The 138,487-nt window shown below is 49.7% G+C and overlaps 7 protein-coding genes across 10 annotated transcripts; 4 read left to right on the top strand and 3 right to left on the bottom strand.

Moving 5' to 3' along the window:
- Positions 1–27,367: 27,367 nt before the first annotated feature.
- Positions 27,368–88,450, top strand: Dot1l (DOT1 like histone lysine methyltransferase). Of its 4 annotated transcripts, XM_048341697.1 has the most exons (29): positions 27,368–27,693; positions 44,794–44,837; positions 48,021–48,095; positions 50,060–50,123; positions 52,182–52,410; positions 53,705–53,799; positions 54,350–54,412; positions 60,734–60,789; positions 61,499–61,578; positions 65,311–65,379; positions 66,873–66,979; positions 68,422–68,463; positions 69,318–69,428; positions 69,614–69,848; positions 70,256–70,369; positions 70,939–71,030; positions 71,228–71,329; positions 71,710–71,847; positions 72,506–72,631; positions 73,854–74,338; positions 74,541–74,676; positions 75,269–75,415; positions 76,446–76,575; positions 78,118–78,698; positions 79,137–79,342; positions 82,109–82,173; positions 82,475–83,431; positions 84,103–84,739; positions 86,067–88,450. In XM_048341697.1, exons 1-28 carry the CDS (start codon positions 27,613–27,615, stop codon positions 84,702–84,704), a joined length of 5,232 nt encoding a protein of 1,743 aa, XP_048197654.1. In that variant the 5' UTR covers positions 27,368–27,612; the 3' UTR covers positions 84,705–84,739; positions 86,067–88,450. The 4 variants fall into 4 exon arrangements, with proteins under 4 accessions (XP_048197654.1, XP_048197655.1, XP_048197656.1 ...); XM_048341698.1 differs by lacking the exon at positions 84,103–84,739 and having other exon boundaries at positions 27,369–27,693; XM_048341699.1 differs by lacking the exons at positions 27,368–27,693; positions 44,794–44,837; positions 48,021–48,095; ... (1 more) ...; positions 52,182–52,410; positions 86,067–88,450 and having other exon boundaries at positions 54,350–54,384; positions 84,103–85,113.
- A 350-nt stretch (positions 88,451–88,800) lies between these two features.
- Positions 88,801–90,975, bottom strand: Plekhj1 (pleckstrin homology domain containing J1). The gene is made up of 6 exons (XM_048341704.1): positions 90,740–90,975; positions 90,586–90,653; positions 90,442–90,508; positions 89,557–89,647; positions 89,391–89,454; positions 88,801–89,317 (listed from the first exon to the last, which is right to left on the bottom strand). The coding sequence occupies exons 1-6, from the start codon at positions 90,831–90,833 to the stop codon at positions 89,210–89,212; spliced, it is 492 nt and encodes a 163-aa protein (XP_048197661.1). The 5' UTR covers positions 90,834–90,975; the 3' UTR covers positions 88,801–89,209.
- Positions 90,976–91,143: 168 nt separating this feature from the next.
- Sf3a2 (splicing factor 3a subunit 2) lies at positions 91,144–100,508 on the top strand. Its single transcript, XM_048341702.1, has 9 exons — positions 91,144–91,237; positions 95,609–95,772; positions 95,990–96,061; positions 96,229–96,275; positions 96,647–96,756; positions 97,532–97,581; positions 97,680–97,820; positions 99,436–99,504; positions 99,583–100,508. The coding sequence occupies exons 2-9, from the start codon at positions 95,647–95,649 to the stop codon at positions 100,393–100,395; spliced, it is 1,428 nt and encodes a 475-aa protein (XP_048197659.1). The 5' UTR covers positions 91,144–91,237; positions 95,609–95,646; the 3' UTR covers positions 100,396–100,508.
- A 62-nt stretch (positions 100,509–100,570) lies between these two features.
- On the top strand, positions 100,571–103,819 carry Amh (anti-Mullerian hormone). The gene is made up of 5 exons (XM_048341701.1): positions 100,571–101,428; positions 102,173–102,315; positions 102,507–102,615; positions 102,707–102,860; positions 102,958–103,819. The coding sequence occupies exons 1-5, from the start codon at positions 101,020–101,022 to the stop codon at positions 103,817–103,819; spliced, it is 1,677 nt and encodes a 558-aa protein (XP_048197658.1). The 5' UTR covers positions 100,571–101,019.
- A 982-nt stretch (positions 103,820–104,801) lies between these two features.
- On the bottom strand, positions 104,802–110,891 carry Jsrp1 (junctional sarcoplasmic reticulum protein 1). Its single transcript, XM_048341703.1, has 7 exons — positions 110,844–110,891; positions 109,362–109,512; positions 107,667–107,704; positions 107,417–107,534; positions 106,933–107,106; positions 105,508–105,599; positions 104,802–105,409 (listed from the first exon to the last, which is right to left on the bottom strand). The coding sequence occupies exons 2-7, from the start codon at positions 109,477–109,479 to the stop codon at positions 104,915–104,917; spliced, it is 1,035 nt and encodes a 344-aa protein (XP_048197660.1). The 5' UTR covers positions 109,480–109,512; positions 110,844–110,891; the 3' UTR covers positions 104,802–104,914.
- Positions 110,892–125,467: 14,576 nt separating this feature from the next.
- Positions 125,468–128,971, top strand: Oaz1 (ornithine decarboxylase antizyme 1). The gene is given in 6 exon segments (XM_048341696.1): positions 125,468–125,703; positions 127,313–127,370; positions 127,372–127,458; positions 127,635–127,807; positions 128,173–128,258; positions 128,475–128,971. Coding segments are annotated over 6 exon segments (684 nt in total). The 5' UTR covers positions 125,468–125,557; the 3' UTR covers positions 128,609–128,971.
- A 2,176-nt stretch (positions 128,972–131,147) lies between these two features.
- Positions 131,148–134,335, bottom strand: Peak3 (PEAK family member 3). Its single transcript, XM_048340616.1, is given in 4 exon segments — positions 131,148–131,309; positions 131,311–131,916; positions 133,365–133,888; positions 134,254–134,335. Coding segments are annotated over 4 exon segments (1,374 nt in total).
- Between the last annotated feature and the right edge of the window lie 4,152 nt (positions 134,336–138,487).

Genomic DNA, 138,487 nt, shown 5'->3' with positions numbered 1-138,487 from the left:
TCTGTCAATTTTATTTATTTTCTCGAAGAACCAGCGTTTAGTCTTATTTATTTGTTGAATGGTCTTTCTATTTTCAATCAGATTTATCTCTTCTTTAATCTCTCTCTCCTCCTAGTCAATTTAGATTCGATCATTTCTTGTTTCTTCAGTTGTTTTAGTTTCATCGTGAGGTTTTTACCTGCTCTGCTTCCATTCTTTTAATGTGAGTGCCGAGGGCAATGATCTTGCCCCTCAGTACTGCTTTAGCTGTATCCCATAGGTTCCTTTGTGATGTATTTTCATTGTCAATGTGGCTTATGAATTCATTAATTTCATCTTTAATTTGGTCTGTGGCACAAGTGTTAGGTAAGTGAGGTGTTTAGCCTCCAAGAATGTGTATATCTTCTGTGGTAACCGTTGTTATTGAGGGTTACCTTTATTCCACTGTGGTCAGATATAATACATGGGATGACGTCGATACTTTTGTATTTGCTGAGATTCTTTGTGTGGTCTATGACATGGTCTATTTTGGAGTATGATCCATGGGCTGCTAAGAAGAAGGTGTATTGGGTCTCTGTAGGGTGGAAGATTCTGTATAGATCTGTCAGATCCATTTGGGATATGGTGTTACTTAGGTCCTCAGCTCCCTTGCTAATCCTCTGGGTGTTGGATCTGTCTCTTGGAAAGAGTGGGGTATTAAAGTCACCCACTATGATTGTGTTTGGGTCTATCTTGTTCTGTAGTTCTGTGAGAATTTGCTTGAGATATGTAGGGCCTCTTTTGTTTGGTGAGTATACATTTATCACCGTGATGTCTATGAAGCGTATACTTGTATACATGAAGCTCTGGGTTCGATTCCTCAGTACCACAAATACAGAAAAAGCCAGAAGTGGCACTGTGGCTCAAGTGGTAGAGTGCTAGCCTGGAGCAAAAAGAAGCCAGAGGCAGTGCTCAGGTCATGAGTCCAAGGCCCAGGACTGGCACAAAAAAAAAAAGCTTAGAGGGCTGGGGATATGGCCTAGTGGCAAGAGTGCCTGCCTCATATACATGAGGCCCTGGGTTCGATTCCCCAGCACCACATATACAGAAAATGGCCAGAAGTGGCGCTGTGGCTCAAGTGGCAGAGTGCTATCCTGGAGCAAAAAAGAAGCCAGGGACAGTGCTCAGGACCAAAAGAAGCCAGGGACAGTGCTCAGGACCTGAGTCCAAGCCCCAGGACTGGCCAAAAAAAAAAAGCTTAGAGTGGCTCAAGTGGTACAGCACCAGCCTTGAGCAAAAAAGCTAAGGGAGAGTATGAGGCCCTGAGTTCAAGCCCCAGTACCAGCACACACAAAAAAGTGAAGAGGTATTTTAGGGCATTCCAAACCTTTGTACCCAACAAAGTCCCTAGAGTCCGAGGTTGTAGCATTTACTTTATCTTTTAATATTCTGGCATCCCCCAGGCAAAGGATCCAGACTCTGGTCTTACACTAGGCACTTTGGAACTCTCCATGGTGCTAAAATATTCCCTAAGATGCCTGTCTTTCCTGGGACTTTTGGGATTCTATTTGTGTTCCGTTTTACTAATTATACCACAAGCCTCCTTGGCCTTGGATTTAGGATGAGCCTTGAATTCTATGACAACATTAGAGCTTGAACCTTTCCTGGAATCTGTGTGTGTATGTGTGTGTGTTGGTCCAGAAGCTTGAACTCAGGGCCTAGATGCTGTCCCTGAGCTTTTTGCTCAAGGCTAGTGCTCTACCACTGTAAGCCACAGCACCACTTCTGGTTTTCTGGTGGTTAACTGGAAATAAGACTCTCACAGACTTTCCTGCCCAGGCTGGCTTTTAACAACAATCCTCAGATCTCAGCCTCCTGAGTAGCTAAGATTACAGGCCTGAGCCACCGGCACTTGGTTTGCCCCAGCCTCTTCAGTGGTAAGATAACAAGTGTGAACCACTATTCTGACTAACATTTGGTGAGTTTGACAGCTAAGAATGACAGTGGATCATCTCTAGACTGAGTGTGACAAAGATTTTTTTTAATTTTGAGCCCAAGTTCTACTGAAGTATGAGGTGCTTGGAGTGTTAAGTCCTTCCCCAGGACAGGTCCTTCATCCAATGCCTGAGTATGTAAACTGAAAAATCTATTGTTCTAGGCCTCGCATAAGGTCATAATGAGGCCTTACTTTAATCCTAAAATGGGGGGGGGGGACTTAAAAACAAACAATGCTCCAATGGCTGGCTCACATCTGTAATCCTAGTTACTCAGGGGGCTGAGACCTGACAATAACCATTCAAAGCCAGCCAGGGTGGCAAAGTATATGAGGCTATCTTCAAATAATCACCAAAAACCTAGAAGCAGAGCTATAGCTCAAATAGTAGAGCAATAGCTTTGAGAAGAAAAAAAAAAGCTCAGGGAGCCCAAATCCAGTGGCTCATGCTATAATCTGAGGTGCTCAGGAGGCTTGGGATCTGAGAATTGAGGTTTGAAGCCAGCCTGGGCAGGAAAGTCCAAGAGATTCTTTTCTCTCCCACTAACCAGTAAAAAGCCAGAAGTGGAGCTATGGCTAGCCTGAGTGCAGAAGTTCAAGACAGTTCCCAGACCGAGTTACACACACACACACACACACACACGCGTGCGCGCGCGCGCGCGTGCGAGCACCGTGACAGCAGGATGCTTGTGGCTCAAGCCTGTAGTCTCAACTATTCAACAGGCTGAAATCTGAGGATGGCAGTTAAAAACTAGCCATGCAGGAATGTCCACAAGATTCTTATCTCCAATTAATCACCGATACTCTGCAAATAGAGCTGTGGCTCTAGTGGTAGAGTGCTAGCCTTGGGCAAAAGCTCAGGACAGCAACTGAGCCCTAGGTTCAAGCCCCATGGGGATTAAAAAAAAGCTTCCAGCACCAGCACAAAAACAAATGAAAAAGCAAAAGCAAAACCTCCTTTTGTTACTTTCTATTCCCTGACCTTAGTGGACTACAAAAGCTAGCCACCTTGAAGTTGGAAAGTTAATTACCTTTAAGTTAGAAGTTAAGGGGCTAGAGGGCTGGGAATATGGCCTAGTGGCAAGAGTGCTTGCCTGGTATACATGAAGCCTCTGGGTTTGATTCCCCAGCACCACATATATAGAAAATGGCCAGAAGTGGCGCTGTGGCTCAAGTGATAGAGTGCTAGCCTTGAGCAAAAAGAAGCCAGAGACAGTGCTCAGGCCCTGAGTTCAAGGCCCAGGACCGGCAAAAAATAAAATAAATAACAAGTTAAAAGACATTGTTGTGATTTCTTCCTACATTTTCCTTTTTCTTTGCACTTTCCCATTGCTCAGTTCAGAACTGTTACTTATTCCCACCTCAAAAACTTGTGTGTGTGTGTGTGTGTGTGTGTGTGTGTGTGTTCACTGGGGCATAGAACTCATGGTCTTGCCTGGCTTTTGTTTTGTTTTTGTTGCCAGTCCTGGGCCTTGGACTCAGGGCCTGAGCACTGTCCCTGGCTTCTTCCCGCTCAATGCTAGCACTCTGCCGCTTGAGCCACAGCACCGGTTTTCTGTATATGTGGTGCTGGGGAATCGAACCTAGGGCCTCGTGTATCGGAGGCAGGCACTCTTGCCACTAGGCCATATCCCCAGCCCTATCCCTGGCTTCTTTTTGCTCAAGGCTAGCACTCTGCCACTTGAGCCACAGCATCACTTCTGGCCTTTTCTATGTATGTGGTGCTGAGGAATCGAGCCCAGGGCTTCATGTATCTGAGGCAAGCGCTTTGCCACTAGGCCATATTCCAGCCCCTTGCCTGGCTTTTTCTAATCAAGGCTGGCCCTCTACCACTTGCACCACACCTCCACTTTGGCTTTTTGCTGGTTAAGTGGAGATAAGAATCTCACGGACTTGGGGCTGGGAATATGGCCTAGTGGCAAGAGTGCTTGCCTCCTACACATGAAGCTCTCGGTTTGATTCCCCAGCACCACATATATGGAAAATGGCCAGAAGGGGTGCTGTGGCTCAGGTGGCAGAGTGCTAGCCTTGAGTGGGAAGAAGCCAGGGACAGTGCTCAGGCCCTGAGTCCAAGGCCCAGGACAGGCCAAAAAAAAAATAATAATAATAATAATCTCACAGACTTTCCTGCCTGGGATAGTTTCTAATTGTGATTCTCAGATCAGATCTTAGCTTCCTGAGTAGCTAGGGCTATGGGCACAAGCCATGTTGCTTGACTTATTTTCTTTCCTTTTATTTATTTATTTATTTATTTTTCTGGTCCTGGGGCTCAAACTCTTGGCTTGGGCTGGGTCTCTGAGCTTCTTTTGCGCAAGGCTAGCACTCTATCACTTAAGCCACCGAGCTACTACCAGCTTTTCTCCAGTAGTTTATTGGAGATAAGAGTTTCAGGAGCCTCTAGAGTTGTTAGGATTATAGGCAAGGGCCACTGCCCCCTACCAGCTCATTTTGTTTTCTTTTTTTTTCTGTTTGACTTGAGGTTTAGCATACATAGAAAGCAGATTCCAAGGCACCAATTTGCAGTAAACAGCTTAATGAATGTTTATCTGTGGTTTCCAGTTGCTAAACAGGAGACAAATGCATCCCTTAACCTCAGGGTGGAGGAACCCCTGCGGAGGGTGGTGCCTGGAGGCCCAGAGGCTGTGAGCTGAGGCCCAGAGAACTAGAAGGCTGTATACACACACACACACACACACACACACACACACACACACACACACACACACACACATATATGTATGTGGAGGAGATCCAGGGGTACTGGGCCCAAGGTCATACTAGGGTAGAACATAGCTTGACATTCTCTCCTGGGGTGAAAGTGGTGGGAATGTATTGGGGAGGGGTCTGTGAGCCAGTCTCTGGATGTTGACCACTTTCAGGGTCTCAGTGGAAGTGGGGAAGGGTCTCTCTCTCCTCTCAGTAAAGGAAGAAGGAAGGAGACAAGTAAGAAGAGGGAGAGAGGGGCTGGGGATATGGCCTAGTAGCAAGAGTGCTTTCCTTGTACACATGAGGCCCTGGGTTCGATTCCTCAGCACCACATATACAGAAAACGGCCAGAAGTGGCGCTGTGGCTCAAGTGGCAGAGTGCTAGCCTTGAGCAAAAAAAAGAAGCCAGGGACAGTGCTCAGGCCCTGAGTTCAAGGCCCAGGACTGGCCAAAAAAAAAAAAAAAAAAGAGGGAGAGACAGAAAGATGGAGGGGGGGTGTGGGACTGGGAGAGGTAAAGACACACACACACACACACACACACACACACACACACACACACACACAGAGAGAGAGAGAGAGAGAAAGAGAGAGAGAGAGTCTATTTCCTAGGATACCAGCTCTGGCTTGAATCCTAAGAGACAAAAGCTTAAAATAGCTGCCAGCATTTCCTTCCTGCAGTAGGCTAGGCAGGCAGCCTTGGATCCTAGTTTCCAAGGCCAGGCTCTAGCATGTCTACATGCTGGAGGGACTAAAGCAGGCTACTCCCATCACTGTACTTTGGTGTAGTCCTGTCTCCCATCTGAGCCTTCCTGTTCATCACCAGGATAACCCTCTTACTCCTTGTTCCTCTCCTTTCTTCTTCTAACCCCTTCTCAGCCTTTCAATATGAGCCTGTAAAGGTTTTTTTGCAAAGGGATTTGTTATTTCTCTTCTTTTTTTTTCTCGGTGGGAAACTGGGACTCCAAGTCCTTACCAGCTTCTTTCACTCATTGGCTAGCGTTCTACCAACTGAGCCACACCTCCAACACCAAAATACATTTTTAAAATGTTTTATTGCTGGAGGCCGGGTGGCTCATGCCCAGCTACTCAGGAAGCTGAAATCTGAGGATCACAGTTCCAAGCCTTCCCAGAAGGAAAAGTCCATGAGACTCTTGGTTCCAATTAATCAACAAAAAGCAGGGAGTAGAAGCTCAGCTTAAGTAGTAAAGTACCAGCCTTGATCGAAAAAGCCAAGCAGCAGGACAGAAGCCTGAGTTCAAACCCCTAGAAGCAGCACAAAATAAAAACAAACAACCAAGAAAGGTTTTATTAACAGTAAGTTCATGACAGGGGGCTGGGAATGTGGCTTAGTGGTAGAGTGCTTGCCTAGCATGTGTGAAGCCTTAGGTTTGATTCTTTATTCCATATAAGCAGAAGAAGCTGGAAGTGGCACTGTAGCTCAAGTGGTAGAGTGCTAGCCTTGAGCAAAAAGAAGCTCAGGGACAGCGCCCAGGCCCAGAGTTCAATCCCCAGGAGTGACCCTCCAAAAAAGAAAGCATAGGACAGGATTGGAGCCTGATGCTGGTGGCTCACACCTGTAATCCTAGCTACTCAGGAGGCTGAGATCTAAGGATTGCGGTTCAAAGCCAGCCTGGGTAGGAAAGGCCATGAGACTCTTATCTCCAAATAATCACTTAAAAGTTGGAAGTGGAGCTGTAGTTCAAAGTGATAGAGTGCTATCCTTGAGCAAAAAGGCTCAGGGACAGAGTCTAGGCCCTGAGTTCAAGGCCCAGGGCAGAAGAAAAAAGGGGGGGGGCATGATTGGGTGACTAGCACCAGCCAGAAGACAAAACTTGGACTGCAGTGTAGATCCTCTTCAAGTCTGCAGGCCCCATTTTCAGCTCTGAGATTCTGTCTCCAGGACGCTCTCTGCCTTACTCTGAGATGTGCAGGGAGAAACTGAATCTGTAGGCCCCAACTCCAGGAATTCTATATGTAAAGTCATTTGTCTCTACACAAGTAAAGAACTATAGTGAAGGGCAGAGAAAGGAAATTTATTATCTAGTAGTCATGGGAAGATAGCACTCAGTAACTCTTTATACACCTTTAAGGGTACAGACACGAGTTTAGCTTTTGTTCTTGTTCTTCTTTGTGTGTGTGTCAGTACTGGGGCTTGAAACTCAGGGCCTGGGCACTGTCCCTTAGCTTCTGGAACCACAGCTCCACTTCTGACTGGAGATAAGAGTCTCAAGGACTTTACTGCCTAGGCTGGCTTTGAACCCCAATCCTCAGATCTCAGCCTCTTGAGTAACTAGGATTATAGAGTGAACCATAGCCCCTGGCATGAGTTTAACTGCTTTAAATAGACAAAGAAGAGAGGGATGGGGGAGGGAGGAGAGAGGTATACATAATTATTATTAAATAGTCCTGGTCAAAGTATGAATTGAGGGGTTGGGAATATGGCCTACTGGCAAGAGTGCTTGCCTTGTATACATGAAGCCCTGGGTTCGATTCCCCAGCACCATATATATAGAAAACAGCCAGAAGTGGTGCTGTGGCTCAAGTGGTAGACTGCTAGCCTTGAGCAAAAAGCCAGGGACAGTGCTCAGTCCCTGAGTCCAAGCCCCAGGAGTGGCAAAAAAAAGAAAAAAGAAAACAAAAGTATGAAGTGACTGATCATTATTTTAATCCTTATTTTGGGAGGGGTTCTAGAGAAGTTGATATCCTTGTCATTACTGGGTAGCAGAATAAATAAGTTACCCTAGCTTGATGGGTAATCTGTCCTGAGGAGATTCTACCTTTTTTTTTTTTTTGCCAGTCCTGGGGCTTGAACTCAGGGCCTGAGCACTGTCCCTGGCTTCTTTTTGCTCAAGGCTAGCACTCTACCACTTGAGCCACAGCACCACTTCTGGCCATTTTCTATATATGTGGTGCTGAGGAATTGAACCCAGGGCTTCATGTATATGAGGCACTTTACCACTAGGCCATATTCCCAGCCCTGAGATTCTCTCTTTAAGGGTAGTTCTGACCCTCGTTATGAAGATACTATCAATCCTGTCTTTCCTGGAACCAACCCTGTCTTTCCCAACCTGATTGCAAAGTGACTGCAAAGAGAATGGCTTAAAGGCACATATAAAATGAATGTCAAACTTTTCTCCTGTTTTTAGTTAACTAATGGGCCCATGTAAGGAGTCAGTGCTCTTCTGCAAAGCGGCATTTAGTCTGGGAACTGGTGACTCATACCTGTAATCCTAGCTACTCAAGAGGCTGAGACTTGTAGATCATGGTTCAAAGCCATCTTGGGCAGAAAAGCCCATGAGACTCCTATCTTTAATTAACCAGCAAAAAGCCAGAAATGGAGGGTTGGCTCAAGTGGTAGAGCTCCAGCCTTAAGTGAAAAAGCTAAAGAAAAGGTTCTAGGTTCATGCACCAGTATTAAAAAAAAATGGAAACAGTATCTATATATACATACATATCTATGCATATATTATATATTATATATTATATATAATGCACATAGAGTATGTACATACACTTTTTTTTTCATAGAAACCTGCCCACTGTTCACATATGCAATTGTAGAGGAGAGACTTCCTTAAAGAAATGTGGGTTTGCATTCTGGATAGTGTATAGAATGAATAATTCTGGCTTTTTTTTGGCCAGTCATGGGGCTTGAACTCAGGTCCTGAGCACTGTCCCTGATGTTCTTTTGCTCAAGGGTGGCACCCCTAACACAGCTCCACTTCCAGCTCTTTTGGTAATTTATTGGAGATAAGAATCTCAGAGAGGGCTGGGGATATAGCCTAGTGGCAAGAGTGCCTGCCTCGGATACACGAGGCCCTAGGTTCGATTCCCCAGCACCACATATACAGAAAACGGCCAGAAGCGGCGCTGTGGCTCAAGTGGCAGAGTGCTAGCCTTGAGCGGGAAGAAGCCAGGGACTGTGCTCAGGCCCTGAGTCCAAGGCCCAGGACTGGCAAAAAAAAAAAAAGAATCTCAGAGACTTTCCTTCCCAGGCTGGCTTCAAACTGTGATACTCAGATCTCAGCCTCCTGAGAAATTTTAGGATGACAGGAATGAGCCTCCTCTCCCTGCTGCTTCTCCCAATAAACTGGATGTCTCATCTTCTCAGTGGACTGTGTGTTCTCTGACCCTTCCTCCAAAGAAACGCAGACTCAATACCTGTTTCTCTTCAGGCTCTAGGCCTTGACTGCCGATAAGCGTTCAGCTATTAGGCTTTCTGGGCCAGGTTCTGAGCTGTTACTGGACAGGTTGGGGCTGCGTGAACGAACAGATGAGTAGACGAGGGATGAGCAGAATGAACAGATGAGGGCTGGGTTCACTTTGTGGTTCATGAAAGCCTCTGGCAAGAGGACCCAGTTGGGGCCTGTGGCTGAGGACAGTTTACTGTCACAATCCCTTTTGGAAGCCAAGCACCGGTGGCTCACACTTATAATCCTGGCTACTCAGGAGGTTGGAATCTACAAGACTGAGCAGAGAAGTCCGTGATAAGTGGGCCCAGTGGCTTATGCTTTAATCCTAGCTACTTAGAAATGTGAGATCTGAGGATTGTGATTTTTTTTTGCCAGTCCTTGAACTCAGGGCCTGAGCACTGTCCCTGGCTTCTTTTTTGCTCAAGGCTAGCACTCTACCACTAGAGCCACAACCCTACTTGTGGCTTTTTTCTGTTTATGTGGTGCTGAGGAATTGAACCCAGGGCTTCACATATACGAGGCAAGCACTCTTGCCACTAGGCCATATTCCCAGCTCCAGGATTGTGATTTTTTGAAAGTCTGTAAGACTCTCATCTCCAATTAGTAAAGAAAAAGAAAAGACAAAAAAAGAACAACAACAACAAAAGGCTGAAAGTAGAGATGTGGCTCAAATGGTAGAGGACTAGCATTGAACAAAAAAAAGCTAAAGCAGGGGCTGGGAATATGGCCTAGTGGTAGAGTGTTTGCCTCATATACATGAAGCCCTAGGTTCAATTCCTCAGCACCACATATATGGAAAAAGCCAGAAGTAGTGCTGTGGCTCAAGTGGTAGAGTGCTAGCCTTGAGCAAAAAGAAGCCAGGGACAGTGCTCAGGCCTTAAGTTCAAGCTCCACAACTGGCAACAAAACAAAATAAAAAAAGCTAAGGCAAAGAACCCAGTCCCTGATTTCAAGCCCATGTACTGGCACAAATAATTTTTTTAAAGCCCATCAGACTCCAAAATAACCAGCAAAAAGCCAGACTAGAGGCTTGGCTCAAGTGACAGCAAACAAGCCAAGTAAGAGCATAAGGATATGAGTTGAACTCTGGAATCAACAACAAGCATAAAATATCTCAGCTTCCTCACCTCTCACCTGTGTTTCCTTTGACCAATCCTGATCCTTAGACACCATAGCTGGGAGCTAAGTAACCTTGAACTCTGGGATTAAGTGAGTGTACTGCCACGCCCAAGGAAGTAAGATAATTGGAAGTAGAGCCTTGGCTCCCCCGCTATTATTCAGAGCTCCAGAAATAGAACTGAGTGTTCACATAATAAATAGGGAAATTTATTTTAAGGAACTGACTCATGCGATTGTGTAAGCTGCAAGTCCAAATTCAGCAGTGTACGCCAGCAGCCCGAAGACCCAGAATTGAAGTTACAGCTCATTTCCAAAGACAGTGCGAGGGCAGAATTTCTTCTTCCTGGGGAATCTCTTTTTGTTTTCTCAAGGTCTTCAACTGATTGGATGAAGCCTGTGAGCACAAAGTGAAAGTCCAGCTGAGGATTTTACCTGTAAACTCAGCTCTTCTTGGGGGGAGGCAGGTCAAGAGTTAAGGCTCTAGCCTTGGTGCTAGTGATTCACATCTGTTAGGCGAAGCTACTCAGGAGGCTGAGATCTGAGGATGTTGCTTCAAAGTTTGCTCTAGAAGGAAAGTGCATGAGAGTTTTATGTCCAGCTAACTGTTAAAAATATAGAAGTAGACAGAGACTAAAGCTGGCACAGCACTAGCCTGAATGAGCAAAAGCTAAAGTATAGCGTCCAGGTCCAGAGTTCAAGCTCCAGTATTGTTATCAAAAAACAAACAACAACAACAACAACAAAAAAAGAAGTTAAGCTGGATGCTTGTAGTTAATGCCTATAATCCTAGCTACTCTGGAGGCTGAGATCTGAGAACTGTGTTCAAAGCCAGCTCCAGCAGTAAAAGTCCTTCAAACTCTTATCTCCAATTAACACTGAAAAGCCAGAAGTAGAGGTGTGGTTCAAATGGTAAACCCTTAGCCTTGAAAAATGTTCCTGGACAACACCCAGGTCCTAAATTTCAGCCCCAAGACTGGCCTAAAACCAACCAACCAGAGTTAAGGATCGAACTAGGTACCAGGGCTCAGGCCTATAATTCTAGCTACTCAGGAGGCCACAATTCAGCAAATCTTAAGGATTTTTTTTTTCCTGCCAGTCCTAGTGTTGTGCCAAGTCACAAGACCACCACCAAGAAGACCACCGAGACTCAGACATTCCGAAATGCAAAAGCAAGGCAAGGCTTTATTTAAGCGAGCTGCAACTCGGGCCTCGTCCTACCCACCAACACAGCGGAGGTTAGGAGGGAGCCCCGAGCTGTGATTACACAGGGCTTATAAAGGCAAAGAACAAGGTTACAAGAATCAGGTGTTCAAGCAAGCAAGATTAGGACACAGGTACAAATCTGATTGGCTCAGGGTTCGATTCTAAAATAGGGTTCACGTGGTAAAATGGGGTTCACGTGGTAAAATGGGGCCTGACTTCAAAGTCTGGCACTTCACTAGGGCTTGAGCTCAGGGCTTGGGCACTGTCCCTGAGCTTCTTATTTTGCTCAAGGCTAGCACTCTACCACTTGAGCCACAGCGCCACTTCTGGCCTTTTCTGTTTATGTGGTACTGAGAAATTGAACCCAGGGCTTCATGCATGCCAGGCACGCACTCTACTAAGCCACATTCCCAGTCCCCAGAGAATCTTAGTTTGATGTCAGCCCAGAAAAGAATAGTTTGATAGATTACATTGTTGTGCCAAGTCGCGAAACCACCACCAAGAAGACCACCGAGACTCAGACATTCCGAAATGCAAAAGCAAGGCAAGGCTTTATTTAAGCGAGCTGCGACTCATGCCTCGTCCTACCCAACGACACAGCGGAGGTTAGGAGGAAGCCCCGAGCTGTGATTACACAGGGCTTATAAAGGCAAAGAAGAAGGTTACAACAATCAGGTGTTCAAGCAAGCAAGATTAGGACACAGGTACAAATATGATTGGCTCAGGGTTCGATTCTAAAATGGGTTCACGTGGTAAAACGGGGTTCACGTGGTAAAATGGGGCCTGACTTCAAAGTCTGGCACTTCATTTCCCCCTTTTTCTTTTTGGTACCTTGGGAGCCAATCATGGCTTCATTCTGTCCATTTCAATGGCTTGCATGTCTAGGGGATGATATAGAGGTAAGGCATGGGCCAGTAGGGCCCAATGTAGTAACCAAAGGGCTTGTCACCATTTCTTACAAGTATAGTCTTTGTACCTCTGTTTTGCATGCCTCTAATTTATCCTGCCTCATCTTCCCAAAAACAACTCTGGTCCCTCGGTTTTAAAGGGGGGCTGATGGGTGAAGATCATCCATCTTCTGTAACTTCTTCAGGCTGACTCAGGGTCGTTGACCTTACCTAGCCAGGAACCTATAACCTTAGTCTACTTTACCAAGGGACTGCAGGATTACTGCAAACTGAAAATTTTCAGCTATACAGACTTACCATCAGCTGTATAGTGTTTAGTATCCAAATGTAAGCAACAAAATAATACATAAACTTCTCAGCTGTGCTCTAAGGGTCGGGTGGCTATACCCATATTCCTGAGCAAGCCCAAAACTACCTAAAATAAGGGGGTCACCTCACTTTGGAGTGAGCTGCCAAAATAACATCAACACTAGCCAGGGTAGTAAGGAAAGAAGGCAAAAAGAAAATTATAACAATATTCAGTCTAACTTTCTTTTCTTGAGGCGAAGGCGAAGCGGCTGAGTTGGGTGCTTGGAGACCGCCCATCCACTACAGTAGTCGTCGTCCAGGGCAAAAGGTTCAGCTGGCCTGGCGTGGGAGCAATGGATCCAAGTGGTGATGCCATCTACCTTAAGGGCGGTGGGAGTAGTCAGTAGCGCCACATAGGGTCCCTTCCATCGTGGTTCTAAGGATTTGGGGTTATGCCTCCAGACGAACACCCAATCTCCTGGCCTGAATAAATGGGGGGTAGGGACAGAAGCGGAATCATATAATGCCCTAAGTTGGGGCCACATTTTCTTGTGCACGAGCTGCAAATAATCAAGTTTACACAAAAATTCAGTATCATCCAAATCAGCAAGCAATTCAGTCTGAAGGCTAGGGATAATGGGCGGGGGGTACCTGTACATTATTTCAAAAGGAGTAAAGCCAAGTTGATAGGGAGAATTTCTTACCCTAAGCAGAGCAAAAGGAAGGAGTGACACCCAGTCTGCGCCAGTCTCTAAGGCCAATTTAGTTAAGGTCTCTTTTAGAGTCTGATTCATTCTCTCTACCTGTCCTAAACTCTGGGGTCTATAAGCACAATGCAATTTCCAACCCATCCCCAGTGCAGCGGCTATTCCCTGACTTACTTTTGAGACGAAAGCTGGTCTGTTGTCCGACCCAATGGTGGATGGGAAGCCATACCTGGGTAGGATTTCTTCCAGGATCTTCTTAGCCACTATATTCGCAGTCTCATGCTTTGTTGGATAGGCTTCCACCCATCCTGAAAAGGTGTCTACAAAAACTAGCAAATATTTGTATCCAAATTTTCCAGGTTTGATTTCTATGAAATCGACTTCCCAATACACGCCTGGCCTATCTCCACGGAGCCGAGCTCCTTTAGTAACTTGTTGATTGGGGGCATTGGTAAGCTGACAGGCCTTGCAATTTTTAACAATATCTTCAATAAGTTGATCTCCTTGTCTAATTTTCACTTTGGAGTGTCGGAGCAAGTCCTGCATTCTTCGGGTTCCCATGTGAGAAGCTTGGTGAATTCTCTTAAGGATCCCCTTACCCAGCCTTTGTGGCAAGGTAAGTTTCCCTTCACCAGTTTTCCACCAGTCATCGTTTCCTTCTCTGTCTGGGGTTTTGTGGGTCATGGGAATTTTTTTTATCCACTCCAAGTCTTCTTGGGAATACTGGGGTACAGGAGGCAAAGCTCGTGGTCCTGGGTCTACTAGAGTCAATACTTCTGCTCTGGGCTGGAGGGCTGCTTCCTTAGCTGCCTGGTCAGCCAGATTATTCCCTCTAGTCACTGAATCAACTCCCTTTTGATGACTCGGGCAATGCACAATGGCAATCTTTGCTGGTTCCCACAGGGCCCGGATGAGGTTTAAAATCTCCTGCCTGTTTCTAATGGCTTTTCCTTCGGCTGTCAGTAGCCCCCTTTCTTGGTAAATGGCTCCATGGATGTGTACGGTGGCAAAAGCATACCGGCTGTCAGTATAGATGTTTAGTCTCATTCCTTTTCCCATCTGTAAAGCTTTTGTTAGTGCCACTAGTTCTGCTCTTTGTGCAGAAGTCCCCAGAGGGAGTGCCTCTGCCCACAATATCTCAGTGTCCATAGTAACCGCCGCACCCGCATACCTTTTTCCATCTCGAATGAAGCTGCTGCCATCGGTGAACCAGGTGTGCTCGGCACGTGATAGCGGTAAATCCAGCAAGTCTGGTCGGAGGCTATGTGTTTGGGCCAGGATCTGCTCACAATCATGCAGGGGTGCTTCCAGATCCGGATCCGGCAGCAGAGTTGCTGGGTTTAATGCTGTTGGTAAATAGAAGCTGATACGTGCCGGGTTAAGTAACAAGGTTTGGTAATGGACCATGCGGGCATTGCTCATCCATCGGTCAGGTGGTTGTTTTAGCACCCCCTCTAGAGCATGTGGAGTGGCCACAGTCAGATTCTGTCCCAGAGTCAACTTATCTGCATCTTTTACCAAGAGGGCTTCTGCAGCTATTATTCTTAAGCATGGAGGCCACCCAGCGGCGACAGGATCCAATTTCTTTGACAAGTAGGCGACCAGTCGTCTCCAGGGCCCAATTGGCTGGGTGAGCACCCCTTTTGCTATTCCTTTCTTTTCGGCCACAAACAATGTGAATGGTTTATTCACGTCAGCTAGGCCTAAGGCTGGGGCTTCTAGAAGGCTTTTCTTGATTGCCTCAAAGGCTTTTTGCATCTGCTCAGTCCAATGAAATTCTGGGAGGTTTTTGGTGGCTTCATATAGAGGCTTGGCCATCTCAGCGAACCCAGGTATCCACAGCCGGCAAAAGCCCGCTGTTCCCAGGAACTCTCTGACTTGTCTCGCTGACTTAGGCACAGGAATTTTTAGCACAGTCTCTTTACGTGCATCTGACAGCCAATGCTTGCCCTCTTTTAATATGAAGCCCAGATAGGTGACTTCAGGTTTACAAATTTGTGCCTTTTTAGTGGAGGCCCTATAGCCCAAATTGCCAAGAGTCTTTAAGAGCCTAGCTGTTCCCTTTAGACAGCTATCCTTGTCTGGAGCAGCTATTAACAAATCATCTACATATTGCAATAGACTTATTTCAGTATGTTGGGAGCAGTACTCACTCAGGTCTTCATGTAACGCCTCATCAAAGATGGTAGGCGAATTCTTGAATCCTTGAGGCAGCCTGGTCCAGGTCAATTGACCGCTTATCCCGATTTCAGGATTGTGCCAAGTAAATGCAAAGTAGCTTTGGCTCTGTAAGGCTAAGGGCAGGCTAAAGAAAGCATCCTTTAGATCCAACACAGTATACCACACATGGCTTGGTGACAGGGAGCTCAGCAGGGCATATGGGTTTGGGACTGTTGGATGAATGTCCATTACTCTCTTGTTAACTTCTCTCAAGTCTTGCACTGGTCTATAATCATTGGAATTAGACTTTTTTATAGGCAACAATGGAGTATTCCAGGCTGACTGGATGGGCTTCAGAACTCCTAAATCTAACAATTTTCTGATGTGAGGAGTGATCCCCTTCTTTGCTTCTAGTGACATAGGGTACTGGAAAACTCTTACTGGGTCAGCCCCGGCTTTAAGTTCCACAAAGATTGGAGGACGATGTTTTGCCAGTCCCATTCCCCCAGTTTCTGCCCATGCTTGGGGAAATGCCCGTAGCCACTCATTTTCCGGAGACTCGGGCTTGAGATGCTGGTATAGCCTATACTCTTCTTCTAACTTGCTAGTTATTAGTATACTAACAGGCTTTTCTCTTGAGTTCGTCACAGAAGCCCCACTGCCTGTGAACTGTATCTGAGCTTTCATTTTTGTTAACAGGTCACGTCCAAGCAATGGATAGGGGCAGTCAGGGATGACTAAAAACAAGTGGGTTACCTGGCCCGCTCCCAAGTGCACTGTTCTTCGAGTAGTCCATTTATAGGGTTTAGTGCCCGTTGCACCTTGGACCCATGTTGTTTTAGTGGACATCGGCCCTCTCAGGGCTAGTAATACTGAATTTTCTGCTCCTGTATCTACCATGAACATGACTGGATTCCCCTCCACTTTCAATGTTATCCTGGGCTCAGGGAGGGGATCTGAACCCCGACTCCCTCAGTCACTGTCCTCAGCCATCTCTAAGGTTGACAACACTCTTGATCCTACTTTATGTTTTTCCTCCTTTTTCTGGGCTAGCTCTGGGCAGTTTTTGATCCAATGCCCCTCCATCTTGCAATAAGCACATTGATTCTTCCCCACCCTTGATTGGGGTTTGGGCTCTTGCTCCTTACTTGGAGAGGAGGACTGTCTAAAGTTTCCTGCCTGCATAGAGGTCAGGATTTCCCTGAGTTCCTTCTGTTGTTGTTCCAAAAGCCTAGCCAGACTCCTTTCCTGTCTTCGTTCTCCTGTTTCTCTCTTATTATAAACTTTTTCCGCCACTGCTACTAGATCCCTAATAGATTTTTCCCCAAGCCTGTCTAGAGCCTGCAATTTCCGCTTTATGTCCGGTGCGGCTTGATTTATGTAGGCAAACATAATCATCTGAGCAGATTGCTGGGTCTCAAGATCATACGGGGTGTATTGACTAAAGGCTTCCATAAGCCGCTCAAGGTATGCTGCCGGACTTTCACTTTCTCCCTGTCTGATATCATAAACTTTGGCCATATTGGTAGGTCAGCGAGCTGCCGCCTTGAGACCTGCCAGCAGAGCCTGGTGATAGACAAGGAGTCGCTCCCTACCTTCAGCCATATTGTAGTCCCATGCTGGTCGGGTCTCGGGAAAATAGGTAGCAATCAAGGCAGGATCCGTGATGGGTGCTCCGTTGGGGCCAGGGATAAGTCTCCGGGCCGCTTCTTGGATACGACCTCTCTCCTCAGTGGTGAAAAGGACCTGTAAAAGCTGGCTACAATCATCCCAAGTGGGCTGGTGAGTGAAAAGTATAGTTTCAAACAAGCGAATTAAGTCCCGAGGTTTCTCAGAAAAGGGGGCATTTTGGGCACGCCAATTGTAAAGATCACTAGTAGCAAATGGCCAGTATTGGAATTGTTGTCGACCGTCTGCATCCACAGGACTTATAGGACGTAGGGGAAGGGCAACAGATTTATGAAGAGATGTAATTCTTCGGCGCCGGCGAGTTGATTGAGCGGGGCCCTCCGGGGCGGAGGGCACAGCTGAAACATCTTCCTCAGAGTCCTCCTCTTGGAGAGTTAACTGGGGTGGGGCGTATGGAGGGGGAAGCATTTCCTCCTCTGTGCTTCCTCCCTGGAGGACAGGTGGATATAATTTCTTCTCTCCCCTCTTAAGTTCTCTCTTGTCACCCCGTGTTTTTTGAGTGAATATTGGGGTAGGGGAAGGAGTGGAGAAGGGAGTTGGTAAGAAAAGCAGAACCCAAGCTGGAGTGTCCCTGTCAACTAGTTCCCTCCAGGTGTCTATATAAGGAATCTGGTCTATATAGCCTGAACGAGGGGCTTCGATTAGGCTTTGTAAGTTACTGATCTTAATGATGTCAAAGCTTCCTTCAGGTGGCCAATTAGCTCTCTCAAGGGTGGGCCATTCTGACTTGCACAGGGTAATCCACTTTTCCTCCTTAAGGGCTACACCTTGGTTCTGAGCTATCTCCTTGATCTCCTTCCAGTGAGCTAGAGTCAAATCTAGGGGGCTAGATGGAGGTCCCCAAGATAGAACGTTACCCATAGCTCTGATCAGATGTTTAGTCCAAAAGGCTACAAAAGAAAAGAAACCAAGGGCTGGGAATATGGCCTAGTGGTAAAGTGCTCACCTCATATACATGAAGCCCTGTGTTCGATTCCTCAGCGCCACATATATAGAAAAAAGCCAAAAGTGGCGCAGTGGCTCAAGTGGCAGAGTGCTATCCTTGAGCAAAAAGAAGCCAGGGACAGTGCTCAGGCCTTGAGTCCACACCCCAAGACTGGCAACAAAACCAAAACAAATAAACAAAAATAAACAAAAATAAACAAAGAAAAGAAACCAAAACAATTAATACAGAAGGAAAAAACATAGGCAAGATCAAGAACAAGAAAAACTGGAGATTTCCTAAGTTGGCCCACACATCTTCCTGCAAGGATGCAGAAAGAGTGAATTCAAGTTGAAAGTGGGGCTCCAGAGATCCCCCTTTAAGGGTGAGGAGTCTGGGACATCGCCCAATCTCCCCAGGATTGTCAAGTAAGTGCATCTGCTTCGATAACCCCTTCAAGAAATAAGCAAAAGCAAGACAAACAAACAGGCACATTACAGGACAAGACAAATGAACAGGGCTGTTGTCTTACCTTCCGAGTCTGGGGTCTTGGGGTCTCTGGGGCTATCCCAGACGAGCCCCCAAATGTTGTGTCAAGTTGCGAAACCACCACCAAGAAGACCACCGAGACTCAGACATTCCGAAATGCATAAGCAAGGCAAGGCTTTATTTAAGCGAGCTGCGACTCGGGCCTCGTCCTACCCACCGACACAGTGGAGGTTAGGAGGAAGCCCCAAGCTGTGATTACACAGGGCTTATAAAGGCAAAGAACAAGGTTACAACAATCAGGTGTTCAAGCAAGCAAGATTAGGACACAGGTACAAATCTGATTGGCTCAGGGTTCGATTCTAAAATGGGTTCACGTGGTAAAATGGGGTTCACGTGGTAAAATGGGGCCTGACTAAAAGTCTGGCACTTCAACATCTACAAAATAACCAGTAAAAGCTGGAAGTGGAACTGTGGTTCAAGTGATACAGGTCCAGTTTTGAGCAGAAAAAGCTGAGACAGTAGCCTGGCTCTGAGTCCAAGCCCCAGAACCAAAAGGTTAAAAAAAAAAAAAAAAAAGAAGATGAAAGCTAAATGCTGGTGGCTCAACACCTGTAACCCTTACTCAAGAGGCAGAGATCTGAGGATCCTGGTTCAAAGCCAGCCTAGACAAGACAGTCCCTTTGACTCTTATGATGCTTGTGCCTTCTGAACCCAGGGTTTCATGTATACGAGGCAAGCACTCTTCCACTTGGCCGTATTCCCAGTCCAAGTGATTCCATTTTGATTTTTAGCCTTGTCTGTACAGGATCCTACTGCAAAACAAAGGCCCTCCTGTGTTTTCATTTTTTGTGTGCCAGTACTGGAACTTGAATTCTGGGCTTAGGAGCCATCCTTTAACTCTTTTGCTCAGGGTTGTTGCTCTGTCACTTGAGCCACACCTCTAGTTCTTGCTTTTTGCTGATTAATTGGAGATAAGAGTCACGTTCCTGTCAGGGCTAGTGATATCCTCAGATCTGAGCTTCCTGAGTACCTAAGATTATAGGTGTAAGCTACTAGCACTTGGCTCCCCATTGTGTGTGTGTGTGTGTATGTGTGAGTATTCCAGTACTGAGGCTTGGCTTGGGCTCTGTCCCAGAGCTTCTTTTGCTCAAGGCTAGTGCTTCTTGCATGCTAGGCAAGCACTCTACTGCTAAGCCACATTCCCAGTCCCTTTAAATCATTCTTTTTTTTTTTTTTTGCCAGTCCTGGGCCTTGGACTCAGGGACTGAGCACTGTCCCTGGCTTCTTTTTGCTCAAGGCTAGCACTCTGCCACTTGAGCCACAGCGCCACTTCTGGTCTTTTCTATATATGTGGTGCTGAGTAATTGAACCCAGGGCTTCATGCAGACGAGGCAAGCACTCTTGCCACTGGGCCATATTCCCAGCCCCAAATCATTCTTGTTGTGACAGTTGACATGACTATTCCACTTACAATGAAAGGAAGCTACCACGGGATGTCTCAAGCTTGTTAACATAGCTACTCAGTGTAAGATATATTAAAGTAGACATCCCATGACACCATGCAGTATTCGGGCAGAAGACAGAACTTTATTCAGCTGAAATGCTGGCCAGCTGCCAAATCCAAGGCACGTGCAGCGGTGAGAGAGACTTATTCCCAGGCAATGCCTTATCTAGGGCAGGGAGGTGTGTCTAGGTGGGGAGGTAGCTGTCTCCAGGTGTGCCAGTTACCAAGGTAATTGGATGGATATTTAAATAGGCGGGGGTGGCAGGGGGAGACATCTGCATGGAGCCCTCCCAGAGGTAGACCTTACATTCTAGCCCTCTAATAATTATGAAAAAGGGCGCTGATTCTCTCTGGCTACTTCTTGCTGGCAAGGGGCATCAACATTAGGGGTAAAAGGTGGAGATATGGCCCCTCCTGAAGGAGGCAGCAAGCAGCAGCTGTCCCTTGGTGGTAGATTCTTAGATGAAGTCTCCTGATGCCAGGGTTGGGTCTTCAGGTATTTGAGACAGGTGCACCTCAAAGTCAATGTTGGTATAGAAGGAGCAGGAGCAGGAGCCCCTTTTATCCTTGACAGATGAATCCACTGTGGCTGTCCCTGGAGCTTGACAGGGTGGAGGTGGTCAGCAGAACCTGGGGAGGGCCTCTCCATTTAGGAAGTAAACCGACGGATTAAGGGTCTGGAGAAACAGTTGATCCCCAGGCAAGATTGGGGGAGTGGGGAAGGGGCCTTGATGAGGCTGAGGGAGATGTTGGTCAGCATGTTGGCGTAACATGTGCTTAAGGAAGGTTAGGACAGGAAGGTAGTCTATCAGTGGAGTCTTGGTATTGTCAGTAGGGAAATTACCTAGAAGAAAAGGCCTTCCATACATTAATTTAAAAGGTAGAAAATAGAAAAGTAGGGCTACTGGGAGAGGCTCATAAGCGGGTGAGCACTAGAGGTAACAGTTCTGGCCAGGATTTCTGGAGCTCTAAACAAAGTTTAGAAAGCTGTGTCTTAATGAGTGCATTCGCTCTCTCAACCTTTCTAGAAGACTGGAAGACAACATTCCTTATGGAATGTGAAGATTCCACTGGATATTTAAAGAGGCTGCCACCTGTTGGGTCACTTTGGAGGTCTTCACCTCCAAAGCAGGTATGTTGTCAGATTGAAGTGACCCGGGTAGGCCAAACCTAGGAATCATTTCTTTTGTTAGGACAAAGGCAACAGTGTCAGTAGTCTATGATGTTGTGGGATAGGCCTCAATCTGTCCCCAAAAGGTATTTCAACCGCTTCCATTGAGGCATGTGAGTGACATCTATTTGCCAGTCTTCCCCTGGAGTATGTCCCTGGGTTGGTGTGTGGGGAATGCAGCTGGTCAGAGACCATCCTGTGGGGGAGGTAAGAGAATATGTGGGGCAGGCTTGGGTAGTGGTCTTTTTTTTTTGCCAGTCCTGGGACTTGGACTCGGGGCCTGAGCACTGTCCCTGGCTTCTACCGCTTGAGCCATAGAGCCACTTCCGGCTTTTTCTATATATGTGGTGCTGAGGAATCGAACCCAGGGCTTCATGTATATGAGACGAACACTCTACCACTAGGCCATATTCCCAGCGGTAGTGGTCTTTAGTTGGGCAGTTACACTTGAGCAATGGAGTAAAGGCTTGAGTCAAGTGGGAGAGAGGCTTGTAACTGATGTGTATGCCTGGTGCGCCCAGGAAAGGAAGCTCTCTCCTGGGAAAGGAAGCTATCTGCTTGTGTTTCAGGGAGAACAAATCTTCCTCCTAGGGACTGCCATCCCTGTGTTTCCTGGGAAGCTCCCTGATGAGTGAGTTCCTCAAGCTCCTGTGGGGTGTTAGGTTGAATTGGAGGTAATACAGGAAGTAAGGATGCTGGAAGTTGTCTGTGGGCTGCTACCTTTGCCACCCAGTTGGCTTTTGAATTGCCAACTGTGACGGTGTCCAGTCCAGTCTGGTGTCCCTAGCAGTGAATGATGGCTACTTGTTGGGGAAGAGAAGCTACTTCTAGGAGCTTACGAATAAGTGAAGCATTAGTAGTGGGGGTCCCTTTTGTAGACAGGAAACCACACTCCTTCCAGATGGCTGCATGTGAATAGAGAATATGATAGGCATATTTTGAGTCTGAATAAATGTTAATCCTCAAGCCCAGGACTGGCAAAAAAAAAAAAAAAGCTGGGGATATGGCCTAGTGGCAAGAGTGCTTGCCTCGTAAATGTTAATCCTCCAACCCTTGGGGCTGGGAATATGGCCTAGTGGCAAGAGTGCTTGCCTCGTATACATGAAGCCCTAGGTTCAATTCCTCAGCACTACATATATATAAAATGGCCAGAGGTGGTGCTAATGCTAACCTTGAGCAAAAAAGAAGCCAGGGACGGAGCGCAGGCCCTGAGTCCAAGACCTAGGACTAGCAAAATAAAATAAAATAAAATAAATAAATAAATAAATAAATGTTAACCCTCTGACCCTTGGGTAGAGTTAAGGCCCTGGTGAAGGCTATAAGTTCTTCCTTTTGTGAGGGAGTGCCAGGGGGCAGAGGGCTGCGTTCAATAATGGCGCAGTCACTATCGATGGCATAATCAGTGACTCGACTGGCTGAAGGGGTAAGTGTGGAACTGCCATCACTATACCAGGTGTCTTCTGGGTCAGGAAGGGAGGTTTCCGAGGTACCTGAGGTACCTGTGAAATGGGGTGTGGCTTTCTCCAAGGTCTCGGTACAGGAGTTGACAAGAGGGTTGGAATTGGATAGAAGCAAAGTGGCTGGATTGAGAGGGGAGAAGCTGGGGCTGGGAATATAGCCTAGTGGCAAGAGTGCTTGCCTCATGAGAGGGGAGCAGCTTGCCAGTGAGAAGTCAGGGTTCTCAATAAAAGTGACATGAAACAGCTGTAGGTGGGTAGGGGGAAAGGAAGAAAGGGCTTTATGATATAAAAGGTTCTTTAGCCTGTGGGGAGAGCAAATGGTAGTGGGCTGGCCAAAAGTGAGTTTTGTGTTCTCCTGTACTAATGTGGCTGCTGCTGCCAAAGCCCAAAGGCAGGCTGGGCAGCCTTTCACTGTTGGGTCTAGTTGTTTTGAGAGGTAGGCCACAGGTCTAAAAGATAGGCCTGACATTTGCCCAAGAACCCCAAGGCCAATTCCCCACTTCTCAGTGACATAAAGTAAAAAGGCCAGTGCTGGAGCCTGTAGAAGGGCTTGCTTCAGTACCTTAAGCAGGGTGTCAATGGGCTTTGTGGGGGCTGGCGGCTCTTTTAGGAAGCCCTTGGCTGACTCATAAAGGGGTTTGGTCAAAGTAGCAAAACCAGGTATCCAAATACAAAGAAGGTCCACCACTGAGATCTGGGAGGGAAAAATCATCCCTGCATATTGAGACAGCACCAAATAAGTGGCTCCTGCATCCAAGAGGAAGGATACAAGCAATATAAAAACACACTCTGGGCTCTTCCATTATGATGTTTTTGGTAGCCATCAGCCTTGGGCACAGTCATTCTGTAGCCAAGCAGAGACTCTCCCATGGAGTTGGGTTCCTCCTGCCTATGTGGCTGGGGCAGGGGAGGGATTGGCCTACCTTGTGGAGGTGAGGAGGGACAGTTGTCTTTCCAGTGCCCCTGTTGTCCACATCTGGGGCAGGGTTGAGATGGTGGTCGTGGTGAAGGGCAGAGTTTTGCCCAGTGGCCTTCTTGCCCACACTTGTAGTATGCTCCAAGCAGTGTAGGTTGGGTGCCTCTTCTCGGAGGAGGCCAGATGGCAGAAACCAGGATCTGATAGTTCTCCCTCTTACGGGCAGTCTTACTGGCAATCTCCTGATTCTCTTGATGATTGAAAACCTTAAATGCCATGCTAACTAGACCTCGTTGGGGGGTGGGGGGTTGCGGACCATCTTCAGCCTTTTAAACTCTTTCCTAATATCAGGAGCTGATTGGGCTATGAAATGAGTATTGAGAACCACCTTGGCTTCCGCTGACTCTGGGTCCAGCTTAGTGTAGCACTGGAGTGCCACTGTAAGGCAGTCCAGAAATTTGGCCAGATTCTCATTGAGCCTTTGGGTAATGTGTCTTAATTTGTCATAATTAACTGGGCAATAAGCTGCTTTTTGGAGGCCTGCCACTAAGCAAGTTATCATCCTTTTTCTACTTTTCCTTGCAGGGGTATTACTTTGATAATTCCAACTGGGCTCTTCCCTGCGAACAGCTGTTGTTCCCACTGGAAAGTGATTATCTAAGAGGTGGGCATTGTCTGCATGCGCCTAGGTGGCAATCCACACCCTTTCCTTTTCCTCAGAGGTAATAAGGGTGGAGGATATTATTAAGTATATGTCATGCCAAGTAAGGTCATAGGCCTGAGCAAGGAATTTAAACTGTTTGCTATAACATGAATATGATCCCAGCCGCTTCTCAACCTGAGCAATATCAAATGTTGAAAACAGGGCATGCACTTTTTTTTTTTTTTTTTTTTTTGCCAGTCCTGGGCCTTGGACTCAGGGCCTGGGCACTGTCCCTGGCTTCTTTTTGCTCAAGGCTAGCACTCTGCCACTTGAGTCACAGCGCCACTTCTGGCCGTTTTCTGTATATGTGGTGCTGGGGAATTGAACCCAGCGCTTCATGTATATGAGGCCAACACTCTTGCCACTAGGCCATATTCCCAGCCCCCCAGAGTATGCACTCTTAACATCCCTTGGGGTCCTGCCACCTCCTGCAGTAGGCACAAGGAGATTGGGTTGAGTGCTGCTGGTGCAAGACTGGGTGTGAGCTGTGGGAGGGGAGGGGAGATGGTGAAGAGGGGGAAGGTAAAGAGGAGGAAGGTGGAGAGGAAGAAGGAAGAAGAAGAAGGCTCAGCAAGAAGAGGAGCAGAGTAAAAAAGGGGTCAAAAACATCAAGCTCCAGAGGGGGCTTGGAGCTCTCAGAAATGGGGTGTCCATGTGCCAGGAGGATGGGGAAAGCCGGGCTTGATTGGCAGAGAGCCCGGTTATTCTGGCGAGCAAAGAAAGCCTGAATATAGATGACCTCTGACCATTTACCATTGCGGTGGCAGTAACCTTCTAAATCTCTGAGAATGATATAATCAAAAGTCCCGGGCTGAGAATATGGCCTAGTGGCAAGAGTGCCTGCCTGGTATACATGAAGCTCTGGGTTCAATTCCCCAGCAACACATATATAGAAATGGCCAGAAGTGGCACTGTGGCTCAAGTGGCAGAGTGCTAACCTTGAGCAAAAAGGAAGCCAGGGGCAGAGCTCAGGCCCTGAGCTCAAGCCCCAGGACTGGCAAAAATAAATAAATAAATAGTCCCATCTTTGGGCCATTGGGAGTGATTGTCAAGTTGGTACTGTGGCCAGACATCAGTGCAATAATGAATCAGGTGTTTTCGGTTGATGCAGTCCTTAAGGGACAAGATATCCAATGAATGCAGAAGGCATTCCAAAGGGGTTTCCTGCTTCGGGTGTGAGTCAAAGCACCCCATTAGCAGCATGGGAGGAAATAAATTTGGTGAGTGAATGAAAATGTACTGAACAGAAGCAGCCTGGATCACCAGGCTCTGGGCCTGAGAAGTTCTCTGGCATGGTACCACGTCTGGAGAGAGCAACAGAGAACCTGTACAGCAATTCTACTCACCAGAGTATAGAAGTGGTGTGGACACGGATGTAGAGGCCAGCAATGGCATTGGTGAAAAGTCTCATGTGGCGGCTCGGAGCAGTTTGGTTGGGGGGAGAAGGGCTGTCAGGACTGAGGATATTCCTCAGATAAAAAGGAGAAAAACAGGGGAATTCCTTCTGTTCTGACTCAAAGCCCTTCCTAAGGTCACAGCACCATATATATGTAAGAAATATTAAAGTAGACAACCAATGAAGGAGAACGCTACGCAGAAGAGAGAACTTATTTGAACTTATTCCACCAAACTGCTGACCTGCTCCTAAGGCATGGGGGAGGGGCTGCAAGGCAGAGATCTTGGCTGATGCTTTATCTAGGGCAGGGGTGGGGAGATGAGTGTAGGTGGATGGGGGGGGGGGTGACCTCAGAGTAGGGCAGGTAACTGCCTCCAGGTGTGCCAATTACTTAGGTAACTGGAAGGAGATTTAAACCGATGGGGGCATCTGCATGTAGCCCTCCTGGAGGTAGACCTTACACTCAGGAAGCTGAGATCTGAGATCTGGCTTTGAAGCCAGCCTGGGGATGAAAGTCCTTGAGATGCTTATCTCCAATAAACTACTTAAAAAAAAAAAAAGGGGGCTGGGGATATAGCCTAGTGGCAAGAGTGCCTGCCTCATATACACGAGGCCCTAGGTTCGATTCCCCAGCACCACATATACAGAAAACGGCCAGAAGCGGCGCTGTGGCTCAAGTGGCGGAGTGCTAGCCTTGAGCGGGAAGAAGCCAGGGACAGTGCTCAGGGCCCTGAGTCCAAGCCCCAGGACTGGCCAAAAAAAAAAAAAAAAGCCAGAAATCATGCTGTGGCTCAAGTGGTAGAGCGCTGACCTTGAGCAAAAGGAAGCTCTGGGACAGTGTCCAGGTCCAGAATTTAAGCCCCAGGGTGGGGGTGGGGGGTGTCAGAGCAGAGTCCTCTTAAAATGAAAGGAATCTGGAACTGGGAGTGTGGCTCAGTGGTAGAACAGGGAGAGGCCCTCAGTTTCATTTCAGAACTTCAAAATCTCTAAATACAGGCTGGGAATATGGCCTAGTGCCCGCCTCATATACATGAAGCCCTGATTCGATTCCTCATAAACAGAAAAAGCCGGAAGTGGCACTGTGGCTCAAGTGGTAGAGTAGATAGCCTTGAGCAAAAAGAAGCCAGGGACAGTGCTCAGGCCCTGTGTTCAAGGCCCAGGAATTGCAAAAAAACAAAGCAAAACAAGGTCTGTAAATACATACAATAGAGGGGCTGGGGATATGGCCTAGTGGCAAGAGTGCCTGCCTCATATACATGAGGCCCTGGGTTCGATTCCCCAGCACCACATATATAGAAAATGGCCAGAAGTGGCGCTGTGGCTCAAGTGGCAGAGTGCTAGCCTTGAGCAAAAAAAGAAGCCAGGGACAGTGCTCAGTCCCTGAGTCCAAGCCCCAGGACTGGCAAAAAAACAAAAATACATACAATAGAAAACTCTCTATGGGGAAGACATTCATTTGCCGGGCCAGAAATGTGTGTCCAGCACTGATGCACAGTAGCTGCTCATTAAGCAGCATTATTATTCAATGAGTATGATCTCCAGGACCCTACACGCAAGGATTTATGGTTTTGTTAGGCCTGTGTGGGTTGGACTCGAACTCGCAACCCTCCTAGGCCTGCAGGTCTGCAGGGTTTCCCCGGGTTCCCATTTCCGGCTGCTGGGGGCGTGCAAGGGCAGCCGAGGACGTGAGTGGGAGCGCGCTCACGTGTGTACGTGCGTGCGTAAGTACGTAGAAGTCGGGATAGCCCACGGGGGCGTGGCGGCGTAGGGGTGGCGTGCACATAGCGACGGGCGGAGATAGGACTGCGTACCGCCTCCTCACGCCGGGACTCCCCCGCATCCCCGCGGAAAGTGGTTCCGCCCAGCCCCTGGCTCATTGTGCTCGCCTCACGCCGGCTCAAGATGGCGGCGGTGCTAGAGATCCCGGGCCTGTGACTACAAAGAGGGAGCCGGGGGCCGGACGGGAGCGCGGCGGCGGCGGCGGCAGCCGAAGCCCAAGCCGGGCCCCCTCCCCTTGGCCTCCCGCCCCTCCCTCCACCCTCCTCTTCTGCCCGCCCTCCCGCCGGCGGCCCCGCCCCTCCCCCCACCGCCGGACTAGCATGGTGCGGCGGCCGCGCGCGCTGACATGGGGGAGAAGCTGGAGCTGAGACTCAAGTCGCCCGTGGGGGCCGAGCCCGCCGTCTACCCCTGGCCGCTGCCGGTCTACGTGAGTGCCGCCCTGGGTGGACGTCTTCGGAGGCGCGAGGGACTTGGGCGACGGGGATCTTGGAATCGTGTTGGAGGACCCGGGTGTTCCCTCCCCGCGCGCGCCGGCTCGCGCCGGGCGGCTGCAGTTGCCCTGGTTATCCCCGGGGGCGGGCGGGCGCGGGCCGGCGCGGGCCCGGGCTTTCCCTAGGAACCCGCGGCTTGCCGGCCTGGGTGTCCCTGGCGTCGGTCTGGGTGTCCCTGGCGCTGTCAGTCCTGTGATTTGTGCCAGCTTCTGAGGACACCCTGTTCCTCGTGCTCCCCCTCCCCCTTCGCGCCCCCCCCCCCCGTTTCCTGGTTGATTTTATTTTATTTTTTATTACGGATTTCTGCCTCTGGAATCTTGGGGGCCAGGGTTGGAGTGACCCTGAGAAGTCGAGAATGTTGTCCCCTCCCCTGTTGGTAGACGGGACTGGAGTGACTGGGAAGTCGGGAACGTCGTTCCTGTGATCCCAGTGACCCTTGCAAGATGACAGGACGGATGGAAAATATGCAAAAGCGTCCTTCCTGGGGGTTTGGGAAGTCTGGGAGGTTGGAGTGGGGGGCCCTGGTGTGTGAGGATGTATGTTTTGGGTCGAAGGCAAAGTAAACAGTTTTGGTGGGTGCCTTTGGGCTACTACTGTGGTTGGAGTGTAGATTTGCAGGGGACCTAGTGGTAGGGGGTCCCCACCTTGGTACCCTCCTCTGCTTTGGCTTGGCATGTGGAAATGTGGTGGCCGGGTGTTGGGCGAGGTAGAGACTGGTACTCTGGCTTTTCCTGTTGGGTAGCTCCTGCATCCTGGGATGGAAACTCCCACCGGGTTCCATTCTGAAAACTGGAAAACTTTAACTCCTCTCACCATTCTATTAGGCCAGAGAAATTCCAGACTTAATTTTAATTTCTTCCTCTTCCCATTAACTTACTCTTTTGGGGGGGGGTTGACAGGTGTGTGGGGTCTTATAACCATAGTCAAGGTGCAGAACAAATCTATCCCCCCCCCAAACTGCCTCCTCCCTCTCTGTCACATACCTTTCACCTCACTCTGTCTTAATGCCCTTAGTTTAACCTTTTAACAGAAAGTCAGATGAATGAATCAGGAGGGTGTACCCCTTTGGCCTAAGACCTCCATTTTTTGGATCTTAAAGTCACACCTAGGGTTTTTTGTTTGTTTTGTTGTTGGTAATTGCCAGTATTGGGATTTGAGCCTGGGGGCTCAGGCTTGACTTAAGGGCTGGCTCAACTGAGCAAGTTGGAGCTCTGCCACCTGAGTCACATGTCCAGCCCAGCTTTTTGCTGGTTACTTTGAAAGTTGAGTATCTCTTAATTTTTCTACTCAGCTGGCTTTAAATTGTGATCCTCTGAATTTTAACTCCCTAAGTAGCTAGGATTACAGGCCGGAGCCACAGGCACTGGGGCTGGTGTGTGTGTATGTGTGTGTGTGAACTCAGGGCCTCACTCAATTTTTTTCCTGCATGGGTGGAGCTCTACCATTTGATCCACCCCAAGAGAAGAGAGAGAAGTCTGTTAGATTTGGCTTTCTTAGCCTTTCTTTGAACTCTGATTCTTAGAACTCAGCCTTCTGAGTAGCTAGGATTAACTGTGTGAGCCACCAGTTCCAGGCTGCCTGTAATATTTTGTTATTGCTAGGTGCAAAAACATCATGGTTTCTTGATTCATTTATTCACCTGCTAGTCACTGGACTCTGGGCTCTTTTCCAGTTTTGTTTTTTTTTTTTGTGTGTGTGTGTGTATGATAAGAATAAAGCTGTATAGCTCTATAGGCCTTCAAATTCAGGTTTATGTGAAATGAATTCCTTTGGCCCTGAGGACTCTCAGGAGCTGGCATCCTAAAATTTCCATCTTTAAATGTAGAGGAGATAATTAATTTGTTGCCCCATCCTTTTTTCCAAAGATGCAGATGAATGAATGCTCACCCAGTGGCAGTGGCTAGGTCCTGTCTTTCATGAAGGTTTCAGTTGAACCTGGCGGGCTTTGGCTTTCCAGTGTCAGGCGGGAAAGATCACCAGTGCACTAGTGCCTTTCCCTCGCTGGCTGGGATCTCACTTGGCAGGAGCCAGAAGTGTTGGCCCTGATACACTTCTGACGTCGTTGGGGCTCTGTCCAGCTATAGTTGTCCTGGGGCGGGAGGAGTGAGAGGGGTGCAGTAGCTTCCTACAGCATTACAGCGCCCTCTTCTACCTCCCTGTACAGTTCCTTCCTGTGGAGGGATTCTGCCTTTGCAGGAGAAATGAGGGGGCAGTACCTTCTGAGAAGGTTGCCTGAGCACTGTAACCCTATGGTCATGGCATGAAATAGTCTACTTGAGAAGTTTGAGTCTCTGGAGGGTCCCAGAAATTCCTGTGAGTGTGCACTTGTTTTCAAAAGTTCTGAAAGCGCCCATGGCTGAAAGACTGTGAGACAGCATTCTTAATCTCTAAACCTTGTGAAGTAAAGTTAGATCTTTTATGCACAGAAAGGTCAGCAGAGTGATAGTGCCAGTTTGGTTGTGGGGGAGGTGTGGGTGGCATCTTGGAAGGGATCTCTGTGGGAGGAAGTAGAAAGGATCACATGGCCACAGCTGTCCTCACTTGGGAATGTCCAGCTTTGGCACTGGGTTTGCACAGCTGACAAATAAGAGGTTCTTGTATTGGATCAGGTTCTGTCTGGGTAGTCTCTTATCTAGGCAGTGTACAGCAGCATTTCCAGTGCAGGATGACCCTTCTGATAGGAAGGGTGCAAGTGCCATTTGTGGTGGCTTGCCTGGTGGGCAGCTTGGGGGAACAACCTGGGAGGACTGGGGATTTGGCCTTCCCGTTGGTGATTCATGAGGCAGTGGGTGGTGTTGGAGTCAGCCTCCCCTTGGCTGAGGGCCCCTCTGATGAGGGCTGCTGAGTAAGTTGGTGAGTAGTGGTGAGGGGTGGAGTGAGCCATTGCTGGCCTTCTTACTGTGACTCAGAGGGTATTTTCTGACGCTGACCCTGGAGGATGAGTGTGCTGCCTAATCCCTGCTCACAAAGTTAGGGGGAGGCAGATTAACCTTTAGATTGCCTTGTGTGGGCCGATGACTTGCTCTCAAAAGAGAAGGGATAATAGACAAAGACTGGGGTTCCATATTTGGCGTCATGAAGCTGTAGTTTCAGTGTTCTGGTCTCACAAATTCAGATTCACTAAGTACTCTGTTCCAGATGAATATAGCATAAGCGAGAGGGAGGCAAGCCAGGAACTGCTGGGAGTTGGAAGTTGAACTGAAGAGTCCTTCCTCTCTTCTTCCCTTTGGTTTTGGCCTCTAGCTGAAAGTTCTTGTCTTTTTTTTCAGGTTAACCTTTTTATTGTGGGGTAATTGGAGATTCACGCAAGCAATCACAGTCATAGGAAATGATAGAGAGATCCTGCTTTGTTCCCCTCGTTTTCATGAAACTCAGTCCCAGGTGAGGAAGGAAGGCCCCGCACCAATAGGATCTCCTGTGGCAGAGGTGATATAGAAGAGCATCCTAGGCCTGGGGCCCCTGGCAGAAGTGATCAGTTCTGCCTATGGGCTATGGAAAGGATAAGCCAGTCCTTCTATTGACAGTTTTGCCCTCAGGGGACACTTAGAGATTTCTGGGAAAATTGAGGTATAGGTGGATGGGGAGATTAGGGATGTTGTGTAACACCCTGTAAGGCACAGGTAGCCCTACTGTGTAGAATAGGACCAGAGGCTGAGAAAAATGATGTCCATTATTGGCTAAATTTCAAGGGCATGGGTTGCTCAGTGTCCTTGAGTTTAGATGGATTTTTTTTTTTTTTTTTTTTTTGGCCAGTCCTGGGGCTTGAACTCAGGGTTGGGCACTGTCCCTGAGCATCTTTTCCTTAAGGCTCTAGGCACTCTTACCACTTGAGCCCAGCGCTACTTTGGCTTTTTCTGTTTATGTGGTACTGGGGGATCAAACCCAGGGCTTCATGCATGCTAGGTAAGCACTCAAACATTAAGCCACATTTCCAGCCCATGGATTCTCAGGAACTCAGGTTAGATGGGCCTTCGTCAAAACCTCGGCTTGCTCTGTATAGGTGTTTACCTTGCTTGAGCATTAGTAGTTTCACTAGGTCTGTTATAGGGTCCTCTGATTCAGACACACACACGTGTGTTTCCTCTGGGTATTGGGGCTGAAGTGGGAGTGCACTCACACATGTGCAGGCAGGAGAGACAGATCATTACAATTCAGTAATTCTGTATCCTCCTTTTTCTGTGGGGGCTACTCATGGTCTGTAGCTGAATGATTTTTTTGCTGGAGAGGTGATTAGGAGTGGGTGATCATCTCTGGTGGTAAACAAAAGACTGGTTAGTCAAGAGTAAGGGCTGTAGTCTTGGGCTCTTTTTTTTTTTTGTGTTGGCCAGTCCTGGGCCTTGGACTCAGGGCCTGAGCACTGTCCCTGGCTTCTTCCTGCTCAAGGCTAGCACTCTGCCACTTGAGCCACAGCGCCGCTTCTGGCCGTTTTCTGTATATGTGGTGCTGGGGAATCGAACCTAGGGCCTCGTGTATCCGAGGCAGGCACTCTTGCCACTAGGCTATATCCCCAGCCCCTAGTCTTGGGCTCTTTTTTCCCCTCTTTTCAGGGTAACTTTTTATTATGAGATAATTATAAAATATCCTTAAATAACAATTTGTAGCTTAGTAGTAGAATATTTGCCTGGCATGTACAAAACCCTGGGGTTTGCTGTCAGTACCAAAAATAACATCCAAAACAGTTTTTTTTTTTTTTTTTTTTTTTTTTTTTTTTGCCAGTCCTGGGTCTTAAACTCAGGGCCTGAGCACTGTCCCTGGCTTCTTTTTGCTCAAGGTTAGCACTCTGCCACTTGAGCCACAGCGCCACTTCTGGCCGTTTTCTGTATATGTGGTGCTGAGGAATCGAACCCAGGGCTTCATGTATAGGATACAAGCACTCTTGCCACTAGGCCATATTCCCAGCCCCCAAAACAGTTTTGAGACATAAATGCACATATCATAAAATTCGCCCTTAAAAGTGTACAGGTCAGTGGTTCCCTCTCCCTTTTGAACTCAGAGCCTTGTTCTTGTACAGCTTGTTTGCCCAGCTGGCACTTTACTACTTGAGCCATAACTTCAGTCCTGCTTTTTGCTTGTTATTTGGGAGATGGAGTTTTGAATATTTTCTGCCTCAGCTGACCTTGTACCACAATCATCTGGATCTCAGCCTGGCAAATTCAGTGTTTTATTTATATTTACAGCCATTATATGTGTACACAGTATTTTGCTAAAAAGAAACCCTGTCCCTGTAAGCAGCCTTACTCAGTCAGCCCTAGTCCCTTACAAGTCCACATCTGTCTGTGGGTTATTATGTTTTGCACATTTTCTGCCAATGGAGGCACCCCACACTGTGGGCCTTGTGTATGTGTGTGAGTGTGTGTGTGTGCATGCATGTGCATGTGTGTGTGTGCATGTGTGTGCATGTGCCAGTCCTGGAGATTTAGGGCCAGGATGCCGCCCCTGAGCTTCTTTGTTCAAGGCTATCACTCTTCCACTGGAGCTATAGCTCTACTTTCAGTTTTCTGGTGGTTAATTAGAGATAAGAATCTCATGGATTTTCCTGCCCAGGCTGGCTTTGAACTGTGATCCTCAAGTCTCACCCTTCTGATAGCTAGGATTATAGATGTGACCCATGGGTGCCTGGCTCACTGTGGTGCCTTTTGTTATTAATTCTCTCACTGAGTAAATGTCCTGAAGGTCCCTCTACCTTGTGGGCTTTTTGTTTATAGTGATCCAGTGTGTAGACAGACTAGGTCATATGTTGTAAGACTACCTGTGAGGTACTTCATCATGGGATGGGTCACTTGAGGGAAAGCCTGTGTGCCCCAGTGGAATTTTCATGGGCACCGGGAACATCAGTTGTCTAGATTTAGGAGGTGAGTGTGTGTGGGAACTTTTGAGTCAAGGTACTCTTTTTTTTTTTTTTTTTTTTTGGCCAGTCCTGGGCCTTGGACTCAGGGCCTGAGCACTGTCCCTGGCTTCTTCCCGCTCAAGGCTAGCACTCTGCCATCTGAGCCACAGCGCCGCTTCTGGCCGTTTTCTGTATATGTGGTGCTGGGGAATCGAACCTAGGACCTCGTGTATCCGAGGCAGGCACTCTTGCCACTAGGCTATATCCCCAGCCCAAGGTACTCTTGAATATGTTCTTCTAGAAAGGAAAGTTTACCCCTCTGTCACATAGTAGTCTATGACAAGGAACCAGTACTGGGGTTTGAATTCAGGGCCTGGGCACTGTCCTTGAGCTTCTTTTGCTCAAGGTGAGCACTCTACCGCTTGAGCCACAGTGCTACTTTTGGCTTTTTCTTTCTGTTTATGTGGTACTGAGGAATCAAATTCAGGGTTTCATGCATTCTAGGCAAGCACTCTACCACCAAGCTACATTCCCAGCCCAGAGCCATTTTTTCAATGAGGGCAAAAAGAGTTCTAACAGCAAAGGGGCTTGTAGTCATTGTGTCACACGTCCTCCTGTCACTTGATAGTAGCCTAGGTAGGTGGCCTCAGCTTTTCCATAAGACCTCCAAGACCAAATTGTTTGGCCTTGCTCAATTAGGGGGAAACTTTTACTGAGGCCCTACAGTTGGCATAGGTAGGAAATTGTTATGTTATAGAAATAGCTGAAGGCTTCAGCTGTCTTTGGTCTTAGCCTTGCCCTAGAGCTCTTCTTGTTCTATGGATAACTGAGTTCCCATTCCGTACCCACCTTCCTTCCTACAGGAAGAAGGCCAACCAAGAAGCAGGACTTCTTGATTTGTGGGCCAGTTCTGCTCCTGGGCCAATTCAAGGGCCCTGTATAGACTTCTTGGTCAAGTTTAAACATGTTTCCTTGTCTAGTACTGGAGGTTCATGCCTATAATCTCTTACTTAGGAGGCTGAGATCTGAGGACTGCTGCTCAAAGCCACTTGGGGCAAGAGTCTAGCCCCAGAACAACAACAAATGTTCTTTTGCCAGGTTACAGTGGCTCACGCCTGTAATCATAGCTATTCAGAAGGCCCAGAATCATGGTGTGAAGCCTATGCAGACAAATCCAAGAAATCTAAGACTTCCTTTGTTTTTTTTTTTCTTTTTTCTGGTGCCTGGACTGGGGCTTGAACTCAGAGCTTCTTTTTTCCCTGCCACCCTACCACTTGAGCTGTGCTTCTACTTCTCTGCTTTTTTTTTTTTTTTTTTTTTTGCCAGTCCTGGGGCTTGAACTCAAGGCCTGGGCACTGTCCCTGAGCTTCTTTTTGCTGAAGACTAGTACTCTGCCACTTGAGGCACAGTGCCACTTCTGTCTTTTTCTGTGTGTGTGGTACTGAGTAATCAAACCAAGGGTTTCATGTGTGCTAGGCAAGCACTCTACCACTAAGCCACATTCTCAGCCCCTTCCCCCCTTCCACAGTTGGCTTTGAATCACAATCCTCAGATCTTATCCTCTTGAGTAACTCAGATTACAGGTGTGAGTCACCAGCACTTGACAAATCCATGACTTTTATCTCCAATTAATGAACAAAAATCAGGAATGGAGATGTGGCTCTTGTGGTACAGTGCCAGCCTTGAGCAAAAAAGTGGAGCAAGAGTGAGAGTCCTGGAGTTCAAGTTCCAGGACCAGCACACACAAAAACGTGCTCTAGGGGCTGGGGATATGGCCTAGTGGCAGAGTGCTTACCTCGTATACATGAAGCCCTGGGTTCGATTCCCCAGCACCACATATATAGAAAACGGCCAGAAGTGGCGCTGTGGCTCAAGTGGCAGAGTGCTAGCCTTGAGCAAAAGGAAGCCAGGGACAGTGCTCAGGCCCTGAGTCCAAGCCCCAGGACTGGCAAAAAAAAACAAAACAAAACAACAAAACGTGCTCTATTAAGAGTGGGTATGGGGAGCTGGGATGTGGCTTAGTGGTAGAGGGCTTGCCTAGCATGCATGAAGCCCTGGGTTCGATTCCTCAGCACCACGTAAACCGAAAAAGCCAGAAGTGGTGCTGTGGCTCAAGTGGTAGAGTGCTTGAGCAAAAGGAAATCAGGGACAATGCTCAGACCCTGAGTCCAAGCCCCAAGACTGGCAAAAAAGTGGATATGGGGCCTGGGAATATGGCCTAGTGGCAAGAGTGCTTGCCTCCTATACATGAAGCCCTGGGTTTGATTCCTCAGCACCACATATATAGGAAAGGCCAGAAGTGGCGCTGTGGCTCGAGAGGTAGAGTGCTAGCCTTGAGCAAAAAGAAGCCAGGGTCAGTGCTCAGGCCCTGAGTTCAAACCCCAGGACTGGCAAAAAATAAAATAAAAAAAGAGTGGGCATGGTAACCTGGTGGGGGTTGCTCATGCCTATAATCTTAGCTGCTCAGGAGGCTGAGATCTGAGGATACTGGTTGGAAGCCGGCCTAGGCAAGAAACTCCATGAGACTCTTTTTTTTTTTTTTGGCCAGTCCTGGGCCTTGGACTCAGGGCCTGAGCACTGTCCCTGGCTTCTTCCCGCTCAAGGCTAGCACTCTGCCACTTGAGCCACAGCGCAGCTTCTGGCCGTTTTCTGTATATGTGGTGCTGGGGAATCGAACCTAGGGCCTCGTGTATCCGAGGCAGGCACTCTTGCCACTAGGCTATATCCCCAGCCCTCCATGAGACTCTTATTTCCAGTTAACCCCAAATGCCAGAAGTGGAGTTGTGGCTCAAGTGGTAGAGCACTAGCCTTGAGCGAAACAAACTCAGAGACATCCTAGGTCCTGAGTTCAAGTTCCAGACTGGCAAAAAGAAAAGAGAGGGAAGGGCTGGGAATATGGCCTAGTGGCAAGAGTGCTTGCCTCCTACACATGAAGCTCTCGGTTTGATTCCTCAGCACCACATATATGGAAAACGGCCAGAAGGGGTGCTGTGGCTCAGGTGGCAGAGTGCTAGCCTTGAGCAGGAAGAAGCCAGGGACAGTGCTCAGGCCCTGAGTCCAAGGCCCAGGACTGGCAAAAAAAAAAAAAAAAAAAAAGAAAAGAAAAGAAAAGAGAGGGAAGGTGAGGAGGGAAGGTGGGAGAAAAATGAGGGAGGAGGTAACAAGTTTAATAAGAACTATACTCACTGCCTTATGTGTAAAGCTGTAATACCTCTGTACGTCACTTTGACAATTAAAAAAGAATGTAACCATGGAGAAAAAGAAAAAGGGAAAAATTATGTAGTGGCACTCATCTGTAATTCAAGCACTGGAGGTAGGAAGTGGGCTATATTGTCAGATGCAGGACTATCAGGAGTTCAAGGCCAGCCAGGAAGTCATAGTGAGACCCTATTAAAAAAGAATAAGTGTCTAGCAATTGGCTCTGGAGATTTAGCTCAGTGGAAGAGCACTTGCCTGGCAAATGCAAGACCCTGAGTTCAATAAATGCAGGAGTAGTACTCAGTAGAAAATGAACTATACAACTATATAAGTTGTAGTCAAGGAGGGAGGAAAAACAGAGAGAGAAGAAGGGTGACATTGTCCAAAAAGGAATGCACTTATTACCTGATACAGGTAATGATAACCCCTTTATAATAACAATTTTAAAAAACCCTAACAATAAAGTAGAGAGCTGGGTACTGGTAGCTCCTGCCTATAAACCTAGCTAAAGGGATTGAGATCTGAGGGTCACAATTTGTAGTTAGGCAGGTAGGAAAGACTGAGACTTAACCTCAAGTTAACCACCAGAAGATGGTGGAGGTGGAGGTGTGGCTCAAGTGGTAGAAAACAAGTGGACTGCACCTAGGCCCCTGAGTTCAAGCCCCAGTTCCTGTACACACACACACACACACACACACACACACACACACACATACTCTGTCTCTCTGTCTCTCTCTCTCTCTCTCTCTCTCTCTCTCTCTCTCAAGTTAGGAAGTGAATTTATTTAATGTGCATGTGTGCACATGTTTGCAGCACGCACATGATTCATGTGGGAATTTTTGCATTCAACAATTTTTTTTTGGGGGGGGGCAGTCCTGGGACTTGAGCTCAGGGCCTGGGCGCTGTCCCCGAGCTGCTTTTGCTCAAGGCTAGCATTCTACCACTTGAGCCATAGCACCACTTCTGGCTTTTTTCTGTTTATGTGATACTAAGAAATCGAGCCCAGGGCTTCATGCATGCTAGACAAGCACTCGGTATGGTTTGGTTCTGATAGCTGTCACTGAGCAAGACACTCCTCCTTCCTGGTGACCCACTGGGTGTTTTCCTCAAAGCTGTGTCTGTGCTAGAGCCAGATAAATCACAAGTGTGGGCAAGTCTTGAGGTCTTGACTGAGCCATCTCCCTGAGGAATTAAAAAAAAAAAAACAACAACAATCCTGGGGCTTGAACTCAGGGCTTGGGTGCTTGCTGTCCCTGAGCCTTTTTTGCTAAGACTAGTAGTCTTACCACTTGAGCCACACCTCCACTTCAGCTTCTTGGTGATTAATTGGAGATATGAGTCTGTCTCATAGATTTTCCTCCCTGGGCTGACTTTGGACTGATGGGTAAGATCGCAGCCTCTGGAGTAGCTAAGTAGCTAGGATTATAGGCCTGAGCCACATTGTTCTTTTTTTTTTTTTTTTTTTTTTTTTTTGGCTGGTCCTGGGGCTTGAAATCAGGCCCTGGGCTCTGTCCCTGAGCCTCTTCTCTCTGTGCTCAAGGTTAGTGCTCTACCACTTGAGCCATGACCACTTTCCAGCCTTTTCTGTTTCTGTGGTACTGAGGGATCGAGCCCAGGGCTTCATGCATCCACGAAACCATATTCCCAGCCCTTCTGTACCTTTTTGTAATGTGACATTTTAGAGACTTTACTAAATGCATTTAACACAACCAGTTAGTGGAAAAGCAGTGATTGGGTCAACTTGGAACTTTGTCTGGAGATCTTCCTTCCTTCTCACGAAACAGGTTCATTGTGGGGTAGCTCATGAATTCCTTGACAGCCTAGCTGCCAGTCCCTGAATAGAGTCTGTGAGTTAGTAAAGCAGTTTCTTCTTCCTCAGGTGGTTTCTGCATTCAACTTCATCATTCAGTTACCAGTAATTATTAGTCTTTTACTATGCCTGAATTGTAATTTATTATTATTTTTGCCAGGTGTAGGTCTTGAACTTAGGGCCTGGCTGCTGTCCGTGAGCTTCTTTTGCACAAGGCTAGTGCTCATCCACTTAAGTCACAGCTCTACTGGCATTTATTTATTTTTTGTAGTGTATTTGAGATAAGAGTCTTGCAGACTTTTCTGCCAGGGCTGGCTGGCTTTGAACCATGATCCTTGGATCTCAGCCTCAGCCTCAGGAGTAGATAGGATTATAGGCATGAGCCACCAGTGCTGTGCCTAGCTGCTTATTTTATTTTATTTTTTCTTGATAGTTTGATCTTGGCATTTATTTACCTTACTCAGCTTGCTTGCTTCACTGATGCTTTACCATTTGAGCCTTGCTTCCAGCTCTGCTTTTTGCTGTTTTTTTTTTTTAGATAGTCTGCCTAGACTTCAGTAATCCTCTGGATCTCAGTTTCCTGCGTAGTTAGAATTACAGGTGTGAGCCACCAGATCCCAGCAGTTTGTAAATTAAATTCCTTTGGCTGTCCCTCCCCTCATTCCTGTCCTTTTTTCTTTTTTTTTTTGGCCAGTCCTGGGCCTTGGACTCAGGGCCTGAGCACTGTCCCTGGCTTCTTCCCGCTCAAGGCTAGCACTCTGCCACTTGAGCCACAGCGCAGCTTCTGGCCGTTTTCTGTATATGTGGTGCTGGGGAATCGAACCTAGGGCCTCGTGTATCCGAGGCAGGCACTCTTGCCACTAGGCTATATCCCCAGCCCTCCTTTTTTCTTTTGCTAGTACTTCAACTTGAGCTTGGGGCCTCACACACTCAACATTTTCAGTTACAGCTGATGAACCACTTGAGCACTTGTTTCCATTTTGCTGTGTTTAGAGAGAAGAATCATACCATAGCTGTAATCATGATTCTCAAATTTTAGCCTTCTTAGCTGGGCATCGGTAGTCACTCCTGTAATCGTAGCTACTCTGGAGTCTGAGATCTGAGGATCAAGGTTCAAAGCCAGTCCAGGCAGGAAAGTGTAAGACTTTTATCTGCAATTAACCACCAGAAAACTGAAGTGTTGCTGTGGCTCAAAGTGTTATAGCACTAGCCTTGGCCAAAAAGAGCTCAGGGACAGCACCCAGGTCCTGAGTTCAAGCCCCAAGACCCCCCCCCCCCGCCCCCAAATAGCCATCTGAGTAGCTAATGTTGTAGGCATGATCCACACCAGTGGATATTTAGCCTGGCTAAATATTTTTAATTTTGATAGAATACCAGTGCTGAACCTAGAACCTTACACTTGCTAGGCATGCAGTCTACCACTTGAGCTATGCCACCTCCCTTTGTGGGTTTTTCATTTTGTTTTTGTGACGGTCCTGGGGCTTGAACTCAAGGCCTGGGTACTGTCCCTTAGCTTTGGTCCTATAACACTTGAACCACAGCTCCACTTCCAGCTTTGTGTGTGTGTGTGCCAATCCTGGGGCTTGAACTGAGGGCCTCAGTGCTATCCCTGAGCTTCCCCCACCTCCCTCAATCAAGGCTAGCATTCTACCACTTGAATCACAACTCCACTTTTAGCTTTTTGGTAGTTAATTGGAGATAAGAGTCTCACAGACTTTCTTTCCCATGCTGGCTTTGAACCATGATCCTCACATCTCATTCTCCTAAGTAGCTAGGATTATAGGCCTGAGCAACTGATGCCTGGTTTCACTTCTTGCTTTTTGCTGGTTTATTGGAACTAAGTCTCATTGTCAAGGACTTTCCTGCTCAGGCTGGCTTTGAACTTTGATCCCGAGATCTCAGCCTCCTGAGTAGCTAGTATTATAGGCATGAGCTACCAAGTCCCTGGAGATTGTTTTTGAAATAAGATCTTGTTACTTCCTCTGCTGGGCTGGACAGCAGACCCCTGAATTCTCTTTTCACCTCAGTAGCTGGGAGGTAGCACAGGTTTGCACCACCCACATGTAGCTACTTCTGACCTATAAACTTAAGTTGTATGTATAGACAATAGTGTTTCTGGTGTTTGCTGTGTTTTCACACTGGGGTCTTGGGATAAGTCCTTTGTGAATAAGAGGGGCAACTCTGGTTTAAGTTATTGGTTGTATTTGTCAAGGATTTTTTTTGTGGTCTTCATCATAGAGGAATTGAGACAGAGAAGCCTGGCTTGCTTCTTGCCCACTGCCCTGCATGGACTGATTTTTTTTTAAAAAAGATTTTTACTTTATTGTTATTTTAGAGGTGATATACAGAGAGGTTACATTTACATGAGTCAGGTAATGAGTTTATTTCCTTTCATACAGTATCACCTGTTTCCTCATTCTCTCACAGACCCTCCATTCTGTCTCCACCCATGAGTTGTATAGTTCACTTTCATTAATGCATAGACAGATTTTTATATGGAAGAGCTAAACTGCTTCCTTTGCATCAATGGCAGAGAATGGGCTAGTCACTCAGCAGTTGGACTTCCTGGCTAGACTAGAATGCAGTGGCCTGTGAATGACAGATGTGGCGACTCTTCCTGTTTAAGGAAATCCTGGCTGATGATAAACCCAGTATTCCTGGGACTGTTTGTTCTGTGTGCATTTCCTAGGTGGCTTCTATATGACACTTTTCCTGGAGGCCTGTGGATAAGTTATTGATTGTACATTTCACGGCTCTTGGTGGACCTAATAATTGGAATTAATAATCATTTATAGCTTGATTTTTCAGGGAAGGTGAAAGATTTTATACATATACAGTAATTTCTGCACTTGGAAGTTAGAAAAAGGAGGGTCTCGAGTTTGAGGCCTGTAGTAAGACCTTGTGTCAAAAATTCAAAGGGTATAGCTTAGTGGTAAAGCACTTGCCTAGTATGGGTAAGGCCTCGAGTTCCATCTCTAAAGTTTTTAGCTGGGTACCAATGGCTCATGCCTGTAATCCTAACTACTCAGGAGGCCAGGAAAGTCTGTGAGCATTTTTATCTCCAAATAGCTGTGGTAAAGGACTAGCCTTGAGCACAAAAGCTCAGGGACCAGCACCCAGGTCCTGAATTCAAGCCCCAGGATTAGCACACGCATACAAATCTTTTTAGCCTAGTATAAAAAATAAAAGTGTAGCCCAGACTGCCCTGGAATTTGAGATTATCCTGCCTCTAATTTCCTAGTTGGCATTATAGGCATGTGCATCCTGGTACTTTTTTTAAGTAGAATTGCAATTTGAATTTAGGTCCTCATGCTTCCTAGCCAAGTGTTTTACCAATGAGCCACGCTTCCAGCACTTTTTCATGCCAGTACCAGGGCTTGAATTCAGGGCCTGACCACTGTTCTTTATCTTTTTTTTTTTTTTTTTTTTGGCCAGTCCTGGGGCTTGGACTCAGGGCCTGAGCACTGTCCCTGGCTTCTTTTTGCTCAAGGCTAGCACTCTGCCACTTGAGCCACAGTGCCACTTCTGGCCATTTTCTGTATATGTGGTGCTGGGGAATCGAACCCAGGGCCTCATGTATATGAGGCAGGCACTCTTGCCACTAGGCCATATCCCCAGCCCCTGTTCTTTATCTTTTTTGCTCAAGGCTGTTACTCTACCACTTAAGCTATGTACAGCTTCACTCCTTTTTTGGTGGTTAATTGGAAATAAAGGTCTCACATGTCTGTCTGTCTGTCGGTCTGTCTAATCTAGATGGAACCGAGGGCTCCTTGGGTAGTAGGCAAATGTTCCACTATTGAGCTATACCCTTAAACTTGCTAGATTCTTTATAAGACCCTTTTAGCTCCATGTCCCTTTGTCTCCAGTTTCTGTGGGACAGACACTATTCACCCTGCTGTAGAGCTGTGAAAACTGTGGCCTAGGCTGAGAGTAGTCACTGTTACATAGTCTTTGAACTTTCAGTATGAGTTGGTCAGTTGTGCAAATAGCTTAGGGAAACCATATGGCATGATATGGGCCCCAGACCCTCCTCTCAGTCTCAGTTAGGTTAAGTTAGGCTATTTGTCCTTCTGAGCTAACAACTCTGTCCTTTCAAGTCTCAGGCCTGAACATGTATTAGGTTGCTCATACATCTAGGTGCCCAGAAGTTGGGACAAAGTCTGGTCTCTAGAGATGTGTGCGTGTTCACTAGAAGGAATAGTCTTTCTCAGAACTAGATCATGAGTTTTTTTTGGGGGGTGGGTGGGGGAGAACCCACATGTGTGCACGCCTGTGCCTGTGGCCATGTTGATATCAGAAAGGATGAAATAGGGCTGGGGATATGGCCTAGTGGCAAGCGTGCTTGCCTCGTATACATGAGGCCCTGGGTTCAATTCCCCAGCACCACATATACAGAAAATGGCCAGAAGTGGTGCTGTGGCTCAAGTGGCAGAGTGCTAGCCTTGAGCAAAAGGAAGCCAGGGACAGTGCTCAGGCCCTGAGTCCAAGCCCCAGGACTGGCTAAAAAAAAAAAAAAAAGGATGAAATAAAGTGATGTTTAATGGTGTGTCTGCTTACTCATCATATCTATAATATGTGATCTCCACTCATTGTGGCAGAGTAGAAGGCCGAGAGGTACAGAGAGAAAACAGAGCTTTGTGGGGAGTTGGAGTGGGGGTGATATGGGAGATCCAGCCATAGCAGGTGAGCCCAGGCTGATGGTGAATGGCCATAAATATAAGCCGTGAGAGTCCTGTAAGGCCTGGAAAAGTGGGTGAGCTGAGGATGGCCGGTGGCATAGTTCATCTCACTGCTTCCTGGATTCCAAGGAATCCAGATACTGTGTGTATGCTTGAACATGTGGATGCATTATATCTCTTGATGGGTATGTGTGGCTTTCATCCTTGCAAGTTTACCATCAATGATGTGTCTTCTTTGGGAAATGGGAAGTATAGACAGCTGTTCCAGAGTCTCCAGATGGGACTGGCACCTCTTGACCCTCCTTGGCTGCTCAGGGAGTAAGGAACGTGAGGCCTCTGTTCCTCTTTTTTCTTTTTCATTCTTCTGACTTTTTTGTTTTATTTGCGGATGTTACTGAGTTTTAAACTTGGACCTTGTACTCACTCAGCTTGCTTGCTCAGCTGGTGCTCTACCACTTGAGCCACTCCTGGCTCTGTTTTTTGCTGGTGATTTTGGAGGTGGAATCTTGTGAACTTTCCTGCTCTGGCTGACTCCACAATCTTCAGATCTCAACCTCCTTAGTAGTTAAGATTAAAGGCATTATAGGCATGAGCCTCTGTCTGGTACCTGGCTCTTCAGTTTTGTTTTTTTTTTGGCCAGTCCTGGGCCTTGAACTCAGGGCCTGAGCACTGTCCCTGGCTTCCTTTTGCTCAAGGCTAGCACTCTGCCACTTGAGCCACAGCGCCACTTCTGGCCGTTTTCTGTATATGTGGTGCTGGGGAATCGAACCCAGTGCCTCATGTATACGAGGCAAGCTCTCTTGCCACTAGGCCATATCCCCAGCCCCTGGCTCTTCTATTTTTATTTTTTGCCAGTCCTGGGGCTTGAATTCAGGGCCTGGGCTCTGTCCCTGAGCTTCTTTTGCTCAAAGCTGATATTCTACCACTTGAGCCACAAGTGCCACTTCTGGCTCTTTCTGTTTATGTGGTAATGAGGAATCAAACCCAGGGCTTCATGCATGCTAGGCAAGCACTCTACCACTAAGCCAGGTTCCCAGCCCTATTTTTTTTTTAAATCAACATGTGGAACATGTGTGCAATGATGTGGAATTGGCAGTTGTACTTGGTCTCTGTGGTCACCTGACTTGGTCTCTGTGATTGAGGGGAGAGGTAGGGGGAAAGAGGAGCCAGAAGTTTTGGTTTCAGGCTGAGAATATTCTGGGCTTGGGTAGCCAGGCATATGTGCTGGCCTCTGCTTTTGATGGGTGTTTCCCATTTCATACATGGGAATAGTGAAGCCGGTAGAGAGTCAGTGACTTGCTTGCTGTTAGGTTTGCTATAGCTTCTGGCTGCTCAGCCTCTGGGGAAGGAATAGTCTCTGATCCTGTTGGGTCCAGGAAGGTAGTCAGTGCTGCTGGTGGGTGTCTGGCTCTGAGTCTGTGTCACTTAGAAGTGAAAGGAGTTGGGATGTCTCCTGTAGGGCTGACTCAGGAAGAGCAGGCTGCTTGATTTTCACCAACTATGCTGTCCCTTTGTTTTTCAGGACAAACATCACGATGCTGCTCATGAAATCATTGAGACCATACGGTGAGTCCTAGGGTGGTGTGGGGCACCTACAGCTGGGTGTTTGTGGAATTGCGACCCAGTTCCTGGGTCCTACTCTTGGAGGTCTTGTCAGAGAGTGGCAGTGCGTTCTCAGCAGAGGTGATGAGGCACATATACAGTACCATCTGGTTTCTGCGATAGGGCCGACAGCATTGGGCTTGCTTGGTACAGTCCCTTTATGGTCTACTCTCAGTCTATAGCCTTCAAGTAGTTAAGTTGCCCAGATGTCACTGTCATTGTAAGTATTGCCGCTCCAGTCCCAAGGGGTTGAGCTGGGGCCTCTAGCATGTAGGCACATGATGGAGGGTTTCATTCACACTTCCTGTGGAATGAAGATGGAGCATCATGCTGGAGGCTATGGAGGCCAGCCCTCTTTCCGTACCTCTACATGGCTGTGAAGAGGTGGTTTGTGTGGGTCCCAGGAGGATGCCCTCTGCCCTAATGTGCTTCCTATATGCTGCTGTAGAATGCTAAGGCAGTACCTTGTTGGGATGGCCACAGCTCAGTTTCCTGTTAAGCAGCACCTGAGTTTCTGTTCTCGTGGCTTGCTATGTAAACCTTGTCTCTGAAGTTCCCAAGTAAATGGGAGAAAAGCTCTGTTGACTTAATTAACTCACAACCCAGAGGCTGTAGAAAGGCCAGGTGGCCAGAGCTGAAACCTCTTTTTTGGGGAAGAGATTCTAGAGGAATGCTTTTTAGAGGAAATGAATGGATTCTAGGTTAATTTGGCAGAGATTAAAATTAACTTGAGAATGGAATGAACCCTAGAGACAAATAGCACCTCAGGACAGTAGGTACTGGTCACATTCCTGACTTCTTGACCATTCAGGAGATTCCAGGCAGGCATACCATGAATTATGTCCTGTCTGGTGGGTTTGTCTTAAGGAAGATAAGAGAGTTCCTGAGAGGGGACCTATCAGACCTTGAGGGGAACCAGACAAGGTCAGAGGGACACTGATATTGGGGAGGATGGAATGCTGAGTCTCTCAGCCAGTCAGAATGCTAAGGGATAGTTATTTCCTTCACATCAAACGGTATAGCCAACAGTCATGCTACATGGCCAAGACATCTACATAAATGACTGAACTTGGGTGAGCTTTTTCTAGGAGCCTGTGCTATAGGTCTGTTGTCTTCATTAGGTGTCCCAAAGTGTCAAGAAAGGAGTGAACAACATCTAGGCCTTCCAGGGATTATGAGGCCACTTCTGATTTGCTCTTAGCCTCTGTGTCCTCCCTCTTCCTGCCTCATCAGCATCAAAGCAAGGCTCTCCAAACTAGACTTTTGTAAACCTCTTTCTTTTATTGTCCCCAGAAAGAATTGTCACATTGTCGCTGTATAGCAATTAATAGTTCCCCTTCATACCATAAGTGTCTCAAAACCCAGTGGGCCTCAGTCTTTTTTTTTTTTTTTTTCACCAGTCCTGGAGCTTGAACTAAAGGCCCGAGCACTGTCGCTGGCTTCTTTTTGCTCAAGGTTAGCACTCTACCACTTGAGCCACAGTGCCACTTCTGGCCTTTTCTATATATGTGTTGTTGAGGAATCAAACCCAGGGCTTCATGTATACGAGGCAAGCACTCTACTACTAGGCCATATTCCCAGCCCTGGGCCTCAGTCTTATAGGGTCTTACTTAGTCTTATTTTGGCCTTTCTTGACTCTTTGCTTCTCTTAAGTTTTACATTCAGCATCTTTTTCCAGAAAGCCTCCCTTGCTTGGCTTCCCACAGGGCTTCTTTAGGAACAGATCTAGAGAAGTCTGAGCCTTGTATTTGTACTCATTCATAGATACAGTGTTCTCTATTTTATATTGTCTTCACTTTTCTGAGCAGCTTTTTTTTTTTTAATGGCTTTCAATGTTGATGTCTTATTTCTATACTGGGACTTGAACTTGGGCCTGTGCACTATCTCTGAGCTCTTTTGCTCATGGCTAGTGCCCTACCACTTGAGCCACTTCTGGCATTTTGTGGTTGAGATAAGAGTCTCATAGACATTTCCTGCCTGGGTTGGCTTCAAACCCTAATCCTTAGATCTCAGCCTCCTGAGTACTTAGGATTATAAGTGTGAGCCACCGGCACCTAGCCTGTCTTTATTTTTTTTTTTTTTTTTTTTTTTTTTTTGGCCAGTTCTGGGCCTTAGACTCAGGGCCTGAGCACTGTTCCTAGCTTCTTTTTGCTCAAGGCTAGCACTCTGCCACTTGAGCCACAGCACCGCTTCTGGCCGTTTTCTGTATATGTGGTGCTGGGGAATCGAACCTAGGGCCTCGTGTATCCGAGGCAGGCACTCTTGCCACTAGGCTATATCCCCAGCCCCCTGTCTTTATTTTTTTGAGAGTCATATGAAGTCCAGGCCGGATAAAAACTATCCACTTTCGTGTCTGCCTCCTGAGTGCTTAGATTAGAATCATGTATCACTACCCCCATTTCTAGATTTTTTTTTTCCCTTTTTATTTCCAAGACTCCATACTGTTTGGCCTTGAAACTTCACAAACCTGATCCCCACAACCTGTTCATTAATTTCACATTTGTTATACTGTTGCCTTCCTTCCATACCGTAAGTTCGATAGTGAGGAGATACATACATACATACATACGTGTGTGCCTGTGTGTGTATATTTGGTGTGGGTCCTGAGGATTGCACTCAGAGTTGGGGAGCAGTCTCTGAGCATTTTGCTCAAGGCTCTACCATTTAAGCCATAGTTCTGACTTTTTATAAGTTTATTGGAGATAAGAATCTCACTGTCAGGGGCTGGGAATATGGCCTAGTGGTAAAGTGCTCGCCTCGTATACATGAAGCCCTGGGTTCGATTCATCAGCACCACATAAACAGGAAAAGCTGGAAGTGGCACTGTGGCTCAAGTGGTAGAGTGCTAGCCTTGAGCAAAAAGAAGCCAAGGACAGTGCTCAGGTCCTGAGTTCAAGCCCCAGTACTGGCCAAAAAAATCTCACTGTCTTTCTGTCCAGTCTAGCCTTGAACCTCAGTCCTTAGATCCTTGCCTCCTGAGTAGTTAGGATTATAGGTGTGAGCCACTAGCACCTGGCTAGGATTTTTGTTTTTATATTTGAGAGGAACTGGCATCAGGGAAAGCTGTGTGTGTATAAAAGAATGAGGCTTGAAAAGCAGCATGTAGGCTTCTAGAAAAAACATTGCTGTTCTTCTTCTCTGTTCTAGATGGGTCTGTGAGGAAATTCCTGACCTCAAGCTGGCTATGGAAAATTATGTCCTAATTGACTATGATACCAAAAGGTAAGTGGACCATGTCCAGCTTATTTTCTGCTGAGGACATGCTTCGAGTTATGCGGGAACATTGTGTTTGAGAGCCAACCCCTCAGATGGCCCACACTGGTGCCATATTCCCTCATAGAATTGCCCCTGGCTTCCTGGCTCCCTTGTTATTTTGTTAGGAAGTACTATCAAGGATTATGAAGTCTGTCAGAGTGAGAACAGGATTGGTATCTCTAAGTTGCCCAGACTTGAAGATCACTTCACATGGGTGAAATTACCCTGAGAGATCAAGGGCTCTTTTAAATTTAAAACTTTCATTTGTATTTATTTTTTGCCAGTCCTGGGCTTGAACTCAGGTCCTGGGCACTGTCCCTGAACTTCTTTTGCTCAAGGCTTACTAGCTTCTACCACTTGACCCACAGCTTCACATCTGGCTTTTTTTGTTTCTATGGTACTGAGGAACCAAACTCAGGGCTTCACACATGCTAGATAAGTGCTCTACCACCAAGCCATGTTCCCAGCCCTAAGGGCTCTTTTGAAACAGCTGTTCTGCCCAAAACTTCCTTTGCGCTGGCCTTGGGCTCTGGCAGCTCTGTGTACCTTGGTTGGGTGTGGCCTGTAGCCAGGGCTGCTTCTAGCACTTTTCCTCATGGAAAGTGGGTGGAGAAGGGCAAGGCATCCTTGGAATGTCTGTCTGGAATCTGTTGTTTTTCTTTGAGAAAGGACAGCTCTGGCTGGCGCCTGCTCAGCTCTAGAAGATCTGAAGTGGACAGAGCTGTTTAGAGCTGCTGGACTATAGTCAGTCCAGGAATGGCTCTGACGTTTCCCAGGGTGTCGTTCCCACTGTACTTTGCCTGATCTCAAACATTGTTCCACATGGAAGAACTTACTGATAGCAATGCCAGCCTCTGTGATGACAGTTATATCCCCTGGCCTTAGCCTCCATCCCTGTAACTGACATCTGGTGTCTGAACAGGAAGGGAGAAGGTCATACTCATTTCTGCCAGAGCAGCCTCAAGCTGTAGGCTCTGAGGCACCTGCATAGGCCCAGGAATAGCCTTGGGTTCTTTGTCACACTAGAGTGCAGTCACACTCATTCAGTTACTGGTTTAGGAAGATATAAAGATGCAGATGGACAGCCAGATAGCTAGGTGTGAGGGTAAGGCCTGGAAGGACCAGGTGCTTCTGTCTCCATAGTATTGGGTGCATCAGTCTCTTGCCACCCTCTTTTGCTTACAGCCTGGAAGCTGAATTGTGTACTTTAGGGATTTTTTTTCTTTCTTTTTTTTCTTTTTTGCAGTGCTGGGGATGGACCCAAAACCTGTAGGCTAGGCAAGTGCTCCCCATTGAAGCGCACCTCAGCCCCTACTTTATACAGAGGCATCCCTCCCTTAACACATGTGTTAACTTGATCGCCAACCCTGCCTCTCTCCCAAGGATGGAGGCATGGTGGCACTAAGCTTGTAGTCAGGGCCTGAGCTTTGTGCTAACCAGAGCCACCCAGGAGCCTCAAAATGGAACACACTCCTGCCACTCAGGACCTTCACAAGGACTAGCAATTCTGTCTAGGTAGAAATGGAGTTTTTGTTTTGTTTTGTTTTTTTGCTGTGGCTTCAGCTCAGGGCCTCAGATTTTAGCTTTATTTCGTTTTTTGCTCAAGGCGTTACTCTACCATTTGAATCACAGCTCCACTTTAAATTTTTGGGGAATTGGAGATGAGTCTCCTAGACTTTTCTGCTTTGGGCTGGCTTCAAGCCATTATCCTCAGATCTCAGCCTCCTGAGTAGCTAGGATTACAGGAATGAGCCACAGGTACCTGGCTTGACTGATGTTGGTTGCGTGCAGCATCACCTTGGGTTTGACTTAGCGTTCAAGCCTGTCTCAAATTACTTTTGAGGCACAGGCTTGTACTTAGGGACTCCTGCTAGTTTGTGAAGCCTGGTATATTCTGGCTTCTGTGATTGTACCCTCCTTTCCTTTTGCAGCTTTGAAAGTATGCAGCGGCTATGTGACAAGTACAACCGGGCTATCGACAGCATCCACCAGCTGGTAGGTGGCTTGCCAAACACATCCCTGCCCCCTCTTCTCCATGAGAGTTTTTATAGTACTGGCTCCTGGACCCTCCAGACAGCCATTGGGACTCCTGCTGGCCACACCACCGTGTGAAGGGACTGACTGGCAGGGTGACGGGGCTAGAGACTGGGGGTCAGGAGCAAGCTGGCCATAGAGGATCATTGTGTACACACACATGCACACACACGCGTGCACACGCACATGTATCTGTACTCACTTTTTCCTGTTCTGTAAAATTGGCCTATGATATTTAGCCTCTGTCCATACTAACTTCAGCCTGGTCCACTTCCACTAGACTTCATTTCACCCTCACCTGATTCAGGAGGTAAACCAGGAACATAGCTGCAGAGTGCTTACATCCTGTGCCCAGGCATGGTCTGCTTTCTAGAAAGTGCCAGTGTCTCCATTATGGGGGACACATGGTGTCCTGAGAACTCTTCTGGAAGTCTCTCTAGGAGGAGAGACTAGGGATGATGCACTGAGGGTATTTCCCTCCTAAGTCATAAGCATGAGATGCTTTTATGTCTAGTGACCTGCATATCATATCATATATACAGTTCTGTGGAGCCCACAGATATGGCTAGTATGCATTGGTGTTGCTCACATCATTACTACTACTGAGTATCGTTTTTTTGGCAGTACCAGGGTTTGAATTCAGAACTCCATGTTCATTGCTCTATTACTTAAGCTACACCTCAAACCCAGTTGTTTTGATCAATTATATTCTGGCTAGGTTGACGTCTGTGATCCTATTCATCGATCCTGAATAGCATTATGGGTATAAGCTACTGGTATCTATTCTAATCATGTTTTGTCTTTCTTTTTTGAGTCAGAGAGAGAGAGAGAGAGAGAGGTGTTTTTTTTTTTTGCCAGTCCTGGGCCTTGGACTCAGGGCCTGAGCACTGTCCCTGGCTTCTTTTTGCTCAAGGCTAGCACTCTGCCACTTGAACCACAGCGCCACTTCTGGCCGTTTTCTATATATGTGGTGCTGGGGAATCGAACCCAGGGCTTCATGTATACAAGGCAAGCGCTCTTGCCACTAGGCCATATTCCCAGCCCAAGAGAGTTTTTATTTATGTCAGTGGTGGGGCTTGAACTCGGGATGTAGGCACTGTCCCTGAGCTTTCTTGCTCGAGGCTAACATTCTACCACTTTGAGCCACAGTTCCATTTCTAGTTATTTTTTTTTTTGTGATTAATTGGAAATAAGAGTCTCATGGGCTTTTCCTAGCCAGGCTGGCTTTGAACCGCAGTCCTCAGATCTCAGCCTTCTGAGTAGCTAGGATTACAGGTGTGAGCCATCAGGACCTGGCTTAGAATGTTTTATTTTAAATTTACTGTTAAGAAAACTAGGGAGGAGATTGGATTTGGACTCTGTACTTTGCACTTGCTAGTTCTACCATAGAGCCACATTTCCAGCTTACCACTGTTCTTGACCATGGGGAAGAGAGTTGAGTCAGCTGAGTGGATTTGCAGTTTTCATATGGTTCTTAGTGCAGGGTTGAAACTTTTGAGAGTTGAACTTAGCCACCCTGAAGCCTAATGAAACCTGACTAAAAACAGCCATTTTGAGGCCAGAAAGCCTAAGTAGATATGGCCAGCCACTGTTGTGCAAGGGGACTTAATCCTGAGTTGGGGTATGACATCAGTGTTCCTGCATGACCCTGTTGGTAGCAAGGAGGCTGGTGGGAAGAAAGGACTTTCAGGACTTGGGCATATTCTGGGATGAATGTAAGGTGAGGGCTTAAACTGGAATTGTGGAAGGGAAGACAGAAGTGGGCATTTTTTCTTTAGCTGTTGATTGAAGTAAGAAAAGTTGAGTGCATGTCACATACACACACATGCGCGTGTGCGCACATTTACACTTTCTCTTTCTGTGATGCTGGAACCTGGAACCTTGTGCATGCTATAGACAAGAGCTCTACCACTGGGCCACACTCTGGCTTGCATTACCTTTTTTTTCAGTTGGGTCTTGAGTGGGTGCTGCTAGCTGCCTGTGGTGTGTGTGACATGTCCATGTTGCTTGTGTTTCTAGTGGAAGGGCACTACTCAACCCATGAAGCTAAACACGCGACCATCCAATGGGCTCCTACGGCACATACTGCAGCAGGTCTACAACCACTCAGTGACTGATCCTGAGAAACTTAACAATTATGAACCCTTCTCCCCGGAAGTATATGGGGAGACCTCCTTTGACCTGGTGGCCCAGATGATTGATGAAATCAAGATGACTGAGGATGATCTGTTTGTGGACCTGGGTAGTGGTGAGTGTTGGATGACATGGCCCACAAGTTGTCCTTGACATTCTGAGTGCAGTTCAGGCTATGTGCATTCTTGGAGAGGGAATGACAAGGTAGGCTCCCTTCCTGGGCTCCTTCTCCCTGCCTGAAGTCCTTTACTGAGGCCCAGGTTCCTGCTTCCCTGGCCATTTTGGCTTCTCTCATAACTTTGCCTTCACTTGCACCCCCAAAAGGCTGTTAGTTTGTGTGTCTCTTTCACCAGAGCAGAGCTCCTGAGGTAGAGCCCCTTGACTTCTGATCACTGTTAGCATTGTAGGTCTCACCAATGGACTTGATCAACATACATTAAAGGAGCCACCACCTCAAGCTCAGTAACCAGACTTTGGAATTGAAGCTTGGTCCTGGCCTATCCCCAGCCCTCGTTGTTTCTCTGCCTCTTGCTGTGTCCTCACAGGGAAGGTAGTAGAAGAGCAGCAAGAGGCCTAGTGTATTTCCTCCAGTGCTTTCATAAGGTGCTAATCCCATTCTTGAACAGAGTTCTTAAGTCCTAGCCAGTTTCCAGAGACCCTGTAATATGTCTTTATGATTACGCTTCCACATTGGGGGACACACTGTCTATCCTTGTGCTTTTCAAATAAAGACTTGTTCTCTTCCATGATTCTAAACAGCTCACAGATCTTTTGTTACTTGACTATGTATTTAGTGTTCAACACAGAAAGTTGGGTGGCCCTTAGCATGTTATCTGCTTGAGATGCTGAGCTGATCTACCATAGTTAGTTTTAGAAGCAGTTGCAGATATTTCTGTGTTTATGATGCCTCAACTTTCATGACCCTGGAGTGTGTAACCCTACTTAGGCCCTGCATGGGCATTGGGAATTAACCAGCTTTAAGGGTACTTGTTATGTCTCCAGTTCCCGCTCAGTCCTGTCTGGTCATGTCTGTACTGAAGGTGCTTTCTAGCCTGAGTAGCCACATGCTGCATGTCTGCACTGTAGCTGTGACTTGTAGTAATTTGGGAACCACTCTAGGTGCACTGAGCCTTGTGCAGCTGTGCTAGGTCTGAGTAGCCACCCCATGTACAGCTGCAGGGAGCACACTGCTTCTGGTGTTTTGAGTGCTGCTGTAGGTAATAGAGCAGAGATGACTGATTCATGGTGTCTCAGAGAGCAGTGTGTCTTTGAGGAGTCCTATGACCTTCACTCGATGTCAGTGGATATTGTCAAGTGGTCATGCCCTTGACTCTGGCCTACACCCCCTAGGCTCCTAAGCCACTCCCAAATACTGCACAGGACTCTGACCTTTCTTTCTCTGCTTGAAGGTGTGGGCCAGGTTGTCCTTCAGGTTGCTGCAGCCACCAACTGCAAACATCACTATGGAGTGGAGAAAGCTGACATCCCAGCCAAGTACGCGGAGGTGAGTAGTTCTGGGGGAAATTGTGTAGATAGCTAAAAAACGACACCTGGTGCTCTGCATTCCACTGCTTCAGGGTTTTCCTGTCTGCAAGGCATTCTTCCAGCCTGAGGAGCTGTAACTGAAAGACAGATTCACCTGTGTTTTTAATACTCAGCACCCTCCTAGCAGATCACTCGGGCCTCTATGTCTTGGTTCCACTGTTGTGGGACAGAGCTCCCATCTTCTTTTGGAAGGTGATGGCTACACTCTTGCCTTACCATCCCTGTGTTAGCTTCTGTCTCAGGTGAGAGATCAGCAGGGTCTGGAGAGTGAGAATGTCCAGAGTTTGTGGCCTGGTGGAATCTGGCCTTGGAGAGTGTGCTCTGTCACACTCTAGGGTTGCTTCTTAGCTAGACTGTCTCTGGTAGACTCCAGTATCCCAGCCCATGCAATCCTGCCAGAGCAGAGGGACCACAGGAGCAGCAAGCTATCTGGGTGTGTTCAGGGCCCCTGCTGTGCCTTCCTGACTGAACCAAGTTTCTGATGGGTGGTATGTTTTCTTTTCCTCTAGACCATGGACAGAGAGTTCAGGAAGTGGATGAAATGGTATGGAAAAAAGCATGCAGAATACACAGTGAGTGCCATCGCTCCATGCCCTCGGCTATGGTTCCAGCCCCCTTGAATCCTCTTTTCTGTTCCCACTCCTTTCTTGCCTTGGGCAACATTGCATCTTACACATCTCTCTCTGATGCCCCAGTGCCAGAAGCTGGCCCAAGAGCCTGTGCTATATAGCCTGGCCATTCCCAGCCTCTGTCAGGTCCCTGTGTACTTCATATAGTAGGATGACTGTGAACCTGGTAGGAGACTGATGCTTCAGTGGAGGAGAGGCCTTCTAGCATTGGCTCATGACTCTGGGCAGCCTAAGATCATCTTGAAATCCTTGTAACTTCTCTATCTGTCCTTCTGTCTTGGGGGTGCCTTATAGGCACTCCCTGGCACTTTGTACTCTTGGTGGAGAAGCAGATGAGCATGGGCCATGTTGCCTTCTTGCCCTCTCCTGCCCATAGTTGCCTTGACTTGAGGTACCCTTTGGGGCTATCCCCTCCAGTGTTGCACCTTGTATAAAAGTATGTGGTTCATGGGCATGTGGGGCATATGAGAGCTGGCTGAGTGAACACTGAGTGAATAGGATCATTTGACTTTTATTCCATAATTCATTGGTTGTTTTTATGCTTCCTGGTCTTGGGTGGGAGTTGGAGCCTCACATGCTGCATGAAGGAGCATTCACCATTGAACCACCAAACCTTTACCTATTGCTGTGGCAAGTGAGGAACATTGAGCCACGTGAGGGTTCTCTTGGCTCAGCCAAGAGGTTGTTGTCTGTCAAAAGCTTCTTGAGGCTGGACCATGTGACATTATCAAGCATCTCCTGTCCCTGCTGTGCAGATTCATTAGGATGCACCCTATTCATTCAGCAGGGAGTATATGGATGAGAAACGCTGGAGCACTGAGGGAGGAAAAGCCACATGCCATGTTGGGAGGCAGTGGCAGGGAACAGCAACTTTAAATATCCATGACTGAAAGATATTGAGGAGGTTCTGCCCTGTGCTGTGTGCTTTTGCTGGTCTGTGATCATCCTTTTCCAGTGTTTTATCTGCTTTTAGTGTTGGAAAATGCTGGACTCTAGCACTGAGTTAAGAAAGTATTTTCTCTGCCTCTGCCTGTTCCTCTTGTGATTGGGGTGGAGGGCCCAGCCCTCCTACTTCTTTTTTTTCCTTTTTTCTTTCTTTCATTTTTGCCAGTCCTGGGGCTTAGACTCAGGGTCTGGGTACTGTCCCTGGCTTCTTTTTGCTCAAGGCTAGCACTCTGCTACTTGAGCCACAGTGCCACTTCGGCTTTTTCTGTTTATGTGGTACTGAGAAATCAAACCCAGGGCTTCATGCATGCTAGGCAAGCACTCTACCACTAAGCCATATTTCTAGCCCCCTGCCTTCTTTTCTTCTGGTGGCTTATTGGAGATAAAAGTCTCACGGACTTTCCTGCCTGGGCTGGCTTTGAACTGGCTTTAAACCGCATCCTTAGATCTCAGCCTCCTGAGTAACTAGAATTACAGGCATGAGCCACCAGCACCCAGCTCCTCCTCCTCCTTCTTGTTAAAGCCTCCTCTAGACCTGTCCCTCAGTGAGAGGGAAGGCTAGACCCAAGCGCTCTGTTCCTCCCATGTCTGAAGGTCTCACTTTTATCCTCAGGCCCAGTGAGGCTAGAAGCCTGGTTTCTGTTCTGGACTCCTTCTTGCTAAGGAAAAGTTCCTAGATCAGTCCATGTTCCTGATTCCCTTTTAAAATGGTGACTCCCTAAAAGATGTCAAGGTTATCAAAGTTGATATTTCTGGTGGAGAGCCAGACAGTTCCATGCACATGGTTAGATGTTCTCACCAATACACTTCATGAAGAATCCCTCTCAATCCCAAGTGACCTCTTGGGCTTCTTCCTGAGAAACTGAGCTTGGCCACCTCTCCTCGCTAGACATGGAGGAGGATGTGAGGACTTGTCTACTTCTTTCACTTTTCTCCTCATCTGATGACCTGGCCCAATGGAGCTTTGTGTCAGTGTCATGGCTGCAAATTGTGTTACTGTGTTTGGTCCATCATCCTTGTCCATAGTGATTGAGGTGCACAGCTAGTAAGGGGTAGTGGTCATGCTAGTAGCTCTTGACATGTGCTTAGGAACGGAATTTGAAGGAAATGGCATACTTTCTCAAGACTTTGGTGACAGTTGGTTATCACTGGGCAGCAAGGACAGTGGATGCCTGACCTGGCCTCTGTCTCTAGTACCTACATCTCGTGTGTGTGTGTGTGTGTGTGTGTGTGTGTGTGTGTGTGTGTGTGTGTACGTACGTGTACGTGTACACACTAGTGCTTGAACTTTAGGCCTTAAGCGCTTACTTTTTTGTTCAGGTCTGTCACTCTATTATTTGAGCCTCACTTCCAGTGTGTGTGTGTGTGTGTGTGTGTATATGTGTGTGTGTGTGTGTGTTGGTTGGTTTTGGGGCTTTAACTCAAGGCCTGGGCACTGTCCCTGAGCTCTTGCTGAAGGGTAGCACTCTACCACTTATGCCAACAGTTCTACTTTGTTTTTGTTGCTGTTCTTTGGAGATAAGAATCTCCTGGACTTTTCTGCCTAGTCTGGCTTTGAACCATGATCCTCAGATCTTAGTCTCCTGAGTAGCTAGGATTACAAACTTGAGCCACCAGTGCCCAGCACTTCTGACTTTCTATGGTTAATTAAAAATAAAAGTTTCATGGGCTTTTTTTTTTTTGCCTTAGTTGGTTTTGAACTGCATTCCTCAGATCTCAAGCTTCCTCACTAGCTAGGATGATGGATGTAAGCCTTCACCATCTGGCTTTCTAGTACCTACTCTTTCTTCCCACAGTAGTTTATATGACAGCCAGCCTTCTCCAAGAGGGCACAGTCTGCCTGGCTGGGTTGTTAGCCCCCTGTTTAGGCGGGAACTTGTGTCCTGATATTTGAATATGCCTCTGAGGATCTTTGTGGCTTTGATGTGGTGTCCTGGTTGGCAAACTGTATGCCCTGCCTTCCGTTATTGGAGAAGCATAGAGGAGAATATCCAAGAGGAGCCTAAAAATAGCCCAGTGTACTTTTCCAGGCCCAGAGCTGCGCCTGGGGATGCCCCTCCTCCTCCTGTCGAGGTTTGATGTAAGCTGCTGCCAGCTAGCGCCTTTTAGCCTACTCCCTCTTGTGGTCACATGTGAGTCCAGCTGTCAGGCTCTTGGGGTTGCTCTTCCCCAGCCCACCCCCCCATATCCCTCCTAGTCAGAGTTCCTGTCCTTTTCTCTGCCCTTCCTCTCCTGTTGTCCACCAATCCCTGCCTATCCTCCAGGGCTCTAGAATCAGCTTTGGGGCAGAAATTAGGTCAGTCTTTCTTCTGTGCTATTGGCACTTCTTGATGGGATTGTGCTTGGCTTATGTCATACACCCTGAGTGTGCCAGACCCATCAACACTGTGGGTGGCCATGATGCTAAAAGACTTACAGTGGTGCCTCTCTGTGAATCATACTGGGGCAGGTACATCAGGGTTGTGATGCAGACCATTACAGAGGGTAGCATGAACCTGCAGCTCCTAGAGAATCTGTTAATGCTTTTTCATCAGGACAGGCAGCTGGGCTGTATCTGCAGGCCCTGGCACCTCTCAGTTGAGTCTATGCTGGCCTTCCTAGATTTCCAGTGAATTTGAAAGTCAGGTGTTTTGTTTTGGCCAGTCCTAGGGCTTGAACTCAGGGCCTAAGAAGCACTGTCTCTGAGCTTCATTTGCTCAAGGCTAGCACTCTACCACTTGAACCACACAGCGCCAGTTCCAGCTTTTTCTGTTTATGTGGTACTGAGGAAGCAAACAAAGGGCTTCATGCATGCTAAGCAAGCACTCTATCACTAAGCCACATTCCCAGCCCGAAAGTTCTTTAAAGTTGTGGCTATCCTTTGTTTGTTTGCTTTGTTTTTTGCCAGTCCAGGGGCTTGAACTCAGGGTCAGCACTGTCCCTGGCTTCTTTTTGCTCAAGGTTAGCACTCTACCACTTGAGCCACAGCGCCACTTCCAGCTTTTTCTATGTATGTGGTGCTGAGGAATCGAACCCAGGGCTTCATGTATACGAGTTGAGCACTTTACCAGTAGGGCATATTCCCAGCCCAATTGTGGCTATCCTTTATTTACATGCTGCTTGACATATTGGCAAGAATTACCAAGCCGCAGAATCTGTGTGTAGCTATGGCCTCCTGTAGGTTTGTCACCCACAGTGACAATGTTTTGGACCTTTCTGGGCTCAAGTGGAGCCTCTTCAGCCTCCTCACTGGAGGAAGTGCTTTATGCAGGGATGGGAGCTTTAGTCCTGCTGTTTGTTGGTGTTCTCTATGAGGAGCGTGGTGTGCAATAGTCTTAGGGCTTTATGGAACACTTTCCTGCAGGGCATCAAGAATCATATAGCCATACCTGATAGGTGTTCTTGCCCCTCACTTTCACCTTCTGGTGCTTTCTACCAGTCCTGAAGCCGTACCCTGAGGCTCAATGGCTAGGCATATTTTTCTAGCTGTTTTGATTCCTAGGTATTAGGCTATAGACAGATTTAGCTCAGCCAGGTCACTGACAGATAGCCCCTGGCCTGGTGTGCAAGGATTTATCCTCTCAGACAGTTATGGCCTGTGAGTGCAAGGACAAAGCCAGCTTCATACAAGCATAGTGTACCTCACAGGGGAGGAACCAACTTCATATATAGCTATAGTCTGCTGTGCAGGGCCAGGCTAGGGATTTGTAGGAAAGCAGGAAGGCTAATTCTGGCGGTGCTCATGTGGCATGCTGTGTTTTGCAGTGATGTGGTTGTAGGGCTGAAGTTGGTTCTGCACAGTGAGCTTCAAAGGAGTGAGGTCATGTCAGAGAGGCTATCATCACCCATGTTAGGGCCAAGACACCTCCTATGTGAGGAACTCAGAATCTGGTATGTTGCCATCTCCTTGTTGTGGTTTCCCACAACAGAACACAGCAGAACCAGCCTTGGGAAAAGGTGTGCAATGTGGGTGGAAAAACTTGAGGCAGGTAAAACATCTAGAATCATCTCCCTAGGAATCATGCACAAGTCTAGCAACGGGCTAGGATGTACATTAGAATATTGTCACCAGGAGCTTACAGAGACCCCATGCATGGGGGCATGGAGGAGGGTGTCACATGGTCCTGTCATGTGACCCTTCTCTTTGTCACATGCCAACATCCCAGATTCAGGAGGAACCCCCATTTTTTTAAACTATTGTCACCATGGGAACCCCCATTTAGATTCAGGAGGAAAGCAAGGGTCTGAGTATAAACGTCATAGAGTTTACACCAGTGGTTTAAACCCAGGAACTCTAGCAGGGATGGTTGGGCCTATAGGTTAGATCCCCATAAATCCTAAGGGACAGGTTGGCAATTGTTTTTTTTTTTTTTATTATTTTTTTATTTTTTTTTTTTGGCCAGTCCTGGGCCTTGGACTCAGGGCCTGAGCACTGTCCCTGGCTTCTTTTTTGCTCAAGGCTAGCACTCTGCCACTTGAGCCACAGCGCCGCTTCTGGCCATTTTCTGTATATGTGGTGCTGGGGAATCGAACCTAGGGCCTCGTGTATCCGAGGCAGGCACTCTTGCCACTAGGCTATATCCCCAGCCCGGCAATTGTTTTTTGAGTGCATGACATAGACTTGCAGGGCAACTCTGTGCTGTCAAAGACATGGACTTTAGTCACCTCCTATACCTGCCTGATAAATCTGTCAGAATGAGGGAGATGACTCATCAGCCAGGAGAGTGAGGTTGCTCCTCAAATGTATTGTATTCCTGCCACATGGAGGCTGTCTTGCCGTCTGTGCTTTCAGTGTGGGCAGTGATAGAGTGAAGATGGTCAGCCTCAGTGGTGCCAGTTAGCTCCATGAACACATCTCACACTGTGGTGAGCTGTGCATATGGCTCACACCATGCTGGTTTCTTGAAGGAACAGATCTCAGCACAGAGGGGATGGCCTGGACGAAAGCTCTACAGGTTACTCCTTAGAGAACTCTGCCAGCAACCCCTGACATTGGGGTGCTGAGATTTTGCAGTAGAACTTCTGTAAGAAAACATGTACTCATAGCATGAAGACTTTCCAGTGCTTTCTGCTCTTTCTCCTTCCTGTCCTGGGGTTGATGCTGGCTCTGTGCCATGTGCTCAGGCTCTGCTCCCAGAGTCTTGGCTGGTCTCAGCTCATCACCCCCACTAGCCCTGCTCCCCATAGAGCCATTAACTGGTTGAGCCATGGTTCCTGCATCCTTCCCACTCCAGCAACTTTGATCATTTCATGTTTTCTTCACGGCAGTAAGGCAGGGCCAGGACAACAGAGCTTGAGTGAGACCTGAAGGAGTAAGTGTACCTGTGTTTTCTTCCTCAGCTGGAACGAGGCGATTTCCTCTCAGAAGAGTGGAGAGAGCGGATTGCCAACACAAGGTATGGCCCTGCCTGGGTTGTGGTGCTGACAGGACAGGTAGCATCCCAGGGCCCTCAAGAACCAAGGTGGTTTATATTGTGTTGGCTAGCCATGTTTCAGTGGCATCTGTGGAAGGTGGCATGGGGCCTTAGTCTCACCCATACCTCCTGCCACCTCCTTGTGCTGATCACATTCTAGTTCCTTCCTAGTCTCTCCACACATTCCCCAAATGGGGTGGGCCAGCTTTGAGACCCCAGTCCTGCATGCTAGTCCCTGTGAGCTTGTCGTTGGCTGTCCTTATGAAATCTGTCCCAAGAAACCCTGGGTGCCTTCACCCTTGATATCAAGCCTCACCATCTGTATGATTTCTGTCCTATCACCTTCACCCCCACTGGGCTGTCTTGCTTATAGCTTTTCATCTTCCTTTTTGTACTTGCCTAGTCCTTCCCAAGTGACCCCTCCGTCATGTGTTTTCACACATTTTGAATTAAAAATTTCAATAAAAAATGATCAAGATTCACAATAGACCTTCCACTGTGAAAATCAATTCATGGTTTTCTGGCACATTCTGAAGAGAGGATACTAACTTCTCTTTATACATCGGGACCCTGGTAGAATTCTGCTACATTAATCCTCAGCATTTGGGGTGGGTGGGTGGCATTGCAATGGGACTCTACATGCACATGAAATGGAACCTTGGTTTTACTCAACTGGAATATTGTTTTGCAGTGTTATATTTGTGAATAACTTTGCATTTGGTCCTGAGGTGGATCACCAGCTGAAGGAGCGATTTGCAAACATGAAGGAAGGTAACACACTCCTCTCCACACATCCCCCATGATTCCAGCCTTCTTGACCCAGTGACCAGGCTGTGGGCCAGTGTCTTAGGTGGAGCTGCTTATACAGTATGTGAACCCTGAGCTGGGTCTCTGTTAGCTGTGTAGAGTGAGCCCATTGCCTATGGTTTCAGGCCTGGTGCCTGAGCTATAGCCTGACCTGCTCCTCTCTAAAGATCATGGAGGCATGCTTGCAGGACCCTGGCTTAGTTGCCACAGTTCTTCTCCAAAGACACATGGGCATGGTTGGGTTTTCCTTGACAGGACCATTACATTTTCCCAGACTCCCAGTATGATGGACAGCATCACCAGAAGCTCTAGGTTTGCCTGCCTTGGATGCGGCTATGATATTCCGGTGTGAGCTCCCTGGGCTCTTGTGGAGGCTTGATTGTGAAATGAGGGACAGCTAACCAAAAATACTTCAATGCCCTGTTTCCTGGGGACTAGGATGTCCATTTGTCATGGGGGTTATAGTAGTGATATAGTGGGACAGGTTGCTCAGAGCCTTCTGTTATAATAAGCAGTTTTCTGCCTTATTACCTGATTGTGTCCACAGAGCTTATCACCAGGTAGCCACTGTGTCGATGAGCACATGAGACACTGTAGAAGTGCGTTTGGTGGTAACTGGCTGCCCTACTTACTCATGGGCATTGTATGTAGAATGCATGTTCATTGAGTAGCAGGCTGATTCATAGGTTTTTCAGAAGTTCAGATGATGCCAAATAGGCCCATTCCCCATGACTCATGCATTTAAAGATTGCCCTTTCCTAGCACATCAAGGACTGGACTGACTTTGATTGAACTAGACAAGACCATCCCTCCTGTTAGGGAACAGGACCTAGAAAGCAAGGCCTGGCTGGCTTTGAGATGAGAGCCCAAATGTGGGCTCATGTGAGTTTAGATGTGAATATGAGCAAGTGTGTACATGTCTGTATGTGTACACTTTTGAATGGACTCAGTTTGAATTTTCTGATTTTAATTTCACATAATCATCTTTGATCTTATTTGGCTTTCTCTTTAATTTTTTATTTTACCTTTTTGCTTGCTGGTTCTGGGCTTGAACTCAGGGCCTGGGCACTCTCCCTTAGCTTTTTCTGCTCAAGACTAGCACTCTACCATTTGAGCCACAGCTCCACTTGTAGTTCTTTGGCGGTTAAATGGAGAGAAGAGTCTCACAGAGTGGGCTGGGATGTAGCTTAGTGGCAAAGCGCTTGCCTAGCAAGTGCAACGTCCTAGGTTCGATCCCTAGTACCAAAAAAGAAAAAGACAAAAAAAAAAAGTCAAAATGTTATGGGCTGGGGATATGGCCTACTGGCAAGAGTGCTTGTCTCGCGTACATGAAGCCCTGAGTTCAATTCCCCAGCACCACATGTACAGAAAACGGCCAGAAGTGGCGCTGTGGCTCAAGTGTCAGAGTGCTAGACTTGAGAGGAAAAAAAAAAAGCCAGGGACAGTGCTCAGGCCCTGAGTCCACGCCCCAGGACTGGCCAAAAAAAAAAAGAGTCTCACAGATTTTTTTTTTCCCTTGGGCTGGCTTTGAACTGCAATTGTCAGATCTTAGCCTCCTGAGTAGGTAGGATGACAGGTGTGAGCCCCCACCAGCACCCAGCTTGCACCTATCTGGCAATGAAGATTACTTAGTATTTGAATCGGAATCATGTACCAGCTAAGATAGTCTGAACCTTTAGTTTAAACATTTATGACAGCTAAATGGATAATAGAAGTGGTTCTGTGGGTCTCTTACAGACTGGGTGTTCAGACAGCTAAGCTGAGACACCCACTCTGATAAGAGTGTATAATGTGAGAAAAGTCAGAGACTTCTGATTGTTGAAAAGCCACTGAGTACTTTATATTTCATGAATACCACCTTAGGAACTACCAGTTAATTACCATAGTTAATTACCATAGAGTTGTTTTTTAACTCTTAGCATTTAAACAGTAGATAAGTTGTTTGTACCAAAATCGTTTTAAGTGATAAGAAACACAACATAATACTTAGAGTTCTTTACAATCTATTATAAAATAAACTAGATAGGTGATACAACTATCTTCTAAAAGGGGACAAGCCTAGGCACAGTGGTTTGTTTTTGTTTTGCCAGGGGCTTGAACTCAGGGCCTGAGCACTGTCCCTGGCTGCTTTTTTTCTCAAGGCTAGCACTCTACCACTTGAGCCACAGCACCACTTCTGGCTTTTTCTATGCATGTGGTGCTGAGGAATAGAACCCAAGGCTTCATGTATAGGAGGGCAAGCATTGTACCACTAGGCCATATTCCCAGCCCCGGCACAGTGGGTTTTTCTTTTTTTTTTTTTTGTTTTTTTGTAATTTATTAATTAAACAATTTTTTTTGACAAGGTGTTGTGCAAAAAGAGTACAGTTACATAGTAGGGCAGTGTGTACATTTCTTGTGATATCTTACACCCTGTTTTCCGGCACAGTGGGTTTTTAAGGGAGCTGCTTTTCCTTGTGTTGGCTGATTGCCCTGTTTCTCCCATGTAATGATAAACCTGGGTAGCCATGGTACTCTCAGCGATCTTTCTCCCTGGTTCCTTCTGTGACTTCCTTTCCAGGACATCCAGGGTGTCACCCACAGTGCAAGGTCACTACTGTCCATGGAGGTTTTCAGGGTCCATCTGTTGTCCTGTTTGTTATAGGGTAAAAGGTGTACCAGGCAGATTTTGTGAGAAGTGAAGAGCAATTTATACCGCAACCACTTCTAGGAAAGGCTTAACTAGTGGGCATAATATCTTTTTCTTTACTTGTAAGAAAATGGGTAGAAGCCAGGTATTGGTGGCTTACTCCAGTAATCTTAGTTACTAGGGAAGCTGAGATCTGGAGTATTGTGGTTTTAAGTCAGTCCTGGCAGAAAAGTCTGTGAGACGCCCATCTCTCTCCAAAGTAACCAGCAAACACATATTTGGAGGCATGGCTCAAGAAGCAGAGAACCACATGCCTGAGCAGGAAAGTCTGTGAGACTCTTCAGTTAACCACCAAAAGCCAGAGGTGGCTGTGGTTCAAGAGATAGTATACTCTCCTTGGGGCAAAAAAGCTCAGTAACAGCACTTAGGCCCTGAGTTCAAAGTCCCAGGACCACTGAGACACCCACTCCCCACCCACAGGAGATGAGGTAGGCAACCTTTGAGTGGTGGGTGGTAGTAATGGGGTGGAGTTTTAAAAGCATTTGGAGACTAGGTGCTATGGCTCATGACTGTAATCCTGGCTACTCAGGAGGCTGAGACCTGAGGATCATAGTTTAAAGCCAGCCTGGACAGGAAAGTCCATGAGACTCTTATCTCCAATTAACCACCAGAAAACCAGAAGTGGCACTGTACTGTGACCCAGTGGTAGAGCACTAGCCTTGAGCTGAAGAGCTCAGGGACAGGGCCCAGGCCCAATGTTCAAGCCCCATGACAAAAAAAGAAAGAAAGAAAGAAAGAGAGAGAGAGAGAGAAAGAAAGAAAGAAAGAAAGAAAGAAACAAACAAACAGAGCACCTAGCAAGAACCCTGAGCAAACATGAGATCTTGAATTCAAACCCAGAACTGATGGGAGAAGGAAAATGGACAGGATTATTTTTTATGTACTCAAAATGCTCATTTCTCTCTTTAGGTTCTCTCTGTACACTTTTAAATTTCACACTTTGCAGGTGTTTGTGTGTGTGTGTGTGTTTTCCCTACAAATGGCAGTAATGGGTTTTCTTGTTTCAGGTGGCAGAATTGTGTCCTCAAAACCCTTTGCACCTCTGAACTTCAGAATAAACAGCAGAAACTTGAGTGGTAAGAAATGTTCACGTTGTTAATAGTTAATTTAATTTTTTGTTGTTGGTGGTGGTGGTCCTGGAGTTTGAACTCAGAGCTGAGGCTCTCTCCCTGAGTTTTTTTTGCTCAAGGATGGCACTGTCCCACTTGAGCCACAGGTCCACTCCAGCTTTTTGTTGGTTTATTGGAAATAAAGAGCCTCATGGATTTTCTTGCCTGGATTGACTTCAAACCATGATCCTTAGATCTTAGCCTCCTGAGTTGTTAGGAGTCACTGGTGCCCACTCATCTTAATTTTTTAAGTGTGTGTGTCTCTAGTACCATCATCTTTGTGTGTGTGTGTGTGTGTGTCCATGTGTGCGCCAATACTAGGGCTTAAATTTAAGACCTTAAGCTCTTTGTGCTCAGGTCTGTCACTCTACCACTTGCGATCATTTGTACTTTTTTTGTTTTTGTGCTGGTCCTGGGGCTTGAACTCAGGGCCTTTTATTGCTGTTTCTTAGCTTTTTTTTTTTTTAAACTCAATGCTGGTGCTCTGCTTCCTTCCTTGTTTAGCGTGTTGATGAGATGTCTTTAAGTTGCTGAGGTGCTTTAGGACAGGGAGACCCCTGACCACTAGCGGCACTGGGCCTGGTCCTCTGTGAAAGCATCCTCAGCACAGCGGGATGTGGAGCAGTACTTTGGCCTCCCCGTGTTCCATGCTGGGAGCATCTCAGTTGTGACAGCCACAAATATCCCCAGTCATTGTCCTGGATCATCTGGAAGCAGAATCACTTCAAATGAGACTTATACTTTGGGAGGAAGTAATGATGAATGACAGACCCTAAAGCCAGGAAGAGGCTTTGGGTGGACAGAGCTGCAAGCTAACTGGCCACTACAGGATCTCCTTTGGGTTGGGCCCTTGGGCCAGTGGTCTGGGTTTGGCCCAGCTTGGCTCAGTAGGTCCATGTTCCATTAGGTGATGGCCATTTTCATAGCCGTGGTCCAGGTTATAGAGCAGGGCTCTTTTTCTGGGTACTGGTGGCTCATATTAGCAATCCTAGCTTCTCAGGAAGCTGAGATCTGAGGATCACGGCTCAAGCCATTTCAGACAGGAAAATCTGTGAAACTCTTATCTCTAATGAACCAAAAGTGGCACCGTGCCTCAAAGTGGTAAAGCACTAGCCTTGAGCAAAAGAGTTCAGGGACTGTACTTAGGCCTCAAGTTAAAGCCAACTACAACAAAAAAGGGCTCTTGTGAGCCTACTCATTTGGGCTTGCTGCTTGGGCTTGCACTTCCCGGATCTGGCCCCATCATCCCTGCTCTGGTATCTGTGTCAGGCTTGGAGACATTGCTAGCCACACTCAATGTCATAGTTAGATATAGTCATAGGCCTGGCTCATATTGCAAGAGGTTGTCTTTAGTTCAAGTTCTGCCCCCTCCCTAACTGCCAGGGCCTTTGCGATGATGTGCACATGCGCCTCTTGTAGGGTTGGTCCAGAAACGGCCCTGACCTGTCTCCTCCCTGCAGACATTGGTACCATCATGCGTGTGGTAGAGCTGTCGCCCCTGAAGGGCTCCGTGTCATGGACGGGGAAGCCGGTCTCCTACTACTTACATACCATTGACCGCACCATAGTGAGTACTGTGGGGTGCTACCCCACCATGGGGATCACACTTTCACCTTCCTTTTCTCCACACTGCCCTTGAAACAATCCCTGAGAACACTCCTTATGCTTAGGTACTGCTGTCGACTATCACTATACCATAGGCACGGGTGGATCCTTGGCAGAAATGGAACATGTGGGCTGGGGCCTGGGTGAGGTGTGCAGCAGTTTTGGTTCTCAGTTCCTGGTTTGGGCACACATCTTCCTAACACAGGATGATGATGGGTTCTACCTCATTACCCAAAAGCCTCCAGTGTCCAGGGAGGGCAGTCCTGTGTTTCTACTGTTCTTTCTCAGTTCATTCTGTATGAGCCAGGGATCTGGGGCTAAAGGGGTGGGCTATCTTTTTTACCTCTTCTGCTGTGCTCTGGGCTAGCCTGTGACCTGTGTTTCACCATAGTCTCTTCCTTCTTTACCTGATCTGGGGCCTTCCACATGTAGGCATCAGTCCTGCCCTGTCCTGTTTTGATTGGCTCTGGAGTCCTAGGCATAGGACCCATCAATAGATCTACATGTTTGTCTGGATTTTTTTTTCCCCAACTTGGTATGCATCTGCCACTGGTTAGAGGCTTAGTTTGGATCCTTCCTGGGGGTACTTTGATGTAAACTGATGACTTCCATAGACAGAGATACTTGTGCCCCTCTGTTAGAAGTGATGAGAAATTGTTAGATAATAGCTCTTGGGCTGAGATGTGAGCTTTCCATATGTTGCCAGCCCCATCCCAGCAGCCTTGCCACTTTAGCTGCTCACAGCCCTGTGGCCATGTGGTGTATTTTGTGTATTGGCAAGCTGAACAGGGAGCCCATGGCAAGCTCATGTTTGCCAAGAATGCAAGAGCTCAGCATAACAGGTTTTCTCACCCAGGTTTTTCTACCTTTGGCTCCCCTGATTGGGCCCAGGTTTTGCTCACTGCTGTTAGGGGAGTTTCAGTAGTTTCCTTTTTAATTTTTTTTCTTGTGGTGGTACTGGTGGTTTAACTTGGGGCCTTGCATGTGCTAGGTAAGCCACTCTCAACCACTTAAGCTACACTCCAACACTTTTTGTTGTGTTTTGTTTTTGAGACTGGATCCTGCCACCTTTGTCCTACCTGCTTTCAAATTCTTGGTCCTCCTGTCTCCACCTCCCAGGTTGCTGGAATTAAAGAAGTGTATTACCACATCTAGATTAGGACTTTCTTTCTTTTTTTTGGCCATTCCTGGGGCTTGAACTCAGCGCCTGGGTACTGTCCCTGAGTTTATTTTACTCAAGGCTAGCACTCTACCACTTGAGCCACAGCACCACTTCCAGCTTTTTCTGTTTATGTGGTACTGTGGAATTGAACCCAGGGCTTCAGTGATGCTAGGCAAGCACTCTACCACTAGGCCACATTCCTAGCCAGGACTTATTTCTAATAACTTTTTTTTTCTTTTTAGCTTGAAAACTATTTTTCTAGTCTGAAAAATCCAAAACTCAGGGTAAGTCTGTGTTTCTTCTTGACTTAGTAATTGTGTTTCCTTTGTGAAGTCTTGAGTGCTGGATTGCTTTCCCACCCCCTCTATGTCCCCTCTCTGTGCTTGGCCTCCTCTCTATTGGGCTTGAGTAGGTGTACTTCCTGTTAGGACTAGTCTAGGGGAGATTGGGCAAGTCAGAACCTTCTTGGTGCTATGGTGTATGTGCTGGGTACCAGATGTGAGCTGCTGTGCTGTGCTGCCTTGCTCCTGGTAACCCATGGAGCCTGGACACAGTTTGCTCTATGGTACTTCTTATGTTCTATCGGTACACAGACCCATCCCTGTGACCTTCCTTTCTGGAGTCCAAGACAGTCAGTGTTGGCAGAGGCTTCCTACTTCCTTATGTCTGGCTTGGGGCAGCTCGGCTCCTATCCAATCCTCTGGGTCCTAGGCTTTCATTCTTGCCCAGGGATGAGGGCCACAAGTAAAGTAGGAAGTGACCTACTCTGGCTGGCATGGACTGACATTCTTTCCTAGATATTACATGGGCCCTCAGTTGAGGGACTGGCTATAAGTAAATGGAAGTGTGTGGGGGTGGGGATGGGGGTGGGGGTGGGGCTCTGTATCTAAAAGCTTCAGAGGGACTCTTAGCCTCTGTCCATCCTGAGGGTCTGTTAGTCTTGTTTTGTTTGGAGTACTTTCACAAATGAGAGGTGCCAAGAGGTGCTTGGTTTCTGTGGACCTGATGTGTTTGTACATGTGTACCTGTGAGTGTCATGGAGTCACTGTATCTCTGTTAACTTATCTGTGCTGTGGGCAGAGCTGGGACCACCAGCACCTTCTCTGGCACCTTCTAGCCTCTCACCCAACTCTTCCAGGAGGAACAAGAGGCAGCTCGGCGCCGACAGCAGCGAGAGAACAAGAGTAATGCCACCACCCCCACCAAAGTCCCAGAGAGCAAAGCGGCTGGACCCGCCGAAGCCACCGTGGTAAGGAGCCCTGCTCTGCACACAGCTGTGGGGACACAAGTGCTGGGTGCCTCTGGGCTGCCTGCAGGTGTTGACACTCCTAAAAGCTGCTGCTCTCCATGGCCTCAGAGCCCCCATCCTGGTTTTTGTCATCAGCTAGATTTCCTTCCTGCCATGCCCTTCATTGCCCTTCCTCTGCTCATTAGGATTCTGGTGCCGAGGAAGAAAAGGCTGGGGTGGCCACTGTCAAAAAGCCATCCCCCTCCAAAGCTCGGAAAAAGAAGTTGAACAAGAAAGGGAGGAAAATGGCTGGCCGGAAGCGTGGACGTCCCAAGAAAATGAGCACTGCGAACCCCGAACGTAAGCCCAAGAAGAACCAAACTGCACTGGATCTCTTGAACACTCAGACCACATCCCAGACTGCGTCCCCCTCTCCCCAAGGTGAGCCCTCACTGCAGCCCCAGAACCCTTTCCCATAGCTCTGATCTGTGGAGAGAGCCCAAGTCTAGAGGCTATAGCACATGCTCACACTCCCCCTGCCAGGCCTGCTAGGGTCTCCCCAGTGCCCACGAGGATCTCCATGTCCTCACCAAGAGTTTCTTATCATATCAAAAGCTGCAGCATAGAAGATGTTACCTCCTTTGGGCATCTGGACATCTTTCTACCAACCAGTTGGAGGGTTGGGTTTGTTGTGGGGGTCAGTGCTGCCAACAGGTGGTGCGTGGTATTCTCTGGACCCCAAGAACCACATTGGGTTTCAGATTTGCAAAGTCTGAAAGTGCCCAAAACAGGTGAGGCTCATGGGCATGTGGCTGGTGGCTAATACGGAATACCACTTTCTCCTGCAGATGCTTACAGGTCACCCAACAGCCCATGCTACCAGCTACCTCCAAGTGCACAGTGGCACTCTCCCACCCCACTGCTGGTGGCACCTACTCCGCCTGCACTGCAGAAGCTGCTAGGTGAGCTGCTTACCAGAGAGGCTCAGCGGGGCAGTTGAGCTGGCCATTTTTGGTGGTCCCTGGACATGTTGTGCATTCCACGTGTCATGGCTTTGACCTCACTATGCAGGGTAGGGGTCTGGAGCTGTTGGGTTAGCATGGACTTACTGGATTGGCAGGCCCATTGGATGGATCAGTAGAGGCTCACAGGCCTTTGTGAGCAACTGAGATTGACCTACCCCAGGGGACGCTGGACCATTATTGTCATTAGGGGTACTCCTGTCATGGAATAAGTTTATAGTTGAGGGACATTGTCCAGTACCCTGTAGCACCTAGGATGCTCCCATAGAGAAGAACCTGTTCTTGGGCTCTCTCTGCTAGGAGGATGTAGAGCTGCCCTCTATAACTGTGACACCTGGTTGTGTAATGGTAAACTGAGAAGAGGTGAGGTCACAGGCAGAGGGCAGGCATTGCAGCAGACTGCCAAGACATTCCAAGTGAATGTCTGTGTCTCCTTTTCCTCCACACTTGCAGGTTTGTTTCTGTATGTGTATGTGCTGTCTTCCAAACTACTCTCTATATCTCTCCAGAGTCCTTCAAGATCCAGTACCTGCAGTTCCTGGCCTACACGAAGACGCCCCAGTACAAGGCCAACCTGCAACAGCTGCTGGACCAGGAGAAGGTGTGTGTGGCTTCAGCCCCAGAGCCACCTGCCTACCTGCCCTGCTGCCAGGGTCGGGTTCCAGCTTTTCACTCCAATGTTGGTTCCAGTGCTACGAAGGTGTTCCGTAGGGGGCTTGAGCACAGCCCTCGGGGAAGGAGCTTGGTTGTCCTTTTCTGGTGGGCCCTGGACTTACCTGCCACGCATCCCACCCACAGGAGAAGAACACGCAGTTGCTGGGCACAGCACAGCAGCTCTTGGGTCACTGCCAGGCCCAGAAAGAAGAGATCCGGCGACTCTTCCAGCAGAAACTGGACGAGGTAGTGCCTCAAGGCTATGTACGCCATCATGTTTGTCCCTGCCACAGCCTGGGATTTGGTGGAATGGGGATGGGAAGTCTAAGGATGGTTCCCTCCCTGGGCTTCCTTTCCCTGAGTGAAAGTGTGTTGAGAGAATGACCTAGAGCCTGGGGAGGAGGGTTGGCCTGCTGGCTCACTCAGGCATGGGTGGCCAGCTCCAGTTGGGTCCTGGAGCAGTGCTTCTGGGTGGTCATTCCTTTTTGATTCTTCCAGTGTCCCTAAGGAAGTAAGAGGCTCATTCCCCTTCATCCATCCCTTCTCTCACCCATGTATTACCTGTGGCCACGGGCGCTGGCCAGCACACCAGAACTCCACTTATTCTCTGTCCTCCTTATTCCCAGCTGGGAGTGAAGGCGCTGACCTACAACGATCTAATCCAGGCTCAGAAGGAGATCTCTGCTCACAACCAGCAGCTGCGGGAGCAGTCAGAGCAGCTGGAGAGAGACAACCTTGAACTTCGGAGCCAGAGTCTGCAGCTGGTGTGTGCATATGCACCCATCTAGGCAGCATATTATGGAACATTCCAAAAAATGCAGTCCTGAATGAAGGATTGGGTTCTTGTCAGCTATTAAGCCAACCTCGTCAGGCCTGCCAACCTGATTCCTTGGGCAGTTGTGTGGGTCCTGGGTGCAGAGGTGACCACAGGCTCCCTGCTGAGGGCAAGGTATCCTCAGAAGACTACGTTCCCATGATCCCTCATCTGCAGTAGGAGGTCCTGGGGCTTCCCCGGATCCTGTCCTCTGCTCCAAGGTTGTCTATGGAGCTCTGTTAACCATTAGAGTGTGCCAGAACACATCAGATAACCTCAGATCCACTCAGATACTCTAGGACGAGTCATTAGAGCAGAGAGGTCCTCTAGACGTCCCTGGGGACCTCTTGGCTGTCATTTCTCTTGGAGTTGTGCCTTAGTCACATGGCCTTTCTCATCTCCCTCTGAGTTCAGGTGATGATGAAGTGACCTATAATTCTAGGAGGGACCCTGGCTTCTGGTAATACTATTCCAGACATGGAAACCAGGCATCTGTGCCAGGTACCCTGGCCGGAGAGCATGGCCTCCTTGGCCCTCTGTGCCTTTGAGTACCTGGAGTAGCCTACTTGCTGGACTCAAATGTCAATCTCTTGTCCCTGTACCCACAGCTCAGGGCCCGGTGTGAGGAGCTAAAGCTGGACTGGGCCACACTGTCCTTGGAGAACCTTCGGAAAGAGAAGCAGGCCCTGCGGAGCCAGATCTCTGAGAAGCAGCGGCACTGCCTGGAGCTGCAGGTGGGGCTTGGTGCCTAGTGGATGTCCATGTGGTAATGTCACAGTCCAGGCCCCATCTTTCCACTTTGGAAGAATAGGTTGCTGGGATCTCAGGCTCTCATGCTCTGCCTGTTCTGCTGGGTTTCTGAGGTCCCCGAGCTGGCAGCCTGGAAGGTACTATCTAAAACTCAGGTCTGAATGCCTTCTAGCAAATAGCTTTTTGTTGTTGTTTTGCAAGTCCTGGGGCTTAGACTCAGGGCCTGAGCAATGTCCCTAGTTTCTTTTTGCACAAAGATAGCACTCTACCTTTTGAGCCACAGCACTGCTTTTGGTTTTTTCTGCTTATGTGGTGCTAAGGAATTGAACCCAGGGCTTCTTGCACACTAGGCAAGCCCTTTGCTGCTAAGCCATTTTCCCAGCCCTTCAAATAGCTTTTGAAACAAATCACTGGCAGAATTTGCTTATTCAGAAAACAGCTCATACTTTCTGGTGATGAGAATTGGTCACTGAGTCACATACAGAAAGTAGTTGAAGGGCCAGGTGTGGCAGCTGGTGCATATAATCCCAGAGGCAGAGAATTATGAGTCCACGGCCAGTTTAAATTACATAGTAAGATCCTATCTTTAAAAAGTTAAATATAAGTTCAAACCCCACAATCAGAAAAGAAAAATAGATGTATTTGCTTGCTGTCATTACCAAAACAAGCTTGATTCCACAAATTAGTCCCATCCGGGTACTAACCTACCTACTTAGTCTTTGAGAGCAGATGAAACCTGGCATGGAATGTTTTTTGTTTCGTTTTGTTTTTGGCCAGTCCTGGGGCTTGAGTTCTGGGCTTGGATACTGCCCCTGAGCTTCTTTTGCTCAAGGCCAGCATTCTACCACTTGAGCCACAGCACCACTTCCAGCTTTTTTGAGTAGTTTATTGGAGGTAAGAGTCTCACAGACTTTCTTGCCCAGGCTGGCTTTGAACCATGATCCTCAGATCTTAGCCTCCTGAGTAGCTAGGATTATAAGCCACTGGTGCTTGGTGACATGGAGTCTTTATATAGGAATGTGTTTTGGTTTTCCCTCCTTCCCTGTACAAGTAGTAGTTGTCCTGGCAGCCCCTGGTGGCTGTCCTTTGCTCCTTCATCACAGAATCCTCTCAGTCTCAGTGGACAACTGACTCTGGCATGTGGGGTACACCGTAGGGCAGGTGCAGCTCCCTCCCACTTGGTCTTACCTGCCTGCTACTCCACAGATCAGCATCGTGGAATTGGAGAAGAGCCAGCGGCAGCAGGAGCTCCTGCAGCTGAAGTCCTACGTGCCACCTGATGATGCCCTGTCCATGCATTTGCGAGGGAAGGGTGCCCTGGGCCGTGAGCTGGAAGCTGATGCTGGCCGGCTGCACCTTGAGCTGGACTGTGCCAAGTTCTCCCTGCCTAACTTTAGTAGCATGAGCCCGGAGCTCTCTATGAATGGTCACACGGCCAGTTATGAGCTCTGCAGTGCTCTGAGCCGGCCGTCATCCAAGCAGAACACCCCCCAGTACCTGGCTTCTCCCTTGGACCAGGAGGTCGTGCCCTGTACCCCCAACCACAGTGGTCGGCCACGGCTGGAGAAGCTCTCTGGTCTGGCCTTGCCTGACTATACTCGGCTCTCCCCTGCCAAGATTGTACTGAGGAGGCATCTGGGTCAGGACCATCCTGCAGCTGGCAAGGCAGCTACCAGTGAACCACACCCACGGTGAGTGCAGTGCCCTGCATGCTGTGCTCACCTGCTCACACCCACCTGCTGCCCTGCCATCACAGGGAGTGGGGGTATTCTTCCTGGCACGAGTGTATCCCTTTGGAAGAGAGGTGGGGTTTGCTAGGTCTGTGCTTCCAGCTTTGAGCAGATAAGCTCACAGCCTGCAGGGGCTCCAGAGTAACACAGCCTCTCATCACAGAGCTGAGCATGCCAAGGAAAACAGCCTTCCCTACCAGAGCCCGGGCTTGTCAAACAGCATGAAGCTGAGCCCCCAGGACCCGAGGCCTCCCTCCCCTGGGGCATTGCCCTTGGCAGGAGAAAAGAGCAATGAGAAGGTGAGGTCTGCCTTTTCCTTGTTCCTGTGCCTGTGTCCCCAGAGCTCCCCAAATTTTGAGGTTGCTCATCAGAGGCAGCCTGAGTGTGTCTGTTCGGAGGGATTATAGTGTAGCATAGATGGTTCATGGAGTTGAGTTTGGGTCCCTGGGGAGGAGGTGGCTGGGCATGGATGGGACATGTGACACCAGTGGGCCGTGTGCTGTGGGTTACAGAGACAAGCTTTGTCAGTATCTCCCTTGGGCAGCTCTGTTCTTTTCAAAGAGACCAGGGCACTGATATGCTGGAGTTTAGGAGGTGGCTGCCCAGGGGATCTGCCATGGGGACCCTGCCTTGGGTTTGTGCTGGGATGGGGAGGAGGTTGTAAAGGGGACCTGGGATATTCAGGTGCTCCTGTAGCAGCAGGAGGTCAGGAGGAGGAAGAACAATGTGGGGAGGTGTCAAGGTTCCTACTCTTCAGGGGGGTGTCAAGGGACTCAGTGGCTGATTATCTGAAGGGTCTTTGTTTGGCCACACAGTTGTGCCCCTCTTACCTGCCTGTGGACCTTTCCTCTTGTCTGGGCCCACAGTGGGTGATGTGCTATTTATTGGCAGGGTGTGAAGGAGCGCTCCTATGGCAGCCAGGGGGAGACCATCACTAGCCTGCCGATCAGCATCCCACTCAGCACGGTGCAGCCCAACAAGCTCCCCGTCAGCATCCCTCTGGCCAGTGTGGTGCTGCCCAGTCGAGCAGAGAGGGTGGTAAGCCCAGGCTGGTTGTGGGTGTGGGATGTAACCTGAGGCTTTGGTTTTGTGGCATGACTTAAACTGTTCTGTTGCATGGTATTAAATTCCAAGCATGCCACTACCATCCCCAGAACAGATAATATCCAGAACAGACAGTATCAAGTCAGGGTTTCGTTGTGTATGCTGGGATATCTTGGGTTTTGGTGTTTGGGTGGTCTGTTTTTTGTGCCAGTACTAGGGCTTGAACTTTTTTGCTCCAGCTCGTGCTCTGCTGCTTGAGCCACAGCTTCACTTAGGGATTTTTGTTTTTGTTTTGTTTTGTTTTTTGGCTGGTCTTGGGGCTTGAACTCTGGGCCTGGGCACTGATCCTCATTTGCTCAAGGCTGGCACTCTACCACTAGAGCCACAGCACCACTTCTGTTTTTTTCTCAGTAGTTTATTGGAGATAAGAGTCTGCCTGGGCTGGCTTTGAACCATGATCCTCAGATCTTAGCTACCTCAGTGCTAGGATTATAGGCTTGAGCCACTGGTGCCTGGCTCTTCTGGCTTTTTGATGGTTGTTTGGAGATAAAACTCTTACGGAGTTTTCTGCCTGGCCTAGCTTTGAACCACAGTTCTCAGATCTCAGCCTCCTGAATAGCTAGGATTATGGGTGTGAGCCAGTGGCACAGAGCTCTATTTTTGGTATTTTGGTGAAAGGTGGATGAGCTGGTAGAGAGGGTCTAGGGAACTCCTGCTCAGGAGAACTCAATCTTGAGACTGAAAGCTGGCAGCTGGTACTTCAATGCCGGAACAGCCTCTTTGAAATGGGTGAGGTGGAACAAAAAGCCCAGCATGGCTATTTTTAGGGGTGGGGGTGGGATTGAATATAGTTCCCGTAAAACCCACTTGAAGTTTAGGGGTTTTAGCATAGCCACAGTTCCTGTCCTCGTGGTCCTTATCCAGCCTGCAAGTAGCCCTGCCCCCACTTATCTGGCTGGCTGCAGAACTTTCCCCAAGCCCTCTCCTGCTGTTGCCGCTGATCCACTGTGGGTTTCTCTGGCAGAGGAGCACCCCAAGTCCTGTGCCGCAGCCTCGAGACTCCTCATCTACACTTGAGAAGCAGATTGGTGCTAATGCCCATGTTGCTGGGGGCAGTACTGCAGGGAGCAGGAGCCTCACTTTGGCATCCACAGGTAACATGTCCCTCTAGGCTTTTAAAGTGAATAAATGGGAGTTTCTGGGGGCTGTGGTCCACTGCCCTATGCCACCGGGCATTGCCAGTAGTGCCTTCCTGTCCCTCAGCTGTAGGAAAACCAGCTCTATGTCAGCCAGGGGCCATCTGGTTAAATCCCAGCCTATGAAGCACAACTGTGCCTGCCAGGTGTAATCTCTGCTCACCCTGAAGTTGGGGTTTTCTGAGACCCAAGAAATGATCTCTGTCCATGGTGATGAAAGAGTCAGGAAGACCTATAGCTTGGCCATTGACATACCATGTAACCCTAAGTGGGAGTATATAGTAGATGTACCTGAATGACAGGACATGGCTTTGTGCAAAGAAGTCCTGTTCACAGCAGTTGTAGAAGGCCAGACCAATGAACTGGAATGTGCCAGGCCAGCAGTGACGCAGGCCTGCTTTGGCACTTAACTCTCAGGAGTAAAAGGTAGCATCTACGTGATTTCTGTGTGCACAGGCTTTTCTGGTCTCCTTGCCTGGTGCTGAGAGAGGGGCTAGATGGCCACCTGGGGCTGCTTAAGACACTTTGGAAAGCAGCAGGCTCCATCCTGTGGTGACTGTTCTAGGCTGGATAAAATCTAGCTCTGTGTAAGGCACCATGGAAGTTTCTAGACAGGGGCTCCATGAAGGCACCATACTGGGGAGCAGTTGTGTGCCTGCTGTGGGACAAGCCCATGGCTTTGTGTTTCCAGGCCCTCGAGGGCCTGTGGTCTCTAGAATTGGAAGAGCCACACTTACCCCTACCCTCTAGCACCTCCCCACTTTTGTTCCCTGGGTCATGGCCTAACAGCTGGGGGCTTAAGATGCCATCTGATCCCCTGGTCTCCTGAGCCACATAGGTGAGTAGCCATCTGCCTCTGGTGCTGAGCTGCTGGACATGACTGGGGAACTGTACCACACAACACAGGAGATGCTTGTACTGGGGGCCTTTTCTGAGACACCCCTCCTTCCCCCTGCTGGTACTCTGTGACTGGGGAGTCTGTCTCTGATGGTTTCATCACGCAGTGCAGCATGTGGGAACAAAACTCTGGTGTCACTGGCCTCATTGCTGCTGAAGCACCAGGCTACTAGTGAGAGCCCTCTTAACCCACTGCCAAACTAGTGCCTGGCGCTTCCTCATGGGCCACAGATAGGAGCTTTTGTCTTTGTGACTTTCCAGCAAGCAGTGCTGAGGTTTTGAGCCCCAAATCACCTCTGTGACCAAAAGGGAGAAGATTTAAGTGTATCTGGGGCAACAGCAGGCTGAGCCCCTTTGCTTTCAGAACAGCTACTTGGCGGGGGCTATCTCCAGAATGGTATCCTGAAGAAAGGGTGGCTGAGCTGAGCCCTCACCCAGGGGAGGGCAGGTGTGTGGTGTGCTGGATCCTGAGGTCTGTAGAGAGAAGTTGGGTGGAGCCTAAGCTGGTTTGGGACATGGAGAGCCTGCCTAGCCATGATGGGCTGCCTATATGTCCTGCTCTGCAGTCTCAGCCTCTTGAGCATCTTGTGTCCTTTCTGACAGGCTTCTATACCGGGTCGGTGGCCATCAGTGGGGCCCTGGCTAGCAGCCCAGCACAACTGGCCTCCGGAGCTGAGTCAGCTGCCTTTGATGAGTCCTCCAGTTCGGGGAGCCTCTTCACCATGGTGGGGTCCCGCAGTGCAACACCACAGCATCCTCCTCTACTGACACAGCCCCGGAACTCTGGCCCCACTTCTCCAATCCCCCAGCTCTCTGCCAGTCCCCGGTTCAGTGGTGTCACTCAGGGCCTGCTGCCTGATGCTGGCAAGGGAGACCTGCCTTCCGATTCTGGCTTCTCGGACCCGGAGAATGAGGCAAAGAGGAGAATTGTGTTCACTATCTCAGCTGGCACAGGCAGCACCAAGCAGTCACCTTCCACCAAGCATAGCCCCCTGGCAGCAAGTGCCCGTGGGGACTGTGGGCAGAGCCATGGGCAGGATAGCCGAAAGCGTGGCAGAAGGAAGCGTGCATCAGCTGGAACCCCCAGCCTGAGTGCAGGCGTGTCCCCCAAGCGCAGGGCCCTGCCTACTGTTGCTGGCCTCTTCACACAGTCCTCAGGGTCCCCCCTCAACCTCAACTCCATGGTAAGGACAGGACGGCTTGGTGTGGGGGGAGGCAGAACCTAGTATGTTCAGGGGAGCTTGACTGGGACTTGGTGGGGCTCGGAACAGGATGAGGGGGTGCTAGGCCCTAGGGTGAACTATGAGGGGCCACAGGCCTTTATGCAGCTCCTATGTTAGGGGGTCCTGCTTCAGGACTCATTGGTCCAGTTTGTGGTCTGCACAGGTTTTTTCTTTTGCCAGTCCTGGAGCTTGGACTCAGGGCTTGAGCACTGTCCCTGGCTTCCTTTTGCTCAAGGCTAGCACTCTGCCACATGAGCCACAGCGCGCCTTCTTGGCCGTTTTCTGTGTATGTGGTGCTGAGGAATTGAACCCAGGGCTTCATGTGTACGAGGCAAGCACTCTTGCCACTAGGCCATATCCCCAGCCCTGCACATGTTTTTTTAATCTCTGACACCTTAGGTCAGCAACATCAACCAGCCCTTGGAAATTACAGCCATCTCATCCCCCGAGAATTCTCTGAAGAGCTCCCCTGTCCCTTACCATGACCATGACCAGCCCCCTGTGCTCAAAAAGGAACGACCGCTGAGCCAGTCCAATGGGGCCCACTATTCCCCGCTGACCTCAGATGAGGAACCCGGCTCTGAGGATGAGCCCAGCAGTACCCGGTAAGTGGGGCTGGAGGCTGAACTTCCCAGAAGAAGGCCTCAGTGATAGGCCATGGCTGTGTTCCCACCTGCCCAGGAATAGGCGAGGCGTTAGCATGCTGACTGGCATTGACCTTCAGAAGGCTCTATTTTTTAAAATTAAGATTTTTGAATTAGCATATATTAGTTCTACAATGGGAGGTTTGTTGTAACATTCCCATACATGCATGCAATAATATCTGATCACTCTCTTGTCCCGGCTTCCTCCTTAAAACAGTGTCATCAGATCATTGTTGTATTTTTATACACCTATATAATAAGTACTTAGACCCTATTTACTTCATTCACTCTCTCCATTCATCTTCCACCTCTCACAGATACTGGACCTTGACAGAGCTTACTTTCTTGTTCTTTTATAAAAAAAAGTATCAAAGGGTTTTACCATGGTTTTTTGAACGTGCATATATTTTAATCAGAATAACCCCTTCCATTATTCTCTTTCTCCATCTCCCCCAGCTTCCTGTTGTTCAACAACTTTCAGTGTAAATCTTTATGCCATCTTCATACAATTTACTCTCCCCATTCATTCATCATTCTCTCCCTCATCCCCTTTGTTCCTCCCAAATAGTCTCATAGTTGTGTTGTATGTACGGCAATATGGGATATGAACTCAAGGCTTTGTGTTTGCTACTGCTAAAGCTGTGCCTCCAGAACTTTTTGCTGTTTTGTTGTTTGTTTTTTGCTGGTAGTGGGGTTTGAAATCAGGCCCTCATGCTAGCTTGGATTGCTTGCTTGGCTGTCACTCCACCTCTCGAATCACTTTTCCAGCTCCACTTTGGGTTTTTTGTTTGTTTTTGCCAGTCCTCCTGGAGCTTAAACTCAGGGCCTGAGCACTGTCCCTGGCTTCCTTTTGCTCAAGGCTAGCACTCTACCACTTGAGCCATAGCGCCATTTCTGGCTTTTTCCTTATATATGGTGCTGAGGATTCGAACCCAGGGCTTCATGAGGCAAGCACTCTACCCCTAGGCCATATTCCTAGCCACTTTGGTTATTTTTGAGGCAAAGTCTCACTTTTTTTTTTCTTCACGAGCTGGTCTGGACCCTGACCCTCCTTATTTATACTTCCCATTGTAGCACAGTCCTCATATTAATAACTTTCCACTGCAGCTGGGATGACAGGCTCACAGTATAGTATTCAGCTTTTTCTTTTGATCTTGCCATACATAACTTCTTGCCTGGGCTGGCCTCAAACCATAATCCTCCCATCCTCTACCTCCCAAGTAGCTAAGAATATAGGCATGATCCACTAGTGCCTGGTTGTTTTTGGTTGACTTTTTGAACTACTCTTGCTAGGTAGCCCAGGTTTGCCAAAATATTCAGTCCTCTTGGTTGCTGAGATTACAAACATGGCCCCCAAACCCAACTGTCACTGGTTTTGATTTGCATTTCATCTTCTCATGCTCAGGACTGTTTGTCTTTGTCATGTGGAAGGAGTGTATCAGGTGTTTGCTCTTTAGTTGTCTGTGAGCCTTGCATATCTGGGTACCACAGTTAGTGGGGCTTGCAGCACTCTCAGCTATTTCTTCCTGAGTGATGTCGTGTGTGTGTGTGTGTGTGTGTGTGTGTGTGTGTGTGTGTGTGTTACCAGGGGTCGAATGAAAAGCCAGCCCTACAGTTGGCACTGCCACTCAGTCTTGCTTCCAAGCTGCTTTTTTTTTTTTTTGCACTTCCATACTTTTTTTTTTTTTTTTGAGATAGGCTCTTCCTTCCTTCCTAGACATGTGCCTGAGCAGTGATTCTCCTAGTTTTTAGCTTCCTGTCTTACCTAAGATGGCAGGCACAAGCCCCCACACCCAGCTTCCTTTGAGATTTGATTTTGTGGACTTTTCTGCCCTGGGTGTCACGGAACTGTGATTTTCCTGATCCCAGCCTCCTAAGTAGCTAGAATTACAGGCATGAACCACTGGCACTCCGCTCTCTTTTTATGTCAGTGAAGTCCAACAGACTTAGACTTTTTAAAAAACTTTGTAATTTTTATTTTTTTATTTTATTATAAAGGTGATGTACAGGGGGGTTACAGTTACATAGGTAAGGTTATGAGTACATTTCTCTTTGAACAATGTATCTCCTCCCTCATTTACAGCTATCCCATTTTTCTCTTTAACGGTCTTCAGTGTCATATCTAAGTTGTTTTGTGTGTTTCTCTTTCATATATATGTATATATAGATTGTGTTAAACTTTTGTCCTTGGGTGTGCCCTATTGGCATTGGAAAATATCTGTCTTTAGTGGCTTCAGGACCTTAGGATTCTTTCTATTTCCTTGGAGCACACTGTCCCTGGAGATGTATGATAGACATTGGCCCACACAGTAAAGTGCTGAAGAATGTGACACTGCTCCAATAGCAGCCTGGTACAGTGCCATGCTGTGCCACCCTGGGCTCCCAGGACTGAGAAGGAGCTTGGGGCAGAAGAGTTACCACAAGCTTCCCCACCCAGGCCCTGCCTGCTCCTTGGTACATTAGGAAACTGCATCCTGTTCACCTTCTGCAGCTCAGCAGACAACAGACCACTTGTCCCTACAGAAAGATGAGGCTGAGCTTGGATCCTATTGGTTGCCAGGTCTTGTCTGGCTGTGTTCAAGTGTCCTCCTATATGGATCCTTAGCGTGACTTTGTGTCCATTGCTTCCTGACCTCCCTCAGCTAGCTGTTCTGTATTCATGGCCCTGCAGCCCTGTTAGGATACACTTGGATTTCTAACACTGATGCTGTTGTCTTTCCTTAACAGAATTGAGAGAAAAATTGCAACAATCTCCTTAGAAAGCAAGTCTCCCCCGAAGACCTTGGATAATGGTGAGTACAACAAGTGCTTTGTGCCTGGAACCCAGGTGTGTTTATATCAGCTTGGGACAGTCCTCTATTTGCTTCTTGGGGAAGGTGGGCTCCGAGCTCCCCTCCTGGGGTGGACAAGCCCCTTTTGACTTGTCTTATGCTGCCCACCTCTCTGTCTCCCACCCACCTCAGTCCTGTCTCAGCATTGTACACACCTGTGGTATGAATAGTGGGAGCACTGGGTCCCAGATCTTGTGCTCAGTGTCAAGGATGATTGGGGCAGGTACGGGGGCTTCACCTTTCCACCTTTCCTGTCTGTCAGGTGGCAGCTTGGTGGGGAGGAAACTGGCACCTGCAAGTGAGCCCGTCAACAGTAGCAAGTGGAAATCTACCTTTTCACCCATCTCCGACATCAGCCTGGCCAAGTCTACAGACAGCCCACTGCAAGCTAGCTCCACCCTGAGCCAGAACTCCTTGTTTTCGTTCCGGCCAGCCCTGGAAGAAGCCTCGGCAGCTGAGGCCAAGCTCACTGGACATCAAAGGAAAAGCTTTCCCAGCTCCCTATTGGGTGCTGATGGACTCAGTCCAGGTGCCAACCCCCCCAATGGCCTGGCCTTCAGCGGGGGCCTGGCTGCAGACCTCAGTTTACACGGCTTCAATGACGGTGCTTCCCTTTCCCACAAAGTCCCTGAGGCAGCCAGCCTGAGCACCCCACTTAACTTTCCTTCACAGCGGGGCAAGGAGGGCACCTCAGAGGCCAACCCCTTTCTCAGCAAGCGGCAGCTGGATGGCCTGGGCGGCCTGAAGGGTGAGAACAGTGCCGGCAAGGAGGTGGGCGAGCTGGGCCTGCCCCTGTGCGGTCCCGCGGACAAAGCAGCTCTGCCACACAGCAGCAGGGCTAACAAGGGCCGGGACCGTGAGCTTGACTTCAAGAGCGGCCACAACCTTTTCATCTCTGCTGCGGCGGTGCCTCCCAGTGGCCTCCTTGGTGGCTCTGGCCTCCCCACAGCGGCCTCCTCTGCAGGCAGCACAGCCCCCACCACCCAGACACACCGCCCCTTCCTGAGCACCTTCACGCCCGGGCCGCAGTTCACCCTGGGCCCTATGTCCCTGCAGGCCAATCTCAGCTCCGTGGCCGGCTCGTCCGTGCTGCAGTCCTTGTTCAGTTCTGTGCCAGCTGCTGCAGGCCTGGTGCATGTGTCATCTGCTGCAACCAGACTGACCAACTCCCACGCCATGGGCAGCTTCTCCTCCGGGGTGGCCGGTGGAACTGTCGGAGGTAGGCAGAGGTAGTCCAGCTTCCCAAGGGAAGGGGGCTCTGGTTCCCAGGCAGGTGGTGCCTCCTCCCAGGAACACTCAGTTCATCACAAGCTGCTTCACCAGTTCCTTACACAGCCCTCTAGAAGGGGTGAGGCCAAGCCACACAGCTCCCTGTACCCTCGTCGCCACATCCAAGTAGGCGATTGTTGTGTAGCTGGGACTATCTTGAGTTAGCCAATTCAAGCTGTCTTGTAACACATGCCTCTCATTTCCAGAAGACCACGGTGCATATAATTAGGGCAGTCCTTTCTGCCTGGGTCTCACCTGTTTGAAGGTGACCACCCATGTGCCCTGCGGCAAGGCCATGGGAGCTGGCATTGGGCAAGGGAACCCTGACAGCGCCAGAGCAGATGCAGGGCAGAGTGGAGTCCGGGCCAGGCGGGCTGCACTCTGGGCCTTGGCTGTGCTCCTGGCAGGGCGGAGTCGGGCAGGTGTGCCCTAGGGGCGGGGCCTCAGTCTGGCCCAGGTAAGTGTCCTGCACTGAGCCCCACTGCTTGCCGCTTGTGCCTGCACACATAACTCAGAGCCGCCGCTGTCATTCTGCTTTTCCCTGTTTTGTGACTGTGCCTTTTCTTCACTCGCCTAGCCCATGCCCGCCTGTTGAAGCTGAGTTTTCTCTCCTGTTTGCAGGTGTCTTTAGCCACACGGTGCCCTCCGCCTCTGCTCATCCATTTGGAGTCAGTGTCAGCAGCGGGGCTGTGTGTAGCAGTGCCACGCTGGGCCCGAGCCCGCTGCAGGCAGTGGCCAGCACCTCGGCCTCTTCCTTTCAGGCCGCGGCCTCCGTGGAGACTCGGCCGCCCCCTCCGCCCCCACCTCCCCTGCTTCCTCCTCAGCACCTGGGCCGGGCCCCTACGGGGCCGCCTGTCCTCCGTGCCCCCCCTCCACCTAATGTCGCCTTGCCTCCTCCCCCTGCGCTGCTGGCCTCTAACTCCGAACCCTCGCTCCTGCAGAACCTTGCTTCCCTCCCAGCTAACAAAGCTTTCTTACCTCCCTCCTCTGCCGCCTCTCTGCAGCCTGCTAACGCCACTCTGTCTGTCAAGCTCGCCTCCCTCCCACACAAGGTCTCCCATTCCTCTTTCACGGTGCACCACCAGCCCATGCCCCGGCTGGCCCTGGCACAGACAGCACCCGCCGTCCCGCAGGCCAGCTCTGTGGGTCCATCTGCTGTATGGGTTTCCCTTGGCATGCCGCCTCCCTATGCCGCGCACCTTTCGGGGGTTAAGCCCCGATAAAGACCTTGCTTAGCTAGCAGTTCATATTCTGTAAGGTAAGGCTAGAGCCACACGAGGTGGTTCCCTCAAGAAAGCGAACCATCCTTCCTTTTGCCCAGAAGACAGCCTGGCAAGGCTTGGTAGAGGTCTCTGGGGCTGAGGCTGCTGTGCCCGGCTTTCCGAAGGGGTAGAGGGGGAAAAGGGAGGCTTCAGGGAAGCCCTCAGGGTCACAGACTTAAGCACTGGGGTGTGAGCCTCCTGAGTCCAGAGAATGCAGGCTCTTTGGGATGATTCTAGCTGGCACAGAGAGGACAGTCCCTGGTAGACATGTGTGGACAGCAGTGCCCAGCTGCCATGCCACTGGCAGAGCTCCTGCGTAACGACGGCTCAGCGGCCTGGGTCCTCAAGTACTTGAACTCCATAGGGTGTTAAGAGAGTTCCAGAGCCGGATGCCAGTGGCTCATGCCTATAGTCCTAGCTTCTTAGGAGGCTGAGGTCTGAGGATCAGTGTTTGAAGCCAACTAGGGCAGAAAAATTCTCAAGATTCTTATCACCAAGTAAGTAGCAAAATGCTGGAAGTGGAGACAGGGCTTGAGTAGAGACATAGTTCCAGCGTGAGTAAAAAGTCTGGTAAAAGCATGAGGCCCTGAATTCAAGCCCCAATACTGGCTCAAAAAAAAAAAAAAGGTTCTAGGCATGCAATGCCCTTGGCATGCAGCAGGCTCTGAGAATGGGGGAGGAGGGGTAGCCATCTGGGTGAGGCTGGGGCTGGGGGCCAGCGACTTAGAGGTCACCACACTGTGACCTGAATGAGGCCAAATTCAAGGCTGCTTGACTAGGAAGTGGGGAAGAGCTGGCTAAGGTAGCCTGGGGGTCTAGGGCTGTGGGTGAGAACAATCTGCACCTCCTTGGGTGAGGGCCATACAGCCTAAGGGCAGTTTGCTTGGCTTGTTATTCAGGGAGGGAAATGTCTTAGTGAGGTTGTTTGTGCCTGCCAAGTGAGGTGTACGTGGCAGAAGGCCATGATGTCCTTTTCTTGGCTCTCTGTGTAAGCTGGTAGACAGGATTGTGGCTATAGGGGTGGTGACAGCCTCTGGTCTTTCCTAGGCAGCTGAGTGCTAGACAGGATGTAGCTACCCTACTTTTGTGTTCTCAGAGGGTGACTGGTGGAAGTTAGCCCAGCAGCTGGCTGCAGTGGCCCCAGGCAGTGTGTTGCCTGCAAGGCAACACCTGCCTGTCCTATTCTTGCCTTCAGTCTGTCCTGCAGGGCAGCCAGCACAGCACCCACCGAGTGTGTGTAGATCATTGTCCCACCTGAGTGAGTGCTGGGCCCCTCCTGCGGGCTGCTAAGCTGCTGCTTTCCCTCTCCCTATGCCCCTGCAGGTAACTAGGACTTCTACCTCAACCGCGCGACCTATGCAAGGACGGTGTGGACCAACGCCTGCTGCCTGGTGCTGCCAGCTTGCTGGGCTCCACCCAGAGGGCGGAGACAGGAGAGGACAGGAGCTCCACTGTGAATCGGTGGCACCCGCAGGAGGTGCTGGGGCTGGTCCAGTTTGTACTGTCGATAGTTTTAGATAAAGTATTTATCATTTTTAAAAAAAAAGTATAAACAATTCTGACTTATTTTATTCCATCTAAGTCGTTAAAGGCAACCTATTGAGAAATGTCTATATAAGAGAGAATCTATATAAAGACTCGAACTTGCAGGGCTGGCCCACCAGCGGAGACGCCGACTGCCTGCCTGCTCCGGTGCTATCTCACCACCAGGCCTGCGCCAGCCTCCACCTCGGTGCTGCCCTGGACATTGACCAACGCCAAAACCAGTTCTCAGAAGCGCCGGCTGCGTGTTAACTGTACCAAAGGCATGCCCGACTCTGGGGTTTTTCATAGGGTCCTTCAGAGGATGCTAGAGCTTACCTTCAGACCTCCCAATCCTGCGCCCCTCTGTCAACCTTGCCCCGTCACTGTGAATGCTCCAGCTGGTAACTGGCTGGCTAGGGCTGTGCCTTTGGCATATGAGCAGGGCTGGCAGGTGCTGGGGTGGACTGGGTCCTTGGTTCTGTGCAGCAGGCGGCAGTTCCAGCTGTTCTGAGTGGTGCTCGACACATGGCTTTGTACTTGATTCCTCGAGGCTGGTTTGGCTTGTGTGACAAGTGCATTTACTTTTGTATTCCTTTGCTTATTCTGACTTGTGGCAAGCTGGCCGGGTGACATAGGGCAGGCCCGCCGTGGGTTCCTTGGTGTTTTGTGTATAGGAGAGAGTCACACTGATGAGTGGCAGTATTTTATAGAGATGTGATGAAAATTTATAAATTTAATAGACTTGACTGCATTTATTTTTAGATTATATAATGCACAATGAACTTAAAAAGGAAAGTGAAGGGGGGGAAATCTATTTATTCAAAGGCACAAAAATGGTACCTGCCCCATGCAGGGCTGGGGACCCTGCAGTAAACATGGCCCATTGTGTCCTCTGGTCAGCTCCAGCTTGCCACTGTGTCCACACACATTCCTATACCTGCTGTGGGTGCTTCCAGCTTGGCATCCTCCACCCCCAAAGCTGGCATCTTCAGCCCAGGGGCAGATGCCTTGGATGTTGACAGACTGGCCAGAGCACAGCAAGAGCAGGACTTCCTGGGCTTGCATTATAAGCTTTCCCTGGTTTTGACCTAGATCTGACTTGGAAGCCTGAGCTTTGGCTTCCAGTTGGGAAGAGCTGAGGGAAGGCCTAGAAGCAGCTGGCCCATCCCTACACCCAGCCCTAGGCAGGGGGTCCCCTAAGGAAGCCCCAACCCCACCCTAACTGGAGCCCTGAAGATGGTGCTGGTGACTCCTTTCCTCCTCCCCTTTCAGTGTTGGTGCTCTTCTGCTGGGCCTATAGGTGCTGTGCCTCATTCCCCTGGACCCTGGGGGTAGGGTGGGGAGAAGGGCCTCCTAGGGCACTTCAGGTTGATAGTAGCAAAGCTGGCACGTAATTCCTGGTTTGGGAAAAAAACACTCTTTAACATTTGTATGTTCCTGCCTGCCTGCCCACCCAGCAGCCACAGCTTGGTGCACTTTGGGCCATGCTACTGCGTGGATTCCTGCTGACAGGCCATATTTAAACATCCGTCCTGTGACCTGATCTAGACATACTTGAGTACTGGGAAACAAAAATACTAATTTTGGGGGGCCTGTGCCCAGTACAGTCCAGTGAGTGCTGGGTGGCATTGTACCCAGCACAAATACAAGTCCCCACAAGCTCCTAGAGGGACAGACACCCACATGTGAACTGGCTGTTGGTGTCAACAGGCCCCTTGCTCCCTGCACAGATACCCACTGATTTAAGTGTTTTCCTAGTAACTGGGTGTGGGACAGGTAACATTGTGTTGGAGTCTGACGTTATTCTGGTGGTCCAGGCCATTCGGATTGAGGACATGCTGCTGTGAACCTAGAAGCCCAGGAACAGATCAAGAAACTATAGGAATTAGGACAATATATCCCCACTCACAGAACTGGGAGGCACTCTGCTAGTCAGCAGGAACTGGCTCTCATGTCTTTTATGCTAGCTCATGGGTGAAGACTAAGACTTATCCCCTCACTCCTGTCTCCTCCCCGCTCCCCCCCCCCCCCACAAGTCCAGTAATACACAGCATTCCTCTTTCTGGGCCTTCATCTGTAACTCAGCACAGCTCTGCTTCCTGTAGTGAGCTCTGTACTTAACGGGTGTCCCACTGCATTGTTTTTGCCTCTAGGCACTGTAATAAAATCAATCTTCACTTGAACCTGGTCTGGTTTACCACCTTTCTTCTATGCGCATTCATTGACATGGGAGCTGACAGTGGCAGAGACCCCCAACTCAGCCCTCTTAGAACTACAGGTAATAGAGCCAGGCCTGCCAGATGAACAAAGCCCAGTGACCCAGCCAGAGTAGTAGATCTAGGATCACCTAGGGTACCTACAGAATTCCTACAACAATAAAATTCTGCCGTAGTCCCAGACCTCTCTAACCTAGTCTTTCTTGACTTGGGGTCCAAGGTCTCAGGTCAGTTGTCTAGCCCTGCTTGAGTAAAAGTGGATGTGTGCTCGGAGGAGCCTCAGCTGCCTACATACTCTTCCTCATTCCACCACCATGCAATTGGAAAAGAGGTACCTTTATTGAACAGAGTTGAGTGAACTGGGAGGACCAAGGCCACCCCCATCAGCAGGAGTCAAGTTCACAGCTGGTTGAGGGAGACCCCCTCGCTATTCACAGCTTCACCTACCTATACATTCAGCTGGTACGGGGCAGGAAAGAGCTGCCACAATCAGGTGCTCTCAGTGGGTGCACCTGAGCCGGCAGCAGCAGCATGTAACAAGAAATGCCAAACTGTCAGGTGGGCCCAAAGGCACCAGGGCAGGGGTGCTTGCTAAGCTGTTTCTCTTAAAACCTATAGCCCCTGCCCACCCCCACCCAGCCTTGAGCTTTGGACATTTTTAAGCCAAACACCTCCCATCACAGACCCAGGCATCCAGAAATCCAAGGCTGAGGGCTTGGTAGGAGGTCAGTCTAGTGCATCTAGCCTGGAGCCAATGCAGGACCACCCATCCCTTGGTGTGCCAGTCAGCTGGAATCTGGCCTCCTCAGATATTCCGAACTGTTCCAATGGATCCTGTGGAAGTGGACACGGGGCTGTTAGCTAGGAATAAAAAGGCCACCCTTGCTACCTCCAGCCCTGCACATACCTTGCCTGTCATCTTCTGGATCTCATTCCTGTAGAAGATGAGGCTTTTCCTCATATACTCATAACTGCAGAAGAAAATGGTGCTTGTTCATTTGCTCTGTCAGATTACCAATTCCCACCCTCTCATAGCCACTGTGCCCTACCCTCCAGGCTGTCGGGAGCCCCACCTGGCCCGACGCAGAGCCTCCATCCATGCCTGACACTGCTCCTGACTGCAGCACTCAAAGTGGTACTTCCTCTCTGGGTCTTCCACAAAGCCTGCAAAGGAGGATGGGAAAGAGGGAGGGAACTGGTTCTGCTCCATCCTCATGTGGTCCCCACCCTGCTGACCAATATCCTTTTGCCAGGATGCAAAAACTGCCTCTCCTCTGGCCCCATCACAGGCACATCTCCTGCACCACACCCCACACCTTAGAACCTGGGTGGTGCCTTATTAGAAGCAGGGCTTTTCCACATAGAATTAAGATGACATTGGGGAGGGCACCGGACTGTTGTCTTTCTATAGGAGAAACGTGAAACCAGTCACACAGGAAGAATGCTGTGTGATGATGGAGGCAGAGGTAAGGGCAAGTGAAGCCTCAAGAAACCCTAAATATGAAGGCAAGGTCTGGGACTGCAGATCTTGGCTGCTGTCACACTCTTGCCCACACCTTGTCTCTGGCCCCCAGAATCTAGAGTCTGTTTCTGTTGTTTAAGTCACCGAAGTCGTTGTGCCAAGTCTTTGCTAACAGCCCTAAGGGACAGGCAAAGACCTAATCTTCCCTGGTAGAACATTCCTAGTCGCCAGCACTCGGGGCAGGCCCTGGAGGCGGGAAGGAATGAACCACCAGGTAAGGTCATCTCACATCCAAAGGGCAGAAAACATCCCGGTGGTATTTTTGAGTGACGGCGGAGGCAGATGGACCCGAGGTTGGAGAGCCTGAGGATGACAGCTAAGGCAGGTGTGCCGGGCAAGGCAGACTAGAACCGAGAACCTGACCTTGACCGCCCGTGGCCAGCCAAGGGGACTCCCGTTCCAGGGGAGGGAAGGAGGAAAGTCTGCATCCACTCACTGATGGAGAAGCCGCCGGGCTCTTCCTGGGACACCCTGCAGCGCTCCAGTAGCAACGCTCCGAGGGGCTGCGCGAGACAACGGCCGTGAGCGTCGGCTGCTGGGGCCCCCGCGGACCCGCTCCCGCCCTCCCCGACGCCCCTACCTCGGCCTCGTCCGTGCGGAAGTAGAAGAGGAAGTTGACCACCAGCTTCACCAGCCGCCGCTTGGCTACTGCAGGCACAGGGCGGGGTCAGCGTGGTGGCGGGACCCTCGCCCGCCCCAGCGCCCCAGCCACGGCCCCCGGCCAGCCAGCTCACCGCTGCCTTTCTTGGGGCCCCGCATGCCCAGCTCCGCCGCCATTTCTGCTGGCTGCCGGGAAAGCGCCCGCAGCTCCTTTTCGTTATAGCGCATCGCGCCGCCCGGGTTCTGGAAACAGAAAACGCGGGCGAAGCCGCCTAATCCCCCCCAGTCTCCACGCTAGTACCGCAGTCAGCGCCACAAAGGTCTCAGGGAGTCCTCCCGGAAGTATCATCAGGGGCTACTGCGCCTGCGCTCTGCAGGCTGGCCATTCCTCCTGTTGCCGGAGTCCTCCCAGTGTAGGTGCATTTCCGGATCCGGCCAGCGCTGGCATCCTCCGTCGACTTCCCGCTTTCATGAACGTTCATCCGGGCCACTGGACGCACTGGGCACGCGCACACAAGTAGTTCCGCCCCCATTTGACCCGGAATTGGTTCTTTCGCCCGCCGTACGCCTGCGCACAGTCAAGTCCTGGTGGTCGCTAAGAAGCCCCTGGCTGTTTGAGGCCTTTGGCCCTGGTGAGGAACATCGAAGGCTGAGGGCAGGAAAATGCTTTGGGGGGTGGAGGTCGGGGTCGGGTGGCGGCGGGGAACATCGGGGGTCGCTGAAAGGGTGCGAGTTTGGGAGCGAGGTGCCTTCGACGGCCTGCGAACGCGTTCTCCATTCGAGGGTGGGCCCGCGCACTCCTGGAACATCCCTTCCCCCCACCCCCGGAAGGCCTGTTGGGGTTGAGGCAGGAATTCCCACTTTGGGGGTCTAAGGTGGCTCTCCACACTCCCATCCTCCTCCCGCCTTCCCTTGGCCCTGCAGCATTTCCTGGAAGCTTTCCTGAGCTTTGCGCGGGGCTGGAGGGAGCGAGCGTCTTGGCGGGTCCCTTAACCCGGATAAGCACCTCTATTCCTTTAACTGTAAAACGGCCCAGACGACACCCAGAATGTTCTAGGGCGCCTCAGGAAAGCGGACTTGGATCACTTGGACCGAGGTGCAAGACTTTAGATTACACACACACACACACACACACACTTTTTTTTTTTTTTTTGCCAGTCCTGGGACTTGAACTCTGGTCCTGGGGATTATCCCTGAGCTTCTTTTATTCAAGGCTAGCACTCTACCACTTGAGCCACAGTGTCACTTATGGCCTTTTCTGTTTATGTGGTACTGAGGAATTGAACCCAGGGTTTCCTGCATGCTAGGCAAACACTACCACTAAGCCACCACATTCCCAGCCCTATTGATCTTATTTCTTTTTCTTTTCTTTTTTTTTTTTTTTTTGCCAGTCCTGGGCCTTGGACTCAGGGCTTGAGTACTGTCCCTGGCTTCTCTTTGCTCAAGGCTAGCACTCTGCCACTTGAGTCACAGCACCACTTCTGGCCATTTTCTGTATATGTGGTGCTGGGGAATCGAACCCAAGGCTTCAAGTTTAAGAGGCAAGCGCTCTTGCCACTAGGCCATATCCCCAGCCCCCTATTGATCTTATTTCTAAGGTTAGAAATATTACTCACGTTAAACCAAGTAATGTGTACAAAGGGTGGGCTACATTATACTAAATGCTTTTCTTTTTTTCTTTTCCAGTCCTGGCTCTTGGACTCAGGGCCTGAGCCCTGTCCCTGGCTTCCTTTTGCTCAAGACTAGCACTCTGCCACTTGAGCCACAGTGCCACTTCTGGCCGTTTTCTGTATATGTGGTGCTGGGGAATTGAACCCAGGGCCTCATTTATACGAGGCAAGCTCTCTTGCCACTAGGCCATATTCCCAGCCCCGTGCTTTTCAATTTTCCTTTTTTTTTTTTTGCCAGTCCTGGGGCTTGAACTCAGGGACTGGGTGCTGTCCCTAAGCTTTTATTTCCTCAAGTTAGTCCTTTACCATTTTAGCCACAGCTCCACTTGCCACTTTTTGGGGGTAGGTAATTGGAGCTAAGAGTCTCATGACCTTTCCTGCCCTAGGTGGCTTCATCCATGATCCTTAAGACCTCAGCCTCATGAGTAGGTAGGATTACAGGTGTGAGCTATAAACATCCAGCTGTTGTACTACTTTTTTTAATTTAGAGGTTTTTTTTGTTGTTGTTTTAGTTTTGCTTTAAATTGATTTGAAACTCAACTGTTGAGCTGGCCATGTGGCTTAGTTGTAGAGTGCTTGCCTAGGATTAATGAATCCCTGGGTTTAATTCCTAAGTACCAAATACAGAAAAAGCCAGAAGTGGCACTGTGGCTAGAGTGCTAGCCTTGAGCAAAAGAAGCTTGGGACAGTGCCCTGAGTTCAAGCCCCAGGACTAGCAAAAAAGAAACAAAAAACCTCCACTGTTCTCCAGAGACCTTGAAAGGCCTCAGCCTTTCAAGTTGCTAGGGTTAAGGCCTTTGTTTCTCTTTTGGTAATGCAGGGTATTGAGCCTAGTGTCTTGTGCTCACAAGTGAGCCACTTACCAGCCCCTATCTGAATTTTCTTTGAACCTAATATTGATTTCATTTTTTTCTTCAGAGTACTAGCATTTGTGTGTGTGCACTAGGGATGAACTCAGGACTTTTTCTCAAGATTGGCACTCTGCCACTGGAGCTATACCTCTACTTCCAACTTTTTCTGTGGTTAATTGGAGAGAGTGTCACAGATGTCCTTACCCTTCCTGGTGTCTAGCCTTGATGATCAGCCTCCTGAGTAGCTTCTCTTGTCATTTGTATTTTACATGGGTGGGACTTGCTATTCTCCTGTCCCATGGATGCTGACCCCCTTTCTTCCTGGGCAGTTTTCTATTCTCAAGGTGGCCAGGGCATTGTTTTTTGTTTTTGTTTTATTTTTTGCTTAAGGCTAGGCACTCTACCATTTGAGCCACAGTGCCATGTCTGGCCTTTGCTGTTTATGTAGTACTGAGGAACAGAACCCAGGGCTTCATGTATGCTAGGCAAGCACTCTACCACTGAGCCACATTCCCAGCCCTAGCCAATGCATTGTTATGTCAGATCTTGAACTTGGTAGCTCTTGAAGAAGTAGGTGACTTTTGGGTTTTGAGTCCTTTATTGTCTGAACATGGATTTATTTAGAAATTTGGGTGGGCAAAAAGTCCATAGGTTGGTTCTTCCTGAGGCCCTAGGGACAATATGCATCCCACCTTTTCCCACTTCCAGAAGGCCACAGCCCTCACTCAGTTCAAGGCTCCCTCCTCATTGAGGGTAGCAGCACAGTTTATCCCAGTTTGTCTGCCTTAGGGCTCTGAGATAAAATTGGGCCCAGTTGATCACTGTATCAAGATTCTTTTTTTTTTGGCCAGTCCTGGGCCTTGGACTCAGGGCCTGAGCACTGTCCCTGGCTTCTTCCCGTTCAAGGATAGCACTCTGCCACTTGAGCCACAGTGCCGCTTCTGGCCGTTTTCTGTATATGTGGTGCTGGGGAATCGAACCTAGGGCCTCGTGTATCCGAGGCAGGCACTCTTGCCACTAGGCTATATCCCCAGCCCCTGTATCAAGATTCTTAATCACATCTGTACATTATGTTAGTCATAAGGTTTTTTTGGGGTTTTTTTGTTTTTTCCAGTCCTGGGCCTTGGACTCAGGGCCTGAGCACTGTCCCTGGCTTTTCTTTGCTCAAGGCTAGCACTCTGCCACTTGAGTCACAGCGCCACTTCTGGCCATTTTCTGTATATGTGGTGCTGGGGAATTGAACCCAGGGCTTCAAGTACACAAGGCAAGCGCTCTTGCCACTAGGCCATATCCCCAGCCAGTCATAAGGTTTTGTTTTGTGTCATTACCGTAGCTTGAAATCAAGTTCTTGCACTCAATTCACAACTTGGTTTTCTTGCTCACAGCTGCTGACATTTTACAACTCGAACTACCCATTCAGCGTGGCATTTTGCTGCTTAATTGAAAATGGAATTTCACAGATTTTTCTGCTTGGACTGGTTTCAAACAGTTCCTTCAGTTTGTAGCCTCCTGAGTAGCTAGGGTTGTAGGCATGAGCCACCAGTACCTGGCTGTTAACAGGTTTGGGGAAGGAGGACAAAGATGTCTGCAGCGGCTGTCCTTCATTTAATTTTCTGGGCCCTGCCTTTGAGCCTCCTTGGTTTTAGAACCAAGCACCTGAATCAGACTGTGAAGAATCCAGAGTACTGGATAGTTGCTGAATGCTTCTGGGAGGTTGGGTTTGAGTGAGCCTGAAAGGATTTGGGAGGAAAGAATCCATGGGCACTGATGAGATTTTGAAGTGTTTAGGAGAGTCTTCTTTGGCTACAAATGGTCTCTCCCTCCCCGCAGGAAGGGGAGAGGAGAATTTCTGCTGGTCAATTGAAGATAACAGTCTCCAGATTTGTCTGCCCCAGCTGGCTTTGAATCTCATTCCTAAGATCTCAACCAATGGCTAGGACTGTAGGTGTGAGCCACTTGTACCCAGCTACAAATGGCTGTTGAATGTATCTTGTTTGTCAGGCAATAGAGATTGAAACATAGATATCTTCCTGGCCTTCAGCAAATATATAGCAGTCTAGAAGAACATTTTGTATTTTAGGGCATGTAGTCATCTAAGAAGTGAATTCAGAAGAGGTTGTCCCCTGGGGAATCCATCTAGAAAGGCTTCCTGGAGGCGGTGACGTTTGTTGGCAAGAACTGGCCTCATCTTCCTTGTTTGTGTCTTGTTATTTCTGCTCTTGGGCTTTTCCTTTTTTGGCCTACTGTAACGTCCTGACTCCTTTCCACGGTCACTTAACAGTGCTCCAGGATCCATTTAGTATCCAGATTGGGGTTTCTGCAGATAGGTGCCAGTATCCTTGTTTCTGTGTCTGGCCTGCAACAGGCCTTGAGGGTTGGTTGGACTTCAGCAGGTGCAGTGTGGATCCAAGGATGGCCTCATAATGGCTTCATGCCTGCCCACCCTGAAGTCCTTACTGCTCTCTCCTTTTGATTTCTACAGGTTTTCCCCCTGTCTCCTAAAGCCCGAAGGCCTTCACCATGGACTTCCAGCATAGACCTGGGGGTAAGACTGGCAGTGGAGGTGTTGCCTCCTCCTCTGAGAGCAACCGGGACCGGCGGGAGCGCCTGCGACAGCTAGCCCTAGAAACAATCGACATCAACAAGGTGGGCCAGGCCTCTTCCTCTTCTCTCTCCTTGCTGGGGATGTTTCCACTGGGGCCACAGACCCAGGGCTCAGAAGCATCAAACTAGTTCCATTAGGGAGAGCCAGGATCCCCACAGAAGGACTTTGTCTGGGCATGGGGCTTGGGAACCATGCAGGTCCCAGAGGGCCCTGATGCTGGGGTCATGTCTTCCACTAACGGGTTTATTCTCTTCCCAGGACCCATATTTTATGAAAAACCACCTGGGATCTTACGAATGTAAGCTCTGTCTGACACTTCACAATAATGAGGTGAGTTCTCAACTTTCCTATTTGAAGGGCCTAGCCCAGGCTTGCTGACCTGTCACCAGCTCTGCTCACTCACTTCCTGTCCAGCCAGGGACTGTGAGGCCATCCCATGCAGAAGGCCCTCTGGGTCATCCCTGGTCTTCAGTGGTGTGTTTCTTTTCCCTCTCCAGGGGAGTTACCTCGCACACACTCAGGGCAAGAAGCATCAGACCAACTTGTGAGTACCTCCCCTTCTTCAGTGGGATGCCATGTAGTTTGTATAGAGGGTGTAAAGCCAGTCAGGGGTGTGACTGGAACCCTTTGTGGACGGGTGGGCATGGAAGAGAGTCCTGGATCCCCCACCAGGTCTTGGTGTGCTCTCCCTGGTGTTAAAACTTCTTGGGTGCACCAGAGAGCTCCCCAGCTAGGTGAAGTGGGACTGGGAAAGTGTCTGCTTCTGCCGCCTTGTTGCACCTTTGTTCCGACCCTCTTGTTTTTATCCCGCTGTTTGGAGATGAGCTCCAAGGTCGTGGGGGCTCTGGCACCTGAGCCTGTGGCCTTGGTGGCCTGGGAGAAGGGGCTGTATCGCCATGTCTTTTCTGCCTGTAGGGCTCGGCGTGCAGCCAAAGAGGCCAAGGAAGCCCCTGCCCAGCCAGCACCAGAGAAGGTCAAGGTGGAGGTGAAGAAGTTTGTGAAAATTGGCCGCCCTGGCTACAAAGGTATGTCAGGCAGCCCGCAGCAGGCATGAGTAAGCTCTCTGCACCCTAGGCCACACAGAGCTACTTGGACCATCACACAGCGGTCCTCACCCTCACCTGCAGCAAACCCCTTTTCATCTTAAGTTGAACCTGGGTGCTAGCTCCAGGTAACCTCAGGAGAAAAGAAAAAGTAGGGAAGGGCAGAATAACCTACCTAACAGGTCCGTTAGTGAGTGCTTTTTGGTGACTCAGGACAGAAAACTGGGTAAGTGGCCAGGTGGGAACCAGAGGCGCGCTCAGCAGAAGGTAGGGATGGCCGAACCCTGGGGCAGGCCTGCCTGGCACACATGGGCCCGCAGGAGTGGCAGGGTCCAGTGGGAGACCTCTCACTGCTTTCAGTAGCTGTCAAGGTGCTAAGCAAAGCCTCCTTTCTTGTCTCCAAACACAGTGCTGGCCATTCAGGTTGGCCCCACCTGGACCTTCCTGGGTGCACTCCGCATCCCATGGTGGCGGACAAGTCTGACACCAAGGTCCAAGTGCAGAGAAACTTCCAGTTGGGTAGTAGTCTTGTCTTCGGAGTTTTGGGGAACAGAACAAAGGAAAGGTCATATTCTGATGCCCACCCAAAGTGATCAGTCAGATGAGCTTCAAACCCCATGTGCCCCGTCCCTTCATTTTTGCCAGCCAGAAACGCCCCAGGTCCTTCTCCCCCTCAGTTGAGTGTGTGAATATTAGACCACCTCAGGGCCCTTGGCTCTGGGAATATAAATCCCCCGAACCGAGTCCTGTGTTGCAGTGACCAAACAGAGGGACACCGAGATGGGCCAGCAGAGCCTCCTGTTCCAGGTAAGACAGAGCCTAGGTCTTGGGCGTAATTGGGGGGTGGGGGGGTTGGAGGCAAAGATACCCCCAAGGCAGTGCTAAAATTGGCTATATCCCCTCAGATCGATTACCCTGAAATTGCTGAGGGCATCATGCCCCGTCACCGCTTCATGTCTGCGTATGAGCAGAGGATTGAGCCCCCAGACCGACGCTGGCAGTATCTGTTGATGGCCGCCGAGCCCTACGAGACCATCGCCTTCAAGGTAATGTGGTCGATAATGTCCCCTGTGAGCGGGTACTGCACAGGCTGACTGGCAGCCACTTCCCACTTCAGACTAGAGATGTCTCCAGGATGAACCTTCATCTCTTAGGGTGTTGCCTTTGGCCCCGTGGTGTCCATGAAAAAATGGGGACCTCAATGTTGACTAAAATCTGGATCTGTGAAGCCTTGGCCGCATTACTTCATCCCTGGGTCTATCTCCCATGTCTCCATTGAATTAGTAAATTGCAGCAAGAGCTGAGCCTACTGGCACACTCCTTTTATCTCAGCACTCGAAGCGGAAGGATCAAGAGTCCCAGGTCGAATCCTTGAAACTACTGAAGGACAGAGTAGGAAAGATGCTAGAACTTACAGGCACAGGAAGGTACTTCCTGAATAGAGTCCCAGGGGCACAACAAATAGGGGAAAGACTCGACAAATGGGACTACTACAAATTAAAAGGTTTCTGCACAGCTAAGGACATAGCCACCAAAATTGAAAGACAGCCAACGATATGGGAAAGGATGTTTACCAGCACAGCAACAGACAAAGGCTTGATATTGGTCATCTACAGAGAACTCAAAAAACTAAGCCCCTCCAAGCCCAATAAACCTATTAGGAAATGGGCAAAGGAGCTAAAGAGAGACTTCACAAGAGAAGATATAAAAATGGCAAAGAAACACATGAGGAAATGCTAAACATCCCTAGTGGTAAAGGAAATGCAAATAAAAACAACCCTGAGATACCACCTCACCCCAGTTAGAATGGCCTATACTCTGAACTCAGGCAACAACAAATGCTGGAGGGGCGTGGGGAAAGAGGAACCCTTCTCCATTGTTGGTGGGAGTGCAAATTAGTACAACCACTTTGGAGAACAGTATGGAGGTTTCTCAAAAAGCTCTATATAGACCTACCCTATGACCCAGCCATACCACTCCTAGGCATCTATCCTAAACAGCAAGTCCCAAGATATCAAAAAGACATTTGTACTTCCATGTTTATCGCGGCACAATTCACAATAGCCAAAATATGGAAACAACCCAGATGCCCCTCCACAGACGAATGGATCCAAAAAATATGGCACTTATACACAATGGAATACTACATAGCAATTAGGAATGGTGAAATATTGTTATTTGCAGGGAAATGGTCAGAACTCGCACAAATAATGTTGAGCGAGACAAGCCGAGAACACAGAAAACAAAAGGGGCATGATCTCCCTGATATATGACTGTTAACAAAGGGAGATGGAGAGACAGTAGAGACCAAGTCTGTGAATACTGTATATGTTCTTGATACATTGTATATTGTATATATGTCTACCTGACCTAGAGAAGGGATAGAAAAACAACGTAAGATATCACAAGAAATGTACACACTGCCCTACTATGTAACTACCCTTTTTGCACAACACCTTGTAAAAAAGATTGTGTTCAATTAATAAACAAATAAAAAAAAACAGAAAAAAAAAAGTTCCAGGTCATCCTGAGCTGCATAGGAACATTTATCAGTTGATAATAGCTAGGATTAGACTCCCATCTATCCTGTCTTCCCACATAAAGGCCTGTGGCTGTAGGTCGTGGGATCCTAAAGACTTCCTGTGGCTTCCTTTATGCCAGGTGCCCAGCAGGGAGATTGACAAGGCAGAAGGCAAGTTCTGGACCCACTGGAACAAGGAGACCAAGCAGGTGAGCTGCAGGGCATGGGTATTCTGCCGTTTCCTCCTGGGGCCAGGTCCCCACACTAAACCCTCTCTGTGTCTCTAGTTTTTCCTCCAGTTCCACTTCAAGATGGAGAAGCCTCCAGCACCACCCAGCCTTCCTGCAGGGCCCCCGGGTGTGAAGCGGCCTCCACCCCCACTGATGAACGGCCTGCCCCCTCGGCCTCCGCTCCCAGAGGCTTTGCCTCCACCCCCACCAGGAGGCCTGCCTTTACCCCCTATGCCTCCTACTGGGCCTGCACCCTCTGGACCCCCTGGACCTCCCCAGCTGCCTCCACCAGCTCCTGGGGTCCATCCTCCAGCCCCAGTGGTCCATGCTCCCACATCTGGGGTCCACCCTGCTGCTCCAGGGGTCCACCCAGCTGCTCCTGGGGTCCACCCAGCTGCACCTGGGGTCCATCCGCCTGCTCCTGGGGTCCATCCCCCAGCACCAGTGGTCCATCCCCCAGCACCAGTGGTCCATCCCCCAACATCTGGGGTCCACCCCCCTGCTCAAGTGGTTCACCCATCAGCCCCTGGGGTCCACCCACCAGCCCCAGGGGTCCATCCACAAGCCCCAGGGGTCCACCCTCCATCAGCTGGAGTTCACCCCCAGGCCCCGGGGGTGCATCCTGCTCCTGCGGTTCACCCCCAGGCCCCTGGGGTGCACCCACCAGCCCCTGGGATCCACCCACAGGCACCTGGGGTACACCCTCAGCCTCCTGGGGTTCATCCTGCTGCTCCTGGAGTACACCCTGCTGCTCCTGGAGTTCACCCCTCAAATCCTGGGGTGCACCCAACTCCCATGCCCCCCATGATGAGGCCTCCACTCCCCACCGAAGGCCCTGGAAACCTTCCCCCCCCTCCCCCAACCAACTGAAAACTTCCCCTTGTGAGTCTGGTTTTCTGTTTTCCCTATTTTCCCATGGAGACATTGCAAGCGTTTGTATTTTGTACTGTCCCTGGAGTCCAGTAAACACCCTCCCCCTTGTCCGCAGTGGACTGATGTTGCTGTGGTTCCTGGTGGGATAGGGGGCTGAATGCGTGTGGGAGGAACTAGCAACTGTTGGGAGTACTGAAGATGGCTCACGGGACAGTGGAGACCTTTCAGACGCCCAAACTAGGAAGGTTCCTGGGCTGCTCCCTTGGGTATCCAGGCCTGGGGGTCTGTGTTTGGGCCCCAGGGGTGGATCTGTGAGCTAGACTGGCGCTCTGCCCTCCAGCCATGTCTGTCCCGCCTGTGATAAGAACCCCAAGGCAGCAGGTCTGCCTGGGACACCTGCCCCACTCCCAATCTACAGTTCTAGGAGGGATCCTCAAGGCCAGCTCTGGCCAGTGTGGTCACAGACCCAGCTCTGTTAAGAGCCAGATAGGTGGCCAGCCTGGAACACAAAGCTCTTTGAGAGTGGGACACTACACTGTCCCCAAGGCCGCTCCCTCCTCCCCCTCCAAACATTTTGTCCACCATATAAACAGTGTTCCTGCCTAGGCCCTCAGCACCACCATGCTGCATCTGCCTCTCACTCCGTGGGCCCTGCTGCTATTGACTACGGGGGTTGTATTGGGGGCTAAGATCTCTGAAAACGAACCCACTACCAGCACTGGGGGCCTCATCTTCCATGAGGACTGGGTCTGGCCAGCAGGGAGCCCCCTAGGCCCCTTGTGTCTGGTAACCCTGAGCAAGGCCAGCAACAAGAGCAGAGACTCCCTGCAGGTGGTGGGGTCCCTGAGCACCTATGAGCATACCTTCTTAGAGGCTGTGCAGGTGGCCCACTGGGAACCCCCGGACCTGGCCACCTTTGGGTTCTGCAGCTCCAGTGACTCCCAAGCTACTCTGCCTGCTCTACAGCACCTGGGGTCCTGGCTCGGGGAACCTGGAGGGCAGCGATTGCTGATCCTGCACCTGGCTGAAGGTACGTGAGGGGCCCAGGGCCTCCATTCACTCAGCGCCACTCTCAAGTGAGCTGGACTGCTGTAATGCCTCCACCAAGGCCCATTGCCACCTGTGGTTCCTCCCAAGGCCAGACCCAGCAACGGGGCTGTGGGGCTCTGCCAAGGAAGCAACAAGCTATCTCTGCTGTGTCTGGGAACTGGAAGTCCCTGGGCTGGCTGGCTCCCACAGAAGCTGCCAGGAACCAGACTAGCAGGTCCACAGCCCAGGAAGGAATAGGTCTGGAACTCTAGAGCCAGTCAGCCTACGAGTGAGCAGAGGGCAACCCCCATCCTACTACTGTCAATCATTACTACTGCTGAGCTCATTTATGTTTTTAAGTTTAAATAATTAATTTTCCAGTTCTGGGGCTTGAACTCAGGGCCTGAGTACTGTCCCTGAGCTGCTTTTGCTCAAGACTAGCCCTCTTACCACTTGAGCTACAGTATCACATCTAGCCTATAGGGCTTCATGCATACTAGGCAAGCACTCTACCACTAAGCCACATCCCCAGCCCCTAAACTCACTTATTTCCTAGCTGCAAGGTGGAAAAGATGAGCCTCTGTCCCTTCAGGCAAGGTACCCTTCCTTCTTGGTTCAAAGCAGTGGGATCAGACAGCTTTAGCCACACTGGGCTCTGGTATGCTCCAGCTGGGAAGAGGCCCTCCCTGCAGGATGGGCTTGGGGAGGTGCTGGCCACTGGTTTGTCCCCTTGTCCTGGCTGCAGTGACTTGGGAGCCTGCGCTGTCACTGAGATTCGAGAAGCCCCCACTTGGAGAAGCTAGCCCCACGGAGCAAGCACTGCTGGTGCTGTACCCTGGGCCTGGCCCCGAGGTCACTGTCACTGGGGCTGGGCTGCAGGGCATTCAGGTACTTGGGAGTTGCCTGGGCCAGCTGGGAGCCCTCTCATGCAAGAAGAGGGAGGGGAAGGAGGGCTTTTCTAAGGATCTGCACTTAGTGGAAAGGCTCCAAATGTGGAATTTTGAAGGTGGGAACAGTAACAGAAGCCAGGCTGGGCATGACCATTCTCATCCATCCTGGCTGAGCCCCCATTTCCACAGAGCTTCTGCCCGACCCAAGGCACACGCTATATGGTATTAGTTGTGAACCACCCGGCAGCGGCCTGGCATGGCCCTGGGCTCACCCTGACCCTTCGAACCCGTGGAGACGGTATGCCTGTGTGGAAAGGGAAGAAACTGGGCGGCAGGTGGCTTGCTCACAGCTTCCTGATCCTGGGCCAACCCCGTGGCACCCTCCGCAGATGTCTCCCTGAGCACTGCCCAGCTGCAGACCCTGCTGTTTGGCCTGGACCTCCGCTGCTTCACGCGGATGACCCCGGCCCTGCTCTTGATGTCTGGACCCACTCTGCTGCCCGCGCGCCGCCGGCTCGACACCGTGCCCTTCCCGCAGCCCAGGTGCGCGTCCGCGCGCGGCCCTGGAGTACGAGCAAAGGAAATGGGGGCGGGGGGGGGGCAGCACAGCGTCTCCCCTCACCCCTTACTACTGTTGCAGGCTTTTCTCCGAGTCGGAGGAGCTGCCGCTCCGCAGCGACCCCTTCCTGGAGACGCTCACGCGCCTGGTACGCGCGCTGCGGGGACCCCCAGCTCAGGCCGGGCCACACCGCCTGGCTCTGGACCCAGCAGCTTTAGCCAGCTTCCCGCAGGGCTCAGTCAACCTATCGGACCCTGCTGCCCTGAAACTCCTGCTCAGCGGGGAGGAGCCGCTGCTGGTGCTGCTCCCCGAAGCTGCCACCACTACCGGGGATCCTGAGCCGCTTCAGGGCCCCACCTCGGCGCCCTGGACCTCGGGCCTGGCACGCCGAGTGGCTGTGGAGCTACAGGCGGCGGCCGCTGAGCTGCGGGGCCTCCCGGGGCTGCCTCGGGCTGCACCGCCGCTGCTGGCGCGCTTGCTCACGCTGCGCCCGGAGGACCCCGGCCGATCCCGGGACCCGCTGCGAGCGCTGCTGCTGCTGAAGGCGCTGCAGGGTCTGCGCGCCGAGTGGCGCAGGCGGGATCCCCGCGGGGCGGGGCGGGCGCAGCGCAGCGCCACCGCAACCACGGTCACCGAGGGGCCCTGCTCGCTGCGGGAGCTGAGCGTGGACCTGCGCGCCGAGCGCTCCGTGCTCATCCCGGAAACCTATCAGGCCAACAACTGTCAGGGTACGTGCGGCTGGCCGCAGTCCGACCGAAATCCGCACTACGGGAACCACGTGGTGCTGCTGCTGAAGATGCAGGCCCGCGGGGCCCCCTTGGCACGGCCGCCGTGCTGTGTGCCCACGGCCTACGCGGGAAAGCTCCTCATCAGCCTATCCGAGGAGCGCATCAGCGCGCGCCACGTGCCCAACATGGTGGCCACCGAGTGTGGCTGCCGGTGACCCTCGAACCGCACGGACTCCTGCGCCCAGGGGAGGCCCGGCGAGCCCCAGCCAATGCACACCCCTCTCATGTATTTATTCAGCCCCTACGCATCTCCCCAATAAAGACCAGCAAGCACCCCTGGGTTGTCTGTGCTTATATGGGAGTCCCGAGCCTTCTGCCTTCGGCCTTCTCCAGAACAACGCTCCATCGCTGCTGTCCATGCTTCCTGCCAGCCTTCCTAGCCAGCAGCTTTCCATCCTTATCATTCAGGCCTGGGGTTGAGGCATAAAGGAGTTAGCTAGGCGGGTGCTGGTGACTCATGCCTATAATCCTAGCTACTCGAGAGGCTGAGATCACAGGATCGTGGTTCAAAGACAGCCTGGGCAGGAAAAGTCTGTGAGACTCTTCTTTTTTTCTTTCTTTTCCTTTGTCATTTGCGGGGCTTGAACTCAGTGCCTGGGTTCTGTCCCTGAATTCTTTTACTCAAAGCTGGCTCTCTACCACTTTGTTTTGTTTTGTTTTTGTTGCCATTCCTGGGGCTTGAACTCAGGGCCAGAGCACTGTCCCTGGCTTCTTTTTGCTCAAGGCTAGCACTCGACGATTTGAGCCATAGCGCCACTTCTGGCTTTTTCTATATATGTGGTGCTAAGGAATTGAACCCAGGGCTTCATGTATACGAGATGAGCACTTTACCACTAGGCCATACTCCCAGCCCTCTCTACCACTTTGAACCACAGCACCACTTCCGGCTTTTGAGTGGTTAATTGGAGATAAGTGTCTCCTGGGGACTTTTCTGCCTGGGCTGGCTTTGAACCGTGATCCTTAGATCTCAGCCTTCTGAGTAGCTAGGATGACAGGTGTGAGCCATTGGCGCCTGGCCCGGTGAGACTCATCTCCAATTAACCACCAAAAAGCTGCAAGTGGAGCTGTGGCTCAGATGGTAGAGTGCCAGCGCCTAATCCCCGGCTGGGGAAGGGAGGGGAGGCCTTAGCCACACAGTACCGGGCAGCAGCACTTGCTTTATTTAGCTGGAGCAAAATGTGCGTGTGTCACAGATATGTATTTTGTGGGAGCCACAGCAGGGTCCTGGGGTTCAGGCTTGGGACCTGGGCTCAGCCTCGCCCCTTACCCTTGCGATGCTTCTGTGGGTCTTCCTCGTGGCGGTGGTGCGGGGAGGCCCAGGGGGGTCTCTTCCTGTGAGTGGGGTCCCTGGAGTCCCGAGTCCACGGCCGGCGCCCCCCTTCCCGGGGCTCCCAGCGCCGGGGCAGGGCTTCCCGGGGCTCCCTGAAGGCTCGGGGCCTCTCTTCCTTCCGTGGCTTCTCTCTGCGTGGCCTCTCTTCCTTCCGAGGTCTCTCTCTTCGCGGCTTCTCCTCTTTCCGTGGCTTCTCCTTCCTCGGTCGTTCTTCCTTCCTCAGCTTCTCCTCCTTTCCAGGCCCTCGGTGGCCGAGGGGCGTTGGCTCCTCCCCAGGGGTCTCCCCAAGCTCCACCTGGCTGTCCTCTGAAGCCTGGGGAGCCCTGGGCTTGTCCTCCGCTTCCACCTGGGGCGCGTGGGGCTCGGGTTGGGGCGCAGACGGTTCTGATGGCAGCGCCCCGGCTGCAGGCTTAGGCTGCATCAGGGAGAGTGGAAAGGACCGGGGTCAGGACTCCCCTCCGGGAGGAGCGCCCCGCTGCCGCTCGCCCTAGATGGTAGCAAGGAAGGGCTTACCCGGGGCAACACTGGCTTTGGGGGCGGTGAGCTGGGCGGGATCCACGGCTCCTGCACAGGTGCTGGAACCGCAGCTTCTCCAACCACAGCGTCTGAGGGGCGGGGGGAAGTGGGTCAGCCTGGTGGCAGGGTGGGGTGGGGGGGGGGTGAGGGGAGCACAGACCACACCCAGACCACACCAGCCACTCTCCTCTCTCCAACCAGAGCTCTCCTCCCAGAGGGCAGAGGAAGCAGCCTGCACTGTAGGCTTCCCTGGCTCCCTAATGGAGAAATGGAGAGCCCCCCTTTCCCCTCTGCGCCTCGCTGTTTCCTAGGCAAAAGGGAGTGGCTCTCCTTCAGGATTCTCTGGAGGGGCTGAGCCGCTCACATCTGTAATCCTAGCTACTCAAGAGGCTGAGATCTGAGGGTTGAAGCAGCCTGGGCACGAAAAATTCCTCTCTCTCCCCCCCCCACTCTCTCTTTGTTTCCCTCCCTTCCCCCTTTATTGACATGCTATATGTAACCCAGACTGGCTTCAAACTCACCATCTTCCTGGCTCCACAGTCCTGGCACTATATGGCTATGCCATCACCGAATTCTTTTTCTTTTTCTTTTTTTGCCAGTCCTGGGGCTTGGTCTCAGGGCCTGAGCACTGTCCCTGGCTTCTTTTTGCTCAAGGCTAGCACTCTACCACTTGAGCCACAGCGCCACTTCCCAGGGCTTCATGTATGCGACTGGACCCACTAGGCTATATCCCCAGCCCCCCCCCCCCAGACTCTTATCTCCAATTAACCACCAAAAATCTAGAAGCACCTAGACTTTAAGTTCAAGCAAGAAGAAGAAGAAAAGGAGAAGGAGGGAGGAGGAGAAGAAGAGGGAGGGAGGAGGAGGAGAAGGAGAAGGAGGAGGAGGAGAAGGAGGAGGAGGAGGAGGAGGAGGAAAAGGAGGAGGAGGAGGAGGAGGAGGAGGAGGAGGAGGAGGAGGAGGAGGAGGAGGAGAAGTAGAAGGAGGAGGAGGAAGAGTAGCAGCAGCACAGGCAATTCCGCATACTACTAAAAAGGGATTGGAGGCTGTTCATAAGACCCATGCTGGGATAAAGGGGCTGCACAAGTTCATGCTGAAAGCAGGAGGGACCCATGTGAGAGACCAAGAAAGCCCAGGCTTGACCTTGGGAGTGGATGAGGCCTAACAAATGGCTAATGGTCAGAGCCTATTCACAAGAAGAGAGGTCCCCAGTAAAAGGCTTAGGACGGGTAGGGGGTTGTTCAAGGGTTAAGGAAAGGAGCAGGTGTGGGTGGCCAGAGGTCAGTATGTGCAGGACTCAGTCCTTAGAGAGAAGGTGTGCACGTACCCTCCCCCCATAGTGGGTTTAAAGGCCTTTCCTGGAGCAGGGGATACACAGGTCAGTCCTAACCTTACTTCATCTCTGGGGGAGGCCAGGCTCACCTCGGCACAGCTGGAAAGCCGAGCCCAGCAGAGCCACCAGGGAGGCCAGTACCAGGACCTTGTTGAGTGACAGATCTCCCCAGGGCAGCTCCTCGCTCAGGACCGGGGGTGGTGGCGGTGGCGGCAAGGGTGGTGCAGTCTGTGATTTCTTGCGTGGGGGGCCACTGCGGGGGCCTGCAAGGGCAATTGTGAACTACTCACTGGTCCCCAAAGTGGCTGCTGGCTCTCCAAGTGTAGGGAGCACCAGAAAACCTGCAACATGGCCCCTGTGGGCACCTCTGGCTGTGCCTGGGGCCCAATGCCCCCATCTGTGGCATGGTGCTTTGTGTAATCAACAGTCACTGTGCGTTATATGTGGAGTTACTCAGCCAGAATCCTCCCCCAGCTTGCCCCTGAGCCCCTCAAATTCGAGGACCCAACCCCAGGCTGCTCTCCATACCAGTCCTGGCTCACGTCACCTCATTCATGCCAGCTAGAAACTCACTTGCTCCAGTTTTTGTTGTCTCCTTTCCTGGTCCTGGGCCCTCACCAGCTACAGACTCCTTTTCCATCTTTTTGGGCCTGGCCTCCACACCACCAGCTGCAGCCAGTTCTTGAGGGTCCTATAGGGGATCCAGAGACATTCTGAAGGGTCTTTGTTCTGAGCCAACCCAGCCCTTCCTTTGGGATGCAGAATGTCCCCCTCCCTCCTTGGCCAAACTTCCTCCCCAGCTCCAAGAATCCCAGCTACTCACATGGGGCCAGCTGCTGGAGTCTGCCAGCCTGGCTGACGCTATTGGTGAGAAAAGAGACAGTCAAGATTATGGGATGGTGTCAGGTGCCAATGGCTCACACCTCTAACCTAGCTGTTCAGGAGTCTGAGCTCCAAGGATCCAGGTTGAAGCCATCTGGGCAGAAAAGTCTTTGAGACTCTTATTGACAATTAACCATCAAAATGTTGGAAGTAGAAGTGCAGCTCAAGTGGTACTGTGCTAGCCTTCAAAAAAAAAAGCTAAAGGATCCAAGAGCCAGTCACACTTGTAGTCCTAGCTCCTCAGGAGGCTGAGATCTGAGGATCACTATCCAAAGCCAGCCCAGGTAGGAAAGTCTGTGACACTCTTATCTCCAATGAACCACCAGAAAACCAGAAGTGGGGCTGTGGCTCAAGTGGTAGAGCTCTAGTCTTGAGCTAAAGAGCTCAGGGACAGTGCCAAGGCCCAGAGTTCAAGACACACGACACCCCCCCCCCTCAAAAAAAAGCTAAAGGACAGAGCCCAGGCCCTGAATTCAAGCCCCAGTACTGGCACCAAAAAAAAAAAGATTGTGGGATGCCCAGCCCAGTTCCACCTGCCTTGCTTCCCACTTTGCCTGTGCTAGGCATAAAGTGGTATGCCTGCTTAATTTATTTTATTGTTAGTTTTTATTTATTTGTTTGTTTAGTCTGTTTTGGGGCTTGAATTCTGGGCCTGAGGACTGTCTCTGAACTCTTCAGTTCAAAGCTAACGCTTTAGCACTTGAGCCATAGCTTCACTTCCGGTTTTCTGGTGGTTCACTGGAGATAAGAGTCTCACAGATTTTCTTGCCCAGGTTGGTTTTGAACTGTGATCCTCAGATCTCAGCCTACTAGGTAGCTAGGATTACAGGCCTGAGCTCCTGGCACCCGGTTGCTAGTTTTTTAATGGTGCTAGTTCTAGGGCTTGGACTAAGGGCCTGGGCACTGCCCCTTTGCTTTTTCACCCAAGGCTGGTACTCTGCCACTTGAGCCACACCTTAGCTTCCAGCTTTTAATGGAGATAAGAGTCTCACAGACTTTCCTGCAAGGGCTGGCTTCAAACCTCAGATCTCAACCTCCTAAGTAGCTAGGATTGCGGGTGTGAGCCATTGGTACCTGGCATGATATGGTTATGTTAAGGATGAGAAAGGAAGCTGGGCTTTGGTGGCTTATGCCTATAATCCTAACTACTCAGGAGGCTGAGATCTGAGGATCATGGTTCAAAGCCAGCCCGAAACAGGAAAGTCCAGGAGACTCTTATCTCCAATTAACCACTCAAAAACTGCAAGTGGCACTGTGGCCCAGGTGGTAGAGCATTAACCTTAAGCTGAAGAGCTTAGGGACAGTGCCTAGGCCCAGAGTTTAAGACCCACAACCAACAATTAATCAATTGATCAATAAAAATCTCTGCATATCACCTTTATAATGACAATAGAAAATTTAAAATAATAGAAAAAAATAGAGAGAAACAGATGGAGCTCAGAGACAGCTTTGCCCAAAGACAAACAGCACTTGAGTAGTAGGCTAGAACTCAAAGCTAGATCTGCGTAGCCAGCACCTGTACTATTGATAGACCACTGAGGGGCTCTGAACTGGACTCCAAGCGCAGTTTAGCCAGTCTAATGTGGGACAAGTGTCTGGGGCTAAGCCATGTGGCTCATCAGGGTGGTCCAGGTACCTCGAGCCTTGTTTTCCCGTGGTCGGCCTGGGCAAGGCTCCAACAGCGCAGAGAGGTCGTCGCTGACCAGGCAGCTGCCCAGTCCTCCATCCAAATCCTCCAAAGCTCTGGTTGTCATGGAGACTGGAGCAGCAGCAGATCCAGAGTATGGCTGGGAGAGGATGTAAAAATGGGTTCGTGTGTGTGTGTGTGTGTGTGTGTGTGTGTGTGTGTGTTGGTACTAGGTAGGGCTTGAACTCAGAGCCTGGTCATTGTCCCTTAGCTTTTTCACTCAAGGTTCATGCTGTACTATTTGAACCACGGCTCCACTTATGGCTTTTTTTTTTTTTTTTTTTTTTTTTTTAGTGATTAATTGGAGATAAGATTCTCATGGACTTTCTTGCCCATCCAGGCTGGTTTGAAACCATAATCTTCAGATCTCAGTCTCTGGAGTCACTAAGATAGGCATGAGCCATTGGTGCCTGGCCAGAAAGGGATTCTTGCCCTGTCATACTTGGTTGTGACCCTGGGGCTCTGGGAAGGAATCAAGCAGCCCCTTTCCCTTGTCTAGAAGCGTCCACTGAGCCCTCTCTCCGTCCAGTGGCCTTCGTTCGGCATGTTCAGTCTTGTATGACCTCAGGACCCTATGAGGGCTTCCTCCTACCTCCCCCAATGCCTGCCTTGGGCCCCTTCCCTATAGCCCATCCTCTGCAGCCCTCCAGCAACCCTAAATGCAGGAGTGAAGGATGTTGGGGCTCAGAGAGGCCTGGAACCCACCCAAGGTCACACAGCAATGAGTCAGAGACACATAGCCCACATCAGAACACCAAGCCCTAGGGCCAGCTCATGTTCTCTGAGACAAGGGACTATTTTTATCGAGTGTCTAAGGCCAGCAGGACAGGACAGCCTGTGGCCCAGCTCTTCCCTGGTCTAAGCTCCCAGGGTGGTCTCCCTCTAGACCATCCTCTTTCATTATTCCTGGTACCAAGCTCTTCCCCCCTCCCCCTCCCTAAGTAACTCCATGAAGCTGGGGGCCAAAGTCACAGCAGTGACCACCAGCTTGGCCCTGGCTATAAGGATTGACAGGGGAGGAGGGTCTTGGGCTCTTCCCACCCTGATACTAGGTTTCCTGCTCCTCTCACCACCCCTGTTCCCACAGGGAAGATAGGGAAACTGAGGCTGGAGAGCCAGTCAGTGGCCAGAGGTCTTGCCAAGCTGGAAGTCAGACCCAACACCTTGCTTTTTGCTTTTTTAGGGTCCCCATGGCCTCTAGCTACTAGCATTAATGTGTCCCCATCCTTGAGGGAAAAGGCCACCCTTCCCTAGGCTTCTGAAACCATAGTGGGGGGAGGGGATCAGCATACAGGGAGAGAGGAACCTGGGCCTCTAGGTGTAAGGGGTTGGCAGACACAGGAGCTGGGGACCATCGTGACCCCTGAAGATAACCCTCCCCGAGACCCTGGGCACCCAACCTCCGCCCAGGTCTTTTCCAGCCCCTCTTACCCCTCAGCCTCCGCGCTAGGCCTGGCGAGCAGGATGGAGAATGGGAGGGTATCCTGGAGACAGACAGCAACAGGTGGCTGGGCACAGCTGGGGGACCAATCAGTGAGGGCTGGCGGAGCCAGGGGGAGGGGCTGGGAGGAGGTCACTCTCCCCTACCACTGCAGCAGGACAGGGAGCTGACCAAGGAGTGACCCCTTGTTCCCTCTTCTCCATTGGGCGGCCTACCAAGGGGACACGGCTTCTGAGCCTGGTAAAGCGGTACCACAGGAGTTCCCCCTTCCCTTTGTGATTTGATTAGCAAACCTTTATCTCTGTGTGCGCATATGAACTCAGAGCCCGGGTGCTGTCCTTTAGCGTTAATGATAATCCAGTGTGGATGGAACAAACCATCGGTAGGCATTTGAGTGGATCTTTGGTCTGCTATGACTTATGCTGCCCAGGCTCTGAGTTGAAGCCCCAGTACTAGCATACAACACAAAAGAAAAGTAAAAAGAACCTCAGCTGGGTGCCAGTGACTCAGAGCCTATAATACTAGCTACTCGGGAGTCCAAATTTTGAGGATCAAGGTTCCAAGCCAGCCTGGGCAGGAAAATCCATGAGAATCTTATCTCTAAGTAATCAGCAAAGACCTGGGAGTGGAGCTGTGGCTCAAGTGGTAGAGTCTGAGCACAAAAGCTCAGTGACAGTGTCCAGGCCCTGAGTTCAAGATCTCCAGGACTAACAACAACAACACTCATGAATTTCTAGGGCTGGTTTCTAACCACAGTCCTCTGATCTCAGTCTCATGAGTAGCTAGGATTACAGCTGTGAGCCACTGGGACCTGGCTCTTGGCACCTTTTTGTTTTCTGGCTATCCCAGTGTATCTAAAGCATTGTTGTCTCTGGTAGCCTCACTTTCATTTCCCTGGTTTGTAACATCTTCCATTATGATGGGTCTTCTTCCTTTCATAGCCTTTTCTGGAAGACAGAGGTCTTTCTGTGCCTCTCTCATAGCTGGGATGATATTTGACCACGTCAAGTTTATTGAATAAGGTGAAGTCTTGTTAACTTTTTCCCCAGGCCAGCCTCTGGTCATTGACCTTCTCTGATCTCCTATCTCCCCCAAGTATCTGGGATTACAGGTATATGCCACTGTACCTGGCCTGCTCGTGTGTGTGTGTGTGTTTGTGTGTGTGTGTGTGTGTGTGTGTGTGTTGATTCTGGGGCTTGAAACCAGGGTCTGGACACTGTCCCTAGAACTTTTGTGCTCCCAGGCTAGCACCATACCACTGGAGCCACAGCTCTATTTTACTTCTGGCTTTTTGGTGGTTAATTGAAGATAAAAGTCTCATGGACTTTCTCCTCCCCAGGCTATCTTTGAACTGAGAACTTCAGATCTCAACCTCCTGAGTAACAAGGATTATGGTCATGAGCCAGTGGCTTGTGCCCCTAATTTATTTTATTTCATTCTTTTTACTGTGTTGGGGATGAAGTCAGGGTTTTGCCTGCTAGGTAAGTGCTTGCTGTGTACCATAGCATCACACACAACAGATAGAAAACACAAAACGCCATGTAGCCATGGGACGTGTTAGTATTTTGTCAACAGTGAGCAGTGGCTAGGAGATGGCGATCCCTTGAGATTATAATAGAGCTGGAAATTTCCTTTTATCTGTTTTTCTTTCTTTTCATTGTTGTTGTTTGGTTTTGTGGTGCTGGGCATTGTAATGGGGTCCCCCCAAGGGAGGGGGCCACAATGTAAGGGGGCCCAAGAGGGGGACCCCCCATCCCTCCAAGAGTCCACCACTCAGAGACAGTCTCAAGTAAAAAGATGGATTTATTGGGGAAGTAAAAAGTATACTGACCAGCCAGGGCCACGGCCCAGACTTGGAGCTGGGACCGTGTGCCCTGGGGGCCACGCTCGGGGTTGGGTTATAAAGGCAAACACCACATGGCCAAGCCTGCTACACGCAGGTGGCCAATGAGGTTACAACACTTACAGAGCATGCCAGGTCACATGCAGGTGGCCAATGGGGTTACAATCTGCCTCATAGCAACTGTTTGAACCAACCTATCATTCTAGTTAGACTTGCCACACAGATTTGGTGGGGCTCACACGATGCAGGCTAATACTCCTACTCACAGGAGGGCACAGGTTTAACTTTGAACTTTCCACTACTCAGGTGGTCAAGTAGTTTACACAATCTTCACAGTGAAGGGAAACTTCCCTAGATAGGGTGGGGGAGATCTTAGTGAAGATGGAGTCGGCTTCTGCTCTCTTTAACTAATCTGAGATGGAATCAATCTGACACCCCTCAATAGCCAATGATGGCACTGGTCAGATCTGACCTCCATATTACAGGTATAAACACAAAGTCTTGTGCGTGCCAGGAAAGTGCCCTACCACTGAGCGACACACCTCAGTTATTAGAATCACCTCCCTGTTCACCACTGAGTGATATTCCAGAGGGTGGGTAGAAGCCATGACTGAGTCTCCTCATCTCTTCATGGATACTCTACCCTTTCCCGCCTTTGGGCTGTTGTGAATTGTGCAACTGTAAGCATGAGTACTTCACTACTGACTTCAAACTTCTGGGGTACCTACTTATGACTGAAATTGCTAGACTACGTGGGAGCCATCCTCCCTCCCTTCCTCCTGTCCTCTCTTGCTTTCTTTTCTTCCTTTCCCTTTCGGGTACTGGGGCATGAACTCGGGGCCTTGTGCTCTCAAATGGCTTTTTCACTGAAGGCTGACACTCTGCCACTTGAGCCACACTTCCATTTCTGACATTTTTGCTGGTTAACTGGAGATAAAGATCTCTCAGACTTATCTGACTAGGCTGTCTTCAAACCAGAATCCTCAGATCTTAGCCTCCTGAGCAGCCAGGATTCCAAGTGTAAGCCACCAGTGCCCAGTTGGGACTATTAAGACTAGCACTGGCTAGCCTTCTGTTTAGGAAACACAATGTACAAAGATGAGGACAAGGTGGGTGCTAGTGGTTCACACCTATAATCCTAAACTACTCAGGAGGCCAAGATCTGAGGATTGACGATTCAAAACAGCCCAGGCAGGAAAATCCATGAGACTCTTACATCCAATTAACCACCAAAAAGCCAAAAGTGGTGTGACTCAAGTGGTAGAGTGGTAGAGAGCTAGCCTTGGATTAAAAAAAAAAAAAAAAAAAAGCTCAGGGACAGTGTCTAGACCTCAAATTCAAGCTCCAGGACTGTCGGGGGAGGGGGAAGGGGGAAGGGAGAGGGAGAGAGATACCTAAAACCTTGTGATTCCAGAGTCATGGTCATATGAGACCGGTCATGCAAGAATGCTCAGAGCAGTTACGCTCAGACGTTTAACTCAAGGCCTTTTTTTTGTTTTTTCCGCCTTCTCTTTGTCCAAACCTTGGAAAGCCAGCAAAATTTAAAATTCAAATCTGAGGACTTGGCCATACAGGCATACAGCAAATGTGTCCAGTGAAGTGAGAACTAGTGCTGTCCCAAGATGGGCTTGCTCCTGGCTAGGCGGCAGCTCTTCTGGTCACCAGTGTGTGCTCAGCCTTGTGACTGGGCAGCCTGCCAGCAGGATGTGGGCCCCACATGCTATCGCCCGCAGCAGGCATGGCTGTGCGTGTATGGCCCAGGCTTGGCAAAGACTTTTTTTCCTTCCCTCTTTCCCTCCCTTCCTCCCTCCCTCCCTCCCTTCCTCTCTTCCTCCTTTCTTTCTATTTTTTTGTAATTTATTTATTAATTAAACAAAAATTTTTTGACAAGGTGTTGTGCAAAAAGGGTACAGTTACATAGTAGAGCAGTGTGTACATTTCTTGTGATATTTTACATCCTGTTTTTCTTTCCCTTCCCTAGGTCAGGTAGACATATATACAATATACAATGTACCAAGAACATATACAATAGCCATGTGGCCTACGCCAAAGAAAATTCGCCTAGGGCTTTAAATGTAATGTCGACATTAGACAATGTGTCGACAGTAGTCTTATATGAACGTACATACATAGCTTTTGAGCTATTGTATTCCACTGAGAGGTCAATTTTTGACCTTTATATGTTGAGTAGTTGTTTGGTTTTAGTTACATAATGTTGGGTCGCTGCTCCAATCCTGCGGGAAATACCATTTGACAAGCAGTTTTTGGTTTCACAGACCTGGTCTCTACTGTCTCTCTGTCACCCCATCTTAACAGTCATGTATCAAGGAATCATGCCCCTTTGTTTTCTGTGTTCTAGGCTTGTCTTGCTCAACATTATTTGTTCAAGTTCTGACCATTTCCCTGCGAATAACAATATTTCACCATTCCTAATCGCTATGTAGTATTCCATTGTGTATAGGTACCATATTTTTTTGATCCATTCATCTGTGGAGGGGCATCTGGGTTGTTTCCATATTTTGGCTATTGTGAATTGTGCCGCGATAAACATGGAAGTACAAATGTCTTTTTGATATCTTGGGACTTGCTGTTTAGGATAGATGCCTAGGAGTGGTATGGTATGGCTGGGTCATAGGGTAGGTCTATATTGAGCTTTTTGAGAAACCTCCATACTGTTCTCCAAAGTGGTTGTACTAATTTGCACTCCCACCAACAATGGAGAAGGGTTCCTCTTTCCCCGCACCCCCTCCAGCATTTGTTGTTGCCTGAGTTCAGAGTATAGGCCATTCTAACTCCTCCTTTCTTTCTCTTTCTCTCCTTCCCTCTCTCCCTCCCTCTCTCCTTTCTTTCTTTCTCTTTCTTTCTTGTTCTTTCCCTCCTTTATTCCCTCCTTCTCTCCCCCCCCCCTCTTTTCTGTCTTTTGTACTGATCCTGAGGCTTGAACTCAGGGTCTGGGCGCCATCCCTAAGCTTTTTTTTTAGCTCAAGGGTAGCAGTCTACCACCTGAGCCACAGCTCCACTTCCAGGTGTTTGGTGGTTAATTGGAGATTGAAGTCTTATGGACGTTCCTGCCATTGCTGGCTTTGAACTGAGATCCTTAGATCTCAGCCTCCTGAGTAGCTAGGATGACAGGTGTGAGTCACTGGCGCCTGGCAGCAAATCCTTTTGAAAATCAGAGGGTGACATTACCTCCTTTGGATACCTGTCCATTCTGATTTAGGGGTGTGCTTGTGTGTGTGTGTGTGTGTGTGTGTGTGTGTGTGTGTGTGTGTGTGCAGGTGTGTGTGTTTCTACTCGAGACTTTTATCAGAGACCTCCATTTCCACATCTTCTTTTGTCCCTTCTCAGCATACAATGGTCTCCACCTCCAGGAAAATCTCTATAATAAGCCAGAGCTCCTCCTTGCTTTCTGAGGACCGCTTACCTCCCCCACAATCTGCCAGGCACCCCACTCCTGATCTGATAGCATCTGCTCTCCAGGAAGCTCAAAGCTGGGGGAAGAGGTTCCTGACCATCTGTGGCTACTCAGTTTGGCCTGGTAAAGGGTTTCCCCTATATCCCCAGACATCCCAAGTTAGGGAGACACCTCAGCCTACCATCCCTGATTCTTCAAGTTAGCCCATGCTCTGGGGTAAATGTGGCTCTAGGAATTCTAGGTGCTGTCTCGACACCTCTGTGCTGATGTGAGGAAGAGGAAGCAGGTCAAGCTTATCAATGCAAAACAAAGCAAAAGCAAAGCAAATGTTCCTTTTTCGGGCAGAAGGGTGTTGGGAATGATGTGGGTCCCAGACTTCAGGCTTTTCTTTTTTTTTTTTGGTCCTGGGGTTTGAACTCAAGGCTTGGGTGTTGTTCCAAAAGTTTTGGGCTCAGGGCTAGTGCTATTACTTGAGCCATAGCTCGACTTCTGGCTTTTTGATGGTTAATTGCAGATGAGAGTCTCACAGACCTTCCTGCCAGAGCTGGCTTCATTCCTTGATCCTCAGATCTCAGCCTCCTGAGTAGCTAGGATTACAGGTGTGAGCCACCAGCACCTGGCTAAGACTTCAAGCTTTTATTGGTATCTGTGGACATGGGGTGGTCAGTACCAGGAAGCTGTGTTGTACAACACCAACTTCTCCCACCAATTGGTGGGGTTCTTGGCCTTGGATCACTAGAGCTTTGGGGTGTGTGTGTGTATGTGTGTGTGTGTGTGTGTGTGTGTGTGTGTTCTACTCCTGGGGCTTAAATTCAAAATTCAGGGCATAGGTGCTGCCCCTGAGCTTTCTCTGCTTCAGGTTGGTGATCTACCACTAAAGCCACAGCTCTACTTCTGGTAATTGCATATAAGACTCTCCTTTTCTGCCTAGGCTGGCTTCAAAATGACATCCGAAGGCATATGTCTCGAGTGTTCCTGTTTGCCTCAGCAGTCCAGCATGCATTTCTGTATCAGCATATAAGCCATCTCTATAGCCACAGGGTTTCTAATTTCCTGTCTAGTCTGGCATCCCTGGTATGGAGTGGGAGTGGAGGTCAAGGCCTCTTCTTAGTAGCCTGCAGTTCCCAGGATTCCTACTCCCCAGAGAACAAGGGGACCCTACCTACCTCAACGATGGGAATCCACTGATATCTCAGCCACCAAATAGTGAGGATTCAAATTAGGAGATGGGAACTGTTGGTTCATGCCTGTAATTCTAGCTACTCAAGTGGCTGAAATCTGAGGATTGCAGTTTGAAGCTAGACAGGGCAGGGAAGTCTGTGAAACTCATCTCATCTCCAGTTAACCACCAAAAAAATAAACCAAAACAAAACAAAACAAAAAACAGAAATCGTTGTGGCTCAAGAGATAGTGCACTATTCTTGGGCAAAAAAAAAAAAAAAAAAAAAAAAAAAAAGCTCAGTGACAAAACTCAGGCCTTGAGTTCAAAGTCCCAGTCACTAGGACACACACACACACACACACACACACACACACACCATAGGAGATGGGTTGGGCAACCTCTGAGTGTTGGGAGGTAGTGGTGGGGTGGAGCTTAAAGACATTTGGCATCCACAGTCAATATGGTCAATCTCTGTGGTGGTGGGGGATGGAGGAAGGCGGATGGCAGTATCTCATTAAGTGTTGGTGCTAACTCCTTGCACACTGGTGGCAGGGAAAAGGGTCCTCAGGGGAGGAAGCTGAGCAGAACCTCCTTCCAGAGTGGGCAACATGAATGCATGGCCCTCAACCCTGCCTGAAAGCTGACATCTGGTACCTTGGCTACTTTCAGGTTTTTTTGGGGGGGAGCGGGGTCAGTCCTGGCTGGAACTTGAACTCAGGGTCTGAGCACTGTCCCTGGCTTCTTTTTGCTCAAGGCTAGCACTCTACCTCTTGAGTTACAGTGCCACTTCTGTGCTTTTCTATATATGTGGTGCTGAGGAATCAAACCTAGGGCTTTGTGCAGGCAAGCACTCTACCACTAGGCCATATTCCCAGCCCCAGACGACTTCTTTAAAAAAAAAAAAAAAGTCTGTGCCAGTACTGGGGCTTGAACTCAGGATCTGGGTACTAGGGCTTTTCATTCAAGGCTGGTGTTCTACCACTTGGACCACACCTCCACTTCTGGCTTTTTGGTGGTTGGAAATAAAGAGTTTCATGGATTTTCCTGCCCAGGCTGGTTTTGAACCATGATCCTCAGATCTCAGCTTCCCAAGTAGCTAGGATTACAGATGTGAGCCACCAGTGCCTGGCTCTCTACTTTGTTGGAGTTTTTGTTTGTCTTGTTTTGTTTTTGCTTTTTGCCCAGTTACATCTTTTTCTTTCCACCCACAGTGTTTCCAAATTAAAGTCTGCTTTGGCCAGCGATTTCCAAAGGTCTGCCAATAAGAAACAGAGTTCCCCACTGGGCTTCCTCTGGATACTTCTGTGGCTCCAAATGGTGGCACAAATCTGGTGTCACTCAAATGTCACTCTTGAGCCTGGCCTGGCAGTGAGGTATGCCTTGGAGACCAGGCTCTGTGTGGATGGCAAGGCTGGGCAGTCTCGCCCATACTGTGCAAAGGTCACCTGTGGCTTTACTCACTTTCTGGCCTGAGTTACAGGAAGTAAACCAACCATGACACAGTGACCAGGGGTCAGGTCTGCATGCTGGACACCTTGGCCTAGCCTTACACTTCTGTGGCTGTGGGGAGCTATTCAGAGATCAGAAAACAGATTTTGAGCCAAGTGCCAGTGGCTCACGCCTATAATCCCAACTACTCAGGAAGCTGAGATGTGAGGATTGCAGTTCAAAGCCAGTCCAGGCAGAAAAAGTCCATAAGCTTCTTATCACCAAAAAACAAAAACAAAAACAAAACAAAACAAAAAAAACCAGAAGTGTCTCAAATGGTAAAGCATTAGACTTTTTTTTTCCTTTGGTGCTGGTCCTGGGGCTTGAACTTAAAGCCTGGGCACTGTCCCTGAGCTTTTGTGCTTAAATTTAGTGCTTTCTCAGGGCTGGGGATATGGCCTAGTGGCAAGCGTGCTTGCCTCGTATACATGAGGCCCTGGGTTCGATTCCCCAGCACCACATACACAGAAAATGGCCGGAAGTGGCGCTGTGGCTCAAGTGGCAGAGTGCTAGCCTTGAGCAAGAAGAAGCCAGGGACAGTGCTCAGGCCCTGAGTCCAAGCCCCAGGACTGGCCAAAAAAAAAAAAAAAAATTTAGTGCTTTCTCACTTGAGCCACAACTCCACTTCGGGCTTTTTCAGGGGTGGCTAATTGGAAGTAAGTGGCTCAGGGATATCTGGGCTGGCTTTGAATGATGATTCTCAGATCTCAACCTCCTGAGTAGTTAGGATTACAGGTGTGAGTCATCTGTGCCCAGTATAAACACCAGTGCTGAGTGGAAAAAGCTAAGCAAGAGTGAGAGATCCTGACTTCAAACTCCAGTATCACATATAAAAAGGAAGGAAAAAAGAGAAAAAATAGATTTGAAATCCCTTGGTTGTGCTTGGGTATGACCCAGTTTGTGCAAGGTCTCCCCAGCACTGCAAAAGATAAATAAAATCTGCAGGCATGCTGGGCGCTGGTGGCTCACACCTGTAATCCTAACTACTCAGGAGGCTGAGAACTGAGATCAAGGTTCAAAGCCAGCTCGGGCAAGAAAGACCCTGAGACTTATCTCCAATTAACCAGCAGGAAACTGGAAGTGGCACTGTGGCTCAAAGTGGTAGAGCACTAGCCTTGAGTTGAAGAACTCAGGGACGGAGCCCAGGCCCAGAGTTCAAGCCCTACAACTGACCAAAAAAATTCAAAATAAAAAATCTGCAGGGGTGTTCCAGCCTAAATGGCAACGAAGATACAAATCTTCCTCTGTGTACGAATGCACATCCAGGGCTGGGAATATGGCCTAGTGGCAAGAGTGCTTGCCTCGTATGCATGAGGCCCTGGGTTTGATTCCCCAGCACCACTTATATAGAAAACAGCCAGAAGTGGCGCTGTGGCTCAAGTGGCAGAGTGCTAGCCTTGAGCAAAAAAAGAAGCCAGGGACAGTGCTCAGGCCCTGAATTCAAGGCCCGTGACTGGCAAAAAAAAAAAAAAAAAAAAAAAAAAGAAAGAAAGAAAGAAAGAAAAGAATGCATATTCATTGTCTAGGGCATTCCAGTGCAAGTGGGATGGGGATCCTCTGAATTTAAAAAAGTACAGGGCTGGGAATGTGGCTTATCGGTAGAGTAGAGTGCTTCCCTAGTATGCATGAAACCCTGAGTTTGATTCTTCAGTACCACATATATAGTAAAAGCCAGAAGTGGTGCTGTGGCTCAAGCAGTAGAACACTAGCCTTGAGCAAAAGGAAGACAGGGACAATGCTTAGGCCCTGAGTTCAAGCCCCAGGACTGGCAAAAAAAAAGTGTAAGATTTGTCTTCCCTGGTTGGGTTTGAACCATGATCCTTGCATCTAAGCATCTCAGCTTCCTATGATGATAGTCATGAGTCACTGGTCCTAGGTTCAATTTTTTTTTTTTTGTCAGTTGTGGGACTTGAACTCTGGGCCTGGGCACTGTCCCTCAGGCTCTTGTGATCAGTTCAAAGCTAGCACTCTACCACTTGAGCCACAGCTCCACTTTCGGCTTTTGGGGTGTTTAATTGGAGATAAGAGTCTCATGGACTTCTTGCCCAGGATAGCTTTGAACTGTGATCCTTAGATCTCAGCCTTCTTAGTAGCTAGAATTACAGGTGTGGCTTCAACTTTTTTTTTTTTTGCCAGTCCTGAGGCTTGAACTCAGGGCCTGGGCACTGTCCCTGAGCCTATGTTCAAGGCTAGCACTCTACCACTTGAGCCACAGCCTTATTTCTGCCTTTTTCTGAGTATGTGGTACTGAGGAATCAATCGAACCCAGGGCTTCATGCATGCTAGGCAAGCACTCCACCACTAAGCCACATTCCCAGCCCATTCACCTTTTTCAATGTTAACTGCTGGTGGTTATGTTTTAGAAGCTTATGTATTGCTTACTGAGTTTTTACCCAGAGGCAGTTTCCTTCTACAGTATCTTTGATCTACTCAGCAAATTTATGGAACAAATAGGACAGGCCTTGTGAAACTGGACAATTACCCCCTTATCTGTCTTTTAGGGTGAGCTGATAGTGGCTGCAGCGTGCATCCTGGGAAATTCCTCCTCACTCTTCCACTCTCCCAGCCTGGAGGGAACCAATGTCTCTTTTCTTCAGTATCTTTGTGATCAGGTGAATTTGTACATTAAAGGTGTAGATGATGGGGTTGGGAATATGGCCTGTGGCAAGAGTGCTTGCCTCGTATACATGAGGCCCTGGGTTTGATTCCTCAGCACCACATATACAGAAAATGGCCAGAAGTGGTGCTGTGGCTCAAGTGGCAGAGTGCTAGCCTTGAGCAAAAAGAAGCCAGGGACAGTGCTCAGGCCCTGAGTCCAAGCCCCAGGACTGGCAAAAAAAAAAAAAAAAAAAAAAAAGGTGTAGATGAGCTGGGCACTGGTGGCTCACACCTGTAATCCTAGTTACTCAGGAGGCTGAGATCTGAGGATCACATGGAAGCTAGCTCAGGCAGGAAAGTCCATGAGACTCTTATCTCCAATTAGACACCCCAAAAGCCTGAAGTGGAGCTGTGCCTCAAGTGGTAGAGTGTTAGCTTTGATCACAACTCAGGCCCTGAGTTCAAGCCCCAGCACACACACACACACACACACGCACACACACGCACACACATGCACACTAGGTCTAGCCGGGACTCCATAGTGAGACCATGTCTAAAAAAGAATGTAAAGCTGGGTGCTGGTGGCTTCACCCATGGCTATCATCCTATCTACTCAGGAGGCTGAGATCTGAAGGATGTGCTTCAAAGTCAACCCTGGACAGGGAAAGTTTGTGAAATCGAATCATCCCCTTTTAGCCCCAAGAGCAACAACAAAACCACAAGTGAAGAATTATCCCTTGAACAACAACAACAACAAAGCTCAGGAATAGCACAAAATTCCCGAGTTCAAGCCCCAGGATTGGCACACATACACAAAGTCATGTGTAGGCAGCCAATGCTGGGAGCAGGAAAGAAGGGAGCATTCTTCTCAGCTGCTCCTGGGATATCCCTAGATCTGGCCACCATAAGCAGCTGTCTGTTCCCCCCCCATCCCAGGAATGAAGAGCACCACACTTCCTGGTAGGAGCATGAGGGTAGAGGGTGGTTTCTTCTGGCTGGCTTGCCAAAACTGTTACCAGAATCAGATGTCCCTGCTATGCTTTATTCTAGAGGACAAATTTTGAAAGTCAGAAATTAGTAGGAGGACCCACTCAGAGCTAGTCATGAAGAAGACAGAGAGGCCTTCTACTTTTAACCTCTGATTTCTCTTATGGAGATGCAGGAGGGTGAAGGGTTTTTATGGGAGGGAGAGGAAGTCCATGTGGCTGAAGGCTAGACAGGGGCCTTTGTAAGCTATGGTGTTTTCTCTAGAACATCCCGAATATCTTCCTGTAGCTGGACAATCACTAAGGAGTGGTGTTACAAAGGCCACTGGTGTTCTGCAGTTTAGCAGTTAACATTTTACCACCAGGCAAAAGGGAGGAGTAAAGTGGCTAGACAGGGGCCTTTGTAAGTTACAGTGTTTTCTCTAGAACATCCCAAATATCTTCCTGTGGCTGGACAGTCACTAAGTCACTAAGGAGTGGTGTTACAAAGGCCACTGGCGGTCTGCAACTTAACAGTTAACATTTTACTACCAGGTAAAGGGAGCACACACACGAATCACGTAGTTCAGACTGATTGCAAATTTGAGATCTTCCTTTTTTTTGTTCCAGTCCTGGGCCTTGGACTCGGGACCTGAGCACTGACCCTGGCTTCTTTTGGCTCAAGGCTAACACTCTGCCATTTGAGCCACAGCACTACTTTCGGCTTTTTCTGTTTATGTGGTGCAGAAGAATCAAACCCAGGGCTTCATGCAGGCTAGACAAGCACTCTACCACTAAGCCACATTCCCAGCTCCTTGAGATCTTCCTGACTCATCCTCCTGAGTGCTATGAATATAGTTGTGCACCCCTATGCCTGACTTCAAAGGAGTCCCTGTTACAATTGGACTGGGGGTGTAGTCAATGGTATAGTACTTGCCAAGGTAATGCAAGGCCCTGGATTTTATTCCTGATACCATGAAACAGGGAAGAGAGTTGTAGCTTACTGGTAAAGCATGTCCATAGCCTGTGTGAAATCTTGGGTTCCCTCCTTAGCACCAAAACAAAACACAACCATGAAACAAAGGACCTGAAGGAATACTGTTTTTGCTTGGTATGCATATTTAACTCATACATAAAATATGAAACTATTTTACTGTGTTTAATTATGAGGTAAAATCTATCTGCTTGGTAAATCCAACAGTCCACATATGAAATAGTTTCTGAATTTTAACTGCAACAAGTTTTTAACCTTTGCTTCTTGAATACAAATTGTAGTTAAACATGAAATACATTTCTGAATTTAACCAAGAGGTAAAATGTTTTTGCTTCGGGCCAAATTGTAGTTCACACAAGACATGCTTTATCAAATTTAGCTGCAAAAGATCTCTTTGCTTGGTATTTTTAATTTTCATACATGAAATATTTGTGTGTGTGTGTGTGTGTGCTGGCTTGAAATCAGGACCTAGATGCTGTCCCTGAGCTTTTGTGCTCATCTGGCATGCTACTTGAGTCACTGCTCCACTTTTTACCGGTTAATTGGAAATAAGAATCTCACTGAGCTGGGAATATAGCCTAGTGGCAAGAGTGCTTGCCTCATATACATGAAGCCCAGGGTTCAATTCCCCAGCACCACATATATAGAAAACGGCCAGAAGTGGCACTGTGGCTCAAGTGGTAGAGTGCTAGCTTTGAGCAAAAAGAAGCCAGGGACAGTGCTCAGGCCCGGAGTTCAAGGCCCAGGACTGGCAAAAAAAAAAAAAAAAAAAAGAATTTCACTGAGGGCTGGGCATTGGCTCACACCTGTAAGCCTAGCTACTCTGGAGGCTGAGAGCTGAGGATTGAGGTTTAAAGCTAGACCAGGCAGGACAAGTCTCTGAGACTCTTATGTCCAATTAACCACCAGAAAACCGGAAGTGGTGCTGTGGCTCAAGTGGTAGAACATTAGCCTTGAGCCAAAGAGCTCAGGGACATCTTTCAGGCGCAGAGTTCAAACTTCACAACAAAAATAAATCTGAGGGCTGGGAATACAGCCTAGTGGTAGATGCTTGCCTCATATACATGAAGCTCTAGGTTCAATTCCTCAGTACCACATAAATAGAAAAGGCCAGGAGTGGTGCTATGGCTCAAGTGGTAGAGTGCTAGCCTTGAGTTAAAGAAGCTCAGTCCCTGAGTTCAAGCCCCAGGACAGACAAAAAAAAAAAATTCAGACTTTCCTGCCCTGGGTGTCTTTGAACCCTGATCCTTTGAGCTCAGCCTCCAGAGTAGCTAGGTTTATAAGTGTGAACCCCAAGTAACTGGATGTTTCTAAATCTTAATTTTACTTGGGGAAAACTATAATACACACACACACACACACACACACACACACATCTGACTTTACCTTCGGCAAAAAAAAAAAAAAAAAATTGGCCGTTACCGTTACTGAGCTAATCAGGACCTCTCAGTTGCTGTGTTAATTGTTCCATCCCCTGAGCTACACCTCCAGGCCTAAATTTTTTGCTTATTATCTGTTTTACAGGAAATATTTTTCTAGATTTCCATATCACGAGCCTTGAAAGTTATTTTTGCTTCTAAGTTGTTTTCAAACTGAGAGGCCAAATGAAGAACACAATAATAACCGATTATTACAAGGTCATTACTGAACGTAATGTAGTCCTGTGGGGGATGGGAACTCCTGGAGAAACTCCTCCCCTGAGCCACTCCGGAGACCATTTCTTCTGGGTGAAGGGACCCTAGAGTACGTGACAGGAAGAGCGAGCGACCCGCAGTAGCGGGACGTGGTGAATAATTGCGAGGAAACAGGTCCATCCAAGCGGTCGCTCCGACCCCTCAGGCCAGGGTGTGGAGGGCGGGGCTAAGGCGGGATGCGGGCGGCACGCACACAGCGCAAACGCCGCGCCACAGTAGCCCCGCCTCCTGCACGCCACAGGCTGACGCAGCAGGGCTGGACCTCAAACCCAATGACCAATCCATGGCACGGATTTGTGGTCTCCCTTCACCATTCGCCAATCAAACGGCGAGACTGGAGGGTGCGTCTGGTTCTTCCGGCGGCCCCTAGGGCTCCGCCCCCTCGTGCGGCCGCGTTCGCGGCGGCGTGGGAGGGGGCGTGGCTTAGGAGCGGCGTCTATAAAGGTGGGCGGTGACGGCGGCGCCATTTTGCGAACGGCGAGCAGCGGCGGCGGCGCGGAGAGGCGCAGCGGAGGTTTTCCTGGTTTCGGACCCCCAGCGGCCGGATGGTGAAATCCTCCCTGCAGCGGATCCTCAACAGCCACTGCTTCGCCAGAGAGAAGGAAGGGGATAAACCTAGCGCCACCGTCCACACCAGCCGCACCATGCCGCTCCTCAGCCTGCACAGCCGCGGCGGCCGCAGCAGCGAAAGGTGAGCGCCCCGCCTCCGCCCCCGCCCGACGCTTCCAGAAGCGCTGGCGGCGGTGCCGGTCGGCGAAGAGCTGACCTCAGGACGCTAGGTCGGCCCTAAGAGCGCGAGATCCGCCCCTTTGTCGAGGCCACAATCGCGCCCGGCGCGGGTTCTCGGCCTAGTGGGGGCGGGGCCAGTCCGTGGATGCTCTCCCCCCCCCCCCCCCGGGCCTGGCAGCGCTTTCGAGGTTAATTGGATTAGAGGGGGAGTTTCTGGGTCGGGTTGGGGGGATTCGCAGGGTGAGGACTCTTGATTTGGGGGCTGGACTCGGTTCACATTCCCAGCCTTAGAATTTCGGGGCCCCGGAATGGAGAGTAATTTGGAGGAGGGGCGTCGGGTGACAGATTTAGGGTGGCCCTGGATGGGAGGCTTTGACTCGGTAGAATTGTGGCATCTCCTTGGAGAGAGAGAGGATAAAGAGTTGTTTAGGGGCGGGGTATGGATTCGAGAGTCGGATTTGGGGGTTCGAGGATCATTTGGAGGGCTCGGCACAGGCAGTCTGAATCAGTGGGAAGGGTAGAATGGGGTCGGATTTGGAGCCACAGGCGGAAAGCTGGGATAGGGAGAGGATCGGATTTGGGGACGGCCGTTACCGGCCGAGTGGGGCTGCAAGGACGATGAATTTGCACTTTTCGGTCTCTGCCGACAAGTGTTGGTGGTGAAAATATGAGTACTTCGAGGATGCACCGCTGCCCTCGACTGCGTCTTAACCCTTGCAGCGAGTTGGTGTGGATGGCCCAGAGCATCTAGCGCCAGCCGCTCTGGTAGCCGGCGACCTGGAGTCCACGGTGAGGACCTGCCTTATCCAGGAAGAACGGGGTTGGAACTAATGCGATCCGGGGTGGCGAAGATATAGTTGGGAACGGTGCTGGTGTGTCTTAGAGGGTCCTGGCCTCCTCTCCCAGGGCTTCCTAGGTGGGCCACGATTAGCCTGGTTAAGAGAGGTTGAGCCTTTGTCCCATCGGGGTTGCGGCTGGGGGAGGCCGTGGGAGCCGTGCAAAATGGAGGCGACTTTGGGGCCTGTTTACACTGCGCAGCAAATGGCTGCTGGCGCTGCTGCTACTGCTGCTGCGCAATTGTGAAAATCTCCCTCCGGGCGCCACAGCCACAACGAGATGACGCAACCAGGAGAATGCAGCCGGATTGGGATCAAAACAGGCGGCGCCCCAGCGCCCCTGGGTGTGTCAGACAAGCTGAGGTCTGTGGCCACAAGCTTTACCTAGGGAGGCAGTGGCGGCTTCTAGAAAAAAGCTGGAACTGAGTCTGGCTGGGGTAAGGTGGAAAAGGAAAGAAGCTGAAGAATTGGGGGGAGAGAACAACATATAAGACTGCATGAGGAAGGTTGGGGTGGAGAGATGGGTGCCCATCCCAGGTAGATGCTGGACAGGACTGAGTTGCTACATCAAATTTTAAGGGCAACTCCTGCAGGCAGGAGAGGGACAAATCCCAGCAGGGCTGCAATCTTGGGCATCTTAGATCAGGCAAAGTTGATAGAAAGGCCTCCTGGTATCTCATCAAGGGGAATTTGGGGTGATTTTTTTTCTGTCTCCTAATCATCTTGTCTCCTCAGTTCTAGGGTCTCCCTCAATTGCTGTAGTAACCTGGGTCCGGGGCCTCAGTGGTGCTCCTGATGTCCCTCACCCACCCCTGAAGATCCCAGGTGGGCGAGGGAATAGTCAGAGGGATCACAATCTTTCAGCTAACTTATTTTACTCTGTAAGTACTGGGCCCTGGGCTTGGAGGGGGGGGGTGTCTCAGAGATAAGGTGTCTCAGGCACTGTTGAATGGGTGATTGGGGCCTGTGCCTTTTATTTGGGGCTTTTTCTTTTGTATAGAGGGGGTGATCCCATGGAAAGTTGGTCTCTGATGCAGGGTTTGGCTCTGTGCCACAGGATAATCGGCTGAATGTAACAGAGGAACTAACGTCTAATAACAAGACGAGAATTCTCAGCGTCCAGACCAGGCTCACGGAGGCCAAACACATCACCTGGAGAGCAGTGTGGAGTGGTAGCAGCCTCTACATCGAGCTCCCAGGCGGCCCTCTGCCCGAAGGGAGCAAGGACAGGTGAGGAGCAAGGCCATCATCCTCAGGCATGTAACCCTAAAAGGAGAGAACCTCCTGATTTAAATAGAGATCTGAAGTTGTGGGGATGGGCTTTGAGTTCTGCCCCATAAAACACACTGGTAATGTCTCCAGACCTTATCAGACCTTTTCTGGCAAGGTTGGGGGACAAGGGTGCTACTCAGATCGGACTGCCCAGGTTGGTCATCCCACTACAGAGAACAGTCTTGCCCCAGTAGTGGTTGCAGTTGGTGGGGGAAATTTAGTAGAGCAGAGCTGGGTGCCTTGGGTGGGTATGAAGGGCCTGGGCTGGGGTGGGGGGCAGGGGAGGGAGGGCAGCCAAGGTGCTGATGCTGCTTGTGCTTCAGTTTTGCAGTTCTGCTGGAGTTTGCTGAGGAGCAACTCCGCGCTGACCATGTCTTCATTTGCTTCCATAAAAACCGCGAGGACAGAGGTAGGCACTGGCTGGGACCCCTGCATCTGCCAGGTGCTGCGAACCTGAGCGCGGACCTGGGCATCCAGGCCACATCTGTGCTCTTGGAAGCCCAGTATTGTGTGCTCACTCCTCCATGCTTTGGGGAGGCCCCTGGGCTGGCTCTGGCTCTGCAAGTGACCTGGGCATGGGAGCTTTTCTGGTGACCTTTGGGCTCTTACCATGTTTTCCCCACAGCCGCCTTGCTCCGAACTTTCAGCTTTTTGGGCTTTGAGATTGTGAGACCAGGGCATCCCCTTGTCCCCAAGAGACCCGACGCTTGCTTCATGGCCTACACGTTGGAAAGAGAGTCTTCAGGCGAGGAAGAGTAGTGAGCCTGCCACACCCTCCGCAGCTCACTGTCCTGCCGTGGGTGGGATGGGAATTCAGACTCTTCTCTCTCCTGGTTTGTCCGCATGTCATAATTGTGCAAATAAACGCTCACTCCAAATTAGCGGTATATTTCTTGAAGTTTAATATTGTGTTTGTGATACTGAAGTATTTGCTTTAATTCTAAATAAAAGTTTATATTTTACTTTTTTATTGCTGGTATAAGATGATTCAGATTCTCCTTGTACTTTGAGGAGGTGTTTCTTATTTGAAGTCTTGGCAAGTCGTAGGTCTCCTAATTTGGTAAGATAGGTAATACTCTACCCTTCTATTGCTCTCAATCTGAATAAAAGTGATCTCCTCTACTACCTGTGTTTGTTGTGTGGTGTTGCGGGTGAAGAGGGGACTTGGCTGGGGGATCTGTGTGTCAACAGAGCTGTTGCTTGGCATCAGGTGCATGGCATGTGATCATCCTGAGACGGTGGTACCTGGTGGTTGGGCTGTTGTGGGTTCTGAGCCCCCATTTGGGTCCCTTTGGCCAGATTCCCTCCTGTTCCTTGGTATAGTACTTTAATCTGACCCATTGGGGTGCCTGGATACTACTTGGGTATCAGTTGTCCTTGAAGCCTTGTTGGGTAGTTCTGTGCTTGGCTCCTGGACTTTTGCGAGTGCTAAACATGGGTGAAAGTATAGCAGGCCCTGCAGCCCACCTGCAGGTTGTAAAGGAGCCATTCTGTCACATCCATGTGGCTGTAGTGCCACCTGCTGGTCATATCTGAATACTGCTCACATCAGGCTCCTGGAAAGCAGTGCCAAGCTCAACAGTTGAGGTAGACTTGGGGGATGCTGTCAGGCCATTTGAATGATGGGGGTACAAGCAGAGATGGGAAGACAACTGAACATCTCAATATGAACTGCAAACAGACGGGGTGGGGTGTTGCAGAATGAAGTAGGGGCAATAGAAGTGTTCCAGGCACCACTGGTCACAACTATTCCTACAAAGGCTGAGCTGAGGATTGTGTTTGAAAGCTGAGGTGAGATTCATCTCTAACCACCAAAAAGCCATAAGAGGAGCTGTGGCTCGTGGTAGAGTGCCAGCTTTGAACAAAAAAGTTGAAAGACAGCATCCAGGCCCTGAGTTCAAGCCTTAGTATTGGCACAAAAACCATAGAAAACAAAAGATAAAGGCTTGACTGGGAATGTGGTTTAGTGGTAGAGTGCTTGCCTAGCATACAGGAAGCGTGAGTCCTCAATACCATATATACAGAGCTGGGAGTGGCGCTGTGGCTCAAGTGGTAGAGTGCTATCCTTGAGCAAAAGAAGCTTAGGGACGCCCAGGGCCCTGAGTTCAAGCCCCAGGACTGGGGAAAAAAAAAAAGGCTTGACCTTCCTAGGTTGAACATAGCAGGAGAAGCTGGCCAGAGACTGGGCTGCTGTTTGGAAGAGTTCTGTGTATTGATAGCACTAGGGAGTCATGGGATGTATTTGATCAGGAGAACCCCTATGATTGCTATGGGGAGGAGACTGAATGTGTATGTGGACGCCACTAAGGTCTCAGAAGGAAACCAGACAATTGGAGCCTCCATCAGTCACCTCATCCCCTGTAGGTCTTGTCTGTTCAATTACTCCATTTTACTTTTTTTTTTTTTTGTCATGGGTCATGCTTTTTTGCTCAATGCTTAGTGTTCCACCACTCAGCCACAGCTCCACTTTCGGTTTGGGGGGTTATTACTTGGAGATTTGAGTGTCAAGGACTTTCCTACCCAGGCTGGCTTTGAACCACGATCCTCAGATTTCATTTTCCTGAGTAGGATTACAGGAGTGAGCCATCAGTGCCTTGCCAGGCTCGTTATCTTATACTATTAATAGAGCATCTATTGTGTGCCATGCCTGGCACTCCGAGAGCTCAGGGTTTTGTGGGCAATCCTGGCAGTAACAGAAGTAGAGAATAAATACGTCCAGCTGTGGGTTGGCTGTGGGAAGCTAGCTGAGGAACCCAATAGGACAGGAACCAGGATGGACTTTATTTGCTTAGAGGAAGTGGGACTGGTACAGTCAGGCAGAGAGAACAGCTTATGCAAAGATTTGGAGACCGGAAGAATCCAGCAATCCTAGGAGGCCAGGTGGGTGTGGCAAGTTGGAAAGGGGAGAAGGAGAAGAGGCCAGGCAGTTGGGTGAGTGTCTGATGCCCAAGATGCCAGACCTGGCAAGGGATTGGATCATACAAGCCTGGAGAGTCACCAGCTGTGCTCAGCACAGAAGGCAACGTAGGGTCCAGCTGCAGTGCTTTAGGTCCTGTCTCTGTAAGGACAGTGTTCAACCTCATGGAGACAGTAGCAGACCCCAGCATCTTGACTGCCTGGCTGTCCACACTCTTTGTAAGCACTGGCCATTAGTCTCAGTGTAGGAAGGGTCAGGAATTATAGCGGGAGATGTCACACCCCAAAACCCTCTCCCGGCCTCCGGATCTCTGTTGGGAGATGCTGGCCATCCGCGTTAGCGCTGGGCGAGGATGCCTGCCTCTTGGGTAGGGGTCCGTTCTTACTTGGGATCTGTCCACAGCAGCACTAGGGTTTGTCCCAGCGACACTTCGCTGGCCTCGGTCAGGTACTCGCAGCAGAGCCAGTCCTGGAGACCAGGCGCCTGGCCTCCCACGGCGCGCTCGGCGAGACGAATAAGCAGCACCACAACTGCAGTCACCGTCCCACGGGAGGGGAGCCCCCGGGCTGCGCAGCCCCGGCCCGGGCCCCCAGAGCAGCGCTTGCAGGGCACGGTGCGTCTGAGCCCCCGAGGGCCGGGTGCGAGGCAGCAGGACCGCTAGTCGCTCCAGGCCCGCGGCCAAGGGCGTGGCCGAGGGCGCTGCCCGGCCCAGCAGCCGGCGCAGCAGGCCGCTCAGCGGCAGAGCATGGGTGCCCCGCAGACTGTGGGGCTACTGACAGACACGGGGCGAGCAGCAAGCGCGGGGGTCCCCCGGGGGGACACAGCCCCGAGGCTCAGCCAGCAGTATATTCTGGGGCCTTAGCTCAGCCAGGGCCACACCGCGCTCCTCCAGGAGCTCCAGGGCTGAGCTCAGCTGAAGTAACATCAAGGCCATGGCCCATTCAGGCCGAGGTTCGCTGATCTCCAGCCACTGGGCCACTGTGCGCTCAGGCACCACAGTGGCCAGCGTGGCTGGGCCTCTCCAGGGCACCGCCGGCAGTGCGCCCTCTGGCAACCAGCCACAGAGTCCCTGGAGATTAAAATGAGGGGGCAGGGAGGCCTACAGCTCCACACCCCTCTGATGGGGTAATTCCACTCCAGACTTGGGTACCTGCAGGAGAGAGGGGAACATCAGGCCCTAGACCACTGAGTTCTCCCTAGCAGCCCCACCTGTTAATGGGTTTACCTGTCCTGAGCCACCCAACCACCCCAGCCCACTTCCTACAAGCTTGAGTGGAAGGCAGGGGGGAGAGAAGTCTGGCCACAGGAATCCTGGGAGCAGGGCTTGGGGTTGATGTGGATATTAGCACCTTATGATGACATTACAGAAAATTAAGCTAGGGAGGATGGTAATTAGGGACCCAAGATTGTGTGTGTGTGTGTGTGTGTGTGTGTGTGAACACACATGTGCTGGGGCTTGAACTTAGGGCCTGAACACTGTCACTTAGTTTCTGCTTGAGGTTAGCACTCAACCACTTGAACCACAGCTCTACTTCTGGCTATTTTGACAGTTAATTGGAGATAAGAATCTCACACATTTTCCTGCTTGGGGCTTGCTTCAAACTTTGATCCTCAGATCTCAGCCTCTTAAGTAGCTAGGACTATAGGTATGAGCCACATGTGACTGGCTCCCAGAGGGGTTTTAATTAAATAATTAAATAATTAATTAATTAGCCATTCCTGGGGCTTGAACTCAGGGCCTGAGCACTGTCCCTGGCTTCTTTTTGCTCAAGGCTAGCACTCTACCACTTGAGCCACAGCGTCCCTTCTGGCTTTTTTCTATATATGTTGTGCTGAGGAATTGAACCCAGGGCTTCATGTATACGAGGCAAGCACTCTATCACTAGGCCATATTCCCAGCCTTTATTTTACTTTGTGTTGGTCGTGAGGTTTGAACTAAGGGCCTAGCCGCTGTCCCTGAGCTCTTTTGCTCAAGGCTAGTGCTCTACCACTTTGAGCCACAGCTTCACTTCCAATTTTCTGGTGTTTAGTTGGAGATAAGAGTGTCAAAACTTCCCTGTTCAGGTTGGCTTTGAACTATGGTCTTCAGATCTTAGCCTCCTGAGTAGCTAGGATGACAATCCTGAGCCACCAGTGCCTGGTCCAGTGAAGTTTTAATTTGACCCCATTCCAGGTACTCCAGGCTAAGTCATTTCACCCCTTAAAATCATGGTTCCAAAAGCTCCCAAATTTAGTCAGAGAGCATGTATCTTTCGGTTATATTTAAGATGGACAATCAGGAGGCAGGTACTAAGGGCTCCTGCCTGTAATCCTGGCTACTCAGGAGACCGAGATATGAGGATCATGGTTCAAAGCCAGCCTGAGAAGACAAATCTGCGAGATTCTTCTCTCTCCAAATTAACCACCAAAAAGCTGGAGGTGAAGCTGTGGCTCAAGGGTTAGAGTGCCAGCCTTGAGCAAGAAAGCCAAGTGAGAGCTTAAGTCCTTAGCTTCAAGGCCCAGTACCAGCACACTAAACAAACAAACAATAAATAAGATGGATAGTCAGGGACATCCGGAAGAAGGGCAATGTGGCCAGCCTTACTCTGCAGGCCTCACCTTGGCAGCAAGCATGTGCCATCCATTCTCATCCACGCGCACCACTCAGTAATAGAGCGCATCCTCGCTCTCTGCACAGGGCGTGCTCTTCAGCAGGCGGAAGCCATGGCTGGGCTGACAAGGCCCAGGGAAGCTGCTGGTGAGCTGGGCACAGCGCTGCAAGTGGATGGCACGGAGGGCATCTAGCTGCCAGCCAGCCTGCACAGCCTGCATGGCTTCAGGACTGCGCAGACTTAGGAGGAAGAGGCCCAGCACATCATCGAGGGAGCTGAAGGCCAGCTCTTCAGGGGGACAGGTGGGTATCACCGTGGCCTGCCTCTCATCCACACTGTGGGAGCCCCGGTGGAGTCTCTGAGGCTGTCTTGCCAGGTCCCAACTGGGGACTCTGTGAGTGGGCAGAGACCGGGTCTGGGTGAGGGTCTTTTTTGGCAGGGGTGGGGGCAAGGGCTGTGGAATGGAGGAGAGTGACCCAGGAGTTCCAGGTCGGCAGGCCTTGAAGGGCAGTAGGTGGGCATGGACCTCCCCTGTGGAGGGAGAGATGTGGGGGTGCAGACATGTAGGGGTATGGATGCTTCACACGTGACTCCATCTTGGTCTGGATCTTCCATCCTTAAAAGAGGTGTAATTAAAGATGCAAATGCCTGATGTTCTCCCAGGAAAGAGATCACCCTCAGTTTGCAGAGGAGGTCAGGAAGAGGAGTGGGTGGGTCAAGTAAGTGTGGAGACTTGTCCTATCCCACACCAGATTGCCCCCCCCCCCCACATCTAGGCAAGACACTATCCCAGAAACCCCTGTCAATGCCCTGTATGGGCCCCATACTCATGGCTCCTGGTGTGTGGCCATTCCCCTGGTCACTCCAGCCTGGGCCCACTGAGCTGGACTGCTCGCCAAGGTTGCCATATATAGGTTGGGCCAGCCAGGTGGGACTGTCAGGCTCAGGGGTCTCAGTAGGAGTGTCTGGGTGGCTCATGCTGCTGGGGACACCTGTGGGGGTGACCATGTGCACAGATGAAGTCTCTTTGTAGAATGGTACCAGAAGCCCTTCAGCCTATCAGGGACACCCCAATGTATCAGGACTCCTGAGTCCATCCATGAGCTTGGGTGGGTTTCTTTCCCTTTCTAGGTTCCTTTATTTTTATTGCTGTGGTTGTTGTTATTATTTGTGCTGATACTGTCTGGGGCTTGAACTCAGGGCTTCCTTCTCTTGCTTGACTTTTTCTACTTAAAGTTGGTATGCTACCATCTGAACCATACCACTACTTCCTGCTTTTTGCTGGTTAATTGGAGATAAAGAGTCTCGTGGATCTGGGCACCCAATGCTTATTCCTGTAACCCTAACCTATTCAGAAGACTGAGATTTTGCTTTGATGCAATACTAGGCAGGAAAGCACCTCTCTCTCTCTCTCTGCAGTCCTAGGGCTTGAACTCAGGCCCTGGGCATTGTCCCTGAGATTTTTTTGTTCAAGGCTAGAGCTCGGCCACTTGAACCACAGTTCCCCTTCTAGCTTTTCTTCTTTCTTCCTTTTTTTGTTTTAAGTTTATGGAGATAAGAGTCTCATGGGGCTTCCCTGCCTGGGCTAGCTTTGAACTGCAGTTCTCAGATCTTGGCCTCTTGAGTAGCTAGGATTACAGGCATGAGCCTGGTTCTCCAGTGAACCACCAAAAAGCTGGAAGTGGAGCTGTGAATCAACTGGTAGAGTGCCAGCCTTGAGTGGAAAAAGTTAAAAACAATGCCAGGCCCTGAATTCAAGCCCCAGAACCTGCATATACACCTAGACACTCATGGGTATTTTTGTCAGAGCTGGCTTCAAAACCCCAATCCTCAAATCTCATCCTCTTGCATACCTAGGATTAACATGTGTGAGCTACCAGCATCTGGCTCTCTCTGTATGTTACCCATCAATAATGAAGTGCAAGGATCCACTTCATAAGACATCTTGGGGACAGCTAGACATGGACATTTCACAGGAAACCACTATTGAGCCTTGTCAATAGACACTTAGCCCTCACCACCATGCCAAGCATGGTGCTGAGGGAAACTCCCTTACTTGTACCCCAACTATCCAGTTACTACTTCTACCCAGCCTCCTCTTGATCCTCCCTACCTTCAGGCCAGAGTGACTTCTGGGAGGAGAGTCTCTGAGAACCAAGTCTCCGCAGTTGCAGGTCCCAACTTCCTAGTAGGTATCTAACTGGGGCCAGCAGCCCAACAGGAAATGTTAGGGAACTGTTAGACCGCAGGCCAGGCCCCAGGGTGAGGCTGGTGTCTTTTAGCATCACTTCCCACTATTGGGCTGGGAGCCCCTCCATCTGCCCTCAGAAGACAAGATGGGGGCAGGAAAGCATACTAGGAAGAAGCCAGGATTAAGGACCAGAAGAGGTGGGCCTAAAAGCTGGGGGTGGGGTGGGGGGAGGCAGGAATAGAAAGATGGGCTGACGTTTCAGAAGCCATGCCAGGGTAGGTGGCAAGGGGAGGCTCCTATGAAATGGCTTCTTCATCTTAGGAGAGGGTAGAAAACTCCAGTAAGCCAGGCACTGGTGGCTTACACCTGTAATCCTAACTAATCAGAACGCTGAAATCTGAGGATCACAACTTGAACCCAGCCTAGGCAAGAAAGTGTGTGAGACTCTTTTCTCCAATTAACCACCCAAAAGCCAAAAGTGGAGCTGTGGCTCAAGTGGTAGAATGCTGGCTTCAAGCACAAAAGGCCAGTGACAGCTGGGAGTTGGTGGCTCATGTCTGTAACCTTAGCTACTCAGGAAGCTGAGATCTGAGGATCTTTTAGCCATGAGCAAAAGAAACTTAGGGACAGTACACAGGCCTGGAGTTCAAGCCCCAAAATTGGTACACACAGGAGGCTTGGAATGTGGCTTAGTGGTAGTGCTTGCCTAGCATACATAAAGCCCTGGGTTCGATTCCTCAGTACCACATACACAGAAAAAGCCAGAAGTGGCGCTGTGGCCCAAGTGGCAGAGTGCTAGCCTTGAGCAAAAAGAAGCTAGGGACAGTGCTCAAGGCCCTGAGTTCAAGCCCCAGGTACACACACAGAGGAAAACTTCAGTCATGTCTGCTCAAGGAGAACTGCAACCAGGCTGTTTGTTCTGGGTTTTCACTTCCTGAAGAACCACTTCCCCTTCTGCCTGGCCATCTTAGAATCCTCAGCTTGTGCCCTGTCCAGTCCCAGAGTCTTCCAAACTGAACCACTAGGAGAACCTGTAGTCAGAGCAAAAGAAGTCATCACACTAAGTACCCAGAAACCATGCCAGGAATGGTATGGATGCTCCAAAAGTGTGATCTCTTGATGCCATTGTGACATGTCCCTCTCTAGGTCTGCTTTGGTGACAGAACTAGGTCACTCTTCCCAGAGACCTGACAACTTCTGCCTCGTGCCCACGTACTTCTCCCATGGGAGTGAAAAATAGCCTGAGGTGGGTTATTAAATCAGTTTCAATTTTATTAGATTCCAATCAAACACAGCAGGGTGGGGAAGGAGGAGGCTGGGAGTTGAGACTAGGATAGGGGGAGGGGCTGGGAAATCCCAAATGGACCCATACTCTGTAGACCCCTTCACTGCTGGGAATGCATCCCCTCCTGTCTTTTAATGATGCTAAAGGCACTTGGATGTCGTTTTTTTTTTTTTTTTGGAAGGCCCTCAGGGTTGTCATGGCAATGGAGGGTCAGGAGGATGCTGAGGGACCAGAGTGGTAAGCTCTGCCCAGCTCAGGGTGGAGCCTGGGGGTTATAGGTCTCTACCCCTCACTCAGATCCTGCTAGCCATCTGTATATCAGGGGCAGAACTGGGGTTCCCCATATCCCCCTGCACAAAGACTGGGCCTCTGCCCAGTCTCTACCTCAATCTTTTACCGTAAGATAGTTGTTTCTCTGGTCAAAGCTTTGAGGGGTCTGGATCCAAGATGAGCCAAAAAGCTCGTCTGTAGGCCTGGCCCAGGCATATTGGGATAAGGCTGGATTTTCAAGCCTTGTGTTTAGAGGAGACAATGGTCAAGGTGGTCCTCAGATCACACAGCTGGGTGGGAGGAAGCACGGCTGGCTCGAGGCTCCTCCCCTCCCAGTTGGTGCCCAAGCCCCTTTTTGGCTGAAATCAAGCTCCACAAAGTTTCCTGTGCCTCTTCCTCCCACAGTGTCCTGTCATCTGGCCAAGGTGAAGGGTGGGCCAGGAACAGGGTAGGGGAAGGCCAGATTGTGGCCAGGCCCTGTCTAGTGCTGGAATCCCTCTGGGTTCTCTTCAGATCACTCCCGTTTGCTCTCATCACCTACTGAGCCCTAGACAAGGGGACAGGGGTCATGAGGGAGAGGGTTTCTGCTGCAATCTGGCTGGGAGCCCCCACACTGATCTGAAGTCTGAGGCCCTAAAGTTGTAGACTCAGCTCTGCGGCTTTCTTACAGTGACTTGGATTTAGGGGTTCTTAGGGGACACAAAACCTATTGTTGGCCTGGTTGTTCATTACTGCCCCTGGAGGGCACATGGAAAAGACCTTGAGTGCCAGCCTACTTTCCATATTTCCCCGCCTGGGTGGCCACACTCAGGCTGTCCAAGTCGGCTTGCCTAAAAGATACCTTGGATCTCAGAGCAGTGGACCACAGGGAGCAGCCAGGCCTGCAGTGAGGCTGTGAGACACAGCCCCTTTGGGCCAGAGGGGAGGGAAGATGGAGGACAAGGTGTAGAGACTCACAACAAGGAGCACTGGTGTGTGTTTGGCTTCAGTTGTGTGTCTGACCTGCTCACTAAAACCTGGCCAGCCCTCAGGTCTGTGGGAGGTCACTTGTAGCTTGGCTGTGTCTGGGTGTGGACAGTGTGTGTCTGTGGTGTGGGGTAGGCTTAGCAGGTCCTGGGTGTGAGCTGTGTTTGTTTGTAAGGGCTCCGCAGTACCCTGCCCTGGTTGTGGGGTCAACTTGGGAGGGACCTGGGAAATTGAGTTGCACTTTTTTTTTTTGAGTTGCACTTTTGAGCTATAGGTCTTGCGTGTGCCAGATTGTGGGCAAGTGTGAACCCTGAGTGTGAACTCAGGGGGCACACAGGTGTGAACAGTGCAGACATTCCTGTGTGCTCCCTCAGGCTGGGGGTTCCCTCCTGGGTTTCGGGAGCAGAGCATTTCCCCA

The sequence above is a fragment of the Perognathus longimembris genome, chromosome 3 (genome assembly GCF_023159225.1).
Source record: "Perognathus longimembris pacificus isolate PPM17 chromosome 3, ASM2315922v1, whole genome shotgun sequence".
Lineage (NCBI taxonomy): Eukaryota > Metazoa > Chordata > Mammalia > Rodentia > Heteromyidae > Perognathus > Perognathus longimembris.
The sequence above is the reverse complement of the archived record's forward strand: the minus strand, read 5'-3'. Positions and strand labels throughout refer to the sequence as shown.

Coding starts and splice junctions, on each gene's coding strand:
- Dot1l (XM_048341697.1), top strand. CDS start 27,613: ATGGGGGAGAAGCTGGAGCTGAGACTCAAGTCGCCCGTGGGGGCCGAG. Junction 48,096..50,059: donor ATTGACTATGATACCAAAAG/GTAAGTGGACCA, acceptor TTCCTTTTGCAG/CTTTGAAAGTATGCAGCGGC. Junction 79,343..82,108: donor GATGAGCCCAGCAGTACCCG/GTAAGTGGGGCT, acceptor TTTCCTTAACAG/AATTGAGAGAAAAATTGCAA.
- Plekhj1 (XM_048341704.1), bottom strand. CDS start 90,833: ATGCGCTATAACGAAAAGGAGCTGCGGGCGCTTTCCCGGCAGCCAGCA. Junction 90,654..90,739: donor GGGCCCCAAGAAAGGCAGCG/GTGAGCTGGCTG, acceptor CTGTGCCTGCAG/TAGCCAAGCGGCGGCTGGTG. Junction 89,455..89,556: donor GAGGCTCTGCGTCGGGCCAG/GTGGGGCTCCCG, acceptor TTTCTTCTGCAG/TTATGAGTATATGAGGAAAA.
- Sf3a2 (XM_048341702.1), top strand. CDS start 95,647: ATGGACTTCCAGCATAGACCTGGGGGTAAGACTGGCAGTGGAGGTGTT. Junction 95,773..95,989: donor AAACAATCGACATCAACAAG/GTGGGCCAGGCC, acceptor TTCTCTTCCCAG/GACCCATATTTTATGAAAAA. Junction 99,505..99,582: donor GGAACAAGGAGACCAAGCAG/GTGAGCTGCAGG, acceptor CTGTGTCTCTAG/TTTTTCCTCCAGTTCCACTT.
- Amh (XM_048341701.1), top strand. CDS start 101,020: ATGCTGCATCTGCCTCTCACTCCGTGGGCCCTGCTGCTATTGACTACG. Junction 101,429..102,172: donor GATCCTGCACCTGGCTGAAG/GTACGTGAGGGG, acceptor TCCTGGCTGCAG/TGACTTGGGAGCCTGCGCTG. Junction 102,861..102,957: donor GTGCCCTTCCCGCAGCCCAG/GTGCGCGTCCGC, acceptor CTACTGTTGCAG/GCTTTTCTCCGAGTCGGAGG.
- Jsrp1 (XM_048341703.1), bottom strand. CDS start 109,479: ATGACAACCAGAGCTTTGGAGGATTTGGATGGAGGACTGGGCAGCTGC. Junction 105,600..106,932: donor GGCTTTCCAGCTGTGCCGAG/GTGAGCCTGGCC, acceptor CCCGCCCCTCAG/ACGCTGTGGTTGGAGAAGCT. Junction 105,410..105,507: donor CAAAGCCAGTGTTGCCCCGG/GTAAGCCCTTCC, acceptor TCCCTGATGCAG/CCTAAGCCTGCAGCCGGGGC.